The sequence below is a fragment of the Spea bombifrons genome, chromosome 10 (genome assembly GCF_027358695.1).
Source record: "Spea bombifrons isolate aSpeBom1 chromosome 10, aSpeBom1.2.pri, whole genome shotgun sequence".
NCBI lineage: Eukaryota > Metazoa > Chordata > Amphibia > Anura > Pelobatidae > Spea > Spea bombifrons.
In genome coordinates this window covers 18,725,726-18,869,904 of record NC_071096.1, presented here as the reverse complement: position 1 = coordinate 18,869,904, position 144,179 = coordinate 18,725,726, and the positions used below count along the sequence as shown (strand labels likewise).

The window sequence follows — 144,179 nt, the reverse complement described above, 5'->3', positions numbered from 1 at the left end:
ATTATTGATTTCTGGACTACGGCTCACTCACTGGCTTCGACCTAACCTCCAGGTATTGGGCGACCTTTATGGTGACCGTGCCCTGTTCCCCTTTTCACACCTTTCATCTACACCTGAGCTCCCGCGCCATGACTTCTACAAATACCTCCAAATCCGCCACTTTTTCCAGTCCCCGTCCTGCTCTGTCGCCCGACACACACAAACACTGCGTTCCATCCAATTGTTATGTGACACTGCTCCTCAATGCAAGGGAGCCATTTCGACTTGGTACTCCCTTCAGATGGACCGTTTTTCGGCCCACAAGCTCCCCCATATGGTGGCATGGGAGATAGAGTTGCATCTACAATTATCCCATGAATCCTGGCTTGAGGCAGAGGACATAATGAGGGGTGTATCTTTTTGCACAAATCACCTTGAGCTCGAAAAGAAAGTTAGTTGCAGGTGGTACTTAACCCCAGTTCGCCTCTCCCATATCGTCCCTAGCCACTCTAAACTTTGCTGGAGGGGTTGTGGGCTGGAGGGTTCCATGACTCATATGTGGTGGAGTTGCCGGTATTACAACCGTTGTGGAGACGGGTATTTTCGTTCCTTCATTTAATGTGCCACATTGAGATTGACTACCTCCCTGAGCTTGCCCTCCTACACATGTTTGATGACCCCCCTCTAACATACGTAAATTAGTAATCCACGTTCTCCTGGCCGTCAAATTGTGTATAGCTAAAAAGTGGAAAACGTCGCCCCCGCCTTCATTTTCGGAAATCGTTTCCACTCTGGAGAAGCACAGGGTCATGGAAAAAATTTCACATATGGCAGCCCACACAATTCATTTATACAAGCGAGTCTGGTCTTTATGGCTGGACAGCTCAGTCTATTCTGAACACTATCACTTATGTTTCTTCTTGGTGGGGGGGGGACTTCTGGGAAGTGCTAGCTGCGCCTGGTTCCTAATTTCTGGTTTCTCTTTCTCATAGCATTTACTGTATTCCCGGCTACGCATCATCTGTTACCGGTATAGGTCTGACTATTGTATTCCAATATGCAACTATACCATTATGTCTCCTATAGGCGTTGTATCATACACCAGCGACCACGCCGCCTTAATTTGGTCATCCTTTGATCTCCCATATGGACGATATGGATTTTCATTATCTGCACTCTGCTACGTGTCTGGATGTGATGTATTACTTATGTTGCATAACTGACTTTTTCCTGCTGATGTACTTCAATTTTATTTACAAAAAAAAACTCTTACAGCCACGTTTGGCAAAGACCAAACACAGCATATCAGCACATATCAGGGATGATGATTTGGACTTGTTTTGCAGCCACAGGACCGAAGAACCTTGCAGTCCTTAAGCCGACCATGAACTCCTCTGTATACCAAAGCATTGTAGAATCAAATGTAAGGCCAATTGGTTCATGCAACAGGACAATGTTTCTAAGCACACCAGCAAATCTACAACTAAATGGCTGAAAAAGAAAAGAATCAGGGTATTTCAATGTTCCAATTAAAGTCCAGACATCAACTCGATTAAAATGCTGTGGTGGAATCTTAACAGAGCTGTGCATGAACAAATGCCCACAAACATCAATTACCTTGTTGTGGTTTCTTGTATGGTACCTTAACTGTTGACAATCAAACAATATCAAAATCAGTTTTAGAAGTTTTTGTGATGGTATTTATGTTCTGTTAATATTTTGCTATATATCTGTGTTTGTCTCTTACCATTTTTTTTAGCCCCTGTGTTGCTGGCATACAGGCTCCATTTGTATAGGCCACTTTTTGCCTTCCCCATTTAGCATTTGTTCCCTTTTCCTTCTTCTGCCTTGCTGTGTCTTGGCATCCAGTGTGTGTCCACCTTCCTCTCTGCCTGCATGGCAGGCTGTCTATCTGTGGGCAGATGTGCCCTGGTGAAGCGGCCCCTTCCTGGGGGTGTGCCCCACATATAGTGTGTCCTCACTAGGGCAAGTCTGGTATCTGTGCTTGCGCACTTCCCGGTCTTCTTTCCTGCTGTAATGCAGCCCAGCCTTCGCTTAAGGCCGCATACCCTAATGGTGCAGAGCATTTTTGTCTCTGTTTCACCTTGAAGGGTGACCCCCTGTGCATTACCCAGGGGGCGGCACTTTACCAGGGTACATCTGCCCACGGCCACAGATAGACAGCCTGCCTGCCATGCGGGCAGAGAGGAAGGCGGACACACACTGGATGCCAAGACACAGCAAGGCAGAAGAAGGAAAAGGGAACAAATGCTAAATGGAGAAGGCAAAAAGAGGCCTAAACAAATGGAGCATGTAGGCCAGCAACACAGGGGTTAAAAAAACGGTAAAAGACAAACACAGATTTATTAAATATTAACAAAACATAAATACCATCACAAAACTGGATAAGAAACTCCAATAGGTTGTTTTAATAAAATACACCCAAAATAAAGTCAAGTGTGAAGCACACTAGTAAAGAGGGTGCTCACCTTGAGGCTAGCGGCAAAGAAGAGGAAATATGAAGCCTGTCTTGCCATAAAATTATCTACTGGTATTAGCAGCATAAGCAGAAATCATACCTCTAGGGAGCCAGAGAAGCCGTGGATCCAGTGAAGGTAAGTAGGTCACTGGAGGACGAAAATCAGATGTAGCGTGGTTTGTTGGAACTTGCTCAGACTCAATACACAGGAATGAGACGAAGCGGAAAGTCAGTCTCAGATAGCCAGCCGGTTTAGGATGGAGGAGAGACTGGTCTCCTTGACAGTGGAAGCAGCTTGTAAGTGCTTTGGAATCGCACCTGGAGGAGACAAAACAGCTAACCGCAGGTTTACTTAACACATTGAAAATGCAGGGAGGCTTGGGCTGATGCAGTTTAAATAGGAACCAGGTGTTATTCACCTGATTCAACTTAAAGGCACAGTTCACTATTAGCAATGATAGGTGAAACATAACAGACCTGAAGCAATGTTGTAAAGAAGAGTGGGCCAACATTCCTCCATAATGATGTGAGAGACTGATAAAGTCATACAGAAAATGATTACTTCAAGTTATTACTGCTAAAGGTAGTTTTACAGGCTACTAAAGTATAAGGTGTTCTTGGTTTTTCACACATGGCTTCTCCATTTTGGCTTTATTTTTGTTGAATAAATCATGACACAGTATGATGTATAATTTGCTTTGCACAACAGTGTAAGGTAATATGTTGATATATAAGATATTGTTAGGAGCCACAGGGATTTGAACCTGAAACCTAGTAGATTCTAGGTAAATTACTTATCCGCTACTCCACCAGGTGGATCTTGGGTTGCTGTTTCTTTCTGCAAATGTTGTTTCTGCATGCTCTTTACACACCTGCTCCTCATTCGGTCAATTAAGGCTCCATATAAACCAGGCATCGTCCTAGCCTCAGGGCTAGAGCATTGTTTGATGTTTATTACTGTCCAAGCCGTGTGCCCTGCCTGAGGGCTTTCAGCCGTGCTCCTGTCATGTGACTGCAGATCAGGGGAAGACTGTGAGAGTCAGTACAGTCTTCCCTCCTTCTGACTGCACCCTGGCATTGAGAGGTCCTCTCCCCTGTACTCATCCCCAGAGTCCCTTTGTCCCCTCATTCACTAAACCATACCTCTCTTTTACTTACTCCCTGTAGTTCAGGTAAAGATCAAATAAACAACACATGAAAACAGCACGTGCAACTGAATAAAACATAAAAACCCTGTATTTGCAGGTATACATAAATAATGTATGGAAACATAGCGTTGCAGATATAAATCAACAGAACACACAAACCCAGCATTACAGGTATAGATCAACTGTCAAGGCTGAGTGGGGTTTGGAGCGCAGCGCAGAGAGACACCGGGTGCAAGGGAATGAAGTAAGGGCAATCCAACACACAAAGTCCAGTACCTTAGCCAAGGGTCAAAAGTCCGTGTAATCAAATAGAAGGTGCGCAGTACAACAAGGGTAATCCAAAGACAAAGTCCAGAAATCCAGCCGAGGGTCAAAGTCTGTATAAATCAATCAGAGAGTCGCAGTACAAGGGGTAATCCAAAAAACAAAGTCCAGAAATCCAGCCGAGGGTCAAAAGTCCATATAATCCAAATAGAGAAATAACAGCTACAGGGTATAGGAATCCGGTAGGGAACTTGAACAACCAAGTAATGAAGTTACAGGGTTGCAGGTTTAAATAGCCCGCCTAATTGATACTCCTCCTCTTTCTGTGGCTGTCAATTAGTCCCTAACCCCTCCCCTGGCTGTCAGTGAGGTTTGGGACCGCAGGACACGCCCCCCCTGGCTGCCAGCAGCGGTTTGGGACCGCAGGACACGCCCCCCTGGCTGCCAGCAGCGGTCTGGGACCGCAGGACACGCCCCCCCGCCATACTGCTATTCCCTGCGGCTGCCGCCGCAACGGAGACCGGGGACGCGGCCCGCGGCACGGAGATGCCGTGCCGTGAGGCCGAGAACGTGGTTGCTCGGCGGGGACGCTGCCGGGTGAGGACCTCCGCCCCCGACGGGTTGGGACCCGACGGGAACGTGGCCGAGGACGCGGGCGCCCGGCGGTGTCGCCGCCGGGTGAGGACCCCCGCCGACTACCGGTAGGGTCCTGACATCAACTAGGAATTGCATGTAAACTCAGCACTGAAGGTATAGATCAAATAAACAACACATGGAAACAGCATTGCAGGTATTGATCAACTGAATAAGACATACAAATCCCTGTATTTGTAGGTAAACATAAATAATGTATGGAAACATAGCATAGCAGATAAAGATTAATAGAATAACACAAAAACCCAGCTTTGCAGGTATAGATCAATTGGAATTCACATAAAAACTCAGCATTAAAGGTATAGATAAAACTCCCTAAATTACAGGCATAAATCACAGGTTGCACACCCCAAAGCCAACCCTGGCATCCACACTGCCCACATAGAACCAGACCAGCACCCAAATTACACACACATAGGACGTGCCATCTTTGTCCCCAAACAGCCCAGAATGAGTCAACATTGTCCCCAAACAGCCAAGCATATGCCATCTTTGTCCCATAAACACGCTAGCTGTGCCATCTTTGTCCCATAAACAGCCTGCCTGTACCATCTTGGTCCCCAATGCTTAAACACCCTGCTTATACCATTCTTGCCTTTTTGACAAATCATTTATACACCAATGATTCACACAAACACTTTTACAGTCACTCACTAATTCACTTTCATTCACACAATCATTTATTCTTTCACTCTTTCACACAAATTATTTACACATATTCATTAATGCATTCTCACAAATTCATTACTTCTCTCACTCATTCACACAATTCATCCACACATTAATTAATACTAGACTTGGGCACCAGGGGGCTCTACGTGTTTGTCTTCGTGCTTGTCTTCGTGAAAAAAAAATCTTCGGAATACATTCTTCGTGTTCGGTTTTTCTTCGTTTTTTTCTGGTTAAGGGGTTAATACGGGGTTAACGCGTACCGCAGCAGCTCTGGCGCCAGGAATTTAAATGTCCGTATGAGCAACTCTATTGGTCGTCAGCAGGGGGCTCGTCTGCCAATGGTTGATGGCAGACGAGCCCCCTGCTAGCGACCAATAGGGTTGCTCGTACAGACTGTTAAACTCCTGGTGCCGTAACTTGTCCGGCAGATACCATTGGTCTCCCTGTTCTATCGTTTATTAACTGATAGAACAGGGAGACCAGTGGGATCTGCCAGGTAAGTTGCTGCATTAGGGTTTTAAAAGTCTGTACGAGCGACTCTGTTGGTCGCTCGTACAGACTTTTAGGCTCGTGGTGCCGTAACTTGTCCGGCAGATGCCTGGGATCTGCCGGGTAAGTTGCAGCATTGGGGTTTTAAAAGTCTGTACTGTTGGTCGCTCGTACAGACTTTTAGGCTCCTGGTGCACTTGTTGCACCTTAAGGGGTTAAGGGGCCGTGCGAGTAAGCCTATTGGTCGCTTGCACATCCCTTTAACCTATGGATTTCTGCTCCCCTTATCTAACGCAGCATCGAAGGGGATTTCTCCCTCCCTTCCGCCCTATCTACCCCTTCTCCCTCCCTTCTGCCCTATCTACCCCTTCTCACTGCCTTCTGTCCTTTCTACCCCTTCTCACTGCCTTATGCTCTACCTACACCTTCTCACTCCCTTCTGCACTGTTTACCTCTCACTCCCTATCTACCTCCTCCTCACTCCCTATCTACCCTCTCTCCCCCTACCCTTTCCCCCGTTGAAGTTCACTTACCTTGTAGAGGTCCTGCGGTGGGATCGTGAGGCCTCTGTCTCCCTGCTCTGCCTTCTGCCCTATCTACCCCTTCTCCCTATCTACTCCCTTCTCCCTCCTTTCTCCCTATCTACTCCCTTCTGCCTATCTACCCCCTCCTCACTATCTACCCCCTCCTCACGATCTACCCTCTCTCCCCCGTTGTAGTTCACTTACCTTTTAGAGGTCCTGCGGTGGGATCGCGAGGCCTCTGTCTCCCTGCTCTGCCACGGTGCGCATTGCTTCACTGCATGAAATGCCGGCACCGCAACCGAGACAGAGGCCTCGCAGATGAGAGTGAGAGGCGCCGAGCGGTTGCTGAAAACTTATTCCTGAGCAACCGCTCACCTCTCTGCGCAAAAAAAAAACAAAACAAAAAAAATGGCGTTTCATGATGTCAGCATGATGTACGGGGGGATGCAACAACAGCATAAGCACAGAGCATCAGGAGCTCCATGAAAAGGATTTCCATGACTGAGCAGCTGCACACAAGCGGAAGATCACTATTACATAGTTACATAGTTACATAGGCTGAAAAAAGACATGCGTCCATCAAGTTCAGCCTTTCCTATATCTGTTAATTTGTTGCTGTTTGATCCAAAAGAAGGCAAAAAACCCCGGCTTCACTCTTTCCAATTTTGCACTAACCAGGGAAAAAAATTCCTTCTTGACCCCAAAATGGCAGTCAGATTTCTCCTTGGATCAATAAGCTGTTTCCCCATAATTAAAGATTATATCCCCGAATATTATGTTTTTCCAGGTATCCATCCAGTTGCAGTTTAAACGTCTGTACAGACTCTGAAAAAACTACCTCTGCAGGCAGAGAATTCCACATCCTTATTGTCCTTACTGTAAAAAAACCATTTCCTCTGCTTTAGTCTAAATCTCCTTTCTTCCAGTCTAAATGCATGACCACGTGTCCTATGCATAGTCCTGTTTATGAACAGATTTCCACACAATGGTTTGTATTGGCCCCGAATAGATTTATATAACGTTATCATATCACCTCTGAGGCGACATTTTTCTAAACTAAACAGATTTAAATTAGTTAACCTTTCTTCATAACTATAGTGCTCCATTCCTTTTATTAATTTTGTAGCCCGCCTCTGCACCCTTTCTAGTGCTATGATATCCTTCTTTAGAAAAGGTGCCCAAAATTGCACAGCATACTCAAGGTGCGGCCTTACCATTGATTTATACAGAGGCAAAATTATATCTTTATTCCGCAAATTGATGCCCCTTTTTATACATGACAATACCTTACTGGCCTTAGCAACCGCAGACTGACACTGCACATTGTTGCCTAGTTTGTTGTCTATAACAATTCCCAAATCCTTCTCATTTGTCATTACCCCTAATTCACTACCGTTTAGGGTGTAGGTTGCTTGTGCATTCACTACCCCGAAGTGCATAACTTTACATTTATCTACATTGAATTTCATCTGCCATTTGAGTGCCCAGTCCCCCAGTCTATCTAGATCCCTCTGCAGCACAGTAATATCCTGCTCGCCCTGTATAACTTTACCTAGTTTTGTGTCATCTGCAAACACAGAAACATGACTTTCAATGCCTCCTGCCAGGTCATTTATAAATATGTTGAATAAAATTGGTCCCAGAACAGAACCCTGAGGGACACCACTTACCACTTTTGACCAGCTTGAAAATTTACCATTTATAACAACTCTCTGTTCTCTACTTCTAAGCCAATGTTCTACCCAAGAACAAGAATTTGCATCTAGGCCAATTTCTTTCAGTTTGAATACTAACCTATTGTGTGGAACCGTGTCAAACGCCTTGGCAAAATCCAAGTAGATTACATCCGCTGCAACACCCTGATCTACACTTCTACTTACTTCTTCGTAGAATGCAATTAAATTAGTTTGACATGACCTATGTTTCATAAAACCATGCTGATTTATGCTAATAATACTATTCTTCCCAAGGAATTCTTGAATAGCCCTTCAAATACTTTCCCAGCAACGGAAGTTAGGCTCACAGGTCTATAATTTCCGGGCACAGAGTTGGAACCCTTTTTGAAAATAGGAACCACATCTGCCTTCCTCCAATCCTCTGGTACAATTCCTGAAAGAAAAGAATCCCGAAAGATTAGAAACAGAGGTTCACTTATTTCCTGACACAGCTCCTTAAGTACTCATGGGTGAATACCGTCAGGCCCTGGAGCCTTGTTAACATTAATTTTCTTTAGTTACTGCAGCACCTTGTCCTGGGCCATCCACTCACAGTTTGACTGAAAATTTTTCTCAGTGGTCCTATGTATCTCCATTGCCATAGGTTCCTCCATAACATATACTGAGGAAAAATACTTATTTAAAGTTTCTGCTTTTTCCTGGTCCTCCTTAACCAACACTCCCTTCTCTGTTATTAATGAACCTACGTTTTCATTCTTCGTTTTTTTAGAATTTATGTACTTAAAGAATTTTTTGGGGTTAGTTTTGCTCTCTTTGGCAATCACCCTCTCATTTTCTAGTTTAGCCCATCTAATCACTTTTTTGCATGTTTTATTGACTTCCTTATATCTTATATAGGATGCCTCTGATTCGTCTGATTTAAATGCTGTAAAAGCCATTTTCTTATTTTTAATTTCCTGCTTAACGACCCCACTAAGCCACATCGGTTTCAATTTGTTTCTTTTATATTTGTTTCCTAGTGGTACATACTGAGAAGTGTACCCTGCTAATATATGTTTGAAAATACTCCATTTTTCCTCAGTATTTTTATCCCTGAAGAGTTTTTGCCAGTCAATAAGTTGCAAAGCTGCCCTTATCTTATTGAAGTTGGCCTTCTTAAAATTATACGTTTTAGTATTCCCCATGGGCAATTTCTTTTTTGAGTTTGTTTCAAAAGAGACCATATTGTGATCACTAATACCCAAGTGCTCCCCCACTTGAATGTTAGACACAAGATCAACATTGTTTGTTATCACCAGATCCACACAAGTATCCTTTCTAGTTGGTGCTTGTACCAGTTGTGACATGAAGGTGTCATTTAACAGGTTCAAAAACCTGGATCCCCTTGCAGAACTACTAGTCTCTCTATCCCAATTTATGTCCAGGTAATTAAAATCTCCAATAATTAACGCGTTACCCAGATGTGCAGCTTTCTCAATTTGTTCTAACAGCTGCTCTTCCTCATCATTATTAACATTAGGTGGTTTATAACATATCCCAACCAGTAGTTGTTTTCCATTTTTTTGCCCCAAGTTGATATCTACCCATAAAGCTTCCACAAATCCCTTGTCGCCTTCAAGATGCTTAATATTTGACTTTAGCTCGTTGCTAACATACAAGCATACTCCTCCTCCCTTCCTGCTTTTTCTGTCCTTCCTATATAATGTATAACTTTTTAAGTTAACTGCCCAGTCATGGCTCTCATCCCACCATGTTTCTGTTATGCCTATTATATCATATTGTTTAGTGTATGCTATTGCCTCTAGTTCTCCCATTTAGTTTTTCAGGCTCCTTGCATTAGCAAGCATACATTTAATATTACCCTGAGTCTCTTGAATTTTATGTGCAATGTCAAGCATCGGCTGGACCCACTGCCACTGGAGCAGTGCAAATGAGTTCTCTGGAGTAATCACACTTTACTATCTGATGGACAAATCTATGTTCGGCCGATGCCAGGAGAATGCTACCCTACCGGAATGCATAGCGCATACTGTAAGGTTTAGTGGAGGGTGGTAATGGCCAGTGAAGGGTAATGTTAATGCTACAGCACGCAAAGACATTTTAGAAAAGTGTATGCTTCCAACTTTGTGGTACTAGTTTAGGGAAGGACCTTTCTTGTTCCAGCATGACTATGCCGTTGTACACAAAGCAAGAGCCATAAAGACATGTGGAGGAACACAAGTGGCCTACATAGAGCCCTGACCAAAACCCCAATGAACACCTTTCTGATGAATTAGAACACTAAACCAGGCCTTCTTATCCAACATAAGTGCATAACTTCACAAATTCTGTTTTGGATGAATGGGTACAAATTCCCATGGACACACTCTAAGATCCAATGCATTCCCAGAAGAGTCAAGGCTGTTATAGCCACATGGAGGGGGACTCCATATTAATAACCATGGTTTTGGAGATGTCCAACAGGCTCATGTAGATGTGATGGTCAGGTGTCCACATAATTTTGGTCATATATGGCCAGATGATTAACTGTTATTTGCTTGATTATAAGATGACCCTCCAATATTATTTTAGGAAAAAAATAAAAGGCCTTTATATAAGACTACCCTATAGGAAAAGTTTTACTAGTAAATATTCATATGTAAAATATTTTTTCATATTTAATAAAAACTTTGCCCCCAGATATGCCTTATACCCTCTATATGCCAATCTGTCCCTCCAGAATTACCAATGCATCCCCAGATTTGCACCCCGTGCTCCAGACTCCCTTGTGTCTATAGGGTGCAGCCGGTGGACATCTGCGCGATGCCGGTAGGCAACCTTTCTTGCTGCCAGGCACTTCCATCAGGGCTGCTATGACGGAGCGCCGCCGTGACATGACCTTCCGGCGCTCCGTAATAGAAGCCCCAGAGGCAGGAGCAGAGGTTGTTTGAGCGCATCGGGCAGACGTCCGCCAGCTGCCAGAGAGAAGGATCCAGGTCCCTTGCAGCGCTGCAGGGGATCTGGATCTTAGTCTTATAGTCAGACCTCTATTTGAATATATATAGCATTTGCTCTGAAAAAACCTTGTCTTATAGTCGAGCAAAAATTTTACTTTTGGTGTGCTCCGGACATTCTTGTGGGATAATCCTCTTAAATGATGAGTCCTGATGCTACCTGCACTCAAATACTTTAGAAGTTGTCCTTCTCTGGGACATCTATTAAAATATGGACGGAGACTGACAAAAGCTCATAAAATGATGTTAATGGCATCAGTAACAGAATTGTGAACTTGCTGCCCTAAGTTGGCTCATGACTGGGCAAGGCAGGTAGAAGTTGTTGCCCCATAACAGCAGGAGAGAGACATATAATGTCTAAAATCTGCAAACTACCTTGCCTGGTCCTGGTGTTTGAGTGTTCTTCGAGTACTATTAAAACTGGTAGATGTTCAGTATACCATTGTGTTACCAGAGGTAACCATGATAGAATCAGATACCTATATCAGTTAATCTGGGCTCATGCCAGAGTATTAAAATATTAGCAAGGGGAGATGCTCTCTGTTTTTCTCAAATGATGATGATAGGCATAATAGTTTTATTTGTAGTTTCACATGTAGATTGATGTACACTTAAAATTAGATTTGACTATAGATTGAATTCTCCAGAGTGACCGGATCACTATTAAGTACCCTCTACAGACAACTTTGGATTTATTTTCTACTCAATTACTATGTAATCGCTAATTGGTTTTACAGTTGCCATTTATGTAACTCATCATTTAAATGACAGATTTTTGGAGAACACCATGTTTGCTCTCAAAGGGCTAAAATATAATTATGCTTTGAAAGGGGTGAGAAGGACAATATGATGTTTACTCAGCTTATGCATATATGGTTGCAGCAGAGCCACACTAAAATGTGAGGTTTCTTCTGATAAGATTCATTTTTTAACAAATCATAATATAGTTAAACATGGTTAAAAAGGAACATGTAAAAAGCAAACCTCCCCAAAATCACTTGTAACTCAAATGGTGCGAAAATCTATTACATAGATTTAAAGAGTTTTACAGAGTTTAGACTCAGGGATTTTATGATAGTCTTCTAGGATCACAAATAACAGTCTTCCAAACTTTCCCAACAGTTTTATTAGACAATTGAGCATTTACAAGGTTAAAAAAAAGCAAATGTCCAATGTTGGCAAACTGGCCAAATTCACTCACCGGCAAAACAAATAAAATTGAAAAAGGCGAAGCCTAAAGTTATATATTGCACCATACTCTATACAAGCTACAATCAACATCCACAAGGTGCCTTCAAATGAAACTTTTGCATCTTAATACAAGGAGTTGGGTTTCTGGAACACATGGGCAGGCATTCTGACACTGGGGCAGTCAACAGAAGACCCATGAATAAAGAATAACTCATAACAAAGGCACTGTAATAACTCCACAAGTTATTGAAATAAAGGGAGCTGGCACAAATGTAGTCATTGCTGTTAGCAATCACACTCCTATCATGCCAAGTCAGCCAGTACATGCTGGTACAGGGTGGCTGTAAGTGATGTGCAGACCCCACACTGCTGGCAGCATCAATACACAAGGGGGGCAGCTAGCTAGGTTTCAGCATGTACTGGCTGACTTGGGATGATAGGAGTGTGATTGCTAACAGCAACCACGGTTCCATCATTAATAAGGTTTTGGTAGCAGTATAAACTGCTTTGTGTGTCCACTATGTAGGAGGTGAGAGTAGGTTCTCACCCTGTTGAGAGTGTGCCTTGACGTGGCGGGTGAGCTTAATTATGCTTTGGCCAATTCATATAACCAAAACCTCTCATTTATATTATGTTTATATATTTGTTGCCAACTTTATTAGGGTAAGAAGCGCAGACAGTTTTTGTTTTTTGTATACACGGTTCCATCATGCCTAGGTTCCAGCACTTACACAGCCATGCTATCACACGCACTCATTCATTCATTCACATGCTTATTCATTCACAGATTCATTCCCTCAATCACGCATACTCATTCAAACAACCTCCCCCACCCCCTTACCTGCACTGCAGCTCTCTCGATGCCACTCAGAGACTTCAGCAGGGGGCTTGGCCTCCCTCTGCATTCTCTGGTACTGGAGCAGAGTCATGTGATGTCACATACATTCTGCTAGGTTCCGCTTCCTCTGTGCAGTACAAAAGACCCTCCCACAGGTCTTAAAAATTCTCTAATATATTTCTTAAAAAATTGATGTGGTCAATTTTATATTGCTTCTACCATGACAGTCTGCAGTTTGACCAAGCATCTACTAATAGTATAACCTAGGTACTTAACCCAAGTACCTTTAGGTTTGTTACTGTTAGGGATTTAGCTCCCCATTTACAATATCCTGTCACCGGTCTCCTGGAGAATAAGTTTGGTGGAAGCTAGAGTTACAGTTCTATTGCTAGAGTTCTATTTTAACCTAAGTACTTGGCTTCCTGTAGGGTCTTGGCTGGGAACGTGCTGGTGACCAATGGCAGAGTATAAGGAAATCCAGGAATGGATTATAACAAACTCCCATAAAGCATAAGGATATACAGCAGGGGGAAACTGTAGCGAAAAAGCGGAAACCGGAGATAAGCAGCTCCGCAACCTGGATGGGCCCTGACACTTCCTTTAAGCCTATAGAACATTTGGTAGTCTTAGCTGTAAGCTCTGCTTCTCCCAGGAAATCAAGTACTGCCTGGACATTGGGAAGGTGTGTATTCCAGCGTATGCTATGATCACTATATCACCCAAGTATGTTGTAGCATACTTTGTATGTGGTCTTCGAATTGGGTCCATCTTTCGTTGGAATGTGGCCAGGGCTTTGCGTAAAAGGAACATGTCAGAACCCTTTATTCAAGCCCAAAGTTGTAAGGTTTTGCACCATACCCAGACTTTCTACCAATTCATTTACCCTAGACATGGCATACGTGTCAAATTTGAATATGTTTAATTTACAATATGTTTAATTTACAATAGTTGTTCCAAAAATGGATTGTACCATTAGGCTTTGGGACCAATACAATAAGTCTATTACAGTCACTGTGGGATTCCTCAATAACCTCAACAGTTAAAAAAAATCATAGCTTACAGCCTCCCTTCTAGCATCAGGAATTCAATAGGGACACATGCATATTAATTTCCCTGGCTCAGTACAAATATCATGTTTAATGACCATAGTTCTCATTGGATGAATTATTTTATAATTTGCTTCACCTATTATCTACATTACCTCGTATGAACATGCCATTTTGCTTCACTTTCTACAGTAGGGACAAGAACAAGCAGTCTATCATCAGGCTTCAATGTACAGTATGAACTCTAGCAGTCCTGTTATAATTTTGCCTCTGATTTTCCTGGGCTTTCTTCGTGTGTTTGTTCACTATTGGTATCACTGCAGAAATGCAAGTCTTGGATCTGTGCTATATGTTCTACCATACTTCTTTAGGAGTAGACTCATTATCCCATGTTTTGTTTGCAATATACAGTAAAAGCCCTCTTTGATGTTGGCTATATAATAATTCAAATTAAGAATATTCTGTGGATGCCCGAGGAGTATCTCTAATAGAAAACATTAAGTAAAACAGGAAAAAGTCCCAATTTTGCCAACCACCTGCTTTTTTTTTAAATTAATATGACCTTTATTTGTATTTTCATATAACATAACTGGAATGCACAAAGTGCACCCTTTCATTTCCTCCGTCCGTTCTGCCTTCCTCCGAATTATGTGGGGTCCTCGGGGCGCATCAGATTGACATGTTGACCCTCCCCAAATCTAGAGGTGGCCTAGCCCTGCCTGCGAACGTACAACAGGGCTTGTCACCTGTTGCGTATTGTGGAGTGGACCTGCTCCTTGACTCACAAGCAATGGGTGGGAGTGGAGAGCGCATTGCTGGGTCTCCCGATCTCCTCCCTTCCTTGGCTTGCTGTGGCTACAGCGCGTCGCCTGGCCTCTCCTCAGCCTCTTTTACGTGCTACATTACAGGTCTGGCACTCCTTGATTCGTATCACGCACCTTTCTACTGTTCCTTCCCACTCACCCCGATTAGGAATAATCCCGACTTTCCTCTTGGGATGGGGGTAGATATTTTCCCTACCGTTAAACCTGAGGGGTGACTCGAGATTTCGCTCTTTTGTGACCACTGCGTGGCTCAAGCCTCTGGAGCACCTGGTGGAGCCGGGTGTGCCCTCTCTGTTGGATAGGCTTCGATATATGCAATTGTGTAACTACTATCACTCCCTAGCGCGGCAACACAACGTGTTGCGTGACCTCTCCCCTTTCGAGTCTGTGTGTGATGGACGCTCCTCTGACTCAAGGCACCTCTAAATTGTATAGCCTTCTCCTCTCCACCCTGACCCCTACGCCTCGACGTTCACGGGGAAGTGGGAGACAGTGCTGCAGGTCGCCCCTAACAGAGGAACAGTGGAATATGTGTGTGTCTCGCTCCCCCTGTGTTTTGTTATGTATCCCCCACGATGCACTGTTTTGCACCCCTCATGGCCTGTAATTGATACCTTTGGTCTGCCCCAGCCTGACCGTCCACTTACCCTGCGCAGCCCCACAGTCAAGCCTTTACCAGTGGCCGAATGGATGTAGTCAGATAGCTACTGAGTATATCCAATCCCTCATTTTGCAATGGTGTATATGTCAAATGCTTGTAGGGGTTCCGTTGCACTAGAGATGATTGTTGGGCAGTGGGTGAGATCACCTGGATATGTATCAAGCATGGTGCCGCACTTCTGCTGCTTTCCTTTACCAGTGACCTAATTCATGGAGTCTGATAACTACTGTGTACATCCAATCCCTCATTTTGAAATGGTGCATATGTCAAATGTCTGTAGAGGGACTTTATTTGCCATTCTGTTGCACTAGAGATGGTTGTTGGGCGGTGGGTGAGATCACCTGGATATGTATCAAACTTGGTACCACAATTCCTATTTCTCTCCCTTTTCCTTTCTGTAGCCATTATATTTGAAAACTCAATAAACATCAGTTCCCAGCAACACGTTACAACATAGAGTTGTGCTCAAAAGTCTGCATACCCTTGGAGAATTGGTAATATATGTACAATTTTCAAAGAAAACATGAGTGAGCAGGCAAAACACGTTTCTTTTATTGCTTATGAGATTCATATTCAACTGTAGGTTATAACAGAATGGCACAGTCATAAAACAAAACATGGCAAAAAATAAAAAAATAAAAAGACCCCTGTTCAAAAGTCTGCAAACCCTTAGTTCTTAATACTGTGTATTGCCCCCTTTAGCATCAATAGCAGCGTGAAGTCTTTGTAACGATTGGATGAGGAGGACCCCGGATGGCGGAGCGAGCCAGGCAAACAGGAACCAGGAGTAGCCAGGAGAGCTGGAACCGGAGAACAGGCGCCAAATCCGAAAACAGGAGCAAAGTCAGCAAGCTAGGTCAAACGAAGAAATAGTCACAGCAAGTCGCACAGGAAAACCACAGAATACACCAACCAAGGGTGACCCAGAAGAGGAAGTCCAGGTTTAAATAGGGACAGGTGGAGGTGTGTCCTGCATTAAGGAGGTCACCCGAGGTTATAAGAACACGTTACAGATGTAACGTGTAATATTATGTTTTGACTACCTGTTTGCCGCGTGGTTGGCCACGCGGTGAAGACGCCGACCGTGTAGCGGTGGTACTCGCTGCCCGGGAAGCCGGCCGAGGAGGAAGCGTCGGGGGACCGGCCACGACGCGGGAACTGAGAGGCAGGTAAGTCCTTACAGTCTTTTGTAATAGTTAAGGCCCCAAATTCCTGGAGGTGGTATAGCTGCCCGTTCGTCACGGCAAAATGCCTACCGGTCATGTAAAGTCTTTGGTCATCTTGCATGAACTGCACGTTTGAGATCTCCCTAGAGTGGTTCGATATTACGGTCAGGAGACAATGATGGCCACTCCAGAACAAGATTCCCTGTACCTTTAGAGCTCACACCCCAAAACATCAGTGATCCACCACCATGCTTCACAGTGGGGATGGTATTCTTTTTGCTATAGGCCTTGTTGACCCCTCTCCAAGTCGTGACCATAAAGCCCTATTCTGGTCTTGCCACTCCAAATTACAGTGTGCCAGAAGCTGTGAGGTATGTCAAGGAGTTGTCGGCATATTGTAACTGGCGTTTTTTTGTGGCATTGGTGCAGTAAAGGCTTCTTTCTGGCAACTCACCCATGAACCTCATTTTGGATGAAGTAAAGTCATACTGTACTCCTTGAAACAACCACACTGTCTTTTTCCAGAGCAGCCAGTATTTCTCCTGAAGTAACCTGTGGGTTTTTCTTTGGATCCTGAACAATTCTTCTGGCAGTTGTGGCTGAAATCTTTCTTGGTCAAGAGATCCCTGAATTTATACACTGAAATGAACTGCAATTTAAAAAGCCACAGGTGTGGGAAATTAACCTGTAATTGCCATTTTTACCCGTGTGTCTGTAACAAGGCCAAACATTCAAGTGTATTTAAACTTTTGATCAGGGCCATTTGGGTGATATCTGTTATATTGTTCTTGCCCCTTCTTTTCTGCGGATTTCCATTGCTCATGTTACACTATGCGATGGTACTTATTGCATATTGTCTACTGTTGGCTTCTTCATGATTGGCCTGTATCATGCAATCGCTGACTCTGTTATTAATACCTCTTGGCTCCACGATTGTTGCTGTGTGAACTGTGTCTATTTTCAATGCTTGTCATACTATCGTTTACTCATCCTGGATTTTCAATTGATGTATCTACGTCTTACCAACTGTGCTATACTTGTGGTCACTGATGTTTTGGAAATCATATCCTGTCTTAGTAAAATACTTTAAAAAAAACCAAACAAACAAAAAACAACAATGATACTGGAAAATAAAATCTAAAGGGTTATAATAAAAAAAGGAGCCAAACAACTATGTGATCATAAATGTAATAAATGGCTTCATAGGATTGCTAGCCTTACAAAAAATACTTTTTTTTGCATGATCAGCCATAATTTCAAAATCAATGCTAACATTTCACATTTTCTGCCAGGGTATGCAAACTTGAGCACAACTGTATGTTAATACGTAAACAGCACTATTTAGCTTTGGGAAATGTGACAGATCTGCTTTAAACACTCCAATTGTAATTATCCTACCTAACATGGATTGAACTGATAACAATACAAAGTATACTGTATAACTATAAACAAAAATGTATATAAAATGCTATATTATTATAAGAACATGTTTTATTGTAAGTGTGTATCCAGGGTGTGGCTCTGCACACTCTACTTGTACTGCTCATTTATGTGTCATCAGCATTTCACAATCACTTTTTAATTATCAGTGACTCACTAGGTTCCACCCCTATAAGGGACCCTCCCATTCATTATGCAATATCTTCCCACACTACCATTAAACAGGTCTCTGCATGTGCACATCCCTTTACTGTAAACCCCTCCTATATGATTCTGTGGCATCAATGTAAGCGGTCTCTAACTCTTTCATCGGTAAAACGTGCTTTGCCAGAAAGGGAACCCAAAGAGGGTTTAATGACACTTACCAAATGTGAAAATGCGGTTATATATATATTGTGACAGTGTATACCCAAGGGAGATGCTTATTTTGGCATTTGGGTACAGGTGCTATCCAGAATGTAAATATGGGTCCCTGGGGTGGAATAATTGGAGAGCAGGGTGGGCCAATGCTCCATTCCTCCATTCTGTGGAAAATCCATGCCGGCTTTTCCAGGAGGCTAGAAGTCTGCAGGATCCAGTACGGGATTTCTATGAGGATGGCATCAGGCACAGGTGCTGGGCATTAAAAACCCCTGGAGCCTGATACTCAGTGAGACTGTTGGGGGAAGAGGAAGTTTCCCTGAGCTCCCAGGGCGGGGAGAGGCCCTGAACGAGAAGACCTGTCTGGGGGAGGTTTTCCAGAGTCTGGCGTAGCTGGGTCTGGCTGGGAGGTCGAGTTAGTGGGTGATTAGGCTGGTCAGTCTGGACCAGCATAGTTCAGTTAGAGAGGGCTCCAAATGGGAGCTAGGTTTTCTTTATATGATTTGGTTTTTGGGGTTTCAGCAATTAAAAATAAAGATCTGTTTTGTTACAAGCTGGTGTTCCCGAGACTGGTTGCCCTAGAGGACTGTGCTTAGGACCTCTAAAAGTGACATGTATGGCCCTCCTGCTACAGGGTTTGTCACAATATATATACACACACACAAAGTATTAAAAACCCACGTTATGTGTATGGTATAGCAGCCATCTTAATTCCTTGTTCTCAAGATCTACATGATTAGACCTCCCCAGTTCTTTCTCCCTTTTGTGACAGTTGCCACAGTTGGGAAAAGCATGTTCAATTGATCGGTGTCAGGTATATTAAAGATTTAGCCTTTCTCACTGTTTTCCCCACTGCCAATTTGTCCTCCACTTTGCATTGGTTACTTTGTCGAAAGCTGTTGATTGGAAACGTGGGTGCTTGGTGTGTGTCATTGCATCATTAGTTAATGCCCATAAAAGCCAACAAAAGTTTTGGAGGTCATTCTATTTGTGGCATTTGGAGTCTTTTGTCTCGAAGAGCAAAGAAATATCAATGCCACTTAAACAAAACCATCAAAAGGCTCAAACATAGTAAGAAATCAATCACAGATATAGTCCAACCATTTGGTTTGTCAAAGTCAACTGTGTGGTATACTGGTAAGAAGCAACAAAGAACATTTGACGAAGAGATGTCAGATAGATTTCTGTTAAGACTAGAGAAGACCTCTGTAGCAGCTGATTGAAGACTGTTTGGAGTTTATACCAGATCAAGAACACTGTTGAATAGATCAAGAACCCTCTCTACTTTATAAGCTACAGAAGTGGAAAAGAGTACCATAAAAAAGATGGTTATATTAGAATAACCTTAAACAACAACAAGATGCAAACTACTGGTAAGCTTTAATATTAGACTAATCCAGGTAAAGTTTGCTAACAACTATGTAAACGTTACCATTCAAAAGTCGGGGGTCACTTAGCTGTTTTCATGGAAAACAAGAAAGCTGGATTAAATAACACATCGTGTCATTGGAACAGAGGAGTGATGGTTGCTAATAAAGGGCCTTTGTATTCCTAGGAAGATATTCCATTAAAATCATCGGTTTCCAGCTTCAATAATCGTTTACAACATTAACGTCTATACTGTATTTCTGATCCATTTCATGCAGGGCTGGTCTGGCCCACAGGGAAAATTCCCGTTGGGCCGGCCGGTCCGTGGGCCAGCAGACCAACATTTGGAGTGGACATCCGCCGGCCACCTAATAAAATTCAAGCGTCCGGGGTGCACACGCACCATGCTGCCCAGTGGCAGTGCCTCAGTGAGGCTCTTCGTTCTGCCCCTTTGAAGACGTGACGCTCAAGGGGGTGGGCTCACAGAAGAGTTCTTCGTGTCAAGGAGAGGATCATCACGTCGGAGGAGAGCGGGAAAAAAGAGAAGCAAAAAGTATGTTCCCCAAAAATAGGGGTTAGAGGAAAGGGGACCCATATTCAAGGGAGGGGGGGCAAATTGCCTTGGGACATCATTAAAAATTAAGTACCGTATTTGCTCAATTATAATACGAGCCTAATTATTAGATTAATTTAGGAAAAAAAGAAAAAGCCTGAATATAAGACTACTTTATAGGAAAAACGTTTTACTAGTAAATATTAATTCACATGTAAACATATTTAATAAAAGCTATGAGGAAAATGATTTTTGTTTTTATTTCATTTTATTTGCCAACCTGCCGCCCCAGTTATGCACATCTGACCCCAAGCGTGCCACTGTGCCCCCCAGATATGCATTTTAACTCGCTTTATGCCACTTTTCCTATAGTAATCCCTTTTAACCCCCTATATGCCACTCTGCCTTTAGTAATGCCTTTTAACCCCCCATATGCCACTCTGCCCCCCCCCCGCCAACTTACCAATGCTTCCCCAGACTCGTTCCTCGTACTTCAGTCTCCCTGGTGTCTAGTGGGGGCAGCCGGTGGAAATCTGCGCAATGCGCATAGACAACCTCTGCTGCCGTAAGTTCCGCTGGGGCTTCTATGACACCGGCATGATATGACCTTCCGGTGCTCCATCATAGAAGCCCTGGCTCAGACAACCTTCCCTGCTGCATTTGCTCTGAAAACAAAGTCTTATAATCAAGCAAATACTAAGGGGGTGGTGGCTGGGTTTTGTCATTACAAAATCAATATAAACAGAAACAGAGGGGTGGGTGTCTCAATACACACGGTTATGGGGGACACACACAATCAGTACAAAAGGGGGGCCTGACTGGGGAATTAATACACAAGGGGCAAAAATATAAAAGGGGGCATAATGACAAAAGAGGGGAAAAAATAAATGGTTTTATACTTTGTTGTGGGTTGTGGTGTTTGTGTGTCGGTGTGGCACAGCCTGTCCTGGTGTGTGTGTTTGGGTGTCGGTGTGGCAGAGCCTGTCCTGGTGTGTGTGTGTGTGTTTGGGTGTCGATGTGGCAGAGCCTGTCCTGGTGTGTGTGTTTGGTGTGGCAAAGCCTGTCCTGGTGTGTATTTGGTCATCTATTTCCTGGCACTTAACTTTCTGTAGGAATAAAATTATTTAATTTTTACTTAGCCAGAGATAAAACTCCCTCCTGAATTTGTAGTCACTTCAGGAGGACAAAACTTTCTAGGCCCATTAATCAGTGAGAGGAAAAGTAAAGGTTTTGTGTTATTTACTCTATTTCAATATGTGCATCTTATCACAAAGGTATAGTCGCAGGAACTTGGATGGTGGTTGGGATTTTCAGAGCCTGTGAAACACAATTACCGTATTTATCGGCGTATAACACGCACCCCCATTTTAACAAGGAAATTTGAGTAAGAAAAAATAATTTTAACTTGGAAGCTATGAACTTAATGTTGGAATAATATTTATTACATTATAACATTTATTATTACATTTATACCACTTATAAGGCAAATATGAAAGAAAAAGCACCTCTTTGAACAAAAAAACTGAACAAAAAAACTTCATCAGAATCACTGCTATCTGGGAAACCACACACACACAGTAAGACACACACAGTAAGACACACACACTCAGACACACACACACTCAGACACACACACAGTAAGACACTCACACTCAGACACACACGCTAAGACACACACACTCAGACACACACAGTAAGACACACACACACACTCAGACACACACACACTAAGACACACACTCAGAGACACACACAAACACACTCAGACACACACACTCAGACACACACTCCCTAACCCCCCTTCTCAGGATCTCCTCTCTCATTCCCTAACCCCCCTTCTCAGGATCTCCCCTCTCCCTCCCTAACCCCCCTTCTCAGGATCTCTTCTCTCATTCCCTAACCCCCCTTCTCAGGATCTCCCCTCTCTCTCCCTACCCCCCCCCGGTCAATTACCTTCAACTCCTGTGTTGGAAGCGTGAGGCGTTTGTCTCGGGTGCCGGCGCTTCACTGCTGAGCGCCGGCGTCTGACGTCATATGCCGGCGCCCAGCGTGAAGCGCCGGCACCTGAGACAAACGCCTCACGCTTCCAACACAGGAGTTGAAGTGCTGAGGCAGGCGGCGGCGGCCGCCGCCAGCAGAGAAGTCCTGGATTTCTGTCAGTCAGGGGGGCCCGAGAGTTGCCGAGCGGTCGTCTTCAGCAACCGCTCGGCACCCCTTGGGCCCCCCTGACTGGCAGAACTCCAGGGCCCGGTCGCAGTTGCGACCCCTGCGACCCCGGTAGTTCCGCCACTGGCTCTAGGATTTATCGGCGTATAACACGCAGGTAGGGTTTCAGCTTCATATTTTAGTTAAAAAAGTGCGTGTTATACGCCGATAAATACGGTAATTGTAAGGCGTGATTTCATTATGCTTTTCAGGGGACAATTCCCTGTCCTTCCCCCTGAAGGGAGAACATTTTACACATTGTAAGAACTGCAACTTTTTCATCTAAAAGTTTTTGCAGTAGCATAATTCCATTATGTCTAATCTGTGTAACTAATTTGGGCCTTTTAACATTTTTCATTTCTTGGATTTTAATACAAATGTGATAAAAATGAATGATTTATAGTGATTTGGATGGCAAATAGTGTGACTCAGGTACGTATGAGTGCTGCATGTGGGTACAAGAGCTCGACCACGAGATAAAATATATGGGGCTGGTGTCCAAATGTTTCCAGGGCTGCTTTGCATTCCCAGTCCAGCCCTGATTTCATGTTATTATTATGGACATTTGGTTTTATTTAAAAAAACAAGGAAAAGTTTGAGTGACCCCAAACTTTTGAACAGCAGAGTATAGTGTACTGAAACATATTCTTTTGGACATATAAGATGAAGATTAACTAGCACAAGAGTCATCCAAAGCATACCACATCTGTGAACCATGATTGAGGCTGCCTAAACCTAGGGTTGGCAGTTTTTATGCCAAAGAAACCACTGCCAGAATGCTTTAAATCTAAATTACTGGTTGGAGAGATCAATGATTGCCCTTGAAGAAAGCTAATTTTCCCTACTGAGGCCTGTGTCCAGCCACACAGCCACCATAATGGAACGCAGGTATGTGACGTCTGGTACGAAGCTGGGGACGTTTACCTGGGCCAGGCGTAGGGCAAAACCCCCCTTAAATACAATGCAATGTTATTGCTTGGACATATACAACTATATTGCTAACGCAACCAAGTATAATGCCCAACCTGAATCTAACATAGCATGTGTTTCACTCGCTGAAGGCAAGACTGAGAGAAAAATATCCCAAATCAAGCAGGAACTGAAGATGATTGCAGTACAGGCCTAGTAGCATGTCAGGGAAAATGTATAGCATCTGGTGAGGTCTATGGGTTGCAGACTTTAAGCAATGATTTCATGTAAACAATTTGCAGCCGATTACTACATATGATAACTATTTAAGATAAATGAGATTTGTCTGATTACATTTGGTCATCTAAAAGGGAGAAACTGTAAAAAGGAGGCCGCTATTCCTCCTTGGTTAACAGCGGTAAATACCCTCCAATTTAACCTACAGTATGCGCTTTATCCTCAATCATTTTTACAGGTTACACCCAGTGGGTGAGACTGTTGTTTTAAAACAGTATGTTATATTTCAGCTACAACTACAAATTGTGGTGAGCTCAGCAATGTCCCCGCTAGTGCACCATGGCTGTCTCGAGCAGTATCAGGAAACACGCGGAGTGACAGTTATGAGCATGATAAGAGTTGTAACACGCTGCAGGCAGGTCTGCTATGAGAAGAGGAGGAGTCAGCAACGACTGGAGTACCACTGCTGAGCGTGATAGGGTTTTTTAGCCGACTGCTTAAGCACCCTTTTAAAAAGACCGATAAGTTCGCCTAACCCTCGTTTATAACTGATATATTTATGATGGGAGAGCGGCGTGTGCTGTAGAAGGGGTTAATCGAGGTAGGAAGACTGCTATGTTAGGAATGTGACAGGACTGGATACTCCCCAAACCATTATTCGTACAAACAGGTGAAAGCACAGGAAAGGGGATGGACTAAGAGATAAACATTTAGTCTGAGTTCATCAAAACGGGGGAGAAAAATTAGTAGAAGCGACAGGAAAAAGAAGTAATAAGTTTAATAATTGTATGTGTGTGTGTTATATATAATATATATATATATGCAAAATATTGTAAGCAGGCTGCCTCGCTCTTTTCTACTCTTCCCCGAATCTATTCCCCACAAGGTTCTCTCCTCTCTACTATGTCTGTCAGCCTTCTCGACTCCCCCCACCCCGCTTCTCTCTCGCAGCCATGCCCCTCCCTTCTCCCCTCCCCTCTGCTCCATTCTCCCCTCCCCTCTCCTCTCCTCTCCCTAGTCAGTCCCCGTGCCTTTCTGGTTATCTTATTCTCGTGTATTTACCCCTAGCCCTGTCTCCGAGACATGGCGGGGGCCCGGCCAGGGGTACATTCCCTCCAGCTCGAGCCTGTCCAGGTTCCCAATACCCTCCTCCGGGGCAGCAAGTTCATCAAGTGGGATGAGGTGAGAAGTGGGATAAGTTTGTGGGAAGGGGAGGGGGCAGTTGATGAGTGACTGTTGAAGATAACTGAGTTAAGGGGTACTAGTTAAATGGTTGCTGTAGATCAGAAAAAACGGGTGTCTGCACTAAATAATCGGATAGTTGGGTAATCTTTGAATGTCTGTGAATACTGTTAATACTTAGAAAATCTCGGGGGCGTTTCATTACTAATGTACCTCGGAAGATCGGCGCAGATTTAGCGAGGGTGTGGGTGAATCTTTGATAGATAAATACTAACGAGTAGTTGCTGGGCTATTACTAGGTCAGCTGTCAGGCAGTTAGGGGAAATAAAGATTGATGTGTGGCTTCTGGGTTAAAACGTGTAGGGATAATTGTTTAGCTGTGATGCTATTACTAGGTGACCTGTCAGGCAATATATATTAGTAAATGGACAGTTAACCTGATGAGCAGTAACTGTTTATACGGCGGTTTATCTCTTATCTTAGTATTGGAATAAATAGCGCTGGTGCGGACTCCATATGAGGGCAAATCTTAGGGCCCGTGTAAAGAAATACGGAAGAGGCAACTGTGGCTGGCTTTCTAAGGATTATCAGTAAAATGACCAGAGGCAAAAGGGGGTCGCCTGAATAGACTGACAGTGGGTAGAAATGAGAGGAAGTGAATGTCACTCCTCTGCTTGAGACCAATGTATGTCTGCTGGGGGCGGGGACTAGAAATAGCCTGAAGTGTTTGGTATAAATTCTATATGTGCTCTGTGTTCATTACTGGCACTAATAAAAGTGCTTCCTTCCCTGTGGCACACGTTCCGTGTAAACGGACGCAAGTTACCCGTAGATAGAAAATGAAGTATTTGCTAAATGTCATTTCATAGTTGGGTAATTAAATTGTATTAGAATGTGTCTGTATAAATCCATGAGGAATTCACAAAACTGAATAAAATAATTACCAGTAAGTATTTTGATGCCAAGTAAATTAGCCAATCAGACCGGGACTGGGCACCTGGCACACCAGGTAAATACCCAATGGGCCACTGGCCGACATCGCTCCATACACTCTCGGCCTGCTGCTCCAGTGTGTGGCCACTGGCTGGATGTGTCAAGCTGCCTGAGCATAAAACCATAACTTGTGGCCTCTCATATCCACCCGTCAGCCACACTTATGCGGCCACTGGTGCCTGGACCGCCTTGTTGTCCCCGGTCACAGGCCCTGTAGCCAATAAATCTATTTTCTTGATAAAGTATTCTTGTTTTCCTTTCACAGCTAACACAGTATAGTTCTATACCATCTTAACCAATTTTGCTCATCATCGTATTCAGTGCAGATATAGGTAGGTGTGCTGATTAAATACAGATGTGCTCAGAACAGACCCTCTCATCTGCCTTGCTATAATGGCAGCATATCTCTCCCCTAAGTACTCTTTTTACTTAGTCCAACTCTATAGTGCCAAATTGGATTTGGAAGTCTTATGGCCACTAGCTTTGGGGTCTCTACACTAAGGAGAATTGTGGTTAAATTAAATCATGCGTTATACAGAGGTTGGCTCAGCCCTTCCTTGCTAAAGGAACAGGCCAGTGTTGGCCCTTCATAATTATTATTTAATTGAGGGAGTTGAAACCACAACCGTTTTACCAATATCTTTTCAACTATTTCTTTAGTGAATTAACCCCTTTGAACAAATTTAGCATATATATTCAAATATGCGTCCTGGTACACATTGCGGTTTATCCAGACAATCCTTTCACAACAATAAAGAGCTATAAGCCTATCTCAACTCACTTAATGAAATCAAGTAAAATGGAGCAATTTCCTACTGCTAATACAGTATAAGATTTGGGCCCTGGGTAGGGCAACAGGGGGACCTTTATGCCTGCAAAATGTCGGTCTGATTTGTCACTCGATGAACAAGATTTAACTATTCCTGTCCTTAAAACCTATTCTATTACTGTATATTCTTTTTTGTTAAAATTCACCCACCCTTTATTTAAAGACATCAGTTGAATTGCACAACCCCTGTAGGTGGTGAATTCCACATCTTTATTGTCCTTTTTACTGCTTCAGGTAAAGAATTCCTTTCTTTGAGACCAAATGGATGACCTATTGTTATTTGCAATGGACAGGTCATCAGAGAGCAGTTTATAGTTACCACCCCCCCTTCAACCTTTGTAACCATTCATCTTAACTTAGCTGTTCTTCCCCTTATTCATTTTGTAGTTTAATTGCTTTTGTACTGAGATGCTAACTGAAACAACAAAACAGCACAATTTAATATCCAGTTATTTCATGTTGTATACTCCTGCATATGTTTATTCATGCTGTATTTGCTATGGAGACATCAATAAATATATTATTTAGACATAAATGTAAGCCTGTAGTTACAGAATTTTTAATGACTCTTATGTTGTTGTGTAGTATTGTAAATTTGCGTAGCGATTACATCAGTTTGACTTTTTTGCTATCCCTTTAATGGGATTATACTAGACCCCCAGTGGTCTGAAGTGTTTTTGCATAAAATCCTATGCAGAGCTTCATGGCCCCGTGCATGAACAGGCATGTAAATCTGTTCAAGGAGGGTGGTCCTGTAGTAAACCTGTCTGTACTGCTTGCAGGGAGGAGGGTAGCACTAGAAACCATTGCAAGTGGCCCTTCATAAGTCAGAAAGCCGGGTATCAGTGATACAAACATTGTTTCACTGAAGTTTAAAAAAAGCATGTGCATTACTTAAACGTATCAAGGATAGCTGAATTAATGACTTAGGTAGACTTGACAGATTACATTCTAGTGCAAATGTTAGCTGTTAATTGTGTTTTTTAAAGATGCTTTGTGCAGGGTAAGTATGGTTTGAAAGCATTTAAAGTACTTCCGTAATTGGCATTTCTGTTTATATGTGATATCTAGCTAGCTAATGAACCGTCCTCGATTATAAGAGTTTTCTCTTGAGTATTTTTGTGAGTTTGCTTTTTAGTGGTGTTTCTGAAAGTATGTTATTTTGTTCACTCTGAAAAGGTTTCACTGCTTCATAGGCGATCCACAGAGAAGAGATTTTATCAGTCACTGCCATTTCTTTCGGAATGCTTTTGTAATTTTCACATATTTACAATAACCACCCTTGTACTATATCAAGGAGCCTTTAAACCTTTTTTGTCTGATGAGATGTGATGGAGGCTATATTTCTTAGGGTTCTTTTTTATTAGGACACAATAGTCATATTAACATGGTCGATTTCACGTGCCATGGTTTATAAATGAAGCTTCACCTTGTTGAGTTACAAGGACTGGATCCCTAAACATGTTTTGCTATGTGTAGAGACTGTCTGAGAGACGTACAGTAAACATCCAGCTAATGTGAGGAAAAATGTATATATAAACGTTAACACATATAAACAGTGATATCTGTCACTCTTGGCTTTTTGTGATGCAATCAGGTAAGCGGATGTTCAGTGACGGGTACATCAATCTATGAAGTCAAATAGGGTTTTATATTAATGTCATTTTTGTATAAAAATCTTTTTTATTTTTAAATAAGATTATCTTTGTGTATTTTATTCAGGGTCACTCTGTTGGTTAAGGAGTAGGGTGCAGTGATGCCCACTTAATGTCATCATTCTGACTATAAGGAAATGGGCAGCAGACTCAAATGGAAAAAGGAATATAATCAGACACTGAATCTGCATAGGAACGGCCCATAATGTAAACACGCTTAAAAGGTTTAACATTCTCAGTAAATTAAAAAACATTTCTATTTTCTTTATTTGGTGTTCTTAAAGGGGCACTTCAGCCATCATATTTATTTTCCATTTTTAGATGGTCCCTTTTAATATTTGTCATTCTCTTAACTGATATTCTAATCTAAATTGTCTGTATAGTTTGTAATGTTTTGTATCACTGTAACATTTTAACTGGCTCAGAAATTAAAGAGACGGTTTACTGTGACCGACAGCCCCGCTAAAGAAAATGTCATATTATAGTACTCTGCAAGTACTTTATGCAGTCAGTTTGAAATTAATGGGAGCGCTTTCTGCGCATGTGCACGGTGGTCTGAACAGCCCTCCACCTACAGTGTTCACTGATCCAGTGCTGGAGCTAACTGGAAGTGAGTATATTGAGGGAGTTATGTTTGGCTGAACAAATCTCCCGCATGTAATATAACTAGGGAGGGGTGTGGGGGGAAAGGGTGAATTCTGCAGAATCCCCTACATGCATTTAAAGTGGGGACACCACAGAAATTTTAAAGGCACCTATTATATACATTAAAGTGCATATCATGGCTGGAGTGGAACACCTTGGTGATAACACTATACAAGGCAATAGCAGAAGAGTTCAATGTCCACGTGAGCAGGTGTCCTGTGGAAGGTAGTGATTTGTAACAGTTCCGCTCTAGCGCTCTTAAAAGATTTTCGTCTCATTGGTGGTTGCCACAGATGTACGCTGGTTACCATTAGGGCTGCAACAACTAATCGATAATGAAAATCGCTGCCAACGAATTTCATTATCGATTAGTTGAATCGATTTTTATCGATTATAAAATGAGGGTTTTTTCAGAGCAAATGCTCTTAATATTTGGGCTGTTGAAAGTTAGGGGAGGTGAGGGCTAATTTAGGGGCAGTTATGGTTAATGGGGTGTTTAGGGTTAATCTAGGGGCAGTTATGGTTAATGGGGGGTTTACTGGGGGCAGTGAAGATTAACCCAGTACTTATTTATAAAAGTATGGTGTCAGTGTGCTGTGAACGGGTCTGTGACTCTGAGGGGACTATGAGATATCTGGGGGGTATAAGTCATACTGGGGTATAAGGCATGTCTGGGGAGGACGGAGTGACATATCTGGGGGTATAAGGCAAATAGGGGATATAAGGCATATGTGGGGAGGGCAGTGTGGCATATCAGGGGAGGATGGAGTGGTATATCAGGGTGTATAAGGCATATCAGTGGGCACAGTGGCATATCTGGGGAAGACTGAGTGGCATATCTTGGGGTAGAGTGGAGTGGCATATGTGGGGAGGGCAGTGTGGCATATGTGGGGGTATGTGTCATATGTGGGAGGCAGTGCGGCAAGCCTGGGCTCAAATGTGCATAACGGGGGGGCAGGTTGGGAAATAAAGACAAGAAATGCATTTTATCGTTTTTTTTTATTCTGCTGTTTGTTTTTAACATAATTTGTTTATTAAATTATTTTAAATACATGAAAAATTTACATTCATTTTTTTATCAGATTAATCGAAAAAATTATCGGCCAACTAATCAATTATGAAAATAATCGTTAGTTGCAGCCCTAGTTACTAGCCCGATACATACAAAATGCCGTAGATATATGTGCAACAAAAACCCCACTTCATATCATATAATTTCCACGCACACATTTCCCATTCACAAACATACACACTGAAATATGGACACACATACATTCGTGTACAGACAAGCATTCTAATAAAACCAGCCTGCTTCTCCCCATGCGATAAACCCACATTACATCATTACTATGCCATCAGCCAATACAAAGTGCTAGTCTGCTATGGGAGCAAACTATGGATCATGTCCATGTCAAGCCTAAAAAGCTTTTTCTAATAGAAAAACATAACCTTATTTTTGGGGAAAGAAGAGGGATCAAGTATAGTTAAGCCTGTTTAAATGAGCAATGTAGCCACCATAGGAACAGTTTTATGGTGGTTGCACACCAGGGCTAGACTGAACAAATATCACAGGCATTTAAAATCAACCAGCCCACATGTGAAGTTATGTACCCCAACACTGAAAATGGTATTTCTACTTGTCATATTAAGAACTATATTTTCTTCCTAGATTGTGCTGTGAACGGTGTAAGAGTTAATTTAAAAGATAGCAAATGTCAACCATTTTTGTAAGATCAGGAGCACCTTCATATGTTTGCTTCATGGCACTCTTTAATCTTTTAATACTCAATTCTTTTTTTGTTTTTATTTTTTTTTTAAGGAGAATTTTTTTTAAACATACAACATTCTTGAATTTAGTTACAATACAGTATATACACCGGTGTTTATCAAACTTAAGAGAAACAAAAATTTTTTTTTACTACATCCATTATATATGAAAAAATTAAAGAATATTCGACAGTAGAAATAGATAGATTGCAATTAATGTCATTCATATATCTAACAGTACCGTATATCTCTACCATTCATACTACAACATACTCACATAGAGCTGAGAGATCTCATCCTGGGAAACTATTTATTCCCATGAATAAGTGTACTGTATCGCCCAGGGGCTATATATTAGGAGGGTATTCATTAAAGTCTCAATTCTTTTACTTGTATTTATCTAACTCTCCTTCTGGTCACCCATTAACTGTACTTGAACCCAAGTTCCTTTTTCATTCCAATTGGTTGGTTAATTTGACAACTGCTTTAGAAAACTTCCCTAACCTTCTCTTATCTTATAATGAAATAATTAAGACATTCATAAGGATATAGCTTCGTTCTTTCAAAGAAACTCAATGGGTTTTAGAAAGTCTTCATTATAGCTAAAATGACCATTGTATATAGTTTGTACTGAGTTACCTATAAGATGAGACATTCAGTTTCAGTTCTCAAAATTGGCATTCAGTCATTGAAAAAGTACAAAGTTTATGAAACCTGGCGTATTTACCTTTGGCTCTGTTCAAGGCTAGCCCACTGTCCTAACACTGTCCTTCCTACTGGATAGGATGTCATGTCCTGGCCCTTCACTTTTAAAGGAAACACAGTGCAGAAGGAAACTATGGGGTACTGTGCCAATCTATCCTTTATCCAGCCTGTTGTGTAGTGGTATTACAGGGAGCCTGATCACTCAATTTTTCGTGATGCAACGACTCATATTCAGTCCTTGGTCCTGTCTTATATTCAGTATAGCCATATGCCCCCCCTCTCTCTCCACTCCTCCAAGCTATGCATAGTGAGATCCCTCACTGATATTTTTTCTCCTGCAAACCATTTACCGTTTTATTAGCCCTCCTTTGAACTGTCTTCAACATGTCAATATGCTTCTGAAGATGGGCTCTCCAGAATTGTACACAATACTCTAAGTGAGGTCTGACCAGAAATCTGTGAAGCAGAATTACCTCACTTTTCCTGTCACTAATACCTCCTAGATATACAACCCAGCACCCTGCTTGTTTAATTAAGTCAACCTTTGATTTACAGTCCAGTTAAATGTCCACGTTAAGCAAGGTGGTAGACGTAATGTGTTTCAACCAATTAACCCTGATAAGGTAGTTCAATCCAAAAAGCGAAGGAGAGAGTTATATCCATCAGGCTACGTTTCATTACAACTTTTTTCAAAGTAAACAAAGTATTTTGTGGGCATTAAACTAGGTTGGCAGGTTCTAGAGCTTACAACGTTATTATGCCTGCACACAATCCAAATTTACTAGTAGCAATGACATTTAATAAACCATATAAGAACAAATGACCAGTGCTCAGTTTTAGAGTTTCAAATGAAAAAAGCATAAAACTTAAGTACTATTTTTACTTAGTCAATTGGGCCTGAGATTTATCTCTAGCACTAAGATGCAAGGACTTGCTTGTGGCAAGGCTGTCCTGCTTGGGATATTTCCATGTTTATAAGAAATGCAATAGTAATTAGACTTGGGCACCGGCCCACTCTTCGTGTTCGTCTTCGTGGGGGGAAAAAATCTTCGTATTCCACGTATATTCACCCGCTCTTATGTTTGGTTCAGGGGCGAGTATTTGTGTACATTCTTTGTGTTACGTGGTACGCACTATGTAGCAGCTTTGGCGCCAGGATTTTAAATGTCTGTACGAACAACTCTATTGGTCACCTGCAGGGGCCGCCTCTGCCATCAACCAATTAAGTACACCTGTACTGAACATGTTTGCCCGAATACGAATGCACAAGTCTAATAGTAATCATTATTGTTTAGTGTATCTTTTGTACATCTGTGTTACCACATCCCACTTTGAGCAAGGAAGCATAATTTTCAGTAGCCTTTTATTTGCAAGTAATCCGTAGACTGGGCATCTGGTGCTAGATTTTTCTTGGTTTGACTTTAACCTTATTAATTAGATGCTCATTAAGGATTTCCTGCTTACTGCATGCCCATTTCTCTGCCTGCTTAGATCTGTAGACATTTCTTGAAACAAAAATGAAGGTAAAAGGTATATATTAAATAAATAATCCTTCCAAACATTAGAAGGATCTGAATATTTGGCTCACTCCTTTTATTATTTTCTTATCTTAAAGATAGTCATGTGCACACTAAATGATCCAAGTGAGACTTCCTGTAGACCTTTGATATGTGCAACAACTAGTCCAAAGTGCAGTTTGGAACCTCTATATTGTGTCAGGCAAACTCATCAACCTTTCTTCTTGTCTCACAAACTTTGGAATGTGTTGGCCCCACGCTTCCTGGGGCTCTGTTTAGTGTAAAACTAGTATTGTGCATACACTTTAAGGTACATTTTATTAAGTTATGTACCCCAAATAAACTTATGTAGTCCTGGTTATGGATTTAATAAATTAATCAGATAAGTACTGCCACATACTGCCACTAATCTCTGCTTTAATGAGATGAGCTTTTAAACTAGATATCTCTAAACAATTACACTGATTAATAAAGACCACATGCTGTAATTAATAATTTAGTTATAATAAAAGCTGTGATATCAGCCTTGAATCTACGCTATTCTGCCTGGGATGGATTAGATGTGTCAGAAATGGGATACTATGCAACACCACTTACTAAAATTTGTAATCAGTCCATCATAATTGTGGTAAATTCCACTTAAATGAAAAACTGCTTTTTGCACTACAGCTATACAAAAAAGGTAGCAAAGAAGACTGTGGGCGTACTGAAGTTTTTTTCTGCAGTGGGCCACTTCATCAGAAATGTATGCGTGCATGGGCCGGACTAATTTTTCAGAGAAAATATGGCCTTTTAGCTTTCATGCATATTAATACAGGGTTAATTTGGCGATAACGAAAGAAGCAATGGACAAACAGTTTTTTGATCAACTTTTATATGTTATTCTATCGATACTAATTTACTTAAAACTGTAAAACAGTCCACAAACCATTTAAAACAAGTTTAGCCAAATAAAACTGCAGGAGGCTGGAGCACACTGTGGGTACAAGCTGGATTTAAGATGGGCCTGGCGCTGAGGATTTTGGTGGCCATTCTATGGAAATAAATAGAACTCCTCGGCATCGATGTGTACTGAATAAAGATGACATCAGTGCTCGGCAAATAATACAAGATAGATCCCATTATATGATGGGATTGGGAGTACATCACAACACTAAAAAGTCATCATACACAGGATGCCTGAAGTAACAATTTAGTACCACTGATCCTTTTTCATAAAATATGCAGATTGACACAGTAAATAACACAAAACCTTTACTTTTCCTCTCACTGATTTCTGGGCCTTGAAACTTTTGTCTTCTGAAGTGACTACAAATTCAGGAGGATGTTTTATCTCTGGATAAGTAAAATATAAATAGTTCTGTTTATTCCTACAGTAAGTAAAGTGCCAGGAAATAGATGACCAAATACACACCAGGACAGGCTCTGTGACACCGACACCCAAACACACAAACCAGGACAGGCTCTGCCACACCGACACCCAAACACACAAACCAGGACAGGCTCTGCCACACCGACACCCAAACACACAAACCAGGACAGGCTCTGCCACACCGACACCCAGACATACACACCAGGACAGGATCTGCCACACCGACACCCAAACACACACACCAGGACAGGCTCTGCCACACCGACACCCAGACACACACCAGGAGAGGCTCTGCCACACCGACACCCAGACACACACACACACCAGGGCAGGCTCTGCCACACCGACACCCAAACACACACACACACACCAGGAGAGGCTCTTCCACACCGACACCCAGACACACGCACACACACACCAGGGCAGGCTCAGCAACACAGACACCCAAACACACACACACACCAGGACATGTTCTACCACACCGACACCCACATAAGGATGGGTTAAGCTACACAAAGTATAAAAAAAATGCTTTCTACACTGCTTTGTGTGTTTGCCCCCTTGTGTATTGATGCCCCAGCCAGGTCCCCTTTAGTATTAATGTACACCCTTGTGTATTGCCCCATGTGCATTTGTGCCCCCAGCCATCTCTTTGTGCATGTATGCCCCCACACCCTTTTGTACTGGTTAATGTTATGCCCCCCCATACCCATGTGTATTGTAAACAGCCACCCACCCCTTTTGTATTGATTTAAATGTGATTCCCCAACCACCATGTTGTGTGCTTATATCCCTCAGCCGCCCCTTTTTGTATTATTAAATTGTTGCCGCAAGGCATCCCCCCTTTGCATATGGGTACCCTTCCACCTATCACCGCTCTCCTCCGACATGCTCTTCTCCCTGTCACGAGGAACTCTTCCGTCTGAGTGTCACGTCGCATCTTCAAAGGGGCGGGACGGAGAGCCTCATTAAGGTACTGGGCGGCATGGTGTCTGCACACCGGCTGCTTTAAAGTCATTAAGCGGCCGGCAGAGGCAGCGGCAATAGTATCTCTGTGTGCCAGCCCGACCCTGCTCACGCAGGCCGCACCTTGAAGTCCGACGGACCACACGTTGGACTCCCCTGCTATAGACTATAAGCTTGCAAGAGCAGGGCCCTCTTCTGTACACAAACATCCAAAAAACAGAATACAGACTTAGAGGTACTTCTCTGACAACTACTTGTTAATGTTATTAGAGGTTAGCAGACGGGCAACAGAAATAGTGGGAAAATGCTGTAGAATGATAGACTGTATTAGTAGCAGGAGAAAAGATAACGTTGCTCTGTAGATAATTGCAGAGACCTTATTTAATATACTGTTTCAAGTTCAGCAGCGGGTAGTGCTCTATATGGCTCCAGGAAAGCCTTGTGTTCTACTGGGCCAGGTTGCATGCCTCTTTGGAAGGCTAAGGTCTCCCAAGCCAGTGTGTCATGTTCCTCATCCAGAGACTGTTTCTGATGATGAAAACCATAACATCAGAAAGACATCAACTAGATAGAATTTAAAGAATGGCCGCTAAACTTGGTTGTGATCTTACTAACAAAACTAACCAGGAAAGACTTACAAACCCTAATAATGTATTAGTATTACCTTAGAAGTGCAAATGGGAGGGAGTGATTATAAAAAAACCATTCAAATATATATAAGGATTAAATACAATTCAAGAGGAAAGTGTTTTCGTAAGAATAGTGGCAAAACTAGTGGGTATCATTTAACCAGTTTATGACTTTACATCCCATACAAAATCACCCAAATAATAGCTAAGACATAACAGTATGTCCTGGGTATTTTGTAGTTGGTAAGGGACATTTTTACCCTGATAAATGGGAGATCAGGCTTTTTAAGTGAACTTTGTGTAACTGCACTTGGTAAAAAGTCCTATTCAGACATTCTCTTCCAGAAGTGTCAATGCTGATACCGCCAAAATTGGTGAGAGTTCCAAGAGACCTTGTTGGGTGATCACTGGTATGCTAAAGAATTGGTAAGCAATTTAAAAAGGCCCAACAAGATGGCTTAGTTTGTTCTTTTATCCCATCACTATGTAGCTATATGTAAACTAATGACAAATGTGACAGTAACGTCATGTAAGAAAATGTGAAGACCAAGATGCCGCTTTTAACTTACCAAGTCTTGTCTCGTTAAAGTACACATTAACATTCTAATCAAAATTTCTGTCCTTTTTGGTGCACTGCAAATAAGAGTATATGAAGGTGGAAGCATTCCATCCAATTTTAGTCTTATTTTTTTCATTTTCAATTACTAGGTTTTACAAGGCAGGTACTTTATAATTATAATTTGCTTACATGTGATACCGTATTGGCTCGGATATAGGCCGCCCCCGTATATAGGCCGCACCCTAAAAGTTTGGTGCTTTTTAAAAGAAAACGTTTTTTTTAATATACATGCTGCCACTCCCCCCCCGAGATATGCTGCCACTCCCCCCCGAGATATGCTGCCACTGTCCCCCCCCACCCCGAGATATGCTGCCACTCTGCCCCCCCGACTTACCAGAGCAGACTCCCGGGTGTCTTGCGGGGCCGGCGGGGGACATCTACGCGACACGCGTATACAACTTCCAGTGCCGGCACTCAGCGGATGTGCCGGCACCGGAAGTTGTATATGCGTATTGCGTAGATGTCCCCCGCCAGCCCCGCATGACACCCGGGAGTCTGCTCTGGTAAGCATACATGCAGGTTGTATTGTAAAAGAGATAAGGCAATTTGCTTTCTGCCTGTTGGTTTAGCACCCTAGCATCCATATGCCTCCATTGACTCCTGCAGCATCTGCTGTACCAGTAACATGTCTTCCTGGTCTGTTCTCTGGTGTATACAATATTGATTTCCTGCCTTTATTTAGCTGTCACCAGATCTGTAGAAACATTTTGTCTCGTCTTAGATTCAGGATAGATTTATGCCTGTTCCATGCATGTTTTAATTCCCTCATTGTATTAGCATCTCAATAAAGCTAACATTAGATCTAAGTAGAGAAGAACAAGTACAGTCATGGACAATATCTAATACACAATCAGTTTTAATCTAACATGATAAAGTATATAAAGTTAAAATAAATTATATACCGTATTTGCTCGATTATAAGTTAAGGTTTTTTTCAGAGCAAATGCTCTGAAAAAGACCCCTCGTCTTATAATCAGGGTCGTCTTATATTCAGACCTCAAATAGGTCTGACTATGAGACTAAGATCCAGATCCCCCCGCAGAGCTGCAGGGGACCTGGATCCTCCTGTCTTATGCCCCCCCAAACTTACCGGTGCTTCTGACTCCCCGGTGTGTAGCCGGGGCAGCGTGTAGACATCTACGCGATTTGCGTAGACAACTTCCGCTGCAGCCAGAAGGAGGTGTGGTTAGCAGCAGGGGTTGTCTGTGTCCATCGCGCAGACCTTCCACGACTGTCAGAGAGAATGCTTCTGATTCCCCGGTGTGTACCCGGGGCAGCGTGTAGAAATCTTCCGCTGCAGCCAGAAGGAGGAGCGGTTAGCAGCGGGGGTTGTCTGCGTCCATCGCGCACACCTTCCCCGGCTGTCAGAGAGAATTCCCCGCACCGGTGCAGGGAACTCTCCTCACTGACAGCCGGGGAAAGTCTGCGAGATGGACGCAGACAACCTCCGCTGCTAACCGCACCTCCTTCCGGCTGCAGCAGAAGTTGTCTACACGCTGCCCCGGCTACACGCCGGGGAATCGGAAGCACCGGTAAGTTTGGGGGGGTTAAATGGGGGGCATAAGGCATTTCTGTAGGTAGAGTGTTCTATGAAATGCCTTTTAACCCCCTTAATGCCACTCTGCCTCCAGAAATGCCTTTTAACCCTCTATATGCCATTCTGCCTCCTGAAATGCCTTATACCTCCCTATATGCCACCCTGCCCCATAATATGCCTTTTAACCCCCTAAATGCCAGAGTGGCATATAGGGGTATAAGGCATTTCTGGAGGCAGAGTGGCACATAGGGGGTCAATAGGCATTTAATTGGGCACAGTGGCATATAGAGGGTTAACAGGCATATCATGGGGCACAGTGGTATTTAGAGGGTTAAAAGGCATATTATGCGGCACAGTGGCATATAGGGGGTATAAGGTATTTCTGAGGCAGAGTGGCAAGCCTGGGGGCAGATGTGCATAACTGGGGGGCAGGTTGAAAAATAAAAGGAAATAAAAACAAAATAGTTTTCTCAATCATAGCTTTTATTTAAAAAAAATAGTTTACATGAATTAACATTTACTGGTAAAGTTTTTTTCCTGTAGGGTCGTCTTATATTCAGGCTTTTTCTTTTTTTCCTAAATTAATATTCAGATTTTGGGGGGTCGTCTTACAATCGAGCAAATACGGTAATATACAAACTTCAGTGCTTTTCAAAATAATCTAGGAACATTATGTGTTTTGCCAAAATAGACTCAGTTAGGCATCATTAAAGGTTTGTAACAATATGAAATATGTCAGGGACAGAGGAAATGAGAGGAAACAAGGACATTCTGCTATATATATTTTTTTGTTAGTAGGACAATGGATTGGCAAAATATGTTAAAACAGAACGCATATAAGGGGCAGGATATTACAAGATAAAGGCATACAAAATTTCTAGAATAACATAGTGTGTAGTAGGGCTGCAACTGATTATTTTCATAATCGATTAGTTGGCCGATTATTTTTTCGATTAATCGATTAAAAAATCGGATAAAAAAAATTAGTGTACATTTTTCATTTATTTAAAATAATTTAATAAACAAATGATGTTAAATACATACAGAATAAAAAAAAACTTTGATAAAATGCATTTCTTGTCTTTATTTCCCAACCAGCCCCCCCAATTTATGCACATTTGAGCCCAGGCTTGCCACGCTGCCTCCCAGACATGCCACGCTGCCTCCCACATATTCCACGCCACGCTGCCTCCCACATATTCCACGCCACGCTGCCTCCCACATATTCCACTCCACGCTGCCTCCCACATATTCCACGCTGCCTCCCACATATGCCACTCCACGCTGCCTCCCACATATGCCACTCCATGCTGCCTCCCACATATGCCACTCCACGCTGCCTCCCACATATGCCACTCTACGCTGCCTCCCACATATGCCACGCTGCCTCCCACATATTCCACTCTACGCTGCCTCCCACATATACCTCTCCACTCTACCCCCACATATGCCACTGTGCCTGATATGCCTTATACCCCCTGATACACCACTCCATCGTCCCCAGACATGCCACGCTGCCCTCCCCACATATGCCTTATATACCGTATACCTCCAGATATGTCACTCCATCCCCCCCAGATATGCCTTATACCCCCCCCAGATATCTCATAGTGCCCTTATAGAGTCACAGACCTGTTCACAGCACACTGACACCATACTTTAATAAATAAGTACTGGGTTAATCTTCACTGCCCCCAGGATTTAGATTCCCTTTAGTCTGTACCCCTTTACCTCTAACTGTGCCTTAAGTTAACTTTATTAAATTAATTAAATTAACCCTCAGTCCTCATCATTAAATTAACCCTAAACACCCCATTAACCATAACTACCCCTAAATTAACTCTAAATACCCCATCAAACACAACTACCCTAAATTAACCCTAAACACACCATTAACCACAGCATCCCCTAAATTAACCCTAAAGACCCCCATCAACCACAACAGCCCCTAAATTAACCCTAAACACCCCATTAACCACAAATGCCTCAAATTAACCCCAAACACCCCATTAACCACAGCTGCTCCTGTATTAACCCTAAACACCCCATTAACCATAGCTGCCCCTAAATTAACCCTAAACACCCTATTAACCGTAACTGCCCCTAAATTAACCCTAAACACCCCATTAAACATAGCTGCCTCTAAATTAACCCTAAACACCCCATTAACCATAACTGCCCCTAAATTAACCCCCACCTCCCCTAACTTTCAGCAGCCCAAATATTAATTTTATACTTACAGTTAGATGAATGTCACAGCCATGTGGTTCTGGCCTTCTGGGAGAAGGAAGGGGCGGGGCCAGTTGTCACAGTGATTACAGGGAGGGACTGGTAAGTAGGAGCTGCTGCTGTGAGTCAGACTAAACAGATTATATAATGAGGGGTATTTTCAGAGCTTTTGAAAGCTCTGAAAAAAACCTCATTTTATAATCGATAAAAATCGATTCAACTAATCAATAATGAAATTCGTTGGCAACGATTTTCATTATCGATTTTATTGATTAGTTGTTGCAGCCCTAGTGTGTAGATAGTAATGAAATGCATAATAATCATGTGGTATTATTTTATGAATATAGACAAAGATGCTCTAGATGGTAGAGAAAATTAAAAAAAAAAAATTTAAAATAAGGGAACTAATTTAGTTGACAAACCCTGGACACTAGGTTACCATGACAACTAGAAACCGTGGCTTTGTGAGACAAGGAGGTAAAAACTGACCAGCGCTACCATTGTGAATCCGGCTTTTGCTGCGGGGCACAGTGAAGAGGGTGCCGTGAGGCTCCCAGCAGGGTCACATAATGTGAATTACTTGATGGTGGGAGGAGTAATATATGCATATGTATGTATATACAGTGCCAGAGCCAGTATTTATATGTGTAGTGCTGGAGTCAGTCTGTGAGTGTGTGTATACTGTAGTATCGGTGTGTGTGTGTGTAAATGTATATGCTAGTGTCTACTGTATTGTAGTGCTGAAATGAGTGTGTATGTGTGCATAGTGTTAGTGCGGCAAATTGGTATAATTACCATTTAGTATGGTGCATAGGCATAGGGAGGGAGGAGTAAAGTAGCAATAATTGCCAAGGATATAGGAAATCTCTAATAAGTTAAGCCAATTGCAGAGATCGTATTTCGCCATGGAAGCCAAATTGTATTGTATTTTTTGATACTATTGTGAGTTCTAAAAAAGTGTTTCTCCATTCTATATTGATAGTTTATTTGAGTAAGAACCGGGGACCATGTTGGGGGTTGCTTCATTTTTTGATTGACTTCAGATTTTATGCTAAAAAGTTTAACACAATTCCACCAAATATGTATCATAGACCCCGGTTCTAAATTGCATCTCCAACATTTATTGGAAGTAGATTTGTACATTTTACGCATAGATGTTGGAACGTAGTACTGTTCATGCAGATTTATGCAATGTATCGCTTTCCTTATATTACTCCATGATTCGCACAAAATCTGTTTTCATCGGATTGCATTTAATAAAGTTTCTGACCCTTAAATAGGAAAAAAGTTCTTTATTTGGGAGAGTTTATTTGGCTTGTAATTCTTTAAAAGAAGCCAAATCTGAAGAGGACCAAATGTCTGCAATTGTAGTAGTACCAAGATTTTAACCCAATGTCTTTTATCAGCCATTGCAAGACTTCTAAATGAGTAAATAAAGAACAAGGTTCAATTTTTTTCTTATAGGTAATCATATTAGTCAAAATATTTAAAATGATAGAGTTGGAAATCTCTAATTCATTTATAGCTTTCATATTAAACCAAACATAGAATGGGTCAAAATTGTGGCATTTCCACTTCTCATAACTATACGAAGGCAAATCAGATTCTCGTTTAATGTCCCAAGCTATGAAGTGGCCAAACGTACATATTTGGTGAAGATTGTGTACATTGGGAAAATTAAGTCTGTCTCGCGAGAGACTTTTAGTAAGTATCGAGCGTGAGATCCTAGGTTTTTTACCTAGCCACGCAAATGAGGACATTAGTTTTCAAATTGATAGAAGATTTTTAATGGGACTAATGGGGGAATAACTCTAAATAAATAGATCCGTTTTGGAAGAACATACGTCTTTAATGTATTTAGCCTACCCAGCCATGAGATTTCTAATCTTTTTTTTTTTTTTTTTTTCAGTAAGTTGAGATTTGAAGGAGTCTAAAAGATTCGTATAGTTCTTATTTATAATATCATTAATGCTCTGGTATATCCTAATGCCCAAGTAATCAATATAATTTTGCCCCCAAGAGAGTGCAATCTTAGTTTTAATTTCCTCAAACCGGAAACAATCCATATTAAAATTAATAATTTGTGATTTATCTAGATTCAGTTTGTAATTAGAGTATAATGCATATTCATTAATACATTTCAAGGTCTCCGCAAGTGAGTTTTCAGGTAGGGCTAGAGTAAGAAGGATATCATCTGCATATAAAGAGATTTTATGTTCATAAGGGCCAGTTATTATTCCAGTAATTTTATTCGAGCGGCGTATTAGCGTTGTAAGAGGTTCAGTTGAGGGGGCGTGCAATAATGGAGCATGATGGCATCCTTGTCTTGTGCCGTTGTTAATGGAAAAACAGGTAGAATTCAAATTTAGTCCTTCTTCTAAAAAGGACCAGCTTACTCGATTTTAAAAGCCTTTGCAGCGTCTAAGCTAAGAAAACGGCTGAAGTTCTAGTAGTATGTAATTCGTAAATGAGATTTAAAGTCCTACAAGTGTCCTACAATTTTTTTGTCCTCACCACTAATGCCAATAAGAAACCCTGTTTGGTCCGGGTGGACTAAATCTCTCATGAAAGCACTTAGTCTATCAGCTAGTATTTTAGAGAATATTTTAAAATCCAAATAGGGCGGTAGTTTGTAACTTTGCTCAAATCTTTCCCACTCTTTGGAATGAGAGTTATCATAGTCTGTAACATTTCAGATGAAAAATTTTTCCTTAATGGAATTTCCATAAATGCTCTTAAAATGAAAAGGGGAGACAATTGAATCCAAGAGTTGATAAAAGGGAGCTGAAAACCCATCAGGGCCGGGAGCTTTAAATTTAGGTAAATTCTTTATAATAGTACTTATTTCAGAAAGTTGGATAGGTAAATTTAAACGCTAGCTTTGCGTTAGAGAGTGTAGGTAAATGTAAAGTATCAAGAAAGGAACTTATCTGTGGTTTATCTTTTTTTACTATTGGTAAATTATATAATGTACTATAATACTCTCTAAAAGCTTCACTGATTTGTTTTGGAGTTAAATAAGATTTACCATTTAACACAATCTTGTTAATTCTATTTTTAGCAGATCTATTTTTAATTTTATTTGTTACATTTTTACTACCCCTGTTGCTGCTATACTGTTTTAAAAGTAATAAGCTTCCGTTAGTCTTCTCTATTAATCTTTCTTTGATCTTAGATTGAACTTCTTTTATATCTCTATATATTGAACTTGAAGGTATTAATTTATTACTGGCTTCCAATTGTGCCAGTTTAATAATAACCATAATAGGATAGACATGGAGGTAAACCCTGGAACTTCAGGACAAACCAATACTATGCCTACAACGTAGAATAATTTACCGAGCTATCAATCACCTGTCATAAACAGATTCAACATACTCGGGGAAAGGGAACAACAGAGCCCATCACAAACTAATTTTTTTAGGAGTGCTCCCAAAAGAACAGAGAAGTGGCCTAGAAAATTGGTTAGTGACAAACAAGAAGAAAAAAGACGATGTTCAGAATCTAAAGGGAGAAGAGGAGGGAAGAATCTAAGTAAAACAAACGAAATAACAGTACCACAACAACCAAAAGGTTTACCCATCTTCCCTTAACCTAACAATAGCACAAATATCTGTACTGAAGAAGGGTCCAAAATTTGCCCCCACAAGAGGATTTGATTCACTTTGAACCTTTATAGACATAAATAAATTTATGGTTCTACCTCAGCCTGGAAAACAAAGACAAACCTAAACCCCTAATAGAAGCTGGTGAACCTTCTGATCCCTTCTTCCACACCAATGTAAAAAACCCATCCAAGTTCATGCCCCAAGCCCAAAAAGCAGGCCCCATTGCTACTTTTGAAAATATAGTATTGAAAGACCTGATAATACTTATTTTTACAATAAGAAAAAAAATCATAATTTAACCAGAAAGGAACAAAATGCTCTGAAAGAATTAAGGACCAACACAGAGATAGTGATCAAGCCAGCCGACAAAGGTGGTGGTCTGGTGATCCAAAACCGAATACCTTAATGAGATCCACAGCCAATTATCAGACTCATGTACATATGAAAGATTAACTGAAAATCCTTTACCAGAAATTAAGAGAGAGTTTGATATTTTCCTTAACAAAGGAAGAGATAGTGGCATTCTAAACCAAAAGGAGTACAATTTCATAAGGAATCACATTTCCTAAGATGCCATTAATTTATACATTACAGAAAATACATAAAAGCATCAGGGCACCTCCATAACATGTAATCTATTCAAATACATAGACACCATACTACAACCATATGTTACAGAAGGGAGGTACCATGTAAAAGGTACACTTGGCGTCTTAAAAACATTAGAAACCATAAAATGGGAGAAGTATTTTTTTCTGATTACGAGCATTGTACACAAATATAGAGCATTCTCTAGGATTGAATGCCATTAATAAATATTTAAATGAAAAAGGTCAATTACCTTTAGAGCAAAGGGTTTTCATTATAGAAGGCATTGAGTTGATTTTAAAAGAATCATTTCTTCTGGTTCGAGGACCAGTTCTATCTACAAAAAAAGGTACAGCGATGGGAACGAAATTTGACCCCAGTTACGCTTTTTATGCGTAAACTGGGAAGAACAATATGTCTGGTCAGACCACATCTGGACCAATAATATTATCCAATTTCGAGATATATAGATGATATATTAACAATTTGGAAAGGGAAAGAAAAAGACCTTACAAAATTCCTAGAATAGCTGAATCAGAATAGTTGGAATATAAAACTTAAAAGTGAATGGAGTAAGAACCAGATAACCTTTTTAGATCTAGAAATATACCGTATTTGCTCGATTATAAGACGACCCCCCAAAATCAAAATATTAATTTAGGAAAAAAACAAAAAGCCTGGATATAAGACTACCCTATAGGAAAAAAGTTTTACTAGTAAATATTAATTCATGTAAACTAATTTTCATATTTAATAAAAGCTATGAAAAATATATTTTTTATTTCCTTTTATTTGCCAACCTGCCCCCCCCAGTTATGCACATCTGCCTCCAGGCTTGCCACTCTGCCCCCAGAAATGCCTTATACCCCCCTATTTGCCACTCTGCCCCATGATGTGCCTTTTAACCCTCTATATGCCACTCTGCCTCCAGAAATGTCTTATACCCTCCTATATGCCACTGTGCCCCATGATATTGCTGTTAGCAGTATATGCCCCATGATATGCCTTTTAACCCCCTATATGCCCCTCTGCCCCATGATATGCCTTATACCCCTATATGCCACTCTGGCATATAGGGGGTTAAAAGGCATATCATGGGGCTGAGTGGCATATAGGGGGTTAAAATGCATTTCTGGAGATATATATATATATATATACTGCTAACAGCAATCACACTTCTATCAAGCCAAGGCAGCCAGTACATGCTGGAACCTGGGGATGTAAGAAGTGTGATTACAGCCTCCCTATGCCATGCTACCACCCCCACCCCCCTTACACATCCATGCTATCACACACACACTCATTCACAAACATTTAAATACTCATTCATTCCATTAAACACACATACACACACACGCTCAAACCCCCCACCCCTTTACCTGAACTGCAGATCTCCCACTCGCAGACTTCTGCAGGGGCCCGGCTGTGCGAGCAACTTCTCTGGCCCCCCCCAGAGGAAGGAGGGGGGAGGTAGATTATGTGAGGACTGTGCTAGCTTCCTGTTCTCCTGCTGCTAATAGCAGAGACGCTGCTCGCGATCAAAGCCCGGTAAGCAGCACGGCCGAAGCAGAATGAGGTCTGATTAGAAGACGACCTCGATTATAAGACGAGGGGTATTTTTCAGAGCATTTGCTCTGGAAAAAACCTTGTCTTATAATCGAGCAAATACGGTATATAGAAGATTACATAAAATAGGAATATTAAACTTGTAGTACATTTTGGGACAGTGGCTCTTCTAACATTTTTCAGTGTTGCTGTTTAGCTGTAATTTTCTTCTTTCTCATTTTGTGCATCCACACATATTATATATTGTTTTTTTCAGGGCAAACAGGGCTTTCTTTAGATACCATTATTTTTATCATATCATCTAATTTACTATTAAAAAATGATAAAATATGGTGATTCTTTTTGTTTAAAAAATGACTTTTTCTCACTTAAAAAAAAAAATTAACTTACCTGCAAAAACTAATGAAAAAACCTGCTAAATAGATTCTACTAATTGTCCTGAGTTTAGAAATACCCAATGTTTTTTGCTTTTTTCTGCACGTTATGGGGCAATAAGTACCAGTAGCGTTTTGCTATTTCAAAACCATTTTTTCCCCCGAAGCTGGTCATTCTGCCCCATGTGCTATTTCGGGTATCTTTTAAGCCGGCCAATACAATTTACCCATCAAACCATATATTTTTAAAAACTAGACACCCCAAGGTATTTCAAATGCTGGTATTTTAATTGCATTCCCATGTACTAGTTATACCATCAGCATTTGCCAAAGTTTATGGTAGTAAAAAAATGTTGTATTACCGTATATTCCGGCGTATAAGACGACTTTTTAACCCCAGAAAATCTTCCCAAAAGTCGGGGGTCGTCTTATATGCCGGGTACTAACCGAGTACCGGGTGCTTACCCAGCCGGAGAGATCACGAAGCCACGACTCTCTAGGGGAGGGGCGAGTGGAGAAGCCGCCTCCCCTGGGCCGGTCTTCAGGGCCGCGCAGAGGTAGGTGCAAGATCGTGATCTCCCCAACTAGCCCTGATCAGCAGGGCTGGTTGGGGAGATCACGACCTCCCTCTAACTAGCCCAACATTACGGAGCTCGAGGTCTGGCACTTCAGACCTCGGCTTCCCTGCTCTCTAATCACTACGCGCCGGCTATTGATGCCGAGCACGGGGATGACGTCATGTCCCGGCGCTCGGTATCAATTGCCGGCGCGTAGTGATGAGGGAGCAGTAAAGCAGAGGTCTGAAATGACAGATGTCGCGCTCCCACAACTGGATGGAAGAAAGAAGATAGAAGATGAGAAAGGTAAGAGATGGGGAGAAAGGGGTATGAGTGCAGTGTATGTGTGTTGGTGTGAGATGGTCAGTGTATGTGTATGGTCAGGTGTGTGTAAGAGCAGTGTAGGTATTTGTGTGTTTGTAAGCTGGCATGTGTATATAAATATATATATATAGACGTGTGTGTGTGTATATATATATATATATATATATATGTATATATATATATATATATACATACGTGTGTGTGTGTGTGTGTGTGTGTGTGTGTATATATATATATATATATATATATATATATATATATATATATATATATACACATACGTGTGTGTGTGTATATATATAGATATATATATGTGTGTGTGTAAGGGCAGTGTATGTATGTATATGTCTGTATAACAACCAGCCAATCACCGGTAAGGTACATCGCTTGCCGTGATTGGCTTGTTGTTGTATGCTGGGTAGAGGGGTAGTCTTATACGGCGAGTATAGCCCAAACTCTATATTTTAAGTGGAAAAGTTGGGGGTCGTCTTATACGCCCAGTCGTCTTATACGCCGGAATATACGGTACTTACACACACGTTGTACTCGATGTATAAAGTTACCGCACCTGGTATATGTCACTGCCAAACAACACCCCAATATATGTTCCGCAACATCTCCTAGGCGCAGTGATACCCCACATGGGTTTGTTAGGTTGTTCGGGGACTAAAAGGCCCCTTTTGAGAGGTGTGCATTTTTAAATTGGAATTTTGACTTGTCAAAAAGTCTGCCCCACATATCCTATTTCAGGTATCTTTAAAGCCGGCCAATACAATTTACCCCATCAAACAAAATATCCTTGAAAGCTAGACACCCCAAAGTATTTGAAATGCTGGTATTTTAACCCTTTCCATGCACTAATTTTACCACCAGCCTTTTTTTCACGCAAGTTGTACTTCAGGTATAGTGTCCCTGTCTAACAACCCCACCAATATGTGTTCAGTAACATCTCCTGAGCGCAGTGATACCCCACATGCATGGGTTTGTTGGGTTATTTGGGAGGTAAAAGGCCACCTTTGTGAGGTGTGTATTTTTTTGCCATTTAGACATCTGGTCAGTCTGTGCCCACGTCCCATATTTGGGACATCTTTAAAGCCGGCCAATTCAATTTACCCCATCAAATCATACATTTTTTTAAACTAGGCACCCTATGGGTGTTTATGATGCCAATATTTTAACTCTTTCCATGGGGGAATTTTTGTGAAGATATAGCTGGAGGGGTTTTTAAACTAGTGGTAGGGGGGAGTGTCACGGTCAGGACTACTTGCCAAGCCGTGACTGTGTGGAGGGCGTGGGCATGAAGGGGTTAATAGCACCAGGCCTCTGGATTTACTAACTTGACCCCTTAACAAGGCATAAGCTATACCAAATTAACCCCCAAATCCTGCCTGTATCCCCCCAGGTAGTCTGCCACCACTCACGATTTTGATACCGGATTCGTGAGAAATCCGAATTAGAACCTTTATCTCTATATATATATCAACCCACCCCGGGCAAACAATATATATATATATATATATATATATATATATATATATATCCTGTAGAACTTAATAACAATATGGTAACGTGTTATCCTCTCTTCGGGTTTGTGGATATCGATACTAGAGCCCAAAGACAGACTTAGATTATGAATATTTTAATAACAAAAATACAAAGATTACACAGTGCCAGAATTACAAAAAACAAGACATACAAAATAAAAAATAAAACAGCAAACAGTTCTTAAAAACAATAGGACTTAAACACAGGACCCTCACTCACGAGTTTCTCCAATAAGCAGGCCTGTGGGAACTCCTTAAGTCCAGATGGTTTCTTACGATGTTGTTCCGATCACAGAATATCGTGGAGTTCTCCTTTGAGGTCGCTGCATTGTCCCTAAATCAGACTTTTGCAAGCAAACGCCCCTCTGACCACATGACTGATTATATGACACCATCCCCAAGAATTGGGTCCCATCTTTGATGTGCCAATAAGTTATGGTGGGGTAAAGGTGATGGAAACCCCCCCACTTAAGATAGGAATGGAATTCCTATAACTAAGGATCCTTATCAGTTAGGCCATGAATCACCACAGGGGTCCTTTGGGAAGATGACACCTCTAGCCAGAACAGATACAGAGGGCATTCACAAAGAAACACATTAAATCAACCTCAGATTAACTCATTGAGTGCTGAAACAAAGAAACTAACCACTTCTGCTGGGTTACCCTTCCATGCATCCACTACATTATATGAGTTAATCATGACAGGGAGGGACACAGAGATCTTGAAAATGGAGATAGCACAGAAAGGAGAGGGGCTTCAGATCAGAACAAGGGGGGTGGAGATGGGAGGAGGGGCAAGATTCGAACAGAGGAGGTATGTATTAATAAAAATTTGCATAAAATTCAAGAGATAATATTAAATGTGTGTTTGCTAATGCAAGGAGCCTAAATGACAAAATGGGGGAACGAGAGGCGGGGAGAGAGGCAGAGTGGTGTATGGGAGGGGGGAGGAGGCAGAGTGGTGTGTGGGAGGGGGGAGGAGGCAGAGTGGTGTATGGGGGTATAATGAATGTCAGGGTAGCAGTGGTGTATGGGGGTGTAATGAATTTCAGAGTGGCATATCTGGGGGAGGCAGAGTGGCGAATCAGGGAGTATAATGAATTTCAGGGCGGTGTAGGGCATTTATTGGGGGCGGAGTGGCATATCAGGGGGCACAGTGGCATATAGGGGGTATAAGGCATATCGTTATTAGGCATATCAGGGGGCATAAGACATATCTGGGGCTATAAGGTATATCATGGGGCTCAGTTGCATATCACTGGCATATAAGGAGTATAAGGCATATCGGGGGCACAGTGGCATATCAGGCGGCACAGTGGAATCTCTGGCATATAGGAGGTATAAGGCATATCTGGGGCCAGAGTGGCAAGCTGGGGATCAGATGTGCATAACTGGGGGCAGTTTGGTAAATAAAAGAAAATGTAAACAAGGCTTTTTTTCTCATAGTTCTTATTAAATATTAAAAATAGTTAACATGAATTAATATTTACTAATAACTTTGTATTAAAACCTAGTTTGAGAAACACTGTGTTTGGGTTCTTGTAGCTTATATTATTATGTCAGTAAAATAAGAAGGTGAATAGAGAAATGCCATTGTGATAAAGAGATGAAAGTGTAAATTTTAAGTTTTTTATTCTGCTGTTTTTTTTGTTTGTTTTTTTAACACCCAGTTTGTTCATTACCTTATTTTAAATAAAATAAAAATTTGCATTTTTGGGGGGGGATCAAGAAGGATTTTTTCTCTGGTTAGTGCTAAACTGGAAAGAGCCAAACTTGGGTTTTTTGTCTTCTTTTGGATCAACAACAACAAATTAACAGATATAGGAAAGGCTGAACTTTATGGACGCATGTCTTTTTTCAGACTATATAACTATGTAACTATAGCGTGAATTGTAGGACTGACTAGGCGTAGTTATGGTTAATGGGCTGTTTAGGGTTAATTTAGGAGCAGTTATGGTTGATTTAGCAGCAGTTATGGTTTGGGTTTTTAGGGTTAATTTAAGGGCAGTTATGGTTAATGGGCTGTTTAGGGTTAATTTAGGGGCAGTTATGGTTGGGTGTTTAGAGTTAATTTAAGGGCAGTTAGGGTTGATGGGGTCTTCAGGGTTAATTTAAGGGCAGTTATGGTTGATGGGGTTGATTAATCCTATATTTATAAAGGTATTGTGTCAGTGTGCTGTGAAGAAGTCTGTGTATCTATGAGATATCTATGGGATATCTGGGGGTATAAGGCATATCTGGGGAGGACGGCGTGACATTTCTGGGGGTATAAGGCTCTACACGCTGCCCGGACAACACACCGGGGACTCAGAAGCTCCGGTAAGTTTGGAGGAGGGAAGGAGTGTTAAATGGGTGGCATACGGCATTTCTGGAGGCAGAGTGCTCTGTGAAATGCCTTTTAACCCCCTTAATGCCTGTCTCCAGAAATGCCTTTTAACCCTCTATACGCCACTCTGCCTCCTGAAATGCCTTATACCTCCCTATATGTCACTCTGCCCCATAATATGCCTTTTAACCCCTTAAATGTCAGAGTGGCATATAGGGGTATAAGGCAATTCTGGAGGCAGAGTGGCACATAGGGGGTCAAAGGGCATATCATAGGGCACAGTGGCATTTAGAGGGTTAAAAGGCATATCATGGGACACAGTGGCATATGGGGGTATAAGGCATTTCTGGGGCAGAGTGGCAAGCCTGGGGGCAGATGTGCATAACTGGTGGGGCAGGTTGAAAAAAAGGAAATAAAAACAAAATATTTTTCTCAATCATAGCTTTTATTAAAAAAGAAAATGTTCACGTAGTTTACATGAATTAACATTTACTGGTAAAACTTTTTCCCTATAGGGTCGTCTTATATTCAGGCTTTTTCTTTTTTTCCTAAATTAATATTCAGATTTTAGGGGGTCGTCTTATAATCGAGCAAATACGGTATATTGTTTTTTTTTCAGCACAAGCAGGACTTTCATTTGAAACCTATTAAGCTGGGTAGTTCATTGTTTTGTTTGAAATAAACGTGAAAAGGTGGGGAAAATAATGAAAAAAATAATTTTTTATAAGTTTGGTATACATACAAATTGTACACACATTGAACCAATGGGAAAAATTATCCAAAATATATTCATTAACTTGTCCTGATTTGGAAACCACGCAATTTGGCCAGGATTTTCATCTATTTTGACCAGTATAGGGCAAATATTGCAAGGCATGCATCAGGTTTTTAAAAATTTTTTTTTTTTCAAATTTGCCATGGTAGACTAATAACTGCAATAGTTGTCACAGATACTGATTATTCCCCAAAAATTATATGTTTATGAACAGTGGATAAGTCAAGGTGTACAACTAGGGTCATTTTGACACTTTTCAAACAGGGATTTTATCACCAATTGCTGCCAAATTTTTAGGTATTTTTATATTTTTGTGTTTTTGTTTGCATATGTTGCAATGTTTCTTTAGATTTCATATTATATTTTGTATAGAATATGTGCAACTTGTGTTCACCAACATTCCCGGTTCCAACAAGTCCTCACATGCATGGTTCATGCATTTTTTGAGGAAGCTATGAGGCCAAAACTGGAGCATTTTGGAAGCCCCCCAATTTAAATTACCCCATAAAAGTATATGTTTATGAACAGTAGACAAGTTCAACTAGGGTAATTTTGACAGTTTTCAGGCTTGTTAGTGACAAGTTTAGGCCACTGACATTGATCAGGGAGACCATTCAATAATCAGTGACTTAAAATGTCACCGACAAGTAATCGGGTAATAATTGTGTATTTTTTTTTATTAATATTTTTTTTCCACAATTACCCTCTCTTTCTAAGGCAGGGTCATCCAGGGGCTGCCATAATGATCAGATCACTCCTATTGGCCAGGAGTGATCTGATCATCATCAGCCCACTTTGATTGGTTCTGCAGCAGTTACTAAACTCACAGCATTTGACCTGAAAGCACCCTGGACTTTCAGGTCAGTGCTGTTATTATTATTTTTAACTCTTTCAATGCTGATGCTCCATTGAAGCACAACATTGACTAATATTAACCCTTGCAATGCTGCAATGGGGTCATACACCATTGAGGCATTGAAGGGGTTAACACTCCACGATTGCTCTTAATTGAGCAATCGAGAAGCAAGGGAGGGGGAGGGGGCTGGTCTCATGTGGAGACCGAAGAACCCTTTCTCCCTGTACCTGAAGCTGCCTCTGGCAGCTGGGACACAATCTCAGGTAGACCATAGTGATGGGAAGTTCGGATCATTAAAGTGAATCGGATCATTTCGATTCGTTCACTGAAATGATCCGATTCATGATCCGGATCTTCGGATCACTCAGTGTGTCTGCACGGAGTTACTGTTTTCCAGTAACTCCGTGCAGGCACACTAACGATTGGCCCCGCCCCTTTCATTATGAATCCTCCCCCCTGCCTCCAGTGATGTCAATGAAGGCAGAGAGTCGTTCAAAGATTCGGATCTTACAGGGATCCGAATCTTACAGTGATCCGGATCACTGTAAGATCCGGATCATTGTAAGATCCGGATCATTGTAAGATCCGGATCATTGTAAGATCCGGATCATTGTAAGATCCGGATCATTGTAAGATCCGGATCTTTGAACGACTCTCTGCCTTCATTGGCATTCTAATCATTAAGAGAATGTCACCATACTGTTATAAATAATACATTCATAATCACTGCCCCCAGGATTTACATTCCCTTTACCTGCAACTGCACCTTAAGCTAACTTTATTAAATTAATTAAATTAACCCTCACCATTAAATTAACCCTAAACACCCCATCAACCATGACTGCCCTAAAATTAACCCTTAACACCCCATCAACCATAACTGCCCCCAAATTAACCCTAAACACCCCATTAAGCATAACTGCCCCTAAATTAACCCTAAACACCTCGTTAAGCATAACTGCCCCCAAATTAACCCTAAACACCCCATTAAGCATAACTGCCCACAAATTAACACTAAAGACCCCATTAAGCATAACTGCCCCCAAATTAACACTAAAGACCCCATTAAGCATAACTGCCCCTAAATTAACACTAAAGACCCCATTAAGCATAACTGCCCCCAAATTAACCCTAAACACCCCATTAAGCAGAACTGCCCCAAATTAACCCTAAACACCTCATTAAGCATAAATGCCCCTAAATTAACACTAAAGACCCCATTAAGCATAACTGCGCCCAAATTAACCCTAAACACCTCATTAAGCATAACTGCCCCTAAATTAACACTAAAGACCCATTAAGCATAACTGCCCCCAAATTAACCCTAAACACTTCATTAAGCATAACTGCCCCTAAATTAACACTAAAGACCCCATTAAGCATAACTGCCCCTAAATTATCCTTAAACACCCCATTAAGCATAACTGCCCCCAAATTAACACTAAAGACCCCATCAACCATACCAATTTATTAGGTAATTTATCTGGAGTACATGCAATTAATTTAGGGGCAGTTATGGTTAATGGAGTATTTAGGGTTAATTTCAGGGGCCGTTATGGTTAATGGGGTCTTTAGGGTTAATTTCAGGGGCCGTTATGGTTAATGGGATCTTTACGGTTAATTTCAGGGGCAGTTATGGTTGATGGGGTATAAGGGTTAATTTTATGCTGATGACTGAGGGTTAATTTAATTAATTTAATAAAGTTAACTGTAGGTGCAGTTATAGGTAAAGGGGGGCAAACTCAGGGGAATCTAAATCCTGGGGGCAGTGTGAACATTATTAATGTATTTATTTATAAAAGTATGGTATCAGTGATATTCTCTGAATGATTCGAATCTCTGTAAGATTCGGATCCTTGTAAGATCCGGATCCCTGTAAGATTCGAATCATTCGACTCTTCGGTTCATTCGACTCTTCGGTTCATTCGACTCTTCGGTTCATTCGACTCTTCGGTTCATTCGACTCTTCGGTTCATTCGACTCTTCGGTTCATTCGACTCTTTGAACGACTCTCTGACTCTATGAGTCATCGTTCCTGTGAGAATTAATGAGCTGTAACCTGACCCCAGAGTACTCTGCAGATGACTCACAGCTCTAGGATCAGGTTACAGCTGCATGATGATTCACAGACTGAACCGCTACAAACGAATCGTTCAGTCTAGTGAACCGACTCATCCGGATCACTAAAAAGAACCGGATCAAATGAACGATTCGTTCATGATCCGGACATCACTAGTAGACCAGCGATTGCAGGGAGGAGTCTCTTTGATAACTCCTGAATCAATGCACTGCATTTTAACCCAAATGAGACATGTATATTATATTAAAACTGATTGTTTTTATCAGATATTTCCAGTTTTATACTTGTTAGTGCTTGCACCTACTAATCTTTCTCGGGAGCATTGAAAACTGCTTGTTTGTGTCAGCCGCTCTTTCTTTTTTTCATTTTCTTTCCTTATTCTTGTGTGTCTATTTTTTTTTTTTACAGGCGGAAAGCTATACCGAATTCCTTAACGTTACATCTAAACCTCTGACCCTCTCGTTTTAGATTATGACCTTTTTATGACCCCTTTCTCATTTGAGTATTTTTATATGGTTTTATCACACCTCCCCTCTCTCTTACTCCCAGCTATACTTGTCCAGGTACCTAGTGACTGCCTGGCCTAGAAGATGTAGCTAATCAGATGGAGCAGAAATGGGCCTGGCTGTTCTTCCATACCTAGCGTATAGAGTATGAATATGTAGACAGCTAAGGCCTGGAAGTTTTTTTCCTGGTACCAGCCTCCTCCATTTAAAACAGTTGGTCTATTTCTGGATTGAAGCTCAACTCCCACTCACGCAGTTATCATGTACTTAAATCTAAATTTAAATAACGGTATATAAGGAATGCAAAGCATTTAAAGGTCAACATACATATCTGGAATATAAATATTTATTTAACACATTGTTTGCTTAAGCTTAGCTTAGCTGTTGTTTTTTTTTTTGTACTTGAAATTTTGTTCTCTTGTTTACCGAGAGATAAAAGTTTTCCTCTCATAAGCATGACGTCAGGCTGCCCTGTTAACTGAACACAACATGATCTAGACAGAAATTAGGGTGAAATTGAGAGGTATCAATCTATTTTCCACAGAAATTCTCAAAAGAATAGAAGCATACATTTACTTCATAATATCTTGTAACAAAAGATTGTAAAATCAAAATTGTTGTAACCAGGTACCTCATACTATGGAGCGATGGAGACATTCCATTACTTATATGGTTAAATATATTTTTGATGAAAATGCCATGTTTTCCCTTCTTTGGTTTGTAATAAACAAATCCGATAACAAGAAATGACACCTGTCGATTTACAAAAGTCAACATGTGCAATTTGTGTGAAATAGTACAGACCTCAGCTCCTACATCTGCTGTGGGTAATGCTAGCAAACTCATCTTGTGGCAGTGCTACAAAACATTAAAATAATCATCCAGACTAATTGGGAATAGTAAATTTCATCACTACCACATTTGCTCTTTCTCTTTTCAATATGGGACAGTTCTATTCTATTGCATTGAATTTATGTACCAAGTTTTCTGTTTGTTTTATATGGTGTTGGTGGCATGATGTTCTCCCACCAGCTTTGTCAGGCATATTCCTTTTCCCTGGATAATTCTGCATCCATACTTTCCATATGTATATTATAACGCTACTACCCAACGTAATGACTGGAGACTTTTTTTTGGCTATTGGAACTAAATGTTTGTTTAATCATTTTTTTCATATCATTTTCATTTGGTATAAATAATATTATAAAAATGTAAAAAAAAAATTGTAATTGTGCAACTGATTTCTTTCACAAGCTAGGCACTGCAAAAATGTTCAGCATGCCGTTTTGAAATTTTTTCGGGGTTGGTAGCAGCAAAGAATGTTTTATTCAAATGTATTTCCAGTGAGGTGTATGTATGAGGTATTACACTTGTACGTGTTTTTTTTAAATTTGCTAGTTCTGGAGATCCTTTTTGTAGACATTAGAGATCACTCTTGTAACTGAAGGGTACCATTAAAATGTCATGGTATTATCACCATACCTGGGAACTTCTGGGCTCTGCCGGGTGGCAAGTTCCCAGGTATGGTTATCACTGGTGTCTGTATATATTTTTAATTGTTCAGCTATTTTTAATAATATATGAAGTAAGTATTATTGCTTTTTTGAACCCAACTACAGCTGACCACATTAAGTTGATGAAGCAGGGCTCTGCATTCCTGATTGCAGTACATATGATCAGTGGCAAGGTGTTGGGTGTCATCAGAGATCCCAGCAAGGCCTGGAATGCGAGAGTGGACATTTTAGCAGCTTTCCAGTACAACCACCATGCGACCTGAACGCTATAAAAGTTGATCAGTCAGCACAGAGCCAGCAACATTGTTAGCCCGATCTACCCAGTCTTGGATATGTTGCTTAGGGTTGGCACTCAAAGCATCTTAGTCTCACACTAATACAAAAAATTGATGATACATACTCATATAGCCAGAATATGCTCTTCCTATTGTGTATGATTTTGGCACTTTAGATACAGTTGTGCACAGCTCCAGTCCTTGACAGACAGAAACATGCCAATAATTATTTGTATCCTTGCCTGAAAACAAGTACCGTATATTCCGGCGTATAAGACGACTGGGCGTATAAGACTACCCCCAACTTTTACAGTCCAAATATAGAGTTTGGACTATACTCGCCGTATAAGACTACCCCTCTACCCAGCGTACAACAACCAGCCAATCACGGCAATCGATGTACCTTACCGGTGATTTGCTGGTTGATTTGCTGACATATACATACATGCACTGCCCTTACACACACACACACACACACACATAATATATATATCTATATATATATCTACACATATGCCTGTCCATACATACACATTTATACACTGCCCTCACCACACACCCCTGCCTTTACACACACATGTATATGTATATGTGTATATATATATATATATATATATATATATATATATATATATATATATATATATATATATATATATATATATACACACACACGTATGTATATATATATATATATACACACACACCAGTGTGTATATATATGTATATATGTATATATATATATATATATATACACACACCAGTATATATATATATACATACCAGTGTGTGTGTGTATATATATATATATATATATATATATATATATGTATGTATGTATATATATATATATATATATATATATATATATTTCTCCCCCCTTTCTCCCTATCTCTTACCTTATCTTCTGTCTTCTTTCTTCCATCCAGTTGTGGGAGCCCGAGGTCTGGCACTTCAGACCTCGGCTTCCCTGCTCTCTAATCACTAGGCGCCGGGACATGACATCATCCCTGCGCTCGGCATCAATAGCCGGCGCCTAGTGATTAGAGAGCAGGGAAGCCGAGGTCTGAAGTGCCAGACCTCGGGCTTCCCTGCTCCCTCATCACTACGCGCCGGCAATTGATGCCGGGCGCCGGGACATGACGGCATCCCTGCGCTCGGCATCAATAGCCGGCGCCTAGTGATTAGAGAGCAGGGAAGCCGAGGTCTGAAGTGCCAGACCTCGGGAAGCCCGAGGTCTGGCACTTCAGACCTCGGCTTCCCTGCTCCCTCATCACTACGCGCCGGCAATTAAAGCCGGGCGCCGGGACATGACGGCATCCCTGCGCTCGGCCTCAATAGCCGGCGCGTAGTGATTAGAGAGATTGGTGGCTTCGTGGGAACCTCCGGCTTGGTAAGTACCCGGCGTATAAGACGACCCCCCACTTTTAAGAAGATTTTTTGGGGTTAAAAAGTCGTCTTATACGCCGGAATATACGGTAGTTTAATATATTTTTAATCGAGAGAAAGAGAATGTAAGCTTGCAAGAGATGTTATGGTCAGTTTTGTATATTGTCAATTTTTATCATGTTGCTAATTTAAACCTTTACCTTATTATAATAAGGTTACTGAATTTTCTTGAGCTCTATAGCTAAAATGTGATATAAATTGGAATGTTTGTGTTCAAGCTGGGGTGTCCAAAATATGTGGCCTGTTAGTGGCCCTCAAGGGCAAGTAAAAGCAGACATCTGAATTAACAAGTCCAAGAAGTAAGGCAGATTTCAGAAAGTAAAAACCAATGGCAAAAGTCAGGAGCAGGAAATAATTTTACACATGCCCATGAAGCTGGCTGAATGTCAGAGCTTCCTGTAGGATTGGTCTCAGGGAGACACATATATAACTAGCTGCTTTAAATCTTATTGTGTTAACTGTTCACAAAGCCATGAATTTTTCTGAGAGGAAGATGCTTTATTAAATGTTCCTGATCAGAAGTGAAGTGGTAACTTCTAACTACACCCTACCACTGAATCTGATTGCAATTGCTTCCTAGAGGTCCTCTTTCAAGATGATTGTTTAATCAAAACTCTTTTCCTTCCCGGAATTTGACCCTTTGACCCTCAGTGTTTACTGTTAATGTCCCCACCACACACGCTCAGGTTTTAAAGTTATATGCTTGTGATGCATATTGGGCCCTTCTCACTCTTCTAATGCTTTGATTCACTTGATTAAAATCTGCAGCCACATCCTGTGGAATATCACTCCTACCTTTGGGAGAAGCAGCTTTTTAAGGGTATAGAACTAAGTTTTTCTCATACAAATGAGAAATTATTAATTATCAGTTTGGACCTGACTGGCACCTTTCTGATTGGGCATTAACCCTGGCTTAAATGGCATCATTATTACATCTTCCCGTTTAGTTAATCTTAGTCCCATAAAACATATTTTTCTCCTTGAGTATTACTTTACACAGTAATGTAGGGTAGCATTGTGAAAACCTGATTTAAGTTCTGTTTTTTAATTATTTTAATTATTTTGGGTAACTCAAAGACCACACTGAGCTAATTCTTAATAGAAATGCTAGCCTGTTCCTCCATAGAATTTCTTTAGTCAGGGAGTCTGGCTGGGTAATTAAGACCAGTGGCATCTCCAGCTTTCATATTTAGGGGGGGCACATGGGGGGCAGGGACCAAAGTAGGGGGGCCAATTATAAAACGGTACATATACACTAATATATATATATATATATATATATATATATATATGTATATATATATATATATATGTGTGTTAGACATGCATTTTTAACTACATAATATGTACTTATCTCTTTGAAGTAAAGACCGTGATTGAAATATGATTTCAAAATAACAGCTGAACTGGCAGTTGTTTTTAATTCTTTAATATAAGCCCCTGCTACATATATATATATATATATATATATATATATATATATATATATATATAAATGTGTAAGACCCTGCTGTTACCTCCTCCGTCGTCCCACGGGTAGGGGAGCTGAGACGCAGCCCGTGCGTCCAGCCGCCTGCTCGTTCCGTCGGTGTGAACCGCCGCCGGATCCGTTCTGCTGATAGACGCGCGTCCCCGCAGATATCTGTCATGACTACCAACACCAAGGCACTCACTGCAGGCACTCCAGCTTCATGGAAGGGACCTTAAGTTTAATGTGTCTTGTGGATAGCCATACGCCATCACCAATAGCATAAGAAGGGGCTAACCGACGATGCCGATTAGCTTGGCGCTCAGCGGCCTTTGACAGAACTAAACGTACAGAATTCCACAAGGAAGGCAATTTAGAAACATAAATCAACCGCAGGGACAGAGGAAGATTCAAAAGAGTCAGGTAACACAGTAGGGTGGTAACCATAATTACAGAAAAAAGGAGAAACGTTGGAGGCTTCATGAATCGCATTATTTCTGGCAAATTCAGCCCAGGGTAGTAATTGAGACCAATCATCTTGATGGTCCCCCACAAATAATCTCAGGCATTGTTCTAAGGATTGGTTGGTTCTCTCCGTAATGCCATCAGTCTGGGGATGGTACGCTGAAGAAAATGCAAGGGATATACGTATGGCGTTACAGAAGGTCTTCCAAAACAAAGCTGTAAATTGGACCCCCCTATCCGATACGATTTGCTGAGGAATGCCATGAAGACGAATAATCTCCCTGACAAAAACTGGTACAAGTTCAGGAGCGGAAGGTAACTTTTTAAGAGGAACAAAATAGGACATCTTAGAGAATCGATCTACCACGACTAAAATAACAGTGTAGCCTTGGGATGGTGGCAGCTCCACAATAAAATCCATTGCTAGGTGAGTCCATGGGCGTGAAGGAACTGACAAAGGTTGGAGTAACCCCATAGGTTTGGAATGGGTGCTTTTAGAAGTGGTGCAAGGAATACAGGCAGCTACAAACTCCTTACAGTCCTTATTCATGGCAGGCCAGCAAAACTGACGTCCAATAATTTCTTTAGTACGTCGTGCACAAGGGTGTCCCGAAGGCAAAGACAAGTGGGCCCAACTCAACACTTCTTCTCCATCGGCAGCGGGAACAAATAAGGTATTCGCTGGCCATCTGCTATGAACCGGAGCTTTGGACTGCAGCTGAAGAATACGAGAAACTAACGGCGATGCCACCTGAGTAGTGATGGAAGCAACGATCTGGGAAGGAGCCAAGATGGGTTCAGGAGTCGGTTTGGAATCAGAAACAGTATCAAATTGCCTAGAATGTTCTTAGAACCAGGGCGAAAAGAAATTATAAATTGGAATCTGGAGAGAAAAAGAGACCATCTGGCTTGCCGAGGGTTGAGTCGTTTAGCTCTACTCAAGTATTCCAAGTTCTTGTGCTCCGTTAGAATTGTAATAGGGTTCCTGGCACCCTCAAGTAGGTGTCTCCATTCCTGAAGGGACATGATAATGCCCAAAAGTTCTCGATTCCCAACATCATATTGAGATTCAGCCGTGGAGAATTTCTTAGAAAAGTATGCACAGGGATGAAGTTTATCAGTAAATTCCTTTCTTTGAGATAATACAACTCCGACCCCCGCTTCAGAGGCATCAACTTCTATCACAAACGGTTTCGTAACATCAGTATGTCTCAAAACTGGCGCAGAAGCAAATGCTTGTTTCAACAGAGAAAATGCATGGATCGCCTCTTCTGACCAAATATGACAGTCGGCCCCTTTCTTAGTCATACACGTGAGCAGCGCGACAATCATAGAGAAGTTATGAATGAACTTTCTGTAGTAATTGGCATTCCTAGAAATCTTTGGAGTGGTTTCAAGGCCTGTGGCTGAGGCTACTCAGAAATGGCCGAAAGCTTTTGTGAATCCATTTCAAAACCAGAGTTCGATATGATGTAGCCCAAAAATGACACTTTAGAGACCTCGAAAACGCATTTCTCCAATTTAGCATACAAATGATTTTGACGTAACCGATGCAGCACAATGCGAACATGATTGCGATGGGAGGGCAAATCAAGAGAGTGAATCAATATATCATCCAAATATACAATGACAAACGAAATGTCTCTGAAAATGTCATTAGTAAATTCTTGAAAGACTACCGGAGCATTGCAGAGCCCAAAGGGCATCACAGTGTATTCGTAATGTCCCATGCGTGTGTGGTCTTCCACTCATGCCCTTCTTGTTTCCGAACCAAGTTATAGGCACCTCTGAGGTCTAGTTTAGTGAAAACGACAGAACCCCTGAGTCTATCGAATAGTTCAGGAATGAGCGATAAAGGATATTTGTTCTTAATTGCAATTTGATTCAATCCGCGATAGTCTATACATGGTCTCAACCCACCATCCTTTTTGGATATGAAAAAAAATCCGGCCCCCGCTGGGGAAGTATATTTTCCAATGAAACCTTTTTACAAGTTCTCTTTAATATAATCTTCCAGCACTCGAGATTCAGGCAAAAGACAACGGATACGTATGTCCTCTCGGGGGAATGGTGCCAGGAAGAAGATCTATAGGACAGTCATAAGGACGGTGGGGAGGTAGAACCTCCGCTTGTCTTTTATCAAAAACATCCATATATGATTTGGTAAATCCAAGGCACAGAGGAGGTAGAAACTGAGGAAACGGAGGTATCCTTGATTGTCACGGAGGAGAGGCAGGAATGAGCACAGTTAGGACCCCAAGCTAGAATATCTCCTGACTGCCAGCCGATAGAAGGGTCATGTGTACGAAGCCAAGGAAGACCCATCAATAGCCATAAAAGCAATAGGAGGAGTCACCTGGAGGAGCGGAATCTTGTGAAGACGGGCAAAAGCTTGGTCAATAAAGGAGGCAGCGGCCCCGGAGTCAATCATGGCCGAAGTGGAAATCTTTGTTATTCCATTCTAAGGACACAGGAACAAGCAAACAGTCTTTAGAAGGAGCAGAAGTAGCTTCACCCTGACAATGCTCCTTTACTTGAACTGGGTGCGGAAGTTTTCCGGGCTCTCTTTCTACAGGAACGAACAAAGTGGCACCTCAGTCCACAGTACAAACAGAGCACCTCAGTTATACGCCGGGTCTTCTCTGCCGGAGTAAGTTTGGCGGCTCCTAGTTGCATAGGTTCTTCCACCGAGGTATTTGAAGTGGCATTTCCAGAGGGTGGGACATACGAAGGAGAACGGTAAAACACTTGTTCAAAATTTTTGGCCTTTTGGGATCGTCTTTCTCTGATCCCGTTATCTAATCGTAGGGCCAAAGATATAAAGTCCTCCAAATCATTAGGTTGATCTCTAGTAGAAAGTTCATCTTTCAATCTCTTCGAAAGACCGTCATAAAAGGCTGCTATTAGGGCTTCGTTAGACCAATTAACTTCAGCTGCTATAGTCTTGAATTCAATGGCAAATTCTGCTACCGAACGAGATCCTTGAGAATGAAGCAGAGAGCGAGGCAGTAGCGGCTTTGCCGGGAACGTCAAAGGTCTTGCGGAAGGCTGACATGAAGGAACTGCAATTATAAATCAAAGGAGAGTCCCTCTCCCATAATGGAGAAGCCCAAGCCATGGCCTTCCCGGTCAGTAAAGACATCAAATAACCCACTTTAGCCTTTTCAGACGAAAACATATGAGGTGAAAGTTCAAACTGGATAAGACATTGGTTCAAATACCCCTGACAGGAATCAGGATCTCCATTGTATCTGTTAGGGGCCGGTAATTTAACAGGAACAGTAGTGGATCCTGAGGCGGCAGCCGATGCCGAAGATTCATCCATAGCAGAGGAGGAGGGCGTGGGACCCGGTCCTCCAGTACCTTTCCAATTTCTGCTGCATGGATCCGCTGCCAGCACCACAGACGTGACACCTGCTGCCGATATATAGAAATATTACACCCTGCTTCCGATTTATATATTAATATTAGCCCTAACTGCGGATATATACTAATATTATACCCTGCTACCGATATATATTAATATTTGACCCTGCTGCCAATATATATATATATATATATATATAAATATTAGACCCTGCTGCCGATATATAGAAATATTACACCCTGCTTCTGATATATATTAATATTAGCCCCTGCTGCGGATACATACTTATATTATACCCTGCTGCCGGTATACATAAAAATTATACCCTGCTACCGATATATATATTAATATTTGACCCTGCTGCCAATATATATTATTAGCCCCTACTGCCGATGTATATTAATATTAGCCCCTGCAGCCAATATTTAGTGATAATAGCCCCAGCAGCCAATATATATTATTAGCCCCTGCTGCCGATATATATAAATATTAGACCCTGCTGCCAATATGAATATAAATACTAGACCCTGCTGCCAATATATATATATATATGTAAATATTAGCCCCTGCTGCTGATATATATTAATATTCGTCCCTGCTGCCGATATATATATTATTAGTCCCTGCTTCCGATATACCGTATTGGCTCGAATATAGGCCGCACTTTTTTCCCCCACTTTAAGACTTTAAAGTGGGGGTGCGGCCTATATTCGGGGTCTAGTGCCCGACGCCCGGGACATGCAGTCCCGGGCGCTGGGCAGGCAGCGGGGTTAGGATACAGATCCCCCGCAGCGGTGCAGGGGACCTGTATCCTACTGTCTGATACGCTCAGACAGCCTCCCCTGCCAGCACTTCCCACGGGGGGGGGGTGTGCCGGCACGGGAGGTTGTCTAAGCGCATCGTCTGGACGGTCACCGGCTGCAGCGATGCGAGTAAACAGCCTCCGGGTTGTTTACCCGCATCGCCGCAGCCGGTGACCGTCCACACGATGCGTTTTACCTCTGCCCCCAAGACTTACCGGAGCAGACTCCCGGGTGTCTTGCGGGGCGCCGGCGGGGGACATCTACGCAATACGCGTATACAACTTCCGGTTGTATACGCGTATTGCGTAGATGCCCCCCGCCGGCCCCGCAAGACACCCGGGAGTCTGCTCCGGTAAGTCGGGGGGGGCAGAGTGGCATATCTCGGGGGGGGGGAGGAGGAGGAGGACAGTGGCAGCGTATCTCGGGGGGGGGCAGTGGCAGCATATCTCGGGGGGGGCAGTGGCAGCATATCTCGGGGGGGGCAGTGGCAGCATATCTCGGGGGGGGCAGTGGCAGCATATCTCGGGGGGGGCAGTGGCAGCATATCTCGGGAGGTGGAGGACAGTGGCTGCATATCTCGGGGGGGAGGACAGTGGCAGCATATCTCGGGGGGGGGAGACAGAGTGGCAGAATGTTTTTTTTTTTTTTTTGGTGCTTTTTTAAAGAAAAAAAAATTTTCTTTAAAAAAGCACCAAACTGGAAACAGAAAACTGGAAACAGAACACACAAGCCCAGCATCGCAGGTATAGATCAACTGGAAATCATATGTAAACTCAGCACTGAAGGTATAGATCAAATAAACATATGGAAACAGCACTCCAGGTATTGATCAACTGAATAAGACGTACAAATCCTATATTTGCAGGTAAACACAAATAATGTATGGAAACATAGCAGATACAGATCGACAGAATAACACAAAACCCAGCTTTGCAGGTATATATCAATTGGAAATTACATATAAACTCTGCATTAAAGCTATAGATAAAACCCCCTAAATTACAGGCATAGATCACAGGTCGCACACACCAAAGCCAACCCTGGCGTCTACATTGCCCACATATCACCTGACCAGCACCCAAATTAAACATACATAGGACGTGCCATCTTTGTCGCCAAACAGCCCAGCGTGAGTCAACATTGTCCCCAAACAGCTGAGCGTACGCCATCTTTGTCCCATAAACGCTATCTGTGCCATCTTTGTCCCCAGTGCTTAAACACCCTGCTTATACCATCTTTGCTTTTTTGACAAATCAATAATACACCTATGATTCACAAACACTTTTACAGTCACTAATTCACTTTCATTCACACAATCATTTATTCTTTCACACAAATTATTTACACATTAATGCATCCACACATTAATCCATTCATTCTCTCTCTCATTCTGACTCTTTATTTCAATATTCTTGCCACCCTCCCTATCTGCCCTATCTACCCCCTCTCCCTCTATATCTATCTTATATACCCCCTCTCCCTCCCGATCTACCCCTTCTCACTCCCTTCTGCCCTATCTACCTCTTCTCACTCCCTATCAACCCCCTCCTCACTTTCTACCCTCTCCCCCTTTGACGTTCACTTACCTTGTAGAAGTCCAGCGTTGGGATTGCGAGGCCTCTGTCTCCCTGTTGTGCCACGGTGCGCGCGGCTTCACTGCTGTGCGCCAGAATAGGATGTCATATTCTGGCGCTCAGCATGAAATGCCGGCACCGTGACCAAGGCAGAGGCTTCGCGGAGAAGAGTGAGAGGTGCCGAATGGTTGCTGAAATCTTATTCCTCAGCGACCGCTCGGCGCCTCTCTCTCTCTCCTCCGCGTCTATTACAAGGGCCCCCCCCTGCCGACGCCACTGATTAAGACTGAGGTTTTGAAAAATGGTCTTGAAATAGCAATACATTACTTATCGCCCTTTAATTTGCAAAAAATAAAAGAAAATTACAAAAATAAATCATACTAGTCCAAAAAAGTTTCCACTTTGGAGATCTCTTGAATATATTCGGTAATGTGTCCTTGGCTCTCATAATCTTATTGATAACTCTAGGAGACAGCAAGTCCAGTTTTACTTCCCATGGTTGATGTTCCCTCACAAGCTTTATAACATCAAGGTAAAACAAGGGTTTATTCTAGTTGTGAGAGATAGAGATGTCCCACTTCAACCATGTCGGGTTTCTTCAGAGGGGGACCAAATAATAGCGAGACATTGAGTTCCTTCCAGAGACATTGGCAGTGTCTTACACACACAGTTGCACACAAAGAAGGATCTCTGTACACCTTTATGGCCCCTGGAGTAGTCCATATAGATGACCATGCAATGTTGGAGCCTTGGATGAAGCAGAAAGCTATCCTGTGAGGATTTGACGGACTCTGTAGCCAATAGGGGGCTTGGGCCATGTACTGCAGCATGGGAAAAACATAATTGCAGAGAAGAAGAACTTTTCCCTGTATGGAAAAGGTTTTGAGTCTTCACAGTCCAATCATCTCAGCTTTTCACGACAAGCCATCTCTCAAAAGGGCATTTTCGATAAAATGCTGATGTAAAAAAGAATGGTAGAAAATAATCATCCGCAGGGGCCAGGTTGTTTACCGGTGTGTTGGTCGCACACACTGTGCGAACAGCGTCTCTTGTACAGGCCAGGAGAATCAGGAACCCAGCGGAGTTATGTGAATGCACGTGACATCCCTCTCCTCCGTTCCTACTACGCCTGGGGGTGGGACAAGATAAGTTGCAGAGGGAAGAAGCCGGGCCCCTGCAGAAGTCTGTGAATGAGAGATTTGCAGTTCAGGTAATGGGGTGGGGGAGGGTGTAGTCAAGCAAGTATGCGTGACTAAGAGAATAAATGAGTGAATTAATGTTTGTGTGTGGGGGGGAGCATGGCAAAGGGAGTCTGTAATCACACTCCTATCATGCCCAGGTTCTAGCATGTACTGGCTGCCTGGGCATGATAGGAGTGTGATTGCTGTTAACTTTTTTTCATTTTGTTTGGTGTGTTAACCACACGTTTATTAAAAGTAAGTAACAAACCAAAATTGGACAGAAAAATATATAATTGTTCACAGCAATCACACCTATGTTACATACAGTAAAAACCAAAACACCTTAGACATCATCAAACATTAATATGTTTGTAATTGTTCTACTGTGTCGCAGCACAGTGGCAACAATCCTATGTACATTAGTGTGTAACATATTACAAAGAAGGGACAGTTGTCATCATACATAGAAACTTGACAATTGGTCATGAAAAAGATAATATATCAGTTTGAAAGTTACCAGAATGAGCATTTGCTGTTTTGCCTGTGACATAAATCCAGCCTTGGCACCCATTGGGTTTTGTATTCTCACCTGATGACACAAAAATCCAGAATAATACTTTTCTTTTATTTATTTATTTATTTTTATTAGCGTTCCGTTTAAAGGTGAAATAAAAGTGATTACTTCTATGAATTTTTACATTGCTAAGTGAAGACTTTGCGCGCTTTGAAACCAGTGTATTTACTATTAATCAGCTTGTATGTGTAAAGTTGGGAAGTAGCAGCGTAGTTGTGTATGTGTGTGCTGTCACACAATGTGTCTTTGTAACAAACTGGCCAGCACATTTCTAGGATTTTTTTTTCCCAACTGAAAAAACCCAAATAAGGAAGCGGTGAAAACAAGAATGAGGCACAGGATAAGAAAGGGGACAAGAGAGAAAATGAGAAAGCAAAAATATTTGAGAGAAATGGGGGAGGGGTTGTGAATTTCAGGAGAATTGTAGCTTTTTTTTAATTAATAAGCACAAGGAAAGAAATTAAAATTAAAGGATGGTCAAGGGATATCAGGAAATAGTGTGAATATATGGGAAGCGTTTTAATAGTATATGGTGGCTATGGGGTCTGTGTCTGTCATCTGGTCTGTGTCAGGAGGCAGTTGCTCCTTTTTTTACTTTATATAACATGAAATTATTCTTTTTTTAAACCTCTTGATTGATATAAATCAATATAAAAACGTGTGTATGTTGTGCTAAACATTTCTTAATAGAAAAATAGCATACTTTATAGTCAACTACTATATTCCCTTTTAGTTTGAGTTTGGGAACGTTTAAACATTTTGTTCCTGTGAACATTTTTTCTATGCGTTTATTCAACCTTGGGTCTCCCATTTCTTTTAGAGCATGCACACACGTTATACACATTTGCTTTTAAGTGTTTTGATCCTGTAATTTTCTTCCAAAACACAAAAAGCTATTTGTGTGATATTGCTGCCCTAGGAGGTACCTTTACTGAATTTAAGTCATTGCGTCTATCTCTTGGGGGCGAAAAACCCTTTGGCCACAAGAAGAGATTCAGGACATGGGTGGTTAAGGGAAATACAGTGTTAAGGAGGGATAAGGTAACTAGAAAAAGGGCAGTTAAGGAGGAGGGGAAAGTCTTACTCTCACACCATGTTGTGACTAGTGTTTAACATGGAGCACCAAGTTGTAAATCACAAGCAGCAGGCAGCCAAAACCAGAAAGAAATGTGGCACTTCTGAGAGTTAGAAACAAGAGTCTGATGCTAATAAAATAGTTAACAATATATATATATATATATATATATATATATATATATATATCTCAAAACACATTAGTACATAAAATACATTTTGAAATGGCTAATTAAGGAATAATACAGTGACTACATTTTAGAATACGTTTTCTGATGTGAGGCTTAAAGCATCTGAGGATAAGTTGTCTAAACTTTCATGCAGACTTCTGTGGAGATGGTTGTATGACCTATGTACCAGTGAACTGATGACTAATTAATTCTAGTCCCATATAAGAGAAAGTGTTCCCTTAACCCTTTGAGTGCAAGAGGTCCAGTCAATTTATCCTCTGTCTGTGATTGTGAGAAAGATCGTATTTTTTATTTTTTGTTATTTTAGGATTTTTAGTTCAGAATTTGTATCTGTACCTGGTGTTGGTATTTTGCATCTCGAGGCAAAATATGAATTCTTAAGAAAATAAAACATACATAACTTTTTTAACCCCTTCAATCACCTATAGACGTACCGGGACATCCAAAAAACGCCCACTAAGAAACCCCTATGGACGTCCCGGTACGTCCAGCCCTTCGTGCAGCGTCAGGGACACATCCCTGCCGCTGCACGGGAGACCAGGCTGTCGTTTGACAGCCTGGACTCCCCACTGTCAGCAGAAGCCGGCTTTGCCGGCTTTCTGCGGTCCGGTCGCCTGTAACAGCTTCCGGCATGAAAGCCGGTAAGCTGTTACCGGTAAACTGCCCGATCGCGCAGTTTCAAACCCACATGTTATACCCACACACGTAGGTATAAATTTATATTCAATTTTGTAGGAAAGAAGTAAATGTGTTTAATACGAATCCACCAGATTAGGTTATTGGCTGATGATCAGCGAGCCCAATCAATGATCAGTGGCCTAAAGAGTCATTGATCAGATAAAAAAAATTTTTTGTAGGTAAAATGTTGTTTAAAAATAAATATTGTAAAATTAAAAAATCTATAACAGTTATCAGATTACTTGAAAGCGACAAGTTTATCAGAGGCCTACTCTGACATTGAAAGGGGCATAACTAGAAACTGCAAGACCCTGGTGTGAAAATTGATCATATAAACTTATACACAGACATACATGCATACAAACATGCAAGAGTTTAAGAACATATTTCACTCTTACCACTTAACTTGGCAGGGTTAAGTATAAATATAATTAAGGTTTATTTGTACACTGAATGTTATCATTTATTTTCCACATTGCACATATTTGTTTGTTCACTAATCTGCACATATATTTTTTTTATTCATTTATAGCGCTCCTTCTTTATTCCATTTTTTTCTCTGTGCCATTTTCAATGACTTTCCCTGCTCAAACACCACACTGATCTGATTCTTTTATTCCATGCTAATAAGTCCAGGTTGAACAATTAAATGTTTTTATTTGTGGACTTCCATGAGTCAGAGTCTCAAATTGGGTAATAAAGACTGAACCATTCTATTGTTTACCTGATAAGGACCTTTCTAGTTGATTGTGGTTAGATAACACAGCTGACACAAGTGGCTAATAAGCATCTGTCTGAAAACATTGTATTATGGAAAATACATAACATATTTAGATTTAAATAAATAAAACAGCACTGAAAACCTATTTTTATCTGATGCTAGTAAAAAAAAAAAAAGTGTATGTAGCGGTTTTATGGGAAATTAGACTATTCCTTTTAACCCCTTCAATCCCAGGGGTTTTTGGTACCTCAAAGCCCAGAGCAATTTTGCCATTTTTGGGGTATGTCGGTTTAGCGATGATTCTCTTTTCCTGTGAATAGTGTACCCATGTAAACTATATATCGTTTTTTCAAGGAGAGATAGAGCTTTCGTTTGATACCATAGTTGGATGATTAGCTGGAAATTTAGAATGAGAAATTTAGTAAAAACTAGCGAAGATTAGAAAATTAAACTAATTTTTTTTTACATTTTCCCTCTGAATCCTCACAAAATTAGGTAAAGTGATGGAAAATCCCCTCCAAGTTTATTAATTCAGGTGTCCTGATTTCAGAAATACCTAATTTATATAGATTTTCCAGACTTTCCCAGCACCAGGGAGCGTTCTATTAGGTGTACAATTTTGTAAAATTTGTATGCCTATGGCTTAACGGGTTTGGGGGTTGTGAACGGGGGCAGGAGGGTTATACTGGCTAGATGTTATGCTAGGGCAATGGGAAGTAAGGTTTTTTAATAATTTTTTTATTATCTTTTTTTTTATATTTTTTTTTAATTTTTTTTTTATTTTAATTTTTTTACATTTTTTTTTATTTTTTATATATTATTTTTACACAGTAATGGTTAGAGGTCCTCCTAGGGACCTCCTGAACATGCCAGTGATGTCACAATGACATCACAGCCCACATTATAATTTTTTTTTGTATTATTTATATTAATATTTTAATGATTTTTTTTAATATTATTTTTTAAATGACTAACCGTTTTTTTTTTTTCTGCTTTTTCTTACAGGACGGGAGGGGGAGTGAGAGAGATGGTTTCTCACTCCCCTCCCCGCGATCCCCCTGCACCGATCACACTGTGATCTCTATGCAGGTCCTCACAGACCTGCATAGAGATCGCAGCGTCTCTGTGCCTCATCGGAGGGCAGGATATCCCCGCAGGGGATATCCTGTCCTCCGATGACCTTCCGGGTTACGTCAGCAGTGACGTAACCCGGAAGGGAATGCCCGATCGCGCGTTTCAACTGCGCGATCGCGCGATCGGGCACTTTCAACCGTAACAGCTTACCGGCTTTCATGCCGGAAGCTGTTACGGGAGATCGGGCAGCAGAAAGCCGGCAATGCCGGCTTCTGCTGCCAGGGGGGAGTCCAGGCTGTCAAACGAGAGCCTGGTCTCCCGTGCAGCGGCAGGGATGTGTCCCTGACGCTGCACGAAAGGCTGGACGTACCGGGACGTCCATAGGGGTTTCTTTGTGGGCGTTTTTTGGACGTCCCGGTACGTCTATAGGGGAACTAAGGGGTTAATATGCTAGGAGTGTTGTGTATTAGAGGAGGGTTATGCATTACTCTTTAATCCTATTAGCATGAGTACTGATCAGCAATACATAGTCCTATAATTTAATTAACCTCCTGCCCCAGTGGTATTTAACCCTTGGCCTGTCTAGGTTCTGCTTAGCATGAGATCATTTTTGAAACACCTGCTACAGCATGACTTGTTAACTGGGGGGCTAAAAAGATCAAAACTACTATCCAGCAGTGATTTTTATACTAGAATTTATAGATTACATAATGGTTCACTGCCACAGGAGAGGACTGGTCTATTATAATTACGTTAAAAAACCCATAGACTTTAAAATGTTTCCTATTTGTTTCCTGGGAACTGTCCATGTTTCCTTGAAATGCAGAAGGTAAACTCTGCTCAATTACTCATCCAGCACCTTTGTGATAGACAACTCCTCTATCACAAATGCCCGTTGTTTGCATATGGTGCTAGGAGCAAGTTGTCATTGATTCGCAGGGCTTCCCTTATAGCACCCGAGTCCTGGACTTTTTAAACTGCTTCTTCCTAGCGGGGTTGCATGTAAACCTGTGTGTCCAGGAAGATATGTTGGCAACCAATGTGGGGAGCTGGAATTTTCTTAAACCAAAATAAGCATTTTTCTTTTCACCCCTTCACTCCCAGGGGTTTTTGGTACCTCAAAACCTGGAGCAATTTTGCCATGTTTTTCATGGTTCAGCGATTATTCTCCTGTGAATAGTGTACCCATGTAAACTATATATTGTTCTTTCAAGGAGAGATAGAGCTTTGTTTTGATACCTTAGTTAGATGATTAGCTGAAAATTTAGGATGAGAAATTTAGTAAAAAAAATTTGGGAAAAAAAACTATTTTTTTTTTATATATTTTCCCTCAGAATCCTCACACAGTTAGGTAAAGTGATGCAAAATCCCCTCCAAGTTTATCAATTCAGGTGTCCTGATTTCAGAAATAACTAATTTATATAGATTATATAGATATAAATTTCCATTCACAATTTCCAGCATTTATAGGGAACATACTATAAGGTGTACATTAGTCGTAGAATTTTTATATTATGTATGATGGGTTTGCAACTCTAATTTTAAACAAATTAACCAAAAATACCCACAAAAGTATATATTTCTGTAAAGCAGACAACCCCGACTATCGTATCAGGGGTATTTAGATGCGTTTTATGGATGTACCGGTATGTCTATAGGGGACTGAAGGGGGTTAATACAAAAACAAAGAATGCACAAGAAATATTAGAACTATTTAAGTGAAGTTAAACTTTCCAAGATGCCTTAGACATCAATATAAAACATTCCCCAGATGTATTGGTTATGGAACTATCATTGGCATATAAGTGGAGTTTTATGAAAGGGATACTCCAGCCATCATATGTACTTTAATGCTTATGATAGCTGTGTGGTTTCTGTATAGCTGTGTGGTTTCTGTAGGTTTCTGTGTATAGTTAAAGCAGGTCCAGGAAGATCTATTGCTTCTTTTCTTCTAGAATGCTTTTAGTCCTGCATGAATATTCTTTTAAAAGCATCCTTTGTTCTACGGTATGTCCAGTCAACTGGTGCCTCATTAAAAGACATTTTATTAAAATGTCATTTTTAGTTTTAAATATATAATGCATTTGCAACACAGATAACAATGTTACCAGCATTATTTAAAATGTTTTAGGCAATTTGTTTTCAAGAAAATGTAATAATGCAATACAATAATTGCCCATGGGCAAGCAAGTTGGAATCAAAGCGAATCAATTAATATTGAGACTAACCATATGAAGAATGAATGATTAAGATCTAAAATCATTTACTGCCTTGGCAGGAGAATAAATCTATAGCGATGGTATTTTCAGAACTAACATTTATTAACAATTATGAAACCATAAATCTCTAGTATTGAATAATTTGCAAGTTAAACATTTCACCTTCATGGAGAACCACAGGCTTTTCAGCACCAATTTCTCTTTCATTTTATCTGTCATTGGATTCAGCTGGATTTACTTTCTGATATTTACTAGCAGACAACCCCCACCCCACCAAAAAACTTTAACAACTGTCCCTAAAGATTTGAGGATATATGGTCATTATACGTCTATTGTAAAAGGGGTATTTTGACAACACACTGCTTGTTACTAAAGGATTTGTGACGTTGACCTCGCTCTTTCATCTACCTTCCCCAGGAATCCAGCAACAAGACCCTGGTGACATTGCGTGTGGACCCCATGGGGTTTTACCTCTACTGGACCTGTCCAAACATGGTGAGACTGAAAGGCATGTGGAGGAAAATTGGAAATTTTATAGAAAAGTGAGAGATTTCAAATAAAAATAATTTAATTAAGTCAAATTGTGTTTAGAAGAAGCTAACAAGGAAGACATGGAAACATAAAATAAGAAAATTAAGAGGATTGAATGAAATAAAGACAATGAGGGAAAGCTGAGTATTTTATGTAAGTAAGGGAAGAATCTTAAAAATGATATACACACACACTTAAGTTCCAGCTCAGCACTTCTTGCAGGAGAAAGTTGTTGCTTTGTCCTTCATAATGCATAATGTATTCAGTATGATGTATTGTTTCATCTCACTGCAACTCACCTAGGCTGTCTGTAGTTGAGTCCATAAGAGCATAATTCCCATTCCAGTAGGGTAATGTTCAATAGGCTCTGAGTGCCTCATTGTCCATGTCTGCGGTGCACTCTTTCCTTTGCACTTGCGTTTTTCCTGTGGCATTCTTTTTCCCTCCAGTAACTATTCAGAGCAGCTTATCTCAAACTCAAGCTGTTCCACACCCTGGGTTTAGAGGATTCATCTTATTTTTAGTTGTTTTCACTTTTGTTACTGTCTCTGCACTCTTCATTTTGCATTCTGTCTTGCTTGCTTTCTCTATCACATTTGCATGCCCTCTCCCTAACAACTCTTACTTTTCCCACTGGGGTTTATTCTTTAAAGGGACTGTTAAGAGAGTTTACAGAACAGTTGTGATTTCAACTCCCTAGCTTCAGTATTCATTAGAAAGGGCCACCACTGACAAACACGTTCCCCAGATAGTAGGCCTGAGCTGGCCCTGCATATTGGGTACTGTAATGCATACCTCAATGAGAAGACTTTGAAGATGTCTTACTGATTTAACTATACTTTATACAGGACCAGCTAAGCTCCTTGTGTGTCAGATGCTTTCTAGGTTGATCCTTTGTTGTATATAGTGAAGTAAGGTATTGTAAACTGCAACTGTCCTGTAAACTCTCAATTTAGTGAATATACCCCATGGTATACTTCACTTTCGCTACTTTCTGTGTTATGTTACTGCCCTTACTCAAACTCTTGCTTGCACTGAATTTCTCTTTCAGCACTTCAACCTCCTTTTTTCTGTCTCTTCTTTGCTTCATTTGCTATCATTCTCTCTCTCTCTCTCTCTAGTTTAACTTTTCACAATCTTTATCTCTGTAGTTCTGCTTTCACCCATTTTTCTTGTTATTTTTCCTCTCCTTGGCCCTTCATGATGTAAAGTGAATTCACAGAGATGAAGCCACAAATCTCATGCCAACTCTTTCTTTTGTGAATAAACGCCAAAACTTCTTTAAACCTCAATGTGCATTTTGCATTTAACATTTCATATGATTCCTGTATTATTACTTCCCATCTCGCTCTTCTTGCTTATGTCACATCTATTGATGTCTCTCTTGGTATCTGCCACTTGTTCACCCTAACTTTTCTTTTTTCTTGATCCCTGCTTGTCTCTAACTCTTTTGGGTGTTGGCTTATGCCTTCATTGTGGCTAATAACCTATTCCTCAAATTCCCTCATCAGTCATTTGTAGTTTAATTTGCTAAGATTCATATACTCCTCTAAATCAACTGAGTGTCTCATCCTAGATCTTACTATTTTGTGTTCTTTCTCCCTGTTTTTCTATTTCCCTCAGTGGGATTTAATGTAATGCTCACACATCTGGATATTTCTTGCTTAATCCCCTCCCCCTCTTCACATCTGGAAACCGGATGACTGCACTCTCTCCCATCCATTTCCCACGGCCTCTTCATGTCTACCCGATTCTCTCTTTAGTGCTGTTCTCCCATACTAAATCTCTTCTCATTCTCTTCACCTCTATCTACCTTTCTCTTTTTCCCATTTATAGTCTTCTTACACGCCTTTCGTTTCTCTCATCTCTGTTTATGCTCTCTCGGTCTCGTGCTCTCTTGTCTTTTGCATGATGATGGACTCGGCAAAAGTTGTGGGTAAAAGGAGCAGATGGAATGAAATGTTTACATTTTTTGTTAGCTTCTCTCCTATCTCTCTCTCTCTCTCTCATTTAAATGTTGAACCTTTTAATAAGTATGTCCCATGAAAAAGAATATTGTAACACTAAGGCATTGCAAATGTTTTTTTTCCTTTAATTTGTATTCGATAGAAATATGGTCCCATTTTATAAGCAAATCCATTTATATTCAACAAATACAGACATAAATATAGGGTCTGTCTACAGAACCGTGTAGATGTAGGTAACAGTCCAAAAGTATGAATTAATCTATTTGTAAACTAGTGTATAGAAAGCTATATTCTGTAACAATACCTCTGTACAATACCTGTGCACGGACACCTTTCCAGACCAATTGCTTCAGGGTTTTGATGTGGGATGTTTGTGATTGATTGAAGAAGATCACCAAAAGAGGCAGATGTTATTATTTATTATTATTATTATACCTAATTTATAAAGCGCTAACAGATTCCGCAGTGCTGTACAAGGTAAAAAATTTACAGATAACGACAAGTACAAAATGACAAGCAGAGAGAACACATGTATTGTGCAACATTATCAATATATGTGGGCCATGTCTATGTTGTATACTGAACAAATATTTCTTTTTTTCTCTCACAGGAAGTTGACATTCTGGATATCAGCTCAATAAGGGACACACGGACAGGAAAATATGCTAAAATACCAAAGGTAATGATCATGGGATAATGTGGTGTACTTTTAATGATTTGGGCTTCAACGAAAAAAGGCACATCTCCGATAAATGATCACATTATACCGTTTGTGTTGATTCCCTTTTCCACCTCCATAATCTTCTGTAGAAAGTCAGTAGGAAATAGACCAGAAGTTCACTAATAATAAGTACCCACTAGGATAACCAGGGAAGAAGAAAATATTTAAACAAGAATACTCATATCCTCCCTATTGGTTTTTGAATGACCTTGAATACAGACATCATACTTGTGATAGCACAGTAATGCCACATTTTGCAGTTTGGAATATCCTGTAATGTCCATGCATAGTCAAATAACTTTCAAAATTTCCCCAAAAGGCTAAAGAGAAGGGCTGGCCTAATTAAACTGAAAGCTAAATATATTTATATGTTGTCTGTTATGCATGGTTAAAACTACAAGATCATCTCTCATGATTTAGGTGTGCGTTGTAACTAACCTCATACAGTTATTCTCACAAGAAGGAGCAAAGTGGCTCTGCATAATACTTACATCAACTATGTATCATGTGAGGTCAATCCTGCCCTTATAAAGGAAAACACCACAAGAGCTGGCCAGTGGCGTCGCTACAATTGCCGAATTTGGATCCCGTCTTTCTTTCTTTTTTTTTTTTTTTAACGCAGAGGAGAGAGAGGGTGCGGCCCGAGTAAGATCGGCAGCCAAGGCAACCGATCTTACGCGGGCTGCACCTCGAGCCCTGCTACTTACCTGTGGGAGGGTCTTCTGTACTGCATAGAGGAAGCGGAACCTAGCAGAGTTATTGAGGGAATGAATCTGTGAATGAATGAGTATATGAATGAATTAGTGCGTGTGTGATAGCATGGATGTGTAAGTGCTGGAACCTAGGCATGATGGGACTGTGATTGCTGTTGGCAATCACACTCCTATCATGCCAAGTCAGCCAGTACATGCTGAAACCTAGCTAGCTGCCCCCCTTGTCTATGGATGCTGCCAGCAGTATGGGGTCTGCACATCACTTACAGCCATCCTGTACCAGCATGTACTGGCTGACTTGGCATGATAGGAGTGTGATTGCTAACAGCAATCACAGTCCCATCATGCCTAGGTTCCAGCATTTACTGGTTGGATGTGTAAGTGCTGGAACCTAGGCATGATGGGACTTTGATTGCTGTTAGCAATTAAACTCCTATCATGCCAAGTCAGCCAGTACATGCTGAAACCTAGCTAGCTGCCCCCCATGTGTATGGATGCTGCCAGTAGTATGGGGTCTGCCCATCACTTACAGCCACCCTGTACCAGCATACACTGGCTGACTTGGCATGATATGAGTGTGATTGCCAACAGCAATTACAGTCCCATCATGCCTAGGTTCCAGCATTTACTGGTTGGATGTGTAAGTGCTGGAACCTAGGCATGATGGGACTTTGATTGCTGTTAGCAATCACACTCCTATCATGCCAAGTCAGCCAGTACATGCTAAAACCTAGCTAGCTGCCCCCCTTGTGTATTGATGCTGCCAGCAGTATGGGGTCTACACATCACTTACAGCCACCCTGTACCAGCATGTACTGGCTGACCTGGCATGATAGGAGTGTGATTGCTAACAGCAATCACAGCAAGCACAGTCTCATCATGCCTAGGTACCAGCATTTACTGGTTGCCTGGGTATGATAGGAGTGTGATTGCTGTGTGGGCAGTGTGGACGGCAGGGCTGGCTTTGGGGTGTGCAACCTGTGATCTATGCCTGTAATTTAAGGGGGTTTTAAATATACCTTTTAATGATGTGTTTTTATGTGAATTCCAATTGATCTTTACCTGCAAAGCGGGTTTTTGCGTTATTCTGTAGATCCATATCTATATATTTCCATACATTATTTATGTATACCTGGAAATACAGTGTTTGTATGTCTTATTCAGTTGATTAATACCTGCAATGCTGTTTCCGTGTGTTTATTTGATATATACCTTCAGTGCTGAGATCACAAGTGAATTTCAGTTGATCTATCCATGCAAAGCTTGGTTTGTGTTAATGTGTTGATCTATACCTGCTATCGGCAACTGGGGCTAATATTAATATATATATGGGCAGCAGGGGCAAAAACACTAAGGGGGGTATAAACGACAATGCAGTGTGAAAAATCCATCCTGATGCAGACGTCTGTGACGTGGATTGTGTCCTGCTGTTTGTGTGTTTTTGGTTATCAGTGTAGCAGAGCCTGTCCTCGTGTGTGTGTGTGTGTGTGTGTATAGGTGTTGGTGTGGCAGAGCCTGTCCTGATGTGTGTTTGGGTGTTGGTGTGGCAGAGCCTGTCCTGGTGTGTGTGTTCAGTTGTCAGTGTGGCAGAGCCTGTCCTAGGGTGTGTGTTTGGGTGTCAGTGTGTCAGAGCCTGTCCGTGTGTGTGTGTTTTGATGTGGGTGTGGAAGAGCCTGTCCTGATGTGTGTGTTCAGTTGTCTGTGTAGCAGAGCCTGTCCTGGTGTGTGTGTGTGTGTGTGTGTGTGTGTGTTTGGATGTGGCAAAGCCTGTCCTGATGTGTGTGGGTGTCTGTGTGGCAGAGCCTGTCCTGGTGTGTGTGTGTTTGGATGTGGGTGTGGCAGAGCCTGTCCTGATGTGTGTGGGTGTCTGTGTGGCAGAGCCTGTCTTGGTGTGTGTGTGTGTATGTTTGGTTTTCGGTGTCGCAGAGCCTGTCCTGGTGTGTGTGTCTGAGTGTTGGTGTGACAGAGCCTGTGTTGGTGTGTGTGTCTGGGTGTCTGTGTGGCAGAGCCTGTCCTGGTGTGTGTGTGTATGTTTGGTTGTCGGTGTCGCAGAGCCTGTCCTGGTGTGTGTGTCTGAGTGTTGGTGTGACAGAGCCTGTGTTGGAGTGTGTGTCTGGGTGTTGGTGTGACAGAGCCTGTGTTGGTGTGTGTGTTTGGTCATCTGTTCCTGGCACTTAACTTACAGTAGGAATTATTAAATTTATATTTATCCAGAGATAAAATGCCCTCCTGAAGCTGTAGTGACTTCAGGGGACAAAACGTTCAAGGCCCTGAAATCATTTAGTGAAAAAGTTATTTATTGTGTTATAATATTTATTTCAAGGATTAGTCGCACTCAGTTGTGGCTTCAGGCTTCCCATGTTGAATGATCAAGTATTATTTTTGCCCAATAACAAAAGTATAATTCCATAGCACATTACTTTTGGAAATTATGAATGCCCCCCCAGTTTGACTGTGATATCTTGTGTGCCCCCCCCTATATATTGTTTCTAGAGTCGCCACTGGAGCTGGCACTTTAAAATGCATAGTTAAATCAGTAATATTTCACCATGTTACAGTCACGTGAAATTTTGAAACATTAGGTGCTATTTTTTGCTAAAGAATCAGGGATAGGAAAACAAACACCTTGAGCATGCCTGGTAACGAATATTTCTTCAAGTCGTTATCAGCAGATGTAATAAGTGCCAGCATCAGGTGCCTGTACAAAGAGACTACTTAGGTTAGGGCATACCCTGGGAGCTGAGTGCCTCCTGCCCCCATGTCCCTGTGAATGTGAATAATAATAATAATGCATTGAGACTGTGAAGGTCACTGGTTCCATCTGCTGGCCATTACATGGAATTAAATACTGGTTACTACATCAAGCAGGACCAGGCAACATTCGGTCCTCTACCTGCCATTGTACTACAACTAGATGTAACACTACACTATTAGCACATTATACAGATGCTTAGGGCCTCAATTCCTCCAAAAACCTCCTCGGAATATGTACTTGGAGAGACAGATTTTATTAAAGAAACTTGCATTCCTTTGTTTGCATATCATTTTCCATCACTTACACTGCCTAAAACCTGGTCATCATGGAACTTGTTGTTCAGTAGAAACTGTTACGGACTAGATTACCAATTCTAATTCCCCATCCAGCCAGAGATTAATGGTAACCTACAGTGTGATTTATTATCTTCTCTGAACTTTTCTTTTTTGTCACAATTTTTCTAAGGATACTCGAATGAAGGAGACTCTTGGCTTTACCGGGAATGAGCTACGTCCGGAGGATAAACTTGTTACTGTTGTTTATGGCAGTGACATTGTTAATGTCAACTTCCTTAATTTTATGGCTGTGCAGGAGGACACAGCAAAGGTAATAGTTACATGACATTACTGGAGAACACCGGCCTGTTCCATACTCTTACTGTTTTTGTGTATGTGTACATTTCTTAGATCTGGACAGAAGAACTTTTTAAATTGGCGACCAATATTCTGGCTCACAATTCCTCCCGGAACACCTTCCTGCAAAAAGCGTATGTATTATATCAGTTATTCCTTATGGCTGCCCTTCTTCCCTACTTCTTTATCAGACGTAATAACCAGCACATCTGATGCTTTCTTGCATTCCTATGTTTTCCAATTCATGTCTTGTGATACATAACCTAATTTAATGTTTCAGAAACCACATTTTTGCAGTATATATTACCGTGGGGGCCTCCATCTAAACATCACGTTTCTTTATTTGAATGATTATTAATCCTCAGTTTATATCTCCGGTGTAAAAACATATGGTACTGTTCTGCTTTTTAAGCACAGCTCTAGTATTGCCCTGATAATACCGTAGGGATAACTATGTTCATTATATTGAATTTAGTGGGTTTTTTTATTCATCTCTTCTGATTTATTAGGCAGGTTTTAGGTAGTGAATAAAATATACAGAGGCATGTTGCAGAATAGAATAGTGAATAGACAGACAGGAGGAGTTGAACAGGAGTCTGCACCTGAGGTTATAGGGTCTGTAACTGCAGCTCTGCAGGACTAATTAGCAACCACTAGGGATACAACTATGCCTTGTCTAGATGGAAGGAGAGGATAAGGAGGGGCAAATCATCTTTTTCATGTCATTAACATGTATTGATCTCTGTTTTAGTTGTAGCTTAATAAATGTTAGCGTTTTATCAGATAGGGTTATTTCTTTTCAAACTGTTTATCAGCTATTAGGATTTTAGCATCCGATAATCTTTTTTCTGTTATTCAGTAGCACCATTATTTGTTTTTGTGCTTTACATAACATAATCTTTCCAGGCAGCGGCATATCATTCAGTTGTATGTGTTCTATCTCTGTTATCTTAGCTCAGTGTAATAAACAAACTGACTCCTTTTCATGCTGCTTAGTGGTAAACAATTGAATGGCTCCATCTTAACCTCGTAGACACTGACTTATAAAACTCTATGGAGGAACCGACTTGTTTTTGGCCCGTTTGTTTTCAGGCAGCAAAATTCATTCCCTGTCCATTAATTTCATCTGAAAATTCAGGGGCATTTTTAATTTGGGGAACAAAATCTGTTCCCTGGTGCCCACATGCACTCTCCTACACTCATTCTCCTATGCTTTCAGCCAACCACTTTTGCTTCTGCTCACCACTTCAGCAACTTCTGCTTTCTTCTCCCTTCTCTATTCTATCTTCTATCTTCAATCCATAATCTGTTATCCTCTTTCTTTGTCCGCATCTATCAAAAAAAATTCCTTCTTGACTCCAAGAGGCAATCGGATTTCTCCTTAGATCAAGAAGCTCTAAAATTTTAATGTTACTCTTTTTATAGCCCTGTTTGTCATACCTTTCTAAAAAAAAAAATATCCACACCCCTTTTGAAGGCATCTAATGTATTTGATAATACCACCTCTCTTGGCAGTGAATTCCATACCTTTTTTGTCCTTACTGTAAAGAATCCCTTCCTTTGTCGTCTATGAAATCTCCGCTCTTCCAGTCTCAGAGGGTGACCTCTTGTTCTTTGTACGTTTCTGTTAATGAACAGGTCACTGAAGAGCCCGTTATATTGGCCCTGCATATATTTATATAATGTTAGCATATCCCCTCTGAGATGCCGTTTTTCTAGCGTATATAATTTTAACTTTTTTAGTCTCTCTTCATAACTAGTATCTCCCAATCCCCTTATTAATTTTGTAGCCCTCCTTTGCACTTTTTCTAATTCTATAATGTCCTTTTAAGGACCGGTACCCAGAATTGTACTGCGTATTCAAGGTGAGGTCTTACCATTGACCTGTAAAGAGGCAAGATAATATCCTCCTCCTTTGAATCAATACCTCTTTTTATGCATGCCAAAACCTTATTGGCCCTTGCAGCTGCTTGCTGGCATTGCACAAGTCTGTTGTCAAGTCTGTTGTCTACCATTATTCATAAGTCCTTCTCATTGGTAGTTTTTCCCAAGGATATTCCATTTAAATAGTTTGCATTTTTATTATTTTTACCATAATGCATAACTTTGCATTTCTCTATATTAAACCTCATCTGCCACTTGCACGCCCAGTACCCAACTCTGTCTAAATCTTCCTGCAAAGGGAGATTTTTGATAAAAGATGCAAATTGAAATAGAATAAAAAAACACAAATCCTTTACGTTTCCTCCCACTGCTTTCTGGGCCTTGAAAATGTTGTCCTCTGAAGTGACTACAAATTCAGGAGGGCGTTTTATCTCTGGATAAGTAAAAATTGAATAGTTCTATTTATTCCTACAGTAAGTAATGAACCAGGAAACAGATGACCAAACACACACCAGGACAGGCTCTGCCACACCGACACCCAAACACACACCAGGACAGGCTCTGCCCCACCCAAAGAAACACACACACACACCAGGACAGGCTCTGCCACACCCAAACAAACACACACCAGGACAGGCTCTGCCACACCAACTCCCAAACACACACACAGGATAGGCTCTGCCACACCGACACCAAAAACACACACGCCAGGACAGGTTCTGCCACACAGACACCCAAACACACACACACCAGGGCAGGCTCTGCCACACCCAAACACACACCAGGACAGGCTCTGCGACACCAACTCCCAAACACACACACAGGATAGGCTCTGCCACACCGACACCCAAACACACACGCCAGGACAGGCTCTGCCACACCGACACCCAAACACACACCAAGAAAGGCTGTGCCACACAGATACCCAGACACACACACCAGGACAGTCTCTGCCACACTGACACCTGCATCAGGATGGGTTAAGCTTCACAAAGCATAAAAAATGCTTTCCACACTGCTTTGTTGTTTGTGTGTTTGCCCCATTGTGTATTGATGACCCAGCCAGTCCCCCCTTTAGTGTTAATGTACTCCCCACCCCACACCCTTGTGTATTGCCCCATGTGTGTTTGTGCCCCCAGACAGCTCCCTTTGTGCATTTATGCCCCCACACCCTTATGTACTGATTTATGTAATGCCCCCAGCCAGTCTCCCCCCTTGTGTATTGATGACACCATCCCCTTTTGTAGTGTTTAGTGTAATGCGCCCCATACGCATGTGTATTGTAAACACCCACCCCCCTTTTTGTATTGATTTATGTGACATATTTGATAGGCATAAAGCTATCCTGAATCTAAAATGAGACCAAGGACTGATTTAAGGTCTGAGTCTTTGCATCAGGAAAAATAGGCATACTAGATGGGCTTGTTCTTATCTCTCATCGGATTAGGTTTCTCTCCAGCAAACTGTCCTGTCAACTCTCCCTATACTGAATAAATACAGTATAGTAGGAATCACACTAGTAGAAATACACTTGTTCAGCTGTTCTGAAGAGCATTCCTCCTCCGCACCCAGGCACCCATAACCATCCCTCCACACCCAGTTGCCTGCAGGATATTCCCCGTCTCCCCCTCAATGAGACACTTTATTTTTATCTTTGCTAGATACACAAAACTTAAGCTTCAGGTGAATCAGGACGGGAGAATACCAGTGAAAAAGTGAGTGATGTTCCTGTATCTGTCTGTTTTTAGTAAACTCCTCACCCATAGCCTACTTTTTAGTTAATGCAATTGGTGGCATATATTTGTAATATATGCAAAAGTACAGGTGATAGGGTGTATACCAGCCAACTGTAAGGACCAAAAACACAACAGGTTTGCTGGATGATAAAATACCGTATATATTGCCTAGTGATGAAGAATGTTAATTGGCTGGTTGCAGGTTTATTGGAAGATACTTACAGTCTGCTGATGCAAGATTTAAAGCTCCCTCTGTATGTTGTATGAAAATGAGAAATCCAAACCATGTTTTAGTAACCAAAGAAAATTTGAATCACCCTCTGTCCATCTGGCTGACGTTGCTGGGAGTTGTTCTATGCATAAGCAGTTGTAAGTTTCACAGCTATGGATTGGAATTGTCATCACAAATATGATTTTTTAAGTGTATTTCTTTATTGTTTGTAAGTGGTTAACTTAATCGCTAAATTGATCCTAATAACATTCTCCACGGGTCCCACCAGCTTGACACTTATGTTTTATAAATGTAGTATTTGCAATTGTAACCCTGAGAAGGATGCACTACCATAAACTAAAGTAATACAGTAAGTTCATTATCATGTCTCTCATTCTTTCTTCCTCAGTATCTTAAAGATGTTTGCCGCTGATAAGAAGAGAGTTGAGACAGCACTGGAATCCTGTGGACTAAACTTTAACCGAGTAACATAGCATTTCAGTTTATTCTGTCAGACACATCAACATATTGTTTAAATGAGCAGTGTTAGTAGTTGAAAATGTGTATGTTTCTGCTCAAAAACCAGAGCACCCTCTCTAAATATGTTGTGAAACATTTGTAAATTTTAATGTTTAACAAATCACAAATATCCTATATGTGTGTGATGCTTCCCTTGTACCTTTTCTTAATGTACTTCTGCACTGTGCCAATTACCCCTTTTCTCTCGTTTCCGCATATATCAGGAGAGATGTGATGTAAACATGTTATGTACCAAATACTATTCCCAAAAATTGCTTCTATACCTAATTATTAATTGTTCATTTTACAAACCCTTTCAGCAGTAAATCATCCCATAATAAGTCTGCAGGACTATTTTATCCCCCTTAATTAGGTGGTATTTTTTTTCCAAATTAAACAGGCGCTGTAGTTTTTATGTACTTAACTTGGATTTCAACCATTTGCACAAATTACTTACTGTTTTGCAAATTCACAATAACTAGGAAAATACACTATTTCGTATTTCATTTTATTTCTTTCAGGGAGAGTCTATAAAGCCAGAAGAGTTTACGCATGAGATCTTCGAGCGATTCCTGAATAAGTTGTGCCTCCGGCCAGACATTGATAAAATCCTACTGGAGCTGTGAGATTCCTACTTTATTCTTTCCATAGTAAAAAACCTGTATTGTTAAAGTGAATGTCAGATTTCCCAAATTCCTGCAGATCAAACAAGCAGATCATAAAAAAACATAGGGAAAACATACCTTGACTTCCCTTTCTCAGGACCACACAATTATTCTCCCCATTATCTCCTGTCACTTATTGTTAAGTTGATGATTGGTTCGGGCAGCCTTCTGGTTGGGTGAGAGCAATACTAGTAATTGATTAGACAGTGCTGGCCCTGCCACAGGCTACCATCCAGCTTCCATGAAGTTAATTTACAAGCAATAGGTTTTATAATGAATTCCCCGTTTTGTCTCTTCTTTCTCTTCTTGTATTGTTCCTGCTATGCTCTTTGCTATTGTCCTCTTTGTGTTGTGCTCTTTGCTTATACCATTAAAACAGTCATTCACTTCTATCATTTGTTATTATATATGTTTGTCTATATCCGTTCATCATCCAGTCTATCTCTCTCTTTCTTGGAACACTCTTGCCATTCTTTTCTCTCGATTCATCTTTCCTGCTGAATGTCTTACCAATGCTCTCATGTGGGCTCTTGTCTGTTTTGCAACCATGACCCCATCTCCTTTTGTTTTGAACCTTACTCCTCCTGATCTCTCTCTTCTTTTTGTTTAGTGGTGCAAAAGGGAAGCCGTACTTGACTCTGGAACAGTTAATGGATTTCATAAATCAGAAACAGAGAGACCCTCGACTCAATGAGATTCTTTTCCCTCCGTTGAAGAGAGACCAGGTGCGCCAGCTCATTGAAAAGTATGAGTCCAACCAACAGTTCCTAGAGAGAGGTAAGTAGGTATGATAGTTAAGAAAGTTAGTGCTTGATAAGTACAGGGTGCTGATGAGCAGACTTTAAGGGAAGGTTTAAAGTTAAGGTCTGGGAATAGTCTAGACTTCTTGAAGTGAAAGAGAAGAAGAAGAGAGTAGGTGTGATGGTTGACGGGCTCTTCCTAGCCCGGCACTTTTGGTTTACCTAGTTATTTTCCATCATGGTTTTGATCCTCCTTAAGCCGAAGACCAACAAAAGCAGCTGCTTCAAAGGATTGGGTGGGATTCCCTAGCAAAGCCTCCCTCCGAAGATTACCGTATTTATCGGCGTATAACACGCACTGGTGTATAACACGCACCCCCATTTTTCAACAAAAAAACTGAACAAAAAAAACTTCATCAGAATCACTGCTATCTGGGAAACCACACGCGCACACACACACACACAGTAAGACACACACTCAGACACACACACAGTAAGACACACTCACACTCAGACACACACAGTAAGACACACACACAGTAAGACACACACACAGTAAGACACACTCACACTCAGACACACACACTAAGACACACACAGTAAGACACACACACACAGTAAGACACACACACACTGACACACACACACACTAAGACATACACACACACTAAGACATAGACACACACTAAGACACACACTAAGACACAGACACAAACAGACTCAGAGACACACACAAACACACTCAGACACACACACTCAGACACACACTCCCTAACCCCCCTTCTCAGGATCTCCCCTCTCTCTCCCTAACCCCACCCCGGTCACTTACCTTCAACTCCTATAAGGTGACTGACGTCATATGCCGGCGCCCTGCGTGAAGCGCCGGCACCCGAGACAAACGCCTCACGCTTCCAACACAGGAGTTGAAGCGCTGAGGCTGAGGCTGAGGCAGGCGGCCGCCAGCAGAGGAGTCCTGGATTTCTGTCAGTCAGGGGGGCCCGAGAGTTGCCGAGCGGTCGTCTTCAGCAACCGCTCGGCACCCCTTGGGCCCCCCTGACTGGCAGAACTCCAGGGCCCGGTCGCAGTTGCGACCCCGGTAGTTCCGCCACTGGCTCTAGGATTTATCGGCGTATAACACGCAGGTAGGGTTTCAGCTTCATATTTTAGTTAAAAAAGTGCGTGTTATACGCCGATAAATACGGTAACTCGAAACTTGTATTATGTCAGGTGAAAAAGAACTTAAATTATTGAGAGTGGATATGGTTTAGAAATGCAAACATATAGAGTGAAGGTGACATGCAACAGGAAACTGAATATAAATATGAAAATACATTTATACAACTGTGATTAAGGAAGTAACACTTATTTCTAACAGAGAAATGAGGAAGTGATGGTAATAACACGGAACAACACACTTTACCCCTGCAGATCTATGTAATAATTGTAGTATATAACTTAGTCCAATTGCAATTAGTTTTTTGCAAGAGTTACAAAAATATTTGAATCTTCTCTAACTTTGCCTTTTGTGATGTACCAATAAAATGTATCAATTTTATGCAAAGGCTCAATAAATGCTAAATGGAGAAACTTCATTTTACCCATCTTTTTTTCTATAGACCAGATCTCCATGGAAGGCTTCAGTAGATTCCTTGGTGGTGATGAGAATAGCATTGTTCCTCCAGAGGCCCTTGATCTGAGTGATGATATGACCCAGCCATTGACAAGCTACTTTATCAACTCATCCCATAACACATACCTCACAGGTATGTTGACAAATTGGGTGACAATATGACACCCACAGCTGTAGGTGCAGGTTGTTCATGTTGAAAAGAAATTGGGTAGGTTATATGGTTGCTGGAGGTAATCGCTAACAAAGTAAATCTAACCAAGGTCCAATCTACACCACAAAATAAGATGGGGCTTTCCTGAACAAAGTCTGTGGAATGTTTGGTCATTTGTTTACATATTTTGCATTTGTCTTGTAATAATTAGTAAAATAATTGTACCTATTTGTGATGCATTTCAATCTACATTTTTCTTCATTCCTCCACCTACTTTTCATCAGCTGGCCAACTAACAGGTAACTCCTCAGTGGAGATGTACAGACAGGTGCTTCTCACAGGTTGTCGCTGTATAGAGCTGGACTGCTGGAAGGGACGTCCCCAGGATGAAGAGCCCTTCATAACCCATGGATTCACCATGACCACTGAAATCCCTTTTAAGGTAAGAATAACTGGTGTAGTACTACCTCAGTATATATATCTAGCATGCACTACAATATATAAATGCTTAAAACAAGTTACATTATATTAATTGAAGCAATTGCTGCTTACTTGCTGCAGTGTAATTTATATATGTGTGTGCACAGCATGAATACTGTGTGTGTTGTGTTAAGTGATGTGGTAGCCCACTTGGTACATGGGGCCGCCCCCTCCTTCAGCTAAGTAATGTTATATGTCCGGATCATCCCGTAATACGCTCCTTCTGTAGTCAAATTTACAGTCAGTATTAGTAGAAGCTGCGGGGCTCTCTGTTTGTAAGTAAAAGGCAACAGGGCTAGTTTCTGAGGATCCCTCAGCAATCAAGCTGCAGCTGTAGAAAATGATGTACTCTGCAGACAAGGAGGTCTATGTTTATGGCATTCAGTGTGCATGCAGGTATGTTGGGGATATATCTGTATGAATGCATATGGTTGTGACTATTAAAGGTACACTCCAACCATCATATGCGCTTTAATGCATATGATAGTTGTGTGGTCCCTTTAAATTTGTATGCTGTTAATTTTGCAAATACATGTCAGGATTCTTCATAATACCCCAAAATATATTAAAATGTCCACCATGAACCATGTCCCTGTCAGTCCCTGGCTTTGGAACTGCATAGTTTCAAAAGGGAGCCCTGAAAAAACAATGAATCATTAGTGTGTGTGTCTTGGATGTGATTCCTAATTTAAAGAAGACATCGCAAAAGTACAAAAATGCTTCAGTGCTTAGTTGTAAAAACACATACAACAGGCCTTTAAGGGATTAAAGAATCAGTGGCAGTGTATATGTGTAATAGTTTATGTTCCATATATGTGACTGAACAAACTCTTTCCCATGTAGTATTACCCTCTGCTTTCCCTTACAGGAAGTTATTGAAGCAATAGCGGAAAGTGCATTTAAAACCTCTCTCTTCCCTGTAATTTTGTCATTTGAAAATCATGTTGACTCGTAAGTCCTCATTTTCCTCTCTCTTCCATTTTTATTTAAATTTCTACCCCTGACATATTATTTTTCCCATTTTCACGAATTCTGAGACCTTATCTTTTTTTCCCTATTCAGAGCGAAGCAGCAAGCAAAAATGGCAGAGTACTGCAGGACAATCTTTGGAGATGCTCTGTTAACAGAACCCTTAGATAAATATCCGGTAAGGAGGCAAGCTGATTTTTTTTTTCTACAGCTAACATTTTTTTATTATATTTATCCTAATTTTCACTCTTTGCGTTTCAATTTCATGCTCACTCACCACTTCATCTATTCTTACAGTATCTCACAATAGTGAGTACACCCTTCACATTTTTGTAAATATTTTATTATATCTTTTCATGGGACAACACTGAAGAAATAACACTCTGCTACAATGGAAGTAGTGAGTGTAAAGCCTGTATAACAGTGTAAATTTGCTGCCCCCTCAAAATAACTCAACACACAGCCATTCATGTCTAAACCTTGGCAACAGAAGTGAGTATAGTGGAAGTGGAAATGTCCAAATTGGGCCCAAAGTGTCAATATTTTGTGTGGCCACCATTATTTTCCAGCACTGCCCTAACCCTCTTGGGCATGGAGTTCACCAGAGCGTCACAGGTTGCCACTGGAGTCCTCTTCCACTCCTCCATGACAACATCACGGAGCTGGTGGAGACCTTGCTCCATCGTATGGTCATAGTATGCTTAGCCCACTACGCCAAAGCACTCCAATGACAGTGGGTCCTAACGCTTAACCCTGCATATGAAAGTACTAATAAACTGAACATTGAAGCTATACACAAAACCAAGAAGGACATGCCTTTAGACTGCTGACTGAGACAAACAACAAACGGGTGGGACACACCTTATAAAGGAAACAGGAGCTGAAGCAAAGAGCAGAATTAGAATCCAGGAATCAGATATGCTGCCACTCTGTCCCCAAGATGTCCCCCCCACCAGAATTACCGGTGCAGACTCCACGGGGCCGGCGGGGGACATCTACACGTAACACTTATTCAACTTCCAGTGCGGGCACTTCCACCATGGGAAGTACCGGCAAGGAAGATTGTTAAAGCACATCGTGCAGACGTGCCGGTGAACGTCGGGCGCTAGACCCCGAATATAGGCCGCACCCCCACTTTAAAGACTTAAAGTGGGGGGAAAAAGTGCGGCCTATATTCGAGCCAATACGGTATATACACGTTAGACGTGCATTTTTAACTACATAATATGTACTTATCTCTTTGAAGTAAAGACCGTGATTGAAATATGATTTCAAAATAACAGCTAAACTGGGAGTTATTTTTCATTCTTTAATATTAGCCCCTGCTGACAATATATATAAATATTAGACCCTGCTTCCGATATATATTAATATTAACCCCTGCTGCGGATATATATTGATATTAGCCTCTGCTGCGGATATATATACTTATATTATACCCTGCTGCAGATATACATAAAAATTATACCCTGCGGCCAATATATATTAATATTAGCCCCTACTGCCGATATTATATTATTAGTCCCTGCAGCCAATATTTATTGATAATAGGCCCTGCTGCCAATATATATTAATGTTAGCCCCTGCTGCCGATTTATATAAATATTAGACCCTGCTGCCAATATGAATATAAATACTAGACCCTGCTGCCAATAAATATTAATATTAGCCCCTGCTGCCAATATATGTTAATATTAGCTCCTGCTGCCAATATATGTGTGTGTGTGTGTATATATATATATATATATATATATATATATATATACATATATATATAAATATTAGCCCATGCTGCTGATATATATTAATATTAGACCCTGCTGACGATATATATTATTAGTCCCTGCTGACGATATATTAATATTAGCCCCTGCAGCCAATATATATTAATATTAGACCCTGCTGCCAATATATACAAATATTAAACCCTGCTGTCAATATATAAATAAATATTAGCCCCTGCTGCCAAAACATATATAAATATTTGCCCCTGCTGCCAATATATATATATAAATATTAGACCCTGTTGCCAATATATTTTAAAGTGAAAAAATTGGACCCTACCCAAGCATTTCCTTGGGCCCCGCTCAATGCTCCCTTGCATGCAATCACTCCATCCGCTACCACACCGAAAAAAATATATTTGCCACACTGACTGCAGATCAGGGGAAGACTGTGAGACTGCACCGTGGCATTGAGAGGTCCTCTCCCCCGTAGTCATCCCCAGAGTCCCTTTGTCCTCTCATTCACTAAACCATACCTCTCTTTTACTTACACCCTGTAGTTCAGGTGTAGATCAAGTAAACAACACATGGAAACAGCACGTGCAACTGAATAAGACAAAAAAACTGTATTTGCGGGTATACATAAATAATGCATGGAAACATAGCATTGCAGGTATAAACCAACAGAACACATAAACCCAGCATTGCAGGTATAAATCAACTGGAAATCACATATAAGCTCAGAACTGAAGGTATAGATCAAATAAACAACACATGGAAACAGCACTGCAGGTATTGATCAACTGAATAAGACATACAAATCCTATATTTGCAGGTAAACATAAATAATGTATGGAAACATAGCAGATACAGATCAACAGAATTTGACACACTATTTGACCTCCAAACAACTATAAATCATTCTTTTTTATCACATTATTAAAATCCCAGAAATCAAAAAAGTTAAAAGGCCCAAATAAATTGAGGAGATTATATATAATGGGATCAAACATTTGTTACTGCAAACATTTTTAGATGAAAAAGTCTAGTTTTATTCAGTGCAACAAAACAGTGATAGCAATATTCTTGAAAACGAAATATGAAACTTCAACAAAGCTTTTAGCCATTAATGCATCACAACCATCTTAACACTGCATCACCAAATGAACACCTCATCACAGATAACAAAATGCATACAGTTGCATATAACTAAGCTGAATACCACTTGGTCTCCCTTAACAGGGAAGGACTGTGCAACCAAAGGGGAATAGTGTCCTGTATACTGTAATCAAGAATTGAGTTTCACAAACTCTGAACCAACATCTAAGTTTCCTTCTTAATAATATATTCAGATTGAAATAAGAGTAAATAACACAATACCTTTACTTTTCCTCTCACTGATTTCTAGGCCTAGAAGGTTTTGTCCTCTGAAGTGACCACAAAATCTTGATAAATAAACCCTTTAACCCTACAGCAAGTAAAGTGCCAGGAAACAGATGACCAAACACATATCAGGACAGGGTCTGCCACACTGACACCCAAATACATACACCAGGGCAGGGTCTGCTGCCACATGGACCCCCACATCAGGATGGGATAACCTACTAATATTATGAATTATATACTACTACTAGTATAAAAAATGTGTATTGCCCCTTGTGTATTTGTGCCCCCCCAGCCACCCCCCTTTGTGTATTTTTGCAATACACCCTTGTGTATTGATTTATTTGATGCCCCCAGCCAGCCCCCCTCCCTTGTGTTTTGATGCACCAACCCCTTGTAATGGTTAATATAATGGCCCCCATACCCATGTGTATTAACCCCCCCTGATGTGCAATTATGTCCCCAGCCACCATCTTTTTGTATTATTTAATTTTCCCAAGGCAGCCCCCCTTGTTACTGTCCCTCCTTCTGTCACCTCCACTATTTATTTAAAATAAAATACTTACTTTTTTTGCTGGCCTTCGTCAGTGATCGGCATGTGATCGGCAGGCCGGCAATCCATTAAGCGGCCAGCGGAGGCAGTTTTACAGCCGCTTTGAAAGAAATTGTCAGCTGCATCGGCTGCAATTGGAGCTTAGGTGTGCCGGCACACCGGGAAATGTCCCGGTTTCCCGGCGGTGGGCCGTGAAATGACCCATTAGTATAGCATTTCGATTGGGGGGGGCACACTGGGGGGCACAGCATAATGTAGCGGGGGCCATGGCCAACGCCACTGGGTGTACTCACTTTTGTGCAATACTGTATATTGTTTATGTTTACAATGTTTTACTTATTACATGCTTAACATACCTCTGTAACAACGGTCTTGTTACTTTTGCAACATTTTCCATTGCATCTCTGCTTCCTTAAGCCACACTCACCATTTTTCCCTTCTATTTTGCTATTCTATTCACATTCAAACACGCCTTTTTTCTTTCCATTTCTATTCACTTTCTTAACCTTTGTGTTTCTCATACTCAACTCTGTAGCTGCAGCCAGGCGTTCCCCTCCCAAGCCCCCATGAACTAATGGGAAAGATCCTTGTGAAGAATAAAAAGAGGCACAGAGGGGGAGGGAAAGGAACAGAAGGAAGTGTAAAGAGAAGAGTCAGCGAACAACCATCCAACACCTATAGCGATTCCTCCAGCGTGTGTGACTCACCTGCAGTAGGTGTGTAACTGGGGAGTCTTTGGTTGTATTGCAGATTTTTTTAAAAGGCAAAATGTTCGAGTGGTGTAGAGAAAGTCAGAGAAAAGGCACTACAAGTCCAGAGCTTGCTATGAGTTACAGTCTAGAAATGCGGTTGCCCAGACCAGTAGTAGTGATTCAGAAACTGTTAGATGATGATTGGTGTCTGTAGTTGTCTATATAATCATTACGAAAATTACTTGTACATTCGGAAAACCTTGTATTTACTTTTTTTAAACATAATTATAATGCAGTTGCAACTAAATTGGTAGCTACACATTTTATAATCTACAGGTTAAGTATCCCTTTTATGAAATCCTCGGAACCAGAAGTATTTTGGATATAGGATAATAAAGGATAATGTCAGTTGTTCAGGCTTCCCGTCCGGGAAAAGGGAGTGGAAGTGAATTGGGGAAGCCTGAACAACGAACTGAAAGTGCCCTGGGACAGAGAAGAGAAACCTGAACAACGGTGCAGACAGCAGGGAGAAGCCGAAATGGCGGCAGGGAAAGGATCTACTGACACCTCTTTCCTGCACCCCTCTCAGTCGTGAGTATCCCTTATCTGAACTTCCCTTATCTATCTGAAAAAAACCATTTGGATTTTGGATAAGGGATACTCAACCTATACAAATTAACGTACCGTATTATAAGACGACCCCCCAAAATCTGAATAATAATTTAGGGGAAAAAAAGAAAAAGCCTGAATATAAGACGACCCTCAATAAAAGCTATGATTGAGAGAAATATTTTTTTTGTTTTTATTGCCACTCTGTCTCCTTGATATGCTTTATACCCCCTATATGCCTTTCTGCCTCCCTGATATGCCTTATACCCTGCTATATGCCACTCTGCCTCCAGAAATGCCTTATATCCCTATATGCCACTCTGGCATATAAGGGGTTAAAAGACATATCATGGGGCAGAGTGGCATACAGGGGGTTAAAAGGCATATCATGGGGCACTCTGCCTCCAGAAAAGCCTTATGCTACCCATACAACACAAACAATGAAACCAGTAAGAATAGACTTTTAAACACCACAAAGTGCTGTTTGCATAGGAACAACACATTCTTCATAGTTTAACAGTTTCCATACTGGTCAGCTCTGGACACATCTTAGAGTGATCACAGATGGAAATATTACTGTTAGCTGCTGTTAAGTTTTAGTAGTTTAGGTTGAGAAAAGACTCGCGTCCATCAAGCTCAACCATTTCCTATTCCTTGGTAACCGCTGTTGATCCAAAAGAAGCAACAAACACCCTTTTGTCAGTTATTTTGAATTGTTCTTTCAATGGGGAAAGGCAGAATTCTTACCTGGGAAGTTCTGCATTCCAATTTGCTTTGTATTTAGGTAACCAGACCTCTGATTTGGCTGATGTGCCATTGACGCTTTCCAATGGAGAGGAAAAAATTGATGAGAAACTCCCTAAGTATACAGAGCCACGGAAGTCCATTGGTAAGACTCGTATATTAATAACATATTGATTTATAATACTAATACAGAGAATAATACTATGTTCTCCATCTCTGTTTTCACTGGCATAACTCCATCTATTTCCGTGTCATTCCTAGTAGCATGTAGTAGGAAATAGCTCCGCCTATCCAGGTAGGGCAGTGAATTAAAAAACTCCCGGAACCTCCCCCTACCTTTTTCTTGTTTTTTGAGCTTGTGGGAGAACTATTTTCCCAGACTCTGTACCTTGCCTCAGTCAGTTTGGGAAGCCTTTTGTACAGCCCTGGTTGGGTCCATGGGAGGACCAGTCAACTACCAGGTGCTGGGGGCAGGATCCTTTGGATCTTTAGAGCCTTGCAGCCTTTGGGCAGGCTGATTACTTACAGTCTGCTGGAGCCCTGTTTCAATCAGGTAATGGTGGACACAGTGCGTGATGATGAGAGCTTTGCCCTTGCTGGCCTTCTGCCTTGGGCTTGCCTACCTATTTCGCCAGGCCTCCTGCCTACCACGGGAGATCTCTTGTCTGGCCTAGTTTTGCCTCTACAGCTTTTGACTTCTAGAGTCTGTTTTTGATGTGGCTAGGAGAGCCATAAGAGAGCTTCATTGTATTGCTATAGGTTTCTTGCAGATGGCAGTACCAGGATCATGTATGCAGCATCTGCATTATTCTGGGAAATTGCATTTGGCCTCATTTCAGTACTTTCTTTTACCAAGCTCCTCATAACTTTATTACAGAAGAAAGGCAGACAAATTATTACTTTCCTGGATGTCTGTTTAATGGATGAATCATCTTTTATATTCTCATATTCAGAAGTTTACAATCCCTGGGAGACTTTAGATGGATGTTTATAAGAGGTTCCATCTTCAACCATATCTAAGATCAAATCTAAAAGGGTATTTCTTTCAGACACCAAGGTCCAGAGCTGTATAATATATCATACAACTATGCAACGGCGAAGATGCAGTTTTCAGTTTCCTGTTATGGTGACAGATTTTCACAGATGGTAGAGGCAGAAGCAGAGACTGCAACTAGGCATGTCCTGGGCAGATTACTTGTGGACAATCTTAATAACATATGTCAGCCTAGAGTTTGGGGAGTTGTTATGAAAGAAAATTTTCCTCCAGGCGCAAAATCAAAAAGTATCCTATCAATCCCTTGGAGCTTTTGGAAGTCTGAGATGCTCTGAATTAAAGATTTCCCAGTAGCCCTGAAAATATGAGAATTGTGTCCTGCTCTTGTGTCAAGAGCTCAGACAATTTCAAGTTGAAGTCTGTATATGGTCATTTCCCTGCAAGTAGTCAAGGTCTGACATGTGCTGGACTTAGATCGGATGATATCTGTACTCATCTAAGCACTGTCCCGCTGTACTGATTGACATTGACAGATGTTTACCCAACTACCCTGAAGGTACAGATAGCAAACTAGTGCCTTCTCCAGCGTACTAGTATTTCATCTTTAACCCCTTAAGGACAATGGGCGGTCCCTAAACCCATTAAGGGGTTTTTAAGAAGTTATTTTCGCATGGAATTTGTTGAATGCAACCTAGAAGAAAAAATAAAATAATTTAGTTATTTCCCAGTTAGCCAATTCCTTGTAGGACTGCTTCACTCATAACTCTCACTGTGGCTAGGAGGATTTCCAGCCCTCTCCATTAAGAACCATACCTCAAGTTTCTGGTGTTCCCAGTTTTCTACTCTCTACCTGAATCAGATTTTTTGCCAGTATTGTCCCATTCCAAGGAATGTGAAGGAATTCTGCCTATGCGTTAGATGTATGCAGACGTCTACCATTTATTGTCCCTGAGAAGTTGTCCAGATCACCTTTGCCAACACTAGTTAAGGGCTGTTATTGCCAGTTGTATTATGTTGATGCTGAAGCTTACGCAGGCTGGAAGGGAAACTCCTCCGGCACAATGTACTTATGCTAATAGGGCTATTTCAAATCTTGAGCAGAGGTAGCTAATGTGTCTATGATTGGGTTTTGTAACGCAGCAGTTTGGGAAGAATCTGCTTGACTATTTTGGTCTTTACCAGCTGAAGTTTCCTGTTTGGCAAGAGTTCTGCTGCCAGTTATTTTGTTCCCTCCCTGTTGCTTTGTTATATCTCCTACTACATGCTACCAGGAATGACATGGCAAAATTTTAACCTGATAACTTATTTTCCTTGTCATTTCACGGTAGCACAGTACCCACCCTAAAACAGTTTTGTATTTAAGTTCCGAGTACGAGTTTGATATTTACTGAGGGTAAAGGGGAGGTTCTGGGAGTATTATAATTTCCTGCCGTACCTGAATAGGCGGATCTATCTTCTACTATATGCTACCGGGGAAATAAAGAAAATCTTTCCCCCTCGCTTATCACTTTTTCTACTCTTCACAGACCGTGATGCTTATAGTGAGGAGGAGGAGGATGAAGAGCCTTCTGATCCCAAAAAATCAGATGAGGTATGTTACTAACCCTCTGCCACCACAATTATTGGATCTTTCACAGAGATCTTTAACCCATTGGCCTTTGATTTTAGGGGACAGCAAGCAGTGAAGTTAATGCCACAGAGGAAATGTCCAACCTTGTCAATTATGTGGAACCAGTTAAATTCAAGTCATTTGATTTGGCCAACAGTGAGTAACCGTTTGGAAGGGGAGACTGAAATGAATGGGACATCTGGATATATCGCATTTAGGCCGGGATAGGATTTTACATGAATTTTAGAATTGTAGAAATGTAGAATTGCCACTAGAAAGAACAACATTTCCTTATATACATCATCTTTCCTACCCTGTTTTTGCAAACTCCTTTCTGTTTATGCACCTACCTTTCTTTAACCCTCATTTGTAACTACCATAGACCTCATTATCTCCCTTACCTCTGCCCCATCTTCTCGTTTGCCCATGAAATCACTCCCCATCCACCTGTTGTTTAACTCTCAGAGAGGAATAAGTATTACGAGATGTCTTCGTTTGTTGAAACTAAGGCACTGGAGCAGCTCACTAAATCTCCCATGGAGTTTGTGGAGTATCCTTAATGTTGCATCTACTCCGTGCTGTATTGACCATGTCCTAATGTTTTCCTATTTTGCTTTACCTGTCTCCTATTTAATATTCTCTAACTGAATGTCTCTCACTCAGTTGCCAGTCTATTTAACTGTCTTTATTTCTGTCCTTTTCTCCATTTATCCTTGCATTTTCCTGCTGTCTGTCTTTTCAACTTTCATGCTTTGGTTTTGGGATGTCTTACGGATGCTTACTTTTACTCTCTGCTGGTGTTTCTTTATTTCCTTTTATCCATTCCTTTGTGCTCTGCTCTGAATCCCTCTTACCATTTAAATCTTTATCCATACATTCTTATTTTGGTTCATCCATCCTCACCTTCCATCTTTCATCTTCTTAAACACTTCCTATTCTTTTTGTTCTCCATCCTTCTCCTTTCCATTACACCCCCATGTGTTTCTCCCTGACTTACTTCAATCTCAGATATAACAAGAAGCAGCTGAGTCGCATCTACCCCAAAGGAACACGGGTGGATTCATCAAATTACATGCCCCAGGTTTTCTGGAATGCAGGATGTCAAATGGTGGCATTAAATTTTCAAACACAGGGTAAGTGTAGATGTTAAACACAAACACAATACAGTACTATGTACTAAGAGATCATTTATGATACATGTCTACACAGTCTGTGCAAGAGTACCTTAACACTGTAAGTGGTCTACCTAGTTAGGTTACCCTGCTTGTTTACTGGCAAACATTAACCCCTCCAGTCCCCTATGGACGTACCGGTTCGTCCAAAAAACGCATCCCAAGAATCCCCTATGGACGTACCGGTACGTCCTGCCCTTCTTGCAGCGACAGGGACACATCCCTGCCGCTGCACAGGAGATCAGGCTGTTCGACAGCCTGGACTCCCCCCTGACAGCAGAAGCCAGCTTATGCGACTTTCTGCTGTCCGATCTGATGTAACAGCTTCCTGCATGAAAGCCGGAAAGCTGTTAAATTTTTAAATGCCGATCGCGCATTTCCTTCCGGGTTGCGTCACTGCTGACGTCACCCAGAAGTTCATCGGAGGACAGGATATCACCTGCAGGGGATATCCTGTCCTCCGATGAGGCGCAGACGCTGCGATCTCTATGCAAGTCTCTGGGGACTTGCATAGAGATCACACTGTGATCGGTGCAGGGGGATCACGGGGAGGAGAGTGAGAAACAATGTTTCCCACCCTCCTCCCATGCTGAAAATAGAAACAGAGAAAAAAAATGGTTAGTCATTTTTAAAATAAATAAATAAATAAATCATTAAAATAATGCAATAAATAATAATGGCATTAATAACATGTTCAAGAGGACCTCTAACTATTTAAAAAATAAATAAATATATATATATATATATATATATATATATATATATATAAAGAAATACTAACAAATACAAAAAAATATATAAAAAAAACAAAAAACCTTACATCCCATTGCCCTAGCACAACATCCCAAACCCGTTAAGCCATAAGCATAAAAATTCTACGAATAATGTACACCTTATAGTATGTTCCTTATAAGTGCTGGGAAAGTATGGAAAATCTATATGCATTAGCTATTTCTGAAATCAGGACACCTGAATTCCATCACTTTACCTAATTTTGTGAGGATTCAGAGGGAAAATTTTAAAAAAAATTAGGTGTGTTTTTCTAATTTTTGCTAGTTTTTACTACATTTCTCATTCTAAATTTTCAGCTAATCTCTATCTCTCTTTGAAAAAAAACAATATATAGTTTACATGGGTACACTATTCACAGGAAAAGAGAATAATCGCTGGACCAACATAGCGCAAAAGTGGCAAAATTTCTCCGGGACTTGAGGTACCAAAAACCCCTGGGATTGAAGGGGTTAATGATCACCTATGTTGGGTAGTACTGAAAAACATGACATGCTAAACTAGCAGTGTTTCCACTCCAGCAGTTGAAAATAAATTGGTTGTGCTGATTTTCCCACAGTTGAAATCTTGCTTTTTGGCCTTTTGAAGTCATTTCTGAATTTGCAGAATCCTTAAAACTGAATTTCAAAAATATTTGACTTGTTTTGGCCATTTAGCCTGTTGTTTATTTAAGTCACACCAGTATTTTCTTCTCAATCTAGCTATGGGTTTATTTATATAGAAACTAGGGCTGCAACAACTAATCGATAAAATCGATAATAATCGATAATGAAATTCGTTGGCAACGAATTTCATTATCGATTAGTTGAATCGATTATTATCGATTATAAAATGAGGGTTTTTTCAGAGCAAACGCTCTGAAAAACCCCCCTCATTATATAATAGTTTAGTCTGACTCACCGTCTCACAGCAGCAGCTCCTACTTACTCCCCCTCCCTGTAATCACTGTGACAACTGGCCCCGCCCCTTCCTTCTCCAGGCCAGAACCACATGGCTGTGACACTCATCTAACTGTAAGTATATGTACATATATATATATATATATATATATATATATAATGTGTATGTGTTATGTTAATAGGGTGTTTAGGGTTAATTTAGGAGCAGCTGTGGTTAATGGGGTGTTTGGGGTTAATTTGAGGCAGTTGTGGTTAATGGTGTGTTTAGGGTTAATTTAGGGGATGCTGTGGTTGATGGGGTCTTTAGGGTTAATTTAGGGGATGCTGTGGTTAAGGGGGTGTTGAGGGTTAATTTAGGGGCAGTTTTGGTTAATGGGGAGTTTAGGGTTAATTTAGGGGAATCTAAATCCTGGGGGCAGTGAAGTGACATATCTGGGGGTATAAGGCATATACAGTATATAAGGCATATGTGGGGAGGGCAGTGTGGCATGTCTGGGGAGGACGGAGTGGTGTATCAGGGTGTATAAGGCATATCTGGGGGTAGAGAAGTGGCATGTCTGGGAGGCAGGGTGGCATGTCTGGGGAGGATGGAGTGGGGTATCAGGGGATATAAGGCGTATCAGGCACAGTGGCAGATGTGGGAGGCAGCGTGGAGTGGCAGATGTGGGAGGCAGCGTGGAGTGGCAGATGTGGGAGGCAGCATGGTGTGGCATATGTGGGGAGGGCAGGGTGGCATGTCTGGGGAGGATGGAGTGGTGTTTCAGGGGGTATAAGGCGTATCAGGCACAGTGGCATGTGGGGGGTAGAGTGGAGTGGCAGATGTGGGAGGCAGCGTGGAGTGGCAGATGTGGGAGGCAGCGTGGTGTGGTATATGTGGTAGGCAGCGTGGCATATGTGGGGGGCAGCGTGGAGTGCTGTGGTAGGCAGCGTGGCATATGTGGGGGGGCAGCATGGCATGTCTGGGAGGCAGCGTAGCAAGCCTGGGCTCAAATGTGCATATATTGGGGGGCTGGTTGGGAAATAAAGACAAGAAATGTATTATCAAAGTTTTTTTTATTCTGCTGTTTGTATTTAACATCATTTGTTTAGTAAATTATTTTAAATAAATGAAAAATTTACATTCATTTTTTTATCCGATTAATCGATTAATCGAAAAAATAATCGGCCAACTAATCGATTATTAAAATAATCGTTAGTTGCAGCCCTAATAGAAACTGAGGGTCAGATTTCCCATAAGACAGACTAGAGTGTACTTAGTGCCAGTTAGGATATGGCTTAACTCTTTTAGTGTCCATCATGCATGAGATACAGAGTTGGTTAAAGGGATCTAGATGGGAAACCACTATATCTCGTATATGGTGGTATTATTGCCATAAGTCATCTGAACTTTTCTGTAGGTAGGGGACCTGCCGATCTTTTGCTCAGCACTTTTTCCCACCAATCGAGGTCTTACTTTTCATGGAAGCCACACATACAATTAAATGCAATGGCTCTGGAGGAGGCCATGATACTGCTATTGAATAAAGTACATATGTTTATACATAGGCTTCCTTTGTAGAGCAACTAGGGACAAAAGCATATATCTGAGAAAAATTGCTATGTGCTATGGACAATAACAGATGGCCAAAACCACTGCAAAAAGTGATACGATAATACAGAATCGTCATTCTGTACATAGTATGTATGGCGATTGGACTGCTCAATACATACTGTGTACTAAAAGCAAGTTAACAACGACTGTCAGTCAAATACACGCAAGCAGTAAATTACCTTATCAGCTAATCACACCGCATCACGTGTGTGGTAAGAATGGCCAAACCACCTACAAGATCAAAGGAAAGGTACAAAATTATGTTGGAGGATGTCAATTGCCACAGCAAATGCTAATTACAACTAATTGGAGTGGTAAACTTGCAATAACTTTTACATGTAACCTTTACAAACACCGCATTTCTCATTTGACGTATTACATATTTTAAACTTGTACTTGAACAGTGTGATTGGCAACTGACAGGGCAGTTTGTTAAATAGGGGTGCTATATAAATGCAAATGAGCAGCTATGCATTTGACAGTGTTGTGGGGACTTGTAAGGGAGGTTTGAGCATGCTTAGTAATTTGTAAGTAGTGCATGAGTAATTGTGTGGTTTATATCTTATGGTACACAACAGCATTAAAAGGTTTATTTTTTGCTTAACCCCTTAACAACCAATGATGTGCCAGGTATGTTACAAAAAGGGTCAATTAATGACCGATGATGCGCCTGCACCACTTGGCATTAACTGAACTTAGAAAGTGACCAAGGGTCGCTTTTATTCTCTCAAACAGTGTTGCTTTAATGTTGAGGCATTTAGCAACACTGAAATCTGCTCCAGGGATCCTTCTTGGGGCGTCAACATCCGCCATATACAATATGGAGGTAGATGGCTGATTTAAAGTATATGAGGAGGCGATCAAAAATAAAATTTAAGTTAAAAAATTAAGAAAAATGTAGAAACATGTTACCATGAGGGGAACTGTCCAGTTCCGACAAAATGTAAAAAAAAAAAAGTCCTAGAATTAGCACTATATCTTCCAACGACCAGATGTCAAAATTCCAAATTGAAAAATGCACACCTCCCAAATGTGTCCCTTCAGCCCTCAAACAACCCGACAAACCTATGCATGGGTGGTATCGCTGTATTCAGGAGATGTTGCTGAACGCATACATGTTTTTTTACGCATTTTTTTTTTTGGCAGAGACCTGTACCAGGACCTGTAAATTCATAACTCAAATACAATGTGTGTGAGAGAAAAAACTACTACCACAGTTTGACAAAGGCTGATGGTAAATCTACAAATAGTTTGACAAAAGGCTGATGGCATTTGAAATAGCCTGTCAAGTTTTCCAACATATATATGGTTTGGGGGTTAATTGAATTGGCCTGCTTTAAAGATGTCCCAAATAAGACATGTTGACAGGATTACATTTGATTACTTTGAAATAGCTCGTAAAAACATTGGGTATTTCTAAACTGAGGAATGCAAAAAAAATAGAATGTTGCAGAATCTTGTAATGCCTTTTTTATTGGACTAACAGTATTTAAAATAATAGACGCGCTTTCGGGAGTCATCCCTTTATCAAGTCAAACAGGACAAATATTAAAAAATATTCAGTGGGATTTTTTCATTAGCCTTTGTAGACAAGTAAAAGATATTTGAAAATAAAAAAAAATATATATATAAAAGATGGTGAAAATTTAACAATTTCTTCTGAGCTGATATGATTAAAATATTGGTATTTAAAGAAAGTCCTCTTTGCCCTGAAGAAAAAATATATAACTTGTGTGGGTACACTAAATGAGAAAAGAAAAGTCTGGAGCACTGGGGCAAGTCTGGGGATGTATTGGTAGATCTGGGGGGGGAGGGCAGAGTAGCAAATCTGGAGGCCAAAGTGGCATATAGAGGGGTATAAGGCATAACTGGGAGGGCACCTTTTCATCGCACGTCTTCTCCGACTTACTAGCAGCGTTGAACTCTATCCGGGAGGGTCTTCAGTTCCCTCCCCAGACGTTGGCCGCCACGATTACGGTTATTCCTAAGGAGGGCAAGACCCTGGTCTCTGTCAAAGCTATCGGCCCATCTCACTTCTAAATGCTGACTTGAAGCTTTTTGCTAAAATGTTGGCGCTACGGTTGGCCCGATTTCTTCCTCAGCTGTCCACCCTGACCAAGCGGGGTTTATCCCACGGCATGAGGCGCGTGACAACACCATTAGGCTTCTATCTTTAATCCATAAGGCGCGGGCTGACGCACAACAAATTCTTTTTTTGTCGACTGGCGCGGAGAAGGCCTTCGACAGGGTGGACTGGGCGTTCTTAATGGCTACCTTGGAACCTCTGGGCCTGGGCCCTTCTATGCTGGCCTGGATTGGGGCGCTTTACTCCTCGCCTACTGCCCGCATTTGGATTAACAGTGCTCTGTCCCCCCCCCCATAGCAATAAAGAACGGGAATAGACAGGAGTGCCCCACGGCCTGGGAATCCATTTGTGACACTCGACTTTCTGATGAGGGCTGGGACAAGATCTTCATTTTTACCCACAAGAGCTCTAGGGCGACTAAGACGCAAGAGATTAACTATAAGTTGTTGACGAACTGGTCCAGAACTCCGCATCGGCTCCACAGAATGTTTCCGAGCACCTCTGATAGGTGCTGGAGATGTAATGGGGACATGGGTACCATGCTGCACATATGGTGGTCTTGCCCATTGATACAACCCTATTGGAAGGAAGTCTACCGGGTGATCTCGGAGCTCTCTGACTCACCCCCGCCTTTCCAACCTCTGCCCCTGCTTCTACACCACACTTTACGCTCTGTCTCGACTTATAAATGGTCTGTAGTTCGACACTTACTTGACGCTGCTAAAAGCCTTATCCCTCGGAATTGGAAACGTCCTCACCCTCCTACGCGGCGGGATTGGGTAGCACGGGTGGAGGAGATTAGGAGGGTTGAGGATCTCTCCGCCACGACTCCGAAACTTAGGGAAGCCTACACGGCCACATGGTTCTACTGGCTGTCCTCTGTCATTGGGATCGCTTAGTTGCCTTGTGCTGTATGATTGCTCAACCGGTTGCTGTACTTTCTTTATGTATAGTTGAGACTGTTACGGCTCCTTCAAAGTTGTTTCCCTTATGCTTATAATTTTGATATTGCTTTTTGTAATACTACTCGATGACTTCTTTGGGCCACTCGCCGTGAATGTACTGTATATCTTCATTTATGGTTATGTATGCCATTGTCTCTTGCCGTGCGTACCTGTCCCCCCCCGCCCTTTCACTTTTTCCTTTCTGTATCCCTTTCCCCTCTCCTACCCATTTCTCTGAAAAATCTAATAAACATAGTTATTGAAAGAGAAATCCCATGTGATGAAGAGATAAGTTTCAAGAGTACAATGACATATTCTGTTGGGGGTTTTAAACACAGTTTGTTCATTAAATTATTTTAAATAAACAAAAACTTTTATATATATTTTTTTTTCTCCGATTAATCAATTAATTGAAAAAATAATAGGGTAATTAATCAATTCTGAAAATAATCGTTAGTTGCAGGCTTACCACAAATCTTCAGTAACAAGAAATTTAAAAAGTTAGATAGAAAATCACTTCTTAACCTTGCCTGAAACTACTACTTTTTTGTTTATTTCCACTCACAATTGGAACAAAAAGAATACAAACTTGTGCTTATGTTATTGCCCTTCATGTCAACTTTCACGAAAAATTTACTATATACATTGAATTTATAAATTACATAAATTTTTTTTAAATCAACTTTTAGTATATATATATATATATATATATATATATATATATATATATATACCGTATTTGCTCGATTATAAGACGAGGTTTTTTCCAGAAAAATACCCCTCGTCTTATAATCAGGGTCGTCTTATAATCAGACCTCAAATAGGTATGATTATGAGAGTAAGATCCAGATCCGCCGCAGCAATGCTGGGGACCTGGATCCTCCTGTGTTAAACCCCCCCCCAACTTACCGGTGCTTCTGAGTCCTCGGTGCTTAGTCCGGGCTGCGTGTAGAGCTCGCGATACAATCGCGTAGAGCTCTACACGCTTCCCGGACTAAGCACTGGGGACCCAGATGCAGGGGACCTGGATCCTCCTGTGTTAACCCCCGACCCAACCTACCGGTGCTTCTGAGTCCCCGGTGCTTAGTCCGGGCTGCGTGTAGAGCTCTACACGATATAATCGCGTAGAGCTCTACACGATACAATAGCGTAGAGCTCTACACGATACAATCGCGTAGAGCTCTTCTTGATACAATTGCGTAGAGCTCTACACGCTGCCCGGACTAAGCATTGGGGACTCAGAAGCACCGGTAAGTTGGAGGGGGGCATAACACAGGATGATGCAGGGGACCTGCATCCTCCTGTGTTATGCCCCCCCCCAACTTACCGGTGCTTCTGAGTCCCCGGTGCTTAGTCCGGCCAGCGTGTAGAGCTCTACGCGATTCGTGTGGCGCTCTCCATGCTGCCCGGACTAAGCACCGGGGGCTCAGATGCAGGGGACCTGGATCCTCCTGTGGTATGCGCCTCCCCTCCAACTCAGAAGCACCGGTAAGTTTGGAGGAGGGAGGGGGAGTGTTAAATGGGGGGTGTAAGGCATTTCTGGAGTCAGAGTGCTCTGTGAAATGCCTTTTAACCCCTTTAATGCCACTCTGCCTCCTGAAATGCCTTTTACCTCCCTATATGCCACTCTGCCCCATAATATGCCTTTTAACCCCCTAAATGACAGAGTGGCATATAGGGGTATAAGGCATTTCTGGAGGCAGAGTGGCACATAGGGGGTCAAAAGGCATATCATGGGGCACAGTGGCATATAGAGGGTTAAAAGGCGTATCATAGGGCACAGTGGCATTTAGAGGGTTAAAAGGCGTATCATAGGGCACAGTGGCATTTAGAGGGTTAAAAGGCATATCATGGGGCACAGTGGCATTTAGAGGGTTAAAAGGCATATCATGGGGCACAGTGGCATATATGGGGTATAAGGCATTTCTGGAGCAGAGTGGCAAGCCTGGGGGCAGATGTGCATAACTGGGGGGGCAGGTTGAAAAAAAAAGGAAATAAAAACAAAATATTTTTCTCAATCATAGCTTTTATTAACAAACAATTGTTCACATAGTTTACATGAACTAACATTTACTGGTAAAACTTTTTTCCTATAGGGTCGTCTTATATTCAGGCTTTTTCTTTTTTTCATAAGTTAATATTCAGATTTTGGGGGGTTGTCTTATAATCAGGGTCGTCTTATAATTGAGCAAATACGGTATATATATATATAGTATGAAAAATATACTGTATTTGCTCGATTATAAGACGAGGTTTTTTCCAGAGCAAATGCTCTGGAAAATACCCCTCGTCTTATAATCAGGGTCGTCTTATAATCAGACCTCAAATAGGTCTGATTATGAGACTGAGATCCAGATCCCCCGCAGGGATGCAGAGGACCTGGATCCTCCTGTGTTAACCCCCCCCACACAACTTACCGGTGCTTCTGAGTGCCCGGTGCTTAGTCCGGGCTGCGTGTAGAGCTCTACGCGATACAATCGCGTAGAGCTCTACACGCTTCCCGGACTAAGCACTGGGGACCCAGATGCAGGGGACCTGGATCCTCCTGTGTAAGCCCCCGACCCAACTTACCGGTGCATCTGAGTCCCCGGTGCTTAGTCCGGGCTGCGTGTAGAGCTCTACACGATACAATCGCGTAGAGCTCTACACGATACAATGTGCCCGGACTAAGCACTGGGGACTCAGAAGCACCGGTAAGCTGGAGGGGGGGGGCATAACACAGGAGGATGCAGGGGACCTGCATCCTCTTGTGGTATGCCCCCTCCAACTTACCGGTGCTTCTGAGTCCCTGGTGCTTAGTCCGGGCAGCGTGTAGAGCTCTACGCGATTCGCGTGGAGCTCTACATGCTGCCCGGACTAAGCACCTGGGGCTCAGATGCAGGGGACCTGGACCCTCCTGTGTTATGCGCCCCCCCCAACTCAGAAGCACCGGTAAGTTTGGAGGAGGGAGGGGGAGTGTTAAATGGGGGGTGTAAGGCATTTCTGGAGGCAGAGTGCTCTGTGAAATGCCTTTTAACCCCTTTAATGCCACTCTGCCTCCGGAAATGCCTTAAACCTCCCTATATGCCACTCTTCCCCATAATATGCCTTTTAACCCTCTAAGTGCCAGAGTGGCATATAGGGTTAAAAGGCATATCATGGGGCACAGTGGCATATAGGGTTAAAAGGCATATCATGGGGCACTGTGGCATTTAGAGGGTTAAAAGGCATATCATGGGGCACAGTGGCATATAGGGGGTATAAGGCACTTCTGGGGCAGATGTGCATAACTGGGGGGCAGGTTGGAAAATAGAAGGAAATAAAACCAAAATATTTTTCTCAAGCATACCTTTTATTAAAAAAAAGTGTTTAAATGAATTAACATTTACTGTTAAAACTTTTTTCCTATAGGGTCGTCTTATATTCAGGCTTTTTCTTTTTTTCCTAAATTAATATTAAGATTTGGGGGGTCGTCTTATAATCAGGGTCGTCTTATAATCGAGCAAATACGGTACTTAAAGTAACATATATGTAATTAAAATATACCCAGGGGAGTAGTAGTTTTGAGAACATTTATCTGAACCATCCTCATGCAAACATGCAAACCCAATGTTTTTATGTTTTTTTGCTTTTTTCTGCAAGTTATTGGGCAATAAGTACAAGTAGCGTTTTGCTTTTTCAAAACCATTTTTTCCAAATCTGGTAATTCTTCCCCCATGTGCTATTTCAGTTATCTTTGAGCCCCAATATGTGTTCAGCAACATCTCCCGAGTACAGTGATACCCCCCATGCATGGGTTTGTCGGGTTGTTTGGGAGGTAAAATGCCACATTTAGGAAGTGCGTATTTTTTTACTTGGAGCTTTTACATCTGGTCCTACTGCCCCCATGTCCTAATAGGACCATCTTTGAAGCCGGCTAATTCAATTTACCCCATCAAACCATATATTTTTGAAAACTAGACTCCCCAAGGTATTTCAGATGGTAGTATTTGAACCCTCTCCTTGCATGAGATTCTACACCAGCCTTTGCCAAAGTTTGTGGTAGTAATTTTTTTGTATTTTTTTTTCACGCAAATTGTACTTTGGGTATAAATTTATAGCTCCAGGTATACATCACTATCAAACACCCCAATTTGTGTTCAGCAACATCTCCCGATTACAGTGAAACCACCCATGGGTTTGTCTGGTGTTTGGGGGGTTAAAAGGCCACATTTGGGAAGTGCGCTTCCCCCCCCCATTTTGTTCAGTCTGTGCTTATGCCCTATCTTTGAGCCCGGCCACTCCAATTTACCCCATCAAACTGGTCATTTTTTTTTAATTAGACACCCCTTGGGTATTTGAAATGTTTTTATTTTAACTCTTTCCATGTTAAGATTTTTGGGAAGATACAGCTCTAATATTAGCACTTGCTCATAATAATAAACTTTATTTTTTTATTTAATTCTTTTTGGATTTTTTTTTACATTTTGCTGGAACTGGATGGTTCCTCTAATACATAATTATTTTTAAATGTTACCGCTTTTTTCCCCGCATTTTTTTTTTATTGTTTTTTTAAATATTTTACTAATCACACTGTGATTAGAAAGCTGGGCTCCATTGACTTGCGTGATTGATTGCAGTACGTTGATGGCGGATGTTGACGCCCTGGGGGGGGCAGACATGGTCCCTGATGCTGATCTTGGTGTTGCTGAATGCCTCGACATCTTAATATGTCTGTTACTTTGAAAATCATCAAATTCATCTCATACGATCAACTATATAGAGTATGGTTAAAACATAATACAGTATAACCTACATAAATATAAATGTTTCTATCCTGTAGATCTCCCAATGCAGCTGAACATGGGAATATTTGAGTATAATCGTCGCAGTGGGTACCTCCTGAAACCAGAGTTTATGCGCAGGACTGATAAGCAATTTGATCCGTTTACTGAAAATATTGTTGATGGAATTGTGGCAAATACGGTGAAAATAAAGGTGAGAATAAACTATTTCTGACTAATAAATGTCACATAAATTCACTTATTAAAATTATCTATAATGCATCCTTTTAGTTTATGTAATTGTATTGGTAAGGGTGATCCTGAATGCCTCTTGATTACTTACTTTAAGTAAACTTACTTTACTTTAAACCCTTACTTCACCCTTACACTTCTTAACCAGCTTCCACCTAGTAGGGTCACTAAAATTCCAAAGGGGGAGGAATAACTTAATGAGGAGGAACAATCATACAAATCATAATTAAAAAAAACATAGAAGGAAGATGCAGCATTTTAAGATGTCTTCTGTCTTAGTATACATATAAGGTAATGCACACAAATTATTTATTTTAATAATCTAAAAGCATGATTACATAGGTTTATATGGTGAACTGAAATGTTAAATGTTTTAATCTGGATCTGTAATTTTCATAATACATTAAAGGAACACCCTAGCTGTCATATGTACCCTAATGCATATGGAAGCTATGTGGTCTGTTTTGCAAATGCATTGTTAATTTTGCAGAATCTCTTGTATGCATTTGCTCATTTCCAAACCCTCAGCTAAATGTCCATCAGGAGATGTGTTCAGCTGAACACATTTCGCTGCATGTGATATACCGTATTTGCTCGATTATAAGACGACCCTGATTATAAGACGACCCCCAAATCTTAATATTAATTTAGGAAAAAAAGAAAAAGCCTGAATATAAGACGACCCTATAAGAAAAAAGTTTTACCAGTAAATGTTAATTCATTTAAACAATTTTTTTAATAAAAGCTATGCTTGAGAAAAATATTTTGGTTTTATTTCCTTCTATTTTCCAACCTGCCCCCCAGTTATGCACATCTGCCCCAGAAGTGCCTTATACCCCCTATATGCCACTGTGCCCCATGATATGCCTTTTAACCCTATATGCCACTCTGGCACTTAGAGGGTTAAAAGGCATATTATGGGGAAGAGTGGCATATAGGGAGGTTTAAGGCATTTCAGGAGGCAGAGTGGCATTAAAGGGGTTAAAAGGCATTTCACAGAGCACTCTGCCTCCAGAAATGCCTTACACCCCCCATTTAACACTCCCTCTCCCTCCTCCAAACTTACCGGTGCTTCTGAGTTGGGGGGGCGCATAACACAGGAGGGTCCAGGTCCCCTGCATCTGAGCCCCAGGTGCTTAGTCCGGGCAGCGTGTAGAGTTCTTCGCGATTGTATCGTGTAGAGCTCTACGCGATTGTATCGCGTAGAGCTCTACACACAGCCCGGACTAAGCACCGGGGACTCAGGTGCACCGGTAAATTGGGTCGGGGGTTAACACAGGAGGATCCAGGTCCCCTGCATCTGGGTCCCCAGTGCTTAGTCCGGGAAGCGTGTAGAGCTCTACGCGATTGTATCGCGTAGCGCTCTACACGCAGCCCGGACTAAGCACCGGGGACTCAGAAGCACCGGTAAGTTGGGGGGTTAACACAGGAGGATCCAGGTCCCCTGCATCGCTGCGGGGGATCTGGATCTTATTCTCATAATCAGACCTATTTGAGGTCTGATTATAAGACGACCCTGATTATAAGACGAGGGTTATTTTTCAGAGCATTTGCTCTGGAAAAAACCTCGTCTTATAATCGAGCAAATACGGTAATTAATTCCAGTCAGCCACAGCCCTGTCTCGTGTGAACACTTCTCAGCGTGCTTGTGTTGAAATTGCTTATATTTCAATTAGAACACGCAAGAAAAGTCATTCACTGATGGTGATGACCGCTGCAGCCTTTTCTGTGTCAAGTTAGAGCTTTCATTTTATTTTCATTTTGAAATAATGTATGTAAAAGTACTCATTCTTATTAGAGTGGGTGTTGGGGACATGTTAATGTTTTTTAAACTATGTGGAGTTTTAAATGACAGAATTTTCAGTCTTTAGCACTCTATCTTACAATCTATCCTTCCCTCACTGTATCACTTTGTGTTTTCCCTCTTAGATTATCTCTGGGCAGTTTCTGTCTGATAAGCGTGTTGGAATATATGTAGAGGTTGATATGTTTGGTTTGCCAGTTGACACCAAGAGAAAGTTTCGAACAAAAACCTCCCAGGGAAACTCTTTCAACCCTGTGTGGGATGAGGAACCTTTTATATTCCATAAGGTATGAATTTGTCACTATTTTGTTGTTGTTAGTTCTGCTTTACTTTATTTTGCCACTTGTCACCATCTGTTATTGTTATCATTATTATTATTATTATCTTTTATTTATATAGCGCCACCAGTTTACGCAACGCTTAATACAATACATAAATTCAAGGGGTCTGACAAGACAAGAATTGACAGACTAACACAAACCGATACGTTAGGTGGAGAGAGCCCTGCTCGCAAGCTTACAATCTTGAGATTCCACACATTATTCTTATGTATCCTTATCGACTATCCTGTCTTATGTAACTAACTCCTCTCTCTTACCACAGGTGGTACTACCCACTCTGGCCTCTCTTCGAATTGCTGTTTTTGAAGAGGGTGGGAAGTTTGTGGGTCACAGAATTCTGCCTGTGTCTGGAATTCGACCAGGTGAGGACAAGAAAAAGGGGGAGGGTTTTGGTGGTGTGGCAATACCACCACTTCGTCAGGGGAAACCAAGTGTATCACAGTGTTACACGACTCATTTCCAGAAAGAATGCAAGAGAGTTAGTTGTGTGCAAAAATTTGCATACCCTGTCATTGATTTTGTAAATATGACTGATCATGCAAAAAATAGTCTTTTTTTTTTTTTTAAATCATAATGATAACAGATATCACCCAAATGGCTTCGATCAAAAGTGTATACCCTTGTCATGCCCTTGAATCTAAATGCATGTGCACTCTGGGCAGGGGCCCAGCGTTCTAGGGGTCCCGTGGTGAATTACATTGCTGCCAGCAATGTGATTTACCACGAAGCCCCTAAAAAAATAGCAGCGTCTATAAAGGGGAGGGGCGATCAGAGAAGCCACCCCCCCCAAGGCGGTCTTCAGGGGAGTGTAGAGGCAGGTGCACGGTTGTGCTGTCCCCAACCAGCCCTGCTCCCTGTGGGCATTACACTGGTCTGGGTATGAGGCTGTCCGATGAGCAGGGCTGATTGGGGAGATCACAATCCCCCTCTAACCAGCCCAACATTAGGGAGCGTGGGGTCTGTCAATTCAGACCTTGGCTTCCGTGCTCCCTAACCACTATGCACCGTCAAAAGCTAACTGCCTAGAGTGACAGACCTCACGCTCCCATGACAGTGTGGAAGAAAGAAGATAATGTATAATGCAGGATGGAAGATGATAGAAGATGAGAAAGGTAAGACATGGGGAGAAAGGGTTGTAAGGACTGTATATATATATAAATAGATAGTATGTAGATAGTGAGAGGGGAGGAGAGGTAGCTAGAGAGAAAGGGGGTTGTAAGAATACTGAAATAAATATTGAGTGAGTAAGAGAATTAATTAATGTGTGGATGAATAGTGTGAATGAGTGAAAGGGCTGGCTTTGGGGTGTGCAATCTGTGAGGTATACCTGTAATTTAGAGGGTTTATCTATACCTTTAATGCTAAGTTTTTATGTGAATTTCAATTGAGCTATACCTGCAAAGCTGGGTTTGTGTGTTATTCTGTTGATCCATATCTGCTATGCTATGTTTCCATGCGTTATTATTGTATACCTGCAAACACAGAATTTGTATGTCTGATTCTGTTTATTTGGTCTATACCTTAAATGCCGAGTTCACATGAGAATTTCAATTGATCTATACATGCAAAGCTGTGTTTGTGTGTTCATGTGTTGATCTGTACCGGCAATGTTTCCATACATTATTTATGTATACCTGCAAATATGGGGTTTGTATGTCTTATTCAGTTGATCTATACATGCAAGTGCTGTTTTATGTGTTTTTGATCTATGCATAAGGGGGCAAAGAGGTTCTGGGGATGATTACGGAGGAGAGGACCTCTCAATGTCACGGTAGGGTCAGAAGGAGGGAAGACTGCACTCTTCCCCTAAATTGTAGTGAGTGTGGCAAATATTTTTATGGTGTGGTAGTGGAGGGAATTATTGCATGCTAGGGAGTGTGGCCCAAAGAAATGTTTGCATAGGGTCCAATTATTTCAATATAAAATTGTCAGCAGGATCTACTATTTATATATATTGTCAGCATGGGCTAATATTAGTATAGATTGTCAGCATTAATATACATCGGCAGCAGGATCTAATATTAAATAATGAAAACTAACTGCCAGTTCAGCTGTTCAATCACAGTCTTTACTTCAAAGAGATACATTTATATTAGGTAGTTACAAATGCATGTCTAACATGCGTGTATATATATATATATATATATATATATATATATATATATATATATATATATATATATATATACACACACCTGTGTGTAATCTCATGCGCTTCCCTCAATGGCAGAAATAAAATGTGGTCACCCTAGTGTGTGTATGGGCAGTGTTTGTAAGCCAGTGTGTGTGTAAAGGCAGGGGAGTGTGAGGGCGGTGTATGTGTCTACATGTGTGTATGGCTTGTATAAGGGCAGTGTATGTGCATACGTGCGTTTTATGGGCACGTGTGTGTGTGTGTGTAAAGGCAGTGTGTATGCACAGTTTGTGTGTAAGAGCAGTGTAGGTATCTGTATGTTTGTAAGCTGGTGTGTGTGTGTGTGTAAGGGCAGTTGAGTGTAGGGGCAGTGTATGTGTATATGTGTATTTATGGGCAGTCGTGTGTAAGGGCAATGTATGCGCATATGCATGTTAATGGGAAGATGTGTGTGTAAAGGCAGTGTGTTTGTGTAAATGTGTGTGTAAGGACAGTGAAAAAAATAGCGGGGGGGGCACAGTTTTCCATTCTTGCCTCGGGCGCGAAAAGAACCTAGCTACGGCTCTGCAATGAAAGGTTCATTTCCCACACCTGTGGCTTTTTAAATTGCTATTAGTATCTGTGTATAAATAGTCAATGAGTACAACAATACTTGAACAAAAATAAACTGCATGGTCGAGTTGCCAAAAAGAAGCCTTTACTGTACCAATGCTACAAAAAGGCCCAGATACAATATGCCCAACAACACCTTGACATGCTTCGCAGCTTCTGTGCTTTATTATCAATATAGTGATACCATCCCCACTGTGAAGCATGGTGGTGATGTGTTGGGGGGGGTGAGCTCTAAAAGCACAAGCAATCTTCTGAAAATGTATGGCAAGATGAATGCAACATGTTATCAGAAAATACCGGAAGGCAATTTGTATTCTTCCAGACAAAAGCTACTTGTGGGATGCTCTTGGACTTTCCAGCATGACAATGACCCTAAGCACATGGCCAAGTTGACCCTCCAGTGGTTACAGCAGAAAAGGTGAAGGTTCTGGAGTGGCCATCACAGTCTCCTGACCTTGATATCATTTAGCCACTCTGGGGAGATCTCAAACGTGTGGTTCATGCAAGATGACCAAAGACTTTGCATGCCCTGGAGGCATTTTGCCATGATGAATAGGCAGCTATACCGCCTGCAAGAATTTGAGGCCTCATAGACAACTATTACAAAAGACTGCACGCTGTCATTAATGCTAAAGGGGGCAAGAAATAAAAGAAATGTGTTTTGCCTGCTCACTCATGTTTTCTTTAACAATTTTATATATTACCAATTCCAAGGTTAACAAGGTTATGCAAACTTTTGAGCACAACTGTAGGTGCATGAAAGTAACTTTTATACTGAAAGTTGCTGATATTTTTTGATCCATTTGGTTTTATGATTGCTAGGTTAGCTGAACATTCACAATGATGCTATCTAACTCAAATCAGCATTCATCGTGTATTTTAGTGGCAGTATCATTATGTAATTATATTCATGGCTTGGGAATAACTCACTTGGTCTTCCCCTCTACCTTTCTCCCTTTTTCTTATATGCAACTTTTGTCTTTTTTTCTTGGGTGCAAGGATATCATTACATCTGTCTCAGGAATGAGACTAATCAGCCTCTGTGTCTGCCAGCCCTGCTTGTTTACACTGAAGCTAATGATTATATTCCAGATGACCACCAAGGTGAGCAAATAAACCACATTTTGTTTAACTTGGTTTTCTGTATTTCCTGCATACAGTTATTCATCTAAGCTCATTTAAAACCCTAGGACCATGCATGGTATCCCAAGTAACAAGGAAAACCAATTGTCTCCTCTAGTCCCTTAATGATCTCAAAATACACTTCTTTAATCTAGCATAATGTCTGTTCCAAGCAATCATTAAAATCCCATGTCATGTTTTCCTCTGTGTTAATCTACTCCATTCTTGAACAAGTTTTCTAATTATTTCACTTTCTAAACCACAGTTTTTTAGCAGGACCACTTGCTTCATCATTCCAATTTGTTTACAAGTATGCCCTGAATATTGCTATAATATATTAGATGTTGTTTAGTACTTACATAGTTTAAACACTATTGCTTTTTGCTACTTGTCTTTTTTTAGGAGTTCAAATACTTCCAATGCCTTCATATTTAGCAATTAAGAACTATTTGTTAATTTATTCTTTATTAGAAAATAGTTTTTTTTTCTTTAAAAGGACACGTATAACAAACATCCAACACACAAACAAATAAATTAAGTTACATTATACCTGATACAAACTTAACATAAATGACAAAGCTCTTTGAAAGATGGACCTATTGAAACCTTAAATCTTTAAGGAGAGGGGGCAATAGTGTCGCATGGCTAAGTAAAGATGGTTGAACTCTAGCCAGGCTCAACTACTAAGAAAAATTTCTTAAGATCTGAGTAGAAAATTTTGGTTCCAGCTAGACCAGATCTTATTATAAGAGACTAGATTATTTCGGAAGAAATATCTCTCTGAAGTAGCCTGAGTGTTAATTTGGTTAAAAATGTCATCTCGTGTTGGAGTGTTCTGCGATTTCCAGCAATGAGCTATACAGATTTTACAAGCCAATACTATGTTAATAAAAAAAACATTATTAGATTTAGATGTATATGGTAAATCCAAATGAAACATAAAAGTTTGAGGTAACAAACAGGTTCTAATACCTGTATTTGTTAAGAATATAGAACAGACTAATTCTTTAATAAAGTCAAGATTTTGGCACTCCCACCATATATGAAAGTGAGTTCCCATTACTTGGTTACACCTCCAACACAGGCCATTAACTGTATTAAACATCTTGCTAAGACTATATGGAACCAAATACCAGCGATGTAGTAATTTAAAATATTGCTCATGTAAGTTTAAGCAGTGAACTGCTTGTCTGGTATGGTTCCAAGCCTTGCACCAATTTTGGTACTGAAACTCAATCTTAAGGTCTTTTTCCCATAGTAAAATCGTCTTAGATTTCCCTTGGGGTAGGAAATTGACCAGTTGTTTTGCTACCTTCGAAATCTTATTTGATAGCGGGGGTTCTAAGAAGAGCTCATCCAGTTTGTCACCTTCCCTTATTGGAGTTATAAGTAAAAATTGTTTAATACGTAAGTATGAGAAAAGGTCTTTATTTGATAAATTGAATCTGATTTGAAGATCTACAAATGGGGTCACTGTTTGGTTTTCTGTAATATCTGCAATATCGAGTATTCCCCTTTGTTTCCAACTCTGAATATTTAAGTCTCTAATATTTAAATTCAAGATACCTATAGGGGATAATTCAGATATGAGAGTTGATAAGCCATAATTTTCCCGAACTTTGAGTACTACTTTTAAGATATCTTTCATTAAGAGACTTGAAATTCCTAATTTCTTAATCATTTTCTTATCAAGCCATATTAAGTTAAATGGTTCGACATTGTTATTTATACTTTTCTCAATACTATACCAACCTAAATTATGTTTGTTTATTTGTCTCCATGCCATCGCGTGGGAGATATGGGAGACTTCGTGGAGTCTATAAAGGTCTGGATAGCCTATCCCCTCCTGAGAGATACCCCTCCTCAAAATATTTTTTGAGATCCTAGGTCTCTTAGTTGACCATACAAATATTGAAAATAGTTTATCAAAATCTTTCAATATTTTTTTAGGAACTATATAAGGTATCATTCTAAACAAATATAAAATTTTTGGTAATAAATATGCCTTAAGTATGTTTATCCGACCTAACCAGGATAACTCTATCTTTTTCCATCTAGAGGTTAATACTTTCATTTCTTCTAATAGAGAACTAAAATTTAAAGAAATTATTTCTGATAAATTTTTGGTAATTTTAATGCCCAAGTAATCAATTATATGCTGAGTTTTAATTGCATTGGGTCCCTCTATAAGAGATCTTTGTTGATTTTCATTCAAATTTAATGTTATTACCTGTGTTTTTGAGAGATTTATTTTATAATTAGAAAAAGATGAGTATTCCCTTATTACTTCTAAAATAGAGAAATATGAGTATTCTGGAGAGGATATTGTTAGAAGTACGTCATCTGCATATAGTGTAATTTTATGTTCCTGAGAACCTATTTTTATCCCTGAGATCTCATTTGAGTTTCTTATGGACATTGCTAGAGGCTCCATAACCAATGCATATATCATTGGAGCTAGTGGGCAACCTTGACGCGTACCATTCTGGATTTTAAAAGTTTCTGATTCAAATACTGATCCCTTAATTCTGGCAGTAGGGGAAGAATATAATGCCATAATAGATCTTATGAATTTTCCATTTAATCCAAATGCATGGAGAGTTACTTCCATGAATTTCCAATTAACTCTATCAAAAGCCTTTTCAGCATCTAATGCTAAAAAGGCTGAAGGAGTTTTCTTTCTATGAATCTCTTCTAAGATATTGAAAAGTCTACGAGTATTATCTTCTCCTGATCTTCCAGATATAAACCCCGTTTGGTCTGGATGAATAAGGTCTGGGATTATCTTTTTAAGTCTTTGTGCTAATATTTTAGAGAAAATCTTTACGTCCACATTTATAAGGGAAATCGGCCTATAGTTGGTTACTAATGTCGCATCTTTCCCCGCTTTTGGTATGGGCGTTATCGATGCTTCCAACATTTCGGACGGAAATTTACCCAATTCTGCTATTTCATTAAAAAGACGTTTAAGAATTGGATTTATTTCGGTATTCAGGGTTCTAAAAAGTAACGCTGAGAACCCATCGGGGCCTGGTGCTTTCCCTGGTGCCAAATTATTTATGACTTCCTCTATTTCTGCGGTGGAGAAAGGTTGGTTCAACACATTTGATTGTTCTCTAGTTATTTGCGGGAGATCTAGTTTATCTAAATAAGAATATGTCTGTTCTTCTGTCTTATTCAAACTATCCAAGTTGTAAAGCGCTTCATAATGATCTTTAAAGGCATCTCCTATTTGAACCGGAGATAAACAAATTTTATTCTTAAAATTTATTTGTTTAATCCTGTAACTTTGATTTTGTATTTTAAGTTTATTTGTTAAGTCCCGAGAAATTCTATTATTACTGCAGTACCATTTTTGTTTCAAACGAGACATAATTTTATCTGCGTTAAGTTGTAATTTGATTAATATGTCCGTTTTAATTAATTTTATCGCTTCATATTTATCTTGGTTGGGGTTGATCTTATTATCCCTTTCTGCTTTTGTTAGAGCAATATATAGGTCCGCAAGATTTTCCCCTCTAGACTTTTTAATCCAGGAAGCTTTTTTGATTAAGTGACCTCGTAAAAAACATTTCAAAGCGCACCATAAGGTGCTTACTGAAGTATCTCCGGTGTCATTGTTTTCTAAAAATTGTTTAGTTAAATTACAAAGTTCTTTTTTGTTCTCATCTGATTTTATTATTTGCTCATCTAGGCGCCATCTAAAATATTTTTTATAATTTGGGTTGTCTAAAATTTGAATAAAGACTGGTGCATGGTCAGACCAAGTAATGTTACCAATCGAAGAAGAGGAGCATCTCTCTAATGTTAATCCAGACATAAAAATAGCATCTATACGTGAATATGACTTATGGGGAGCTGAATAAAGAACTATTTGTTGTGTGACACTTTTTAACACTTTATTCATGTCCCAACAGATTATGCCTTTGCTCTCACCAATCCTATTAAACATGTTAGTTTGGATCAGAGAGCCAAGCAACTGATGGCTTTGATTGGAGATAGTGAGGTAAGCACGGAAAAAATAGTTAATCAAGTGAACAGACCAACATATTTATTAAATTATATTTAAGTGCAAATAGCAGCATGTTATGTGTAATGAAATAGCAATATTTATATTTATGAACAAGTACCTTCTGTTGACATGAGAGCACATTAATGTCACTGTATGGACTCTTCATTGACATAGCTTTAGAGGTTAAAAAAATGCGGGCACCCAAAGGACCCACTTTGCAAGCCTTGACCTATCACTTAGATACTAGTTTGGGTAAATACTTAATCAATCTCTCTCGGATGTGACTTCACAGCAAGCCAACAACGCAGAGAAAACATCAGGGAACCTGAAGCCAGAGACCCCATCCATGTCTCCACAGGTTTCCCCAGGGAACAAGATGATGTCCTCTACACCTGTGTCACCCCCTGGTATGATAGGTAAGATGGTGTTGTGTAGTGATGTGGTTGTTGGTGTCTTACGCAACTATAATGCTGTGTTTAATTCACAGTGTAACAATTTGTGCACAGAAGGGACTGGTGCTGTAGCTGTTTGTGCTTACCTGTGTGTATGTGATTATGTATGTTCAGCTGTTCTATTTAGTACAGACTGTTCTCATTTTACGCTGACTGTCAGTGATTCACACTTACATCACGTCTATATTTTAGACAAAATCTTCATGTCAGCTTCTGAATTACATTAGTTTCTCATAATTATGGCTTTTTCAACCTAATGCTGACCCAGACTACCTTCCGTTTAAAAAAAACCCCTAAAGAACTGTTATAATGGGGTTGGTCTGAAAGATATATCATTCTGACGTGTTTAACTGTACTATATAAAGCAGTTTATTGTAAACTACTATTTACTTTACAGTAGTATATCTGTTTTGCACTGTTGATTAAACATTGTGTGCATGTCAATTCCTACATAAAAACTAGGCTTTGGAACATAACCCAATGTATATACTTTATTTCAATGTAAAAATCAGATTACCATGGCATCATTTCAGCTTAAATCACTTTTTTTTCTGGAACCCAACCTGAAGTAAGTGTGATGACCTCCAGTATACTAATCACAGCTTAACTTGGATGAATTAAGGAAGCCTATATTACAGTCGTGCTTAGTTTACTGACCCTGATATAGCTAAGTGTGTGTGAGGATAAGATGTTGTCATATGTGCACATATATCTGAAGCCTTTCTCTTTCCACCACAGTTCACCGTGATGACATCATTGCAAGCATACTAACAGGTAACAGCACAGTACAACTAAAGAAGGAATAATTACATTAAAGACAAAAAAAATAGTTTTAGAAATGAATAAATCGAGATAAAGATCTAGCAGACCACCTTAATAATTATTTTTTAAGTTTTTACAGAGGAAGGGGAAGGGACCTCGGTTAGAAAATAGAATGTATGTTTACAGAGATCAGTTCTACCTGAATACTCTAAAGTAAAAACAGACAAATCCATGAGACTTAATGGGATGCATTAAACCAGCTTCAAATGATCCTGGCAAAACCATTAGCAGACTTATTTAACCAGTTGCTAATGACAGAAGTAGTTCCAAAAGATTGGAAGTTGGCAATTGTAGTACAACTTCACAGAAAAGTACAGACCACCACTTTGTACATTAGTAATTGGATGTAAATTGTTTCCAAGCTCAGAAACAGATTTTTTTTTGACTGGGTAACTAAAATAATGAACTACAAAGAAGCAGTAGATTTTAGGGTTAAATTTCAATAAGGCATTTAACACAGTCCCTCATAGAAGACATTGGGGCACACAGCCAGTTTTAATTACTGGGTGTACACTTCCTTCCCCTTATACCTAAGTATACCCTCACCTGCCCCCATGCAAGAGCTGTCTTTAGCCTCTTTGTATTATTTATTGTTATTGCCTTACCCTGTGCTCTGCACTGGTTTCCAGTTCCTTGCATTGCCTTGACCACAAATTCTTATCATTCTGTACCATTGCCATCCTGAACTCTGTACCAGGCCCGTGCCTTGCCTTGGCGTTCATTCCTACCTGATCCATTTGTGTTGATGTCTCGAGTCCTGCTCCCGTATACCTGACCTCGGCTTGCTTTGGATAAGATTCTGCCTTGCCCTTCTGCACTATGTTCCTGCTGTCCCTGTGCTTTGTTTGGCTGTGTTTCAGGTCATACCAGTTCTGCATTGCAGATCCGTACCCTGACTCCTATTCTTGGCGTAACATTTTTTCATGGTCCAGAACATGTATTCCACAGAGTTGCTTTCCAGGCAGGGGCAGACCCTCTCATCTCATGACTTCTAGCTACAAGCCATCCAACAAATTCAGGGGCGCTGTCATGGAGATGGTCTGCAATGTGGCATCCACCCAAGCCACGGTTTCTCCGCTCTCTGCCATACCTACTCTCAGCCATGATTCTTGTGAACCTCCACATACCCGTTATTTGTATAGGCTTCCTACGCTGCCTGTCCTCGATAAATATGCAGACGTTTCCGTAACAGTATAGTCTGCACTTCAGAATGGATCCTCACGTATTCTGGTCACCTACTGAGAGGGTTACTTTCCTAATTTCTGTTTACAGATGAGGCCTTGACCTGGGCTGACCCTTTAGTGGAGGAAGACTTGTATTTGTTGGAAGACCATGGGGAGTTCGTCAAATCCTTCCAAGTCGGCTTTTGACACTCCTTGTGGTAAAGACTCACCTGGTACAGGCCTCATAGATCTTCCTCAACAATACGTGGTGGAATTCTGTACCTTTAACCTCTAATAATGAGTGGAACAATGCCGCTCTGATTACCCCTTTCTGGAGAGGCCTAAATGACCGCCAGAGCCTGTCCTGGCAGTCTGGATGAATTTGTTACCATGTGTTTCAACTTTGTAGCTGCATGCAGGAGCATGCTGTGAAGGATAGGAACAGATAACATCCCCACCCTTCCTCTTCTTGTAGCCCTTCCAGGCCTCCAGTGAGTGTATCATCTCTAAAACCTACCTGATCTGAAGAACCTATGGAGGTAGGTAGGATAAAGCAGCTTACAGAGCTTGAGAAAAGAGAAGGAGAATATACTTCGCATGTATTGGGACAAAAAGAGTCAGTAAGCGAATGTCGCCAGGAAACTACCAAGCTTTAGAGCAAGATAAAAAAAATACCACTCTTCTGTAAAATTGCATTATGGTCCCTGTGACCCTCTGCTGGCAGGGTCATACAGAAGCTCTCCTCGATTCTGGTGCTGCGTGTATCTTCATTGACCAAATGTGGGCTAAACAGTATCAAGTACCTCTGGTGCCCAAAGACCTTATGGTTTCCATCGCATCTTTAGATGACAAACCTTTTGGTTCTGGCCAAGTGATCCACGACACTGTTTCATCCCGTCTCTCAGTTGGGTGGCCTTGCCTCAGTAAGCTATTCTGGAAGTCAACAGCAATTCTGTAGTTCACATCAAATTGAGACTTTCCTGGCTTCATATCATAATACCCACATCAACTGGCGGTCAGATTGAGACATTAGGTGCCTTTTTCCGACCTGTCTGCAATGTATTAAACCCATAGCAGTCATGTTGGAAATATTTCATGAAGACCCCAAGAAGCTGTTCCACCTGTTGGTACATTTTCCAAGAAACAAGCATAGACACTGCCTCCACATTGGCCTTATGATTGTACCATCCTCATTTTATAGGACCCTACAAAGTAACCTAGAGGCTCAATGAAATCTTATAAATTTGAGCTCCCAGCCACCCCCAGAATGCCCAATGCTTTCATGTGTCCCTGTTCAATCCTGTGATCAGGAACAATTTCTCCATTACTCCACCAGTTCAGGAATATTAGAAATATGTGGTCCACAAGATTCTTGGCTCAAGAAGCAGCAGATGCTCCCTTCAATATTTCATTGACTGGGGAGGGTTTGGTCCAGAAGAGAGGTGTCACTAGTTTGTGTCTCTGATGTGCATGCGGCTGCCAAAGTATGCTCCTATGCTGCATATCCTGACAAGCCTGCTCCTGAGCGCCCAGTGCCTGCCCTCAGGGGAGGGGTACTGTCACCCCCACTCCTGGGTGATAACCCTGGGTGCATGCTCTCGATGTCCTTGGTGTGAAGTGGTGCACGATGGTGCTGTTCCTACCTTACCCTGCTCTGCTGGTGTTACACAGCTGGGAATCTCCTGCTGAGATTGCATGTGCAAGCTACTCGGCAAAAGTTTATAGGGCATACGCTGTATATTGCAGTTTTAATTGCTAGTTATGTACTTCTTTCCTTAATCCCTGTATACTGATGTTGTAGCCCTTGCTGATTCAAGAACATGGACTTTAGCCTCTAGGTGTTATTCCTTGTTATTGCCTTGTCCCGAGTCCTGTGCTGGTTTCCTGTTCCTTGCCTTGCCTTGACCACGAATTGTCTTTTCCTGCTGTATTGTGCCATTGGATCCTGTACTGTTTACCACACCTATGCTATACCTTGACCTTTGTTCTTGCCTTATCCCTTATGTGCCAACGTCTCAAGTTTTTCTCTGGTATACCCAACCTTGGCCTGCCTTGACTAAGATTCTGCCTTGCCCTTCTGCTTTACGTTCCTGCTGTTCTTGTGATGTGCTTCAGCCATCAGGTGACACCAGCTCTACATTACAAATCGGTGCCCTGACTCCCCAATGTGGTGTGACACTGCTGTAGTTTAATGTTTATAAATATAAGATAATGTAATTGGAAAGTAAAAATTTCAGGCAGAATATGACATTGGGGTACTGTTCTGTACGTGGCAACAGAAGAGAGAGACTCGAGAGTAATGATTTCTATAGTCCTAGACTAAAAAAAACTAAAAGATAAAAGATTGCTTAAATCTTCAAAAGCAAGCAGGGTGCTGCTAGATGCATTAGTAGCAGAAAGAGAGATTGTTATGCCACTTTACAGATCTCTGGTCTGACCCCTACAGTACATGTATAATATTCCCTATCTGAAATATTTTTTTTCATATAAGGGATACTCATGACTGGGAGGCAGGGGCGTACCTAGAGTATTTGGCACCTGGTACAGAATAACACCTATCACTATATACTGAGACAGACATTGACGGTTGTACAGCATAACACCTACCACTATATACTGAGGCAGACAATGACCGTGGTACAGCATAACACCTATCACTATATACTGAGGCACACATTGACGGTGGTACAGTGTAATCCCTATCACTATACATTGTGCCAGACATTGACAATAGTGTAGCATAACCCCAATCACTATATACTAAGCCAAACATTGATGTGGTGTAGGCCTACCACTTCATTAGTAGTAGGGATGCACCGAAACGAATTCTGGACTGAAACCGAAAATGCAGCATTTACCTGGCCAAAACCGAATATGACCCCCCACACCGTAAAAAAAATCTAACACTTTTATTTAAAGTAACACACCAAAATAGGACAAAACAATTAAATAACAATATTACATATGTGTATACTATATATGTAACTATTTGCTGCATGAACATTCCTGTGGACCCTGTGTAACCAATTGAGACAGATGGAAGACTTTATGCAACGGGCTGGTGCGCTTGCCACACAAGCTGATACACTGTATTTCACAGAAGATGAAGCACAAGAAATATTATGGGATACTACGAGTTTGGAACTACCGATTGACACCAGTAGTAAAGATGTGGGGACACGATTATTACGGCTAAAGAACAAAGAAATAGACTTGGACAAGCCCAAGTATGTAAAAATTGGACTGCAGTACTTAACAAGTGTTCCCTGGAAACATCCGTTGTCTTCTCTTCGCTTCATAGTGATTGACCATGTCCCCGAGTCCCAAATAGGGGGTGACAGAGGTATAACCTTATTACAGCGAGAGACATTTTGGATTGTACAATCGAAAACTATGGCCTCAGCAGGGCTGAATGACAAATTGACATTTTCCTCATTTATTTGATATGTGATTTTTAAATACATGTAAAGTGAAACTACAGTTCAGTCAAGTGTGTGAAGTGAATAACTACCCGAATACTTTGGGAAGTGGCATTCGAGAATGCTAAGATATCAGATTGGCGTAAGGCTATGGTAAATATGAGGGTACCAGATAAGACTACTGCCCCTTTAAAGGGGTTAATGATTTTCTGTTTACATCCCTTTTTGGTCCACAAAGAGCATATGCTTGGTGGATATAATCACTGCAACTATACACTATGCCAGTGAGTGCATAATTTTAATTGGGGATGGTTATTGGGTATATTATAATTAAAACGTGAATGTCTATAGACATAAGCTGGTAGACTTTATCAGGTATAAATTTATGTTTGCTCTGGTTTGCACATTTTTTCACAGTATTATAAATTATAGATTTACAATTCGTAGGGCCACTTTTTATGTTATTTGTTCTTGCACTATCTATACCTACCTGTTACTACCATGATTCGATATTAAACAGGTTATATCTACCCCTATGAGAAGTAGCTACGTATTTTTTTAAATTCAATATTGTCAATTAACTTTGTTTTGTCCCGAGGTTAAAACTTCACAGTACTTAATATATATATGAGCCTAGTTTTTTAATAAGGCATCATATCACTAGACACTAATAATACACGGGCATCTCACTTAGATCTCCTTATCGGCACAGATTTATATTAGACTAATTATTTAGTTAATCCTAGTAGACGTTGCCATGAAGTCACGCGCATGTGCACATTGTTGAGATACACGCCGAGCTTGGTGATTGTGAACACTTCAGGTGCAGTAAGTTCTGTTCCTAATCATAGTAATTACACATAGTATAAATGTTAGACACGCTATGTCTCTGTTATGGCCTGATGAAAGTATGAAAATAAAAGACTGAAACGTTGACTTGTAACACAGAGCTTTGAGAGATTTATTGAAACCAAGTCCCAGGAGTGCCGGTAACTATTTTTGGAATATATATATATATATATATATATATATATATATATATATATTTGTTAACAGCAATCACATTCCTATCATGCCCAGGCATACCCAGTGTGACATTCTGGTTTCCTGGCTCCTGTATTGTGCATTCAGGTTTTTGGACTGTTCCTAGTTCAGCCTCTAGTGGCCGCTCTGCCTATGTTTCTGCTCTCCTCCTTTTGTTGTCACCTGGCCTCGTTACCTGCTGCCCTGCAGTATAAAGGGCTGTAGCTTCCTGCAAACTGGGCCTTGGCATTGTAGTAATAGGACCAGTTTGCCCTGGTCCTGTTCCTGAATTATTCCTGGCTTCCTTTTGTACCTGATTCTGTATTGCTACTGCCTTCAGCCCTGCGAGTGGGCTTCTTCTCGTGTGCCCTACAAGTGGGCTTCTTGTCGTGTGCCCTTCGAGTGGGCTTCCTGTCGTGTTCCCAGCCTGAGGGCTTCCAGCAGCATGTCCAGTCCTGTGCTCTGCCAGTGAGCTTCCAGTCGTGTGCCCTGCCGGTGGGCTTCTCTTTCAGCATCAGCCTTGCCAGTTCCAGTCCCGCACTTCTGTCTGCTGTGTGCCTGTCTACCTTGCACCATGAATCGCAGTGTACAAACAGACAACGCTATCCCTGCACCGAGGCCCCTCGCTAACCTGCTTACCCAGTGTGTGACAGAATGCCAAGGCCATACTGAGGAGCCCGCAGGGATACCATCGGTGTTATTGATGCTGGCTGAGGATATGCTGGTGTTCTGCAAGTCAGTAAAGTGCATGGTTGAGTGCAACACTAGGTGTGCTAGTACCAGTAAGTCCAGGGCTGTGTCTGAACCTAAAAAGGTCCAAAACAAAAGTTATAAACGAGAACCCCTCACTAAAGCCGAAAAACAAAAGCGACAGGAGGGCAATTTATGCTTTTATTGTGGGGGGATAGATCACAGGATTTCTGTCTGCCGGTTCAGGCCACCTAAACCAGCTAAGTCCTCTGTTGCTGATGAACAAAATATGCAAGCCTCAGAACATGAAAGTCATGGGGAAACTAGAGGTGAATCGGAGGAGGGTGAACCCAGTGCTCCCATTAACCCTTTCAATCCTGTCGTTGGGCCTAATGATCTTGAAATGCCTAGTGTGTCTGAACTTACAGGGGAGGAAAATATGTCTTTCGAGGCTCCAGATCTCAGTGAGGAGGACATAACTGAGAATCATTTTTGTAGTCCTATTTGCACTGTTAAAGAGGCTGTTTCGTCTACTCCCCTCAGACGCAAAACCGATAAAAGAAAAACTGTTGCTGCAAGGACTCCTATGGCGATTGGTTCTGTCAGGAGTACTACTCCTATCACTCAAAGCAAACGAAAAAATAACTCTGGAAAATTGCAGACTGCACGACATCCTTTAGGGACCCCAGGTCTTGTCTTGGCTTGGCTTCTGACGGGACAATTTTAGGTAGAGAAAATCTTGCTCGGTATGAAAAACATTTAAGTGAACGCAAGTCACTCCAATGTAAACGGCTACCTAATGAGTCTAAACATGTTTCTTTGATAAGCCAAAATGATTCTGAAAGAACCCCTAGCGCCTTTTCTAAACCCCTTGTCCTTGGCACAGTGCTGGTCTCTGATAAAGCTGAGGTAAAGAAGAAAAAGAAACCTGGTGCTCGCCAAGAGAAGATTATGACAGCCCATACAGAGGAGTCGCGCCACGTTTTGCCACCAGATTGTACCTATGCCTCTGATAGGACTGTAGTGAAACTTAAAGACCTACAGATTTATGTAAATATGTTGTGTACTAATTCTGACTAGTTACCTGTTCATGCCCTGTCTGTCTGTTTTTCTGCATTAGGGACTGGAGCGTGCTGTTTTCAGCAGCTCCTTTTAGTGTGGTCGCTTTTCGTTTCAAGTTTTGTCGCGTCCTGAGTTCGCTCCATAAAGAGGGGGTACTGTGACATTCTGCCCTGGTTTCCTGGCTCCTGTATTGTGCATTCAGGTTTTTGGACTGTTCCTAGTTCAGCCTCTAGTGGTCGCTCTGCCTATGTTTCTGCTCTCCTCCTTTTGTTGTCACCTGGCCTCGTTACCTGCTGCCCTGCAGTATAAAGGGCTGTAGCTTCCTGCAAACTGGGCCTTGGCATTGTAGTAATAGGACCGGTTTGCCCTGGTCCTGTTCCTGAATTATTCCTGGCTTCCTTTTGTACCTGATTCTGTATTGCTCTTGCCTTCAGCCCTTCGAGTGGGCTTCTTGTCGTGTGCCCTTCGAGTGGGCTTCCTGTCGTGTGCCCAGCCTGAGGGCTTCCAGCAGCATGTCCAGTCCTGTGCTCTGCCGGTGAGCTTCCAGTGGTGTGCCCTGCCGATGGGCTTCTATTTCAGCATCAGCCTTGCCAGTTCCAGTCCGCACTTCTGTCTGCTGTGTGCCTGTCTACCTTGCACCATGAATTGCAGTGTACAAACAGACAACGCTATCCCTGCACCGAGGCCCCTCGCTAACCTGCTTACCCAGTGTGTGACACCCAGATTCCAGGATGTACTCGCAGACTTGGCATGATAGGAGTATGATTGCCCTATCTACCCCTTCTCACCCCCTTCTGCCCTATCTACCCCCTATCACCCGTCTCCCTATCTACCCTCTCCCTCTTTGAAGTTCACTTACCTTTCAGGAGTCCTGTGGTGGGGGTGCAAGGCCTCTGTCTCCCAGCTCTGCCACTGTATGTAACAGTATAGTGATGGGAGTTATGATGTACTTTTAGAGCATAATTATATCATGAAAACGACATTGGAAATGGTACAGCATAACACCCATCACTCCCACACATTTACCAATCCACACATATACCAATCCACTGTCACTCTCACTGAATGCTTTCCTCTTTTCTCCTTACAGCTCCTTTTCCTCCTCTTCGCTTCTCTTCTTCAGTTCTTCTGTCTTCTTCCGGTTCAGAGGGTACAGACAGCGGTGGGCGCGGCTACAGTGTAGTGCGCCGGGATCTGACAACAAACCCGGGCGCACAGCAGCTGTTGCCGCGCGGATCGCAAGGGAGCGGAGGGAGATCCTTGAACCGGCTTAAAAATCACTCAAGAGAGCCGGAGGTCTGCTAAAGACCTCCGATACCGCTCCCTTGCGAGCCTGCTCCTCCAGCGGCGGACATTACTGTCCGTCTCTGGAGGAGTGCCGGGTGCCGGCAAGTTGGCACCCCCCTGATGAGCGCCCCCCGCTAGGTACGCTACTGCTGGGAGGGACAGGAAAGATGCGTCTGACCTCTCCTGTAGTCAGTAGATCCTTTTCTGCTTTGTGCTCTGTTGCTCAGGCTTCTCCCTGCAATCACAGAGTGCTTCCAGTCCTTTGTTCTGGCTTCCCCAGGGCACTTTCGCTCCCTTTTCCCAACCAAAGTGCTCATAAGAAGCCTGAACAACAGGGCAGGAAACATTCTTTCTTTGCGGGGAGAAGCCTGAGAAAAGGAGCAGACGCAGGTAAGAAGACCGATTTGTTGTCCAAAATTATCCTTTATGCGAAATACTTCGGATAAGAGATACTCAAACTGTGTTATGTACAGTTCTAAAGACCTTATCACCAGAAGGAAATCTCCCCTATTGCAGAGAGTCCAGAGAAGAGCTACTAAAATGGTAAATGCTTTGTAGGATTAAAAAACAGTAAAGGATTAGGGGGGCTCAATATGTATATCTTGAGGAAAGAAGGGAGATTGGAGGTGTGATTTACATACTTGAAGAGATTTAACAAAGTAAAGGGAAATTATTTCAGATGAGAAATGTTAGAACAATAGTCTAACACTAGAGGGCTGTTTTACTTTACAGAGAAGGTAGTAGATCAATGGAACAGCCTTCTACCATATGTAGTAGAGGATAATATAGTGAAGGAAGTTATAGGCATAACGCTCTCCGGAATCTAAGACAATAAACTTGAATTTACATAAAAAAGTGGGCATAGTAGTTGGGCCGAATGTTTATCTGCTGTCAAATGCTTTGTTTCTATGTTATATTGAATGCAAGAGGTGTATTGACACATCTTTCCCTATTCCCCAGATGTTCAAGCACCTTCCCTGGAGGAACTGAAGTTGCAAAAGAGCTTTGTTAAATTGCTGTGCCGTCAGTACCGGGAATTGCGTCATCTACTCCGCAAGCACCAGCGCAAGATCTCTTCTCTGTGCAAGGAACAGAGCTCCAGACTCTCACAGCTGCAGAACATTCGCAAGAGGAAAAGCCTAACACGCAGCCTCAAGGGGGGGCGACAGTAAGTATGACAGTGGTGTTTCTTCTTGAGGCAAAACATCTAGGGTGCCTAAAAAGGAATTAAATACCTCACCTGAAAAAAAGCAGGTATTTCATAGTTCATGTAAAATACAATGTAACACACAGGCCTGTTTGAATAAAATGTTGTGAGTTGTGACATTGGGTCTTTTTGTCTCACCACAGTTTGAATTTGGAGCAAGATGAGGAGCACCAGAAAAAGTTGGTGGAACTGCAGGCAGAGCAGCAGATGCACCTCTTAGAGATGAGGGAAAGTCAACATGAGCAAGAATGCAAAATTAAATATGCTCACCAACAGCAGGTAAGGAAGACACTATATATCGTATTTGCTCGATTATAAGACGAGTTTTTTTCCAGAGCAAATGCAGGGTCGTCTTATAATCAGACCTCAACTAGGTCTGACTATGAGACTAAGATCCAGATCCCCCGCAGCGATGCAGGGGACCTGGATCCTCCTGTCCCCCCCCCCCACACACACACTTACCTTTACTTCTGAGTCCCCTGTGCTTAGTCCACATGCTTGGTAGAGCTCTATGCGATTTGCGTAGACAACTTCCGCTGCAGCCGGGAGGAGGTGCGTTTAGCAGCGGGGGTTGTCTGCGCCCCGGCTGTCAGAGATCAGAGTTCCCCGTGATCTCTGACAGCGGAAGTTGTCTACGCGAATCGCGTAGAGCTCTACACGCTGCCCGGACTAAGCACTGGGGAGTCAGAAGCTCCGGTAAGTTTGGAGGGGGTGGGGGAGGGAGTGTTAAATGGGGGGGCATAAGGCATTTCTGGAGACAGAGTGCTCTGTGAAATGCCTTTTAACCCCCCTTAATGCCACTCTGCCTCCAGAAATGCCTTTTAACCCTCTATACGCCACTCTGCCTCCTGAAATGCCTTATACCTCCCTATATGCCACTCTGCCCCATAATATGCCAGAGTGGCAAATAGAAGGAAATAAAACCAAAATATTTTTCTCACAATTAACATTTACTGGTAAAACTTTTTTCCTATAGGGTCGTCTTATATTCAGGCTTTTTCTTTTTTTCAAAATTAATATTCAGATTTGGGGGGGTTGTCTTATAATCATGGTCGTCTTATAATCGAGCAAATACGGTAATCAGATTTTGGGGGGTCATCTTATAATCAGGGTTGTCTTATAATCGAGCAAATACAGTATGTATGTGTATATATATATATACCATATTGGCTCGATTATAGGCCGCACACGATTATTGGCCGCACCCTAAAAGTTAGGTGCTTTTTAAAAGAAAAATGTTCTGCCCCCTAGATATGCCCCCACCATAGACTTATCAATACAGACTCCCGGGTGTCTAGCGGGGCCAGCGGGGTATATCTGCACGGAACACGTAGACAACTTACGGTGCCTGCACATCTGCCGTGGGAAGTGCCGGCAAGGGAGATTGTTAAAGCGCATCGTGCAGACGTTCACCGGCTGTGGCGATGCGAGCGTAAGCAACCTCTGCTGCCGGCACGTCTGGATGATGTGCTTTAACTATCTCCCTTGCCTGCACTCCCCCCGTGGGAAGTGCTGGCAGGGGAGGCTGTCTCAGCGTATTGGAGAGTAGGATGCAGAAGCAAATACGGTATATATATAGATCAGCCATAATATTATGACCACCTGCCTAATATTGTGTAGGTCCCCTTTTGCCGCCAAAACAGCCCTGACCGGTCAAGACATGGACTCCACTAGACTTCTGAAGGTGTGCTGTGGTATCTGGCACCAATACATTAGCAGCAGATCCCTTAAGTCCTGTGAGTTGCGAGGTGGGGCCTCCATGGATGCATGATGGTGCCGTGTATTCTACAAGTAAATGATGCATACCCTCCTGGCCATCCACATGATATAGAAGAAAATGTGATTCAACAGACCAGGCCAATGTCTTCCATTGCTCCGTGGTCCAGTTCTTATGTTCACTTGCCCATTATAGGTGCTTTTGGCAGGCGACAGGGGTCAGCATGGGCACCCTAACTTGTCTGCAGCTAAGCAGCCCCATATCCAGTAAATTGTGATGCACTGTGTGTTCTGACACCTTGCTATCAGAACCAGCATTAACTTTTTCAGCAACTTGAGCTTCAGTAGCTCATCTGTTGGATTTGACCACACGAGCCAGCCTTTGGCATCAATGAGCTTTGGCTGCCCATGACCCTGTCTTCGGTTCATCGCTTTTCCTTCCTTGGACCACTTTGATACTGACCACTGCAAGAGCTGCTGTTTTGGAAATGCTCTGACCCAGTCATCGCATTTCATCCCTTGTCAAAATCACTCAGGTCCTTACACTTTGCCAGTTTTTCCTGCTTCTAACATTTCATCAACTTTGAGGATGAACTGTTCACTTGCTGCCTATATATCCCACCCACTGACAGTGGTCATAATGTTATGGCTGATCATTGTATGTGTGTGTGTGTGTGTGTATATATATATATATATATATTAGATATAGATATAGATATATATATAGGGTAGTAGAAGTGTTATTAAACACTCATCTACAGACACCAGACAAGCCAGAAGGCTTGTTTTTCCCTCAGAAATCTCATGGTGCTGCCACAACCACAAGGGATTCTGGGTAGGCACATGCAAATAAGGTTAACAATTATCACCTTTGCCTCTAAATCCACTTTATACATCGATCCCTTCAAAGTAATTGCCCGCTGTACAAGACAGCCTTTACACAAAACTCGGGAAGAGGTACAATAGCCAGATCACCACTCATGGACCGCTGTACTAATACTAATCTACTACCCCTTAAATTTAAATGGAAGGTTTCCATCACCTTTTACCCACCATAACTTATGTAATGTGTGTATATGTATATATATAATATATTAACCTTTGAATATGATGGGGTTGAAACAACTATATCTATAAATGCAAAAAAGTCTAGACTATATGTTTATAGGTGTAGGCAAATGTAGGAGTGTACAGGGCTTCGGTTGTTTATGTAATTAAAAAGACACCATTGTGCTATCATTGCTTTGAAGGCCCAAGAAAGCGTTCTGATCTTTAATCCCGAAAACTATTACAAAACCTGAATGCTTCTTGATGGGTTTGACAGGTGTCCGGCTTTGATCTAAACAGCTCATGCTTTGGCACTATGTTGAGAAACTGTGCTTTACATTTCTTCTTATTAGTCTTTAATAGGAAGCATTTTATCACCGTTCAGTAGTTTAGGGAAAGGTATTTAACCTTTTTTTTTTTTTTGTTTAAAAAAAATAAAAGCGGGTGATGCACCCTTTATATTAGATTTCATAAAGCTGTAGCTGGTATAATGTGTTTCTCATTTATGCCTAGTCTGTTCAGAAACTCCAAGAGGTTGCTCGTGCCTGTCATTCTTCTCAGCTCAAGAAGTTGAAAGAGATCAATGAAAAGTAAGTGGCATTAGTGGCTGTAGCTGAACATTGTTGCCCAATCTCAGGGTGAGAATGAAGAGCTAGCAGGATTGTTAGCTGTAGAGGGAGTGGTTTTCCCTGAAAATGTTTGTTGGAATGTGGGCAGGATTGGTGAAAAAGGCCACATGGGGCTGCAGCTTTAATCCAACATATCTGTTTAAAGGGAGAAGAAGGAATTGCAGAAGATACTTGACAGAAAACGACATAATAGTATAACTGAAGCCAAATCTCGGGACAGACACAAAAAGGATGTGTGAGTTAAATTGTGCCTGCATTTCTAGTGCCTCTCTTTTATGTATTGCTTTTTGAGCATCGCTGTTGTTTTCATTTCCTTGCTTCTCTTTAAACACTACCTACCATGCTTTTATTTTCTTAACAGAGAACTGACAGAAATCAATCGACGCCATATTAATGAGTCTGTGAACTTCATACGTAGGGTGAGTCTTTCATAATATTGGAATACAAAAGTCAAAGTGTGGGAGCTGGTAATAAGCATGCGTGTGTGCGTATATATATATATATATATATATATATATATTTTATTTGTGGTCAGGGCTTACCTGTGACGTGTATAGCTACATGACATACTACCATCTACCTGCCTAACTAAACGGGTTGAATTGTGCCATAACCGCTGCGTAGGAGGAATGCCTAAAGAGGCCAAAACCACATAAAATGATACATAACAGTTTATTACAAACAACACTTACATGACCAAGTTCTCAAATGCGAGAGACATCTTATTTTAATGGACACACTGTTTTGGGATGAGCTCTGAAACAATTGGTGCAAACGTGAAGCATTGGCTGTAATGACAGGCTGAGAAATCTGTTTGCGTGAAGTGAAAACAGTGATGTGGCCAGTGCATTACCTACCCCACCCCTCCGTTAAGCACGGCGGCCCGTGTAAGACATGGGAAGCTTGCATGGCAAACCGAGACGGAGTCTCGCTAACTCCTGCGCCCTAACCGTAATGCTGCGCGGGAGCCATGACGTGGGCTCCAGACAGATCGTTCCGGTGCGGTGCCCAGGTTCCCCTTCACCTAAGGAAACTGGCACACAGCTGACCGGACAGCAAAATAGACGATGCTGCTCGAGTGTGCAGCGTATACTTACCTGGGACCGGAATGACCTTAGCCCCAGTTCCTAACCGTCGACTTGAAAGGGAACCTGCTGACCTGGAGCTCTCGTGACGTGCCTAAAGAGGGCAAAACAACACAACTACAACCCCCCGTAAAGCACGGTGGCCCATGCAAGACATGGGAAACCTGTGAGACAACCCGAGACGGAGTCTCACTGACTCCTGCGCCCTAACCGTACTGCCGCGCGGGAGCCATGACGTAGGCTCCAGGCAGATTGTTTCTGTGCGGTGCCCAGCTTCCCCTTCACCTAAGGAAACTGGCACACCGCCGACCGGACAGCCAAATAGACGATGCTGCTTGAACGTGCAGCGTACACTGACCCGGGACCGGAACGACCAGCCTAAATAACACGCACTAAAAGTGAACAAAGGGTTAATGAAAAGTGGTTAACCGGCAACCCTCACCTGACACTAGCAACAGAAATCATCTGGAGCAGGCCAGTGGATACATGGAACAGTTTCCCAGCAGAAGCGGTAGTAGACCAATAGAGTAAACTAGTGAATGTAGCTAGTATGCTGATCGTTATCCACAAATGGTGTGTACATGAATTAATGGGAGTCGAGTATAATTTGAAAGTACTCCAACAACACCAGCTGTAACATACAATGAGTAACTCCAAGAACGATATAGCGAGCGACTATAAATACGCTTGGATAAGGAAATGAACCTCCGTAAAAGTGCAGACAGAGTAACACGAGCTGAACCGTATAAAAGCATGAAAGAAAGAGAGCGTGCTGAATGATGTGTAGTGCAGGACTAGGTGTCGGTAGTAAAAGGGTTAAACAGGCTTATTAACATTTGAGTATAATAAGTGCACCTGTGTGGCCGTGCGTACTTATAAACAATCCAAATCAAGAAAAGTACCCAGCATCGCTCCAGTGAACTGCTACCTGTAACACAATGTTTGAATTAGGCGCGGATAGTAAAAGAAACAGAGAAACGAAGATTGCAGGAGTCGTTTGGCTCCTGAAACACATGCCGCACAGCCAATACTAGCCGAAAACCGCAATGTTCCTTCCTGAAGTTCCGTGACATCATTTCCTGATACACAGCACTGTCGTCAGAGCCAAGGGAGGCCCCTGTCTGGTATATAAGTGCTACTAAGCCCCTCCCAAAAATACAGGCCAAAAAATCAGCCTTCAGATATATATATACCGTATTGGCTCAAATATAGGCCGCACTTTCCGCCCCCACTTTAAGTCTTTAAAGTGGGGGTGCGGCATATATTCGGGGTCTAACGCCCGCGACATGCAGTCCCGGGCGCCGGGCAGGCAGTAGGATCCCCCTGTATCCTACTCTCCTATACGCTCAGACAGCCTCCCCTGCCGGCACTTTCCACGGGGGGGGGGTGTCGGCACGGGAGGTTGTCTAAGCGCATTGTGCGGACAGTCACCGGCTGCGGGGAAACAGCCTCCGGCAGCGGAGGTTGTTTACCCGCATCGCCGCAGCCGGTGACCGTCCGCACGATGCGTTTTACCTCTGCCCCCAAGACTTACCAGAGCAGATTTCCGGGTGTCTTGCGGGGCCGCCGGGGGACATCTACGCAATACACGTATACAACTTCCGGTGCCGGCACATCCGCCGAGTGCCAGCACCGGAATTTGTATACGCGTATTGTGTAGATACGCGTATTGCGTAAAGCTAATAAAATTGGTAAAATCAACAGGAACATTTCGTTAAAGGGTCCCTAAACAAACTCAGCTATGGTTGTTTGAAAACTGAACTCTTTGTGAGTGGGTTATTTATTTAGAATTAATGCTAAGGGGTAAATCTGGCTATACCCATTATGATTATGGCATCCCAATGCCCAAAAACAGCCAAAAACTAAAATCTTCTTTGTTGCAAAAAAAAAAATATGACTCTAATGACCTCGAAGACCCTGATGTAGCTGAGGTTCAAAAGATGGCATAGAAGGGGAGTCCAAACAACCCATCAAGCACATGTAAAAACCCAGAGACGTGCAGTGGAGTGATTCACTCAAACCTTCAACAAGGAATAAGATGCTTGCAAGAAAGAACACATCAAATGAAAATAAGATTGATGGTATTGTGGATAACTACACAACAACTTTATGGCTCTAGTCACTCAAGTCCAAAATCATTGACCCCACATGTAGGCCTACAAATGATACCCTATAAAATAGTGGCCAAGGGGAAGACAGTGATGAAAGAGACCTGGACCCGACCTATCCTCTACTGTGATCTAGGGGCGAGAAGGAGATGCCCCACAGGATGTCATAATGAGAACACATCTCTTTAAGACCAAAGAATGGGTGATTCAAAAATTCTAACAGCATTCTTTCCACCACAGATAGGAGCCTGGATAGAGAGACATCATGGGAGTAAGTGCTGGTACACAGCTGGGGAAGAAGTGTCCTGGGATCACCATCAAGCGACTACATACAATAAATGTTAAACTGTGCAAATCCCTATAGAATCGCAGAGAAGGCAGTCTCTCCTGTAATTGCCCTTCTCCATAGCATATAATGGTGAGGATAGGTCATCATCACACACATATTTAACATTGGTCACCTTTTCATTGCCTTGAGGCATTCCCCTGCTGCTTATTCATTGTTATATACAAATACTTGCCATCTACTGGTTAGTTTGTTACCAATTTTAAATGTTTATCTCTGTAGTCTTGATGTTTCCCCCTGATCTGTACTGGATAAACCCAGTAAATTATCCATTGCTTGCTGCATTGAGTACAGTTGTCTGCTTTACTGAGTGGGAAATGTGTCCACAAAGGGGCTATAGCACTATGTTGAAACACACTTGTAAAAGTGATCTGGAGCAGGAAAACAGGCCACCCAAATGTTGATATTTCCAATAAGGCTTGAAGAAGACAGTACCTAGAGGACCTGAGAAAGTACCAGCAACAACGACCAATGGATCTCCACTACAGACCTTTTGGTTCCCATTAAGCTTTGCTACTGGATAAGTATGTGAAACTGCGGCTGTTCCCTATCTCTCACAATACACCATACAAGCCCAGCAAGAGCTAAATCTCAGGGAGTCTACACAGTCTCATATTGATTATTATTGCCCCCAGAAATGGAGCCACCAAGACAATAGCATGCTGGCTGCTAAAAGAATGGTATATTTGGGTGCTCCCCAACAAAAGCCCACTCCCAGAGGACTGCTGAAACCTTATATCTCTACTCTAGCAGCAAACACTACATAGGGCAAATGTGAAACCGGAATAGGAGGCTTTTGTGTTTCGCAAAATCTACTTCTATTTATGCCTATGGAATGCTAATATACTGTACCACAGTGGACATGATTATGCTATTGGTTAATTATTCAAGAAAATATACAGATGACACATACTCTGGAGTTCCAACTGTTTAGATGAATCGCTTTCAATCTAATGAGTGTTACTTTAAAAAGCTGTATTGTTGAATACAAATTTCACAGAGGGACCGATACAAAGAGTAGAAGAGAGATTCCAATATATAATATATTTTATGAACATAATAAAATCAAATATCTTCTTACATTAAATTACATAAAATTACTAATGAAGTTCTAATTTGAACTTGACTGCAAGTTCTAATCGTCCTCCTAGATGTGTAGGGAAAAACATCAGTACATTTTATTAATGTTAGATATATTGCTAGAGTGTATGTAAGAGTCTTTTACTCAACTGATTTATTAAAGGCATACTCCGTTCTCCCCAGGAGCCCCCTAACAAAAAACGCATGTGAAAGTACTTTGTAAGTACTTTCATGTGCATTGTTCAAAACAAAAATTATACAACTACTGCTACTAATGCTTCTTCTTTGAGAAATCCACCATGCATTTGCGAAAGGGACACCATGTAAATTTAAAGGGACCTATAGGCTATTATCTGCATTAAAGCTGATCCGAGGCTGAAGTGTCCCTTTAAGGATGAGGCTGGATTGTGTGAGGCACACACAGTGGGTGTTGGTCCTAAGTTTATAATAAGTCCCAACATTTCTGATGGCGACCTTGCTGGTATGGTTTCCTTTTCTACTGCATAACCAAAAATGCATGGAGTCTTCTGCTCCTGATTGCCACCTCCAGCATTCATCCAAGAAAAAAATATGATGAGATCACTGGGAACCTGATAAGATCTTGTTAGTTGATTTTTTTCCTCACATTGCATGAGGATTGAGGATCAGTCAGGGTGATGATCATGCCTTATTATAACTGGTATATTTCTAAAATCTGTAACATATTTTCCTAATTTGCCACATGTACACACAATGAAACCAAGTAAATAGGTATGAGTTGACTAATCAGTGTGTGTGTGTATCTTCTCTCCAGTTAGAGGAAGCCCAGAAAAGACGTCTGGAGAAGTTACTAACTGCTCATCAGGATACTCTACAAAAGATAAAGGATGAGGAACCAAAGGTTAGCTTCAAATCTCACCTTATTTACCACTTGCACTTCTCACGTCCTCTTTCCACGTCCTCTATGGCACATAGCATTTCATTCATAGCTTGTTTGTGATTTTCTGTCAATTTGCAAATCTTCCATTTATTTTTCCTAGCTTTTGGCCCAGTTGGAGAAAGAATGCCAAGCTGAGTTTCGCCAACTACCCCAGGAAGTACGGCGGTACTTGCAAGAAGAGGGAGGCTGGGGTGGTTCAGGGCCTCCCTCCTCCTCCCACAGCACTCCTTCCTCCATAGCTAGAGGCTGTAGGTCAGAGAGTGGTGAGGGGGATTATGCACAGACCCCCGACGACTCGAGTGATGAATCTACCAGGCTTTGACCTCCAAACATCTAGAACTGATACTCTCTAATAAATTCAGACCACCCTATCTATTCATAAAGTACAAAGGATGAGGCACCGCCAATAAAGTTACACAAATATTTTTAATGAGCCCCCTGGTGAAGCAAAGCTCTCAACACGGACAAGTCTTCACAAAATAAATTATGTTTTAATGAACTTAGAGTGAATAGGGACTTAAATCCCTGAAGACGATCAGAAATCTAGCGTTCCAATCATTATCATGGCCTGAAAATGATGTATATTCACTGATGGGATAAGAAGACTGACGCTGTTGTGTGTGTGTGTGTGTACATGAATGATGTGCAGATGAATGTGCAGATGTGTGTGGCAGTTTGTATGTTAATGTGTTTGTCTTTCTCTGATTCATTGATTGTCACAGTCTTCTGATAACATTGTATATTTTTACTCACATTTTATTTCTTCAATAAAATGGTAAGAAATCCAAGTTGTGGGCACCAGTTACTTGTTATTAGTAGCTTGTGTTAGAACTGCAGCTCAACCAACTGGAGGATTAAGGTTGCGGTTCATGAATTTCTTCAGGATGACATTCATTAATTAATGTTCACATTATTTCAATGAAACCCCATAATTAGATAAATTTAATACATGATGAAATTGTTAAATGTTGGAGATAGGAAAAGTAACATCCTTAATTGTCTCTTTGCATCACCAAGTTGTGATCAGTTTTCATGTAACCATTTGTATACATACCAGGAGGTACCAGTTTATATTGTTTGGTTTGAGTCATACACTTTATTGAGAAGGCATTGTAAGCCTTGTATGTACATACCTAGGAATAATTGGGAGCAATAAAAGCAGATCTGTCACTTTCTGAGAATTCTAAATCTATGTTATGGTGTTTTACAGATTAAAGTAAGATTATATATATATATACATTTTATAAGACGACCCCCCAAAATCAAAATATTAATTTAGGAAAAAAACATAAAGCCTGAATATAAGACTACCCTATAGGAAAAAAGTTTTACTAGTAAATATTAATTCATGTAAACTAATTTTCATATTTAATAAAAGCTATGATTGAGAAAAATATATATATTTTATTTCCTTTTATTTGCCAACCTGCCCCCCCAGTTATGCACATCTGCCCCCAGGCTTGCCACTCTGCCCCCAGAAATGCCTTATACCCCCCTATTTGCCACTCTGCCCCATGATGTGCCTTTTAACCCTCTATATGCCCCTCTGCCCCATGAAATGCCTTATACCCCTATATGCCACTCTGCTAACTGCTAACAGCAATCACACTCCTATCAAGCCAAGGCAGCCAGTACATGCTGAAACCTGTGGATGATAGTAGTGTGATTACAGCCTCCCTATGCCATGCTACCACCCCCACCCCCCTTACACATCCATGCTATCACACACACACACTCATTCACAAACATTTAAATACTCATTCATTCCATACTTGTGCAAAAACCCTCCCCCACCCCCTTACCTGAACTGCAGATCTCCTACTCGCAGACTTCTGCAGGGGTCCGGCTGTGCGAGCAACTTCTCTGGCCCCGCCCCCAGAGGAAGGAGGGGGAGGCAGAGTTATGTGAGGACTGTGCTAGCTTCCTGTTCTCCTGGACGCTGCTCGCGACCAAAGCCCGGTAAGCAGCCTGGCCCCAGCAGAATGAGGTCTGATTAGAGGACAACCTTGATTATAAGACGAGGGGGATTTTTCAGCGCATTTGCTCTGGAAAAAACCTTGTCTTATAATCGAGCAAATACGGTATATATATAAGAGAAACAACAATATGTGTATATTATGAGAGCAGCCATCTTAACTTCCTGTTTTCGGTATTTGCTAGACTTGTGCATTCATATTCGGGCAAACATGAAAACGAACACGAAGGGTGCGTTTTCTTTGTTCAGCCCGAATCCCGAACATACAAACGTGGCAGGGGCAAAACGTATACAAAGACACACAACACAAAGAATCTTCGTCTTGGTTTACTAATCTCCCTGGTCCCTCCCCCACCTAGCCTACCTTATCTACGAAACATTGCAGGGGTTAACGGGAAATCTGTAGGTTCGCTGTCAGGTGTTAAAGGGCCTTGCGAATGACTCTATTGGTCGCCTGCAGGGGCCTCCTCTGGCATCAACCAACAAAAAGGGGTGGGTGGGTATCTGTCACAAACCGGGGTGAACAGGTCTGGTAGGAGCCCAGGGGCAGGGGATACAAGGGGCTCCGTCTGTACCCCACGATGCATGATGGCTTGGGGTTGTTACAGACAGGCGCAGGAAATAAACCACAGACAGAATATGCAGATAAGATCTGTATTGCAGATGATGTTAAGAACAACACATACAGATGGTAAGTCACTTAGCTGGAAGCCCTCCGGATGGCACGCACACAACAGGTAAGCCCTCTTGCAGGGCACTCAGCTTTGGAGTCCACTTACAGGGCGCTGCCGCAACTCTGGAACAAATCAGGAACAAAATGTCAAGGCTCAGACAGAAGGGCTGGGCAGCTTTATAAAGGCAGGCTTGGTCAGGTAATAAGGTGCAGCCGGATATGATAATCAGGTCTGAGTGCTTCAGAGTGGCAAGGGCGGCCACTAGTGGTTGGTAATGGAAAATGAGCAGCACAGAGTGAAGAGAATTCCA

General features: G+C 41.4%; 1 protein-coding gene across 1 annotated transcript; it reads left to right on the top strand.

Moving 5' to 3' along the window:
• The first annotated feature begins 24,680 nt into the window (after positions 1 to 24,680).
• On the top strand, positions 24,681 to 142,008 carry PLCB3 (phospholipase C beta 3). Its single transcript, XM_053449026.1, has 33 exons — positions 24,681 to 24,858; positions 74,471 to 74,548; positions 77,162 to 77,230; positions 81,206 to 81,346; positions 81,427 to 81,506; positions 84,918 to 84,971; positions 85,613 to 85,688; positions 86,244 to 86,344; positions 86,998 to 87,164; positions 88,744 to 88,890; positions 89,193 to 89,350; positions 90,257 to 90,339; positions 90,451 to 90,535; positions 94,553 to 94,733; positions 96,103 to 96,207; positions 98,583 to 98,647; positions 98,725 to 98,821; positions 99,131 to 99,215; positions 99,674 to 99,798; positions 110,948 to 111,102; positions 113,070 to 113,231; positions 113,548 to 113,647; positions 117,031 to 117,135; positions 121,071 to 121,159; positions 121,458 to 121,581; positions 122,356 to 122,391; positions 132,044 to 132,251; positions 132,434 to 132,569; positions 135,567 to 135,643; positions 135,828 to 135,917; positions 136,044 to 136,101; positions 141,095 to 141,181; positions 141,321 to 142,008. The coding sequence occupies exons 1-33, from the start codon at positions 24,760 to 24,762 to the stop codon at positions 141,540 to 141,542; spliced, it is 3,645 nt and encodes a 1,214-aa protein (XP_053305001.1). The 5' UTR covers positions 24,681 to 24,759; the 3' UTR covers positions 141,543 to 142,008.
• Positions 142,009 to 144,179: the final 2,171 nt, after the last annotated feature.

Coding starts and splice junctions, on each gene's coding strand:
- PLCB3 (XM_053449026.1), top strand. CDS start 24,760: ATGGCGGGGGCCCGGCCAGGGGTACATTCCCTCCAGCTCGAGCCTGTC. Junction 121,582..122,355: donor GTCACCCCCTGGTATGATAG/GTAAGATGGTGT, acceptor TTTCCACCACAG/TTCACCGTGATGACATCATT. Junction 141,182..141,320: donor TAAAGGATGAGGAACCAAAG/GTTAGCTTCAAA, acceptor TATTTTTCCTAG/CTTTTGGCCCAGTTGGAGAA.